The 141,599-nt window shown below is 48.3% G+C and overlaps 6 protein-coding genes across 9 annotated transcripts; 3 read left to right on the top strand and 3 right to left on the bottom strand.

Moving 5' to 3' along the window:
* Positions 1-38,104: 38,104 nt before the first annotated feature.
* On the top strand, positions 38,105-40,126 carry LOC118596785 (ly-6/neurotoxin-like protein 1). The gene is made up of 3 exons (XM_036207669.1): positions 38,105-38,156; positions 38,998-39,096; positions 39,749-40,126. The coding sequence occupies exons 1-3, from the start codon at positions 38,105-38,107 to the stop codon at positions 39,931-39,933; spliced, it is 336 nt and encodes a 111-aa protein (XP_036063562.1). The 3' UTR covers positions 39,934-40,126.
* Positions 40,127-54,947: 14,821 nt separating this feature from the next.
* LOC118597358 (cytochrome P450 11B2, mitochondrial-like) lies at positions 54,948-59,501 on the top strand. Its single transcript, XM_036208868.1, has 7 exons — positions 54,948-55,186; positions 55,584-55,739; positions 57,199-57,398; positions 57,528-57,731; positions 57,997-58,151; positions 58,990-59,183; positions 59,420-59,501. Exons 1-7 carry the CDS (start codon positions 54,948-54,950, stop codon positions 59,499-59,501), a joined length of 1,230 nt encoding a protein of 409 aa, XP_036064761.1.
* A 5,810-nt stretch (positions 59,502-65,311) lies between these two features.
* LOC118597357 (cytochrome P450 11B1, mitochondrial-like) lies at positions 65,312-71,463 on the top strand. Of its 2 annotated transcripts, XM_036208866.1 has the most exons (9): positions 65,312-65,567; positions 65,948-66,103; positions 67,596-67,795; positions 67,919-68,122; positions 68,381-68,532; positions 70,224-70,390; positions 70,624-70,702; positions 70,790-70,978; positions 71,350-71,463. In XM_036208866.1, the coding sequence occupies exons 1-9, from the start codon at positions 65,329-65,331 to the stop codon at positions 71,461-71,463; spliced, it is 1,500 nt and encodes a 499-aa protein (XP_036064759.1). In that variant the 5' UTR covers positions 65,312-65,328. The 2 variants fall into 2 exon arrangements, with proteins under 2 accessions (XP_036064759.1, XP_036064760.1); XM_036208867.1 differs by lacking the exon at positions 70,790-70,978.
* Positions 71,464-88,840: 17,377 nt separating this feature from the next.
* On the bottom strand, positions 88,841-94,995 carry LOC118597377 (cytochrome P450 11B1, mitochondrial-like). Of its 2 annotated transcripts, XM_036208905.1 has the most exons (9): positions 94,757-94,995; positions 94,210-94,365; positions 92,518-92,717; positions 92,191-92,394; positions 91,781-91,932; positions 89,918-90,084; positions 89,606-89,684; positions 89,330-89,518; positions 88,841-88,954 (listed from the first exon to the last, which is right to left on the bottom strand). In XM_036208905.1, exons 1-9 carry the CDS (start codon positions 94,993-94,995, stop codon positions 88,841-88,843), a joined length of 1,500 nt encoding a protein of 499 aa, XP_036064798.1. The 2 variants fall into 2 exon arrangements, with proteins under 2 accessions (XP_036064798.1, XP_036064799.1); XM_036208906.1 differs by lacking the exon at positions 89,330-89,518.
* A 7,080-nt stretch (positions 94,996-102,075) lies between these two features.
* On the bottom strand, positions 102,076-107,264 carry LOC118597365 (cytochrome P450 11B2, mitochondrial). 2 transcript variants are annotated; one of them, XM_036208876.1, is made up of 9 exons: positions 107,026-107,264; positions 106,473-106,628; positions 104,813-105,012; positions 104,480-104,683; positions 104,060-104,214; positions 103,031-103,197; positions 102,721-102,799; positions 102,446-102,634; positions 102,076-102,189 (listed from the first exon to the last, which is right to left on the bottom strand). In XM_036208876.1, exons 1-9 carry the CDS (start codon positions 107,262-107,264, stop codon positions 102,076-102,078), a joined length of 1,503 nt encoding a protein of 500 aa, XP_036064769.1. The 2 variants fall into 2 exon arrangements, with proteins under 2 accessions (XP_036064769.1, XP_036064770.1); XM_036208877.1 differs by lacking the exon at positions 102,446-102,634.
* A 17,163-nt stretch (positions 107,265-124,427) lies between these two features.
* On the bottom strand, positions 124,428-126,270 carry LOC118596702 (ly-6/neurotoxin-like protein 1). Its single transcript, XM_036207581.1, has 3 exons — positions 126,219-126,270; positions 125,275-125,373; positions 124,428-124,612 (listed from the first exon to the last, which is right to left on the bottom strand). Exons 1-3 carry the CDS (start codon positions 126,268-126,270, stop codon positions 124,428-124,430), a joined length of 336 nt encoding a protein of 111 aa, XP_036063474.1.
* Between the last annotated feature and the right edge of the window lie 15,329 nt (positions 126,271-141,599).

Here is a 141,599-nt window from a genome sequence, read left to right as displayed (position 1 = left end):
AGAAACAAGCACAGACGCTTGCTGTGGATATCACTCTGTATAAATAAAGTGCTGATTGGCTAGTAGCCACGCAGGAAGGATAGGGTAGGCGGGACAAGGAAGAGGAAAAGGCTGGAAACAGGAAGGCTGGGAGGAGACACTGCCAGCCGCTGCCAAGAGAAGCAACATGTAAAGACACCAGTAAGCCACAAGCCATGTGGCAAAGTATAGACTAACAGAAATGGGCTAAATATAAGAGTAAGAGCTAGACAATGGTAGGCCTGAGCTAATGGCCAAGCAGTTTAAATAATATAAGTGTCTGTATGATTATTTTATATGTGGGTTGTGGGACCGGGGGGGGGGGGGGGGGGGCTTGGTGGAACCTGGAGAGACGCTCTCCAGCTACAGACGCTTTCATTCCAACCAACAATCACTAATATCAATTCTCACATACCACATCTATCTATCTGTCTATCTATCTATCTATCTATCTATCTATCTATCTATCTATCTATCATCTATCTATCTATCTATCTATCTAATCTGTGGAGGCCCACCAAGGTTTACTAGTGAGATCTGAACTTGCCTTACCCAGCAGAGCTGCATTAGAGGGTTGTTTGACCACGTGCATGATTACTAGGTGGCTGGAAAGGGTCTGCACTTGGCTGTGCTAAGGGGAGGTCTTTTGCTCCATCCTTGGCATTCCTATAAATAGCCCTTCAGAAGAGCCAGCTGGTGGATAATGATCCAGGCTCTCCCGGGGCTATCCTGAGTTTCTATCTGTTTCTCTCCCCTCCATCCTTTTATTTAATGTCTCTTATTCCTCAATCCTCAAGAGTACCCTGATCTAACTGTGGGAGCTGGTTGCCCAGCTGGTCTCCCACACTAATCATCCATCAAATCTAATCTAATCTAATCTATCTATCTATCTATCTATCCTCTATCTATCTTCCTACACAGGTCACAGAATGGCTCCAGAAGGGTTAAGTGATTAAGAGTTCTAAGAAATCAAGGAGGGCTCCCTGGAAGCAGAAGTAGACAGGACTGCAGGTGGGCAGATTAACAAACCCACATGGAGGCTGCAGAACCAAGCTTTAGTGTTGTAGGACCTGGAGGTGAGGTACAGGACCAGGTTGTTTGAGTGCACAGACAGATGGACAGGCAGATGACACTCTGAGGAGACCCCAGTCCAGCTTCAGGCATTGAGCTGAAGTCCTGGAAACAGCCTCTGGCTGCTACTCCTTTGGCACACACCCAGTAGTCAGAGGCCAGGTCAGTCAGGGCTGTCACCTGGCAGGAGGGGTGTCGTCCTCTTGACGGGGTCTGGGTGAAACTGCTGTCCCCTCCATCAGTCTGATGTGTTGGGTAGGTTCTGAGTCCTGGTTTTTGGTGTGGTTTTTAATACGTTTGCCTCTGTGTTTACAGTCAAAGTTGGATCAAGAGCTACTTGTATAATGGAGTCTGCAAGGGCACGGGGTGGCCTGAATGCCACTCTTCACATAATATGGAGCGGCTCAGAGCAGGGCACAGGCTGAACGACACAGGGTAAAATCTCCCAGAGTTGAACTTTTCTTAAAACAGGTGGAGTATGTCTGGTTTTGAGTGCTCACTGGTCCTTCACGGTTCTCCACGGCCCACTCTAGGACCATGGGTCCCACACGGCTGTCACTTCACTCCCTCTAAGGCAATGCTGCTTCCCCTGGAAATCTGAAGGTGGAAGGCCCATCTGTAGGGACAGGTCCCAAAGGGAGGACCAACTATAGCTCTGGATGCTGTTGTTTTGTGTGTGAATTTTATTCATGATAAACCTGGCAGATTAAACTATGCTCAAAGGGAGCAGTTTTCTGGAAGTGGTCTGTCTATTTGTATTGAAATGAGTGGTGGGGGTTTTGGGGAGCACTTAAAGTCACCTTGTAAGTAAAAGGAGCCCTACCCATCAATGTGCACACAGCACCTAAGAAGGGAACATCCTTAACTTTATAATGGCAACTTTGAAAATATAGAAGAACTGATTTCTTAAAAAATTCTTATTTTAAATTTGTCCTCCCCTGAATAAAACACACAGCTTCTATAATCTTGGGCACTGCCACAGCCCATGTGGAGGTCAGAGGACAACTTTGTGGAGCTGGCTCTGTCTTTTCATCTTTATGTGGGTTCCTGGAATGGAACTGAGATGCCCAGGCTTGCTTGGTAAGTGCCGTTCTCTGATGAGTCATCCCAAAGGCCCTGTTTGGACAATGTGGATGTCGCAATTATCTAATAAGCACTTCCTGGATATAAAAATGAATATCAACATTGGAATTTCTCTCCCAAACAAGTTTTAGGGTGTGTGATGGTTGATTTTGATTGTCAACCTGATTAGGTTAGGAAATACCCTGGAGGTTAGGAAAGCTCACTTTGGGGGCGCTTCTATAGTGCTGTTTGCATAGTTAGACCCCAAGGTTCCTGATGTAATCAATGGATTCGTCCCTTGATGGGTTCATAGTCTGATGGCGTTGGTGGGACATGGTAGGTGGCAGAAGACTGAGGAGAGTCGGCCACTGGAATTGTCCTGTGGGGCATCTGTCTTGCTAGCCTTCTCCTGTATTTACTTTCTCTCTGTGCTCCCTCAATCACAGAGCTGTTAGAGACAGAGCCCAGGCCTTGGTACTCACACCAACAAAGAGAGAAGAACAGTGAAAAGAGAAAGCCTATGTATTTAGCACGACCACAATGGGAAGAGGAAGAAATTACTGTTTGAGTTCCTGCCCTTTCTTCAAGTGCAAGTGAAAGACACCTTTCTTCCCCAAGTTGCCTTTAGTCACAGTGTTTAATCTCAGCAATAGTTAGCCTAAGACAGCAGGTATAGGCTCTGTTACTTACAGTGTGAGCTCGGCTGCATGTGATCAGAATACTTGGGCCTCTGCATGCTGTGCTCAGCCAGCAAGGGCAGCTCAAGCTGCCTCTTCCTCTCTTTCTCGGCACTCCCACACTTTTACACAGTGGCTTATCTGTAAAATCATCACTAGGAACATAGAAGTGTTTTCTCTCTGTCCCACACAGACCAGCGAGGCCCCTGCCTGCTAAGGACGAAGACTACATGGCACACTACCATTCCCAGGGGAGAGTCCAATGTGCAAACTCTTTCTCAGACCTTGATGGGGAGGGAACCAGGCTTCCAAACTGTTCAAGGGTGAGACCTCACCAGCAGAGGGCAGAGAAACCAAGGAAGCTATACATATTATCTTGCCTGCAGCATTTTAAAAATGTCATTTGAAATAGAAAACAAGGGAGAATCTTGAGACTGTTGTTTTGGACAAAAAAGCTGACCAGAGCTCCCTTCACCCCCCTCCACTCTTTCCCCAAATTTTGAGGTTTTGTGTATAGCCAGATCCGGGCACATTCTAGGCAAATGCTCTACCACTGGGCTACAGCCCCAGCCTGAGGCATAACATTTTAAAAATGTTTCATTTTCATCTTTATTTTTATGTGTATGGGTGTTTTGCCTGCCTGTGTGTCTGTGCCCCACATGCATATAGTACCCACAGAGGTCAGAAGAGGGTGTTGGATTCACTGGACCTGGAGTTACAGAGGGTGGTAAGCCACCATGGGGGTACTGGGAATCAAACTCAGGCCCATTTAACTGCTGAGCCATTCCCCTAGCCCCACAGGACCCTTAAGAGCACACAGAACTCTCAGTAACAACAGGAAACCTGTAAGGGGTTTGGTGGGATTGCAGGAGCATTCTGACCTTGCCATAAATGGGATCTCAGACAAGCTGTGGTAAGAGGTCGGAAACTCAGGACCTGTGGAAGGAAGGGCTTCCCCTCAGCCCAGGTGCAGTGGATTGAAACTTCCATCCCAGAGCAGGGCACTCATAACTGGCCAAAGTGCTGAGAGCAAGTAACTGTGTGTTCTGCCCAAAAGAAGCATCTCTACCCCTGCATCCAGCTCGGAGTATAACGGGAGGAGGAGGCAGAAAGAATTTGAGAACCAAAGGAAGTGGCAGAGTGTTGCAATACCCTCCTCATGCCTAGAGGAAGGTATTCCAACACATCAGGTAATTCTTACACCGTAACTTTAGCAGATGGAACAAAAGACCTGGGTGAGGCCAGCAGAAGGATTGAATCAGGTCCTTGGCAAGAAAAGCCAGCCAGTGTACTTATCTGCTGAGCCATCCCTCCAGACCTCTTGGGAGCCTTTCCTTGTTTAGCTTGACCAATACAAAATTAGAGAGGGGAACCCACCCTATACCACCAAAACCAGTTAAAAGACCCAAGCCCTCCCAGGGGCTGGATTTCAGATTCTGTGTCCCCTCTTTGTAGGAACTCTTGGTGCCTGCTGCTCTCCACTGTGTCGGAGATTTCCTACTGTCTTTAAACTTTCTAATTGGCTGAGAAAATGAATGTGATCAAAACTCCTAGAGGGAACTACAGGCTCACTTTGTTTACCTTGCCCTGAGCTCTTCTGGGTCAAGACTGGAATTGACAAAGGGCTCAGTATACCAATATCCCATTGTTCTTATTTTAGGGTTGCTGGTATCCCAGGGCAAGAAAAGCTGTTGGGATATTTCCACTGCTCTGTTCCAGGTCTTGCTGAATGGCTGTTCTCTGAGGACCCCCAGCTCTACAGTAGGTCTATACCTGAGGCTCAGGCTGTCTACACTCAAGCTGACATGTTGGGTAAGCAGCAACAATGGTCTGGGGTCTCAGATGCAGCTACCATCCATCTGTGTGGGGCATTGCTTTAATGGGGACCCTCTGCACTGGTTCCCACTGTGGGTCTGCCTGGCTTTAAAAGCTCACCGGGACCTTTTGAAGTGTAGGCTTAGACACCCCTGCCCTTACAGCACTGCTGAGCACACAGCACAGAGGTGTGGGAAGACCACTGAGGCGGCTGAGGAGTGCAGTGGAGGAGTGGGGGGCAGCTGGGTCATGCGAGATGGGTGGGCCACAACACCTCTGTCCCCTCCTCTCCCCACATTTGAAAGAATTTTGTCCTCAAGGTCCTGGAACCTGTAGGCCTGTGACAGGAGGGACTGTTGGGTAATCTTGCCAATGCTTTTGTGCTCATTCTTCCTTCTTGGGAACAGAGGGCATCTGGCTGACAGCATCAAGGCCATCAGGCCCCACACTCTTCACCTCCCTGAGCAGGCTTTCCTATTCCATTCCTCCAATAAGTAGGTGGAGAATTTTCTGCTTCCCTTTTGCTTAAACATTTTACTGTGGAATCATTTCTCCTTCCTCCATTCTGTTATAAGCATTCAGAAGCACCACGCCACACCTGCAACACGGTGCTCAGTCATATCTTCTGCTAAAAATCTACTTCTTTGCTTGCAAGTTCTAAAAATACTAGGATGGGAACAGAATTAGATCCAGTTCTTCACCGCTTTACAACAAAGAGAACCTAACCTCCAGTTTCCAGAAGTGTATTCCCCACCATGCAACCCTTTAGAGTCTCTGCTGACATCCTTTCCCAGCCTTGTGACCATGACCGTGCCGTGTTCTCTGTATCCTTTATTCCTAAGTCCTCCTGGAGTCACCCTTTAAGGTGACAGAGATTCAAGACTTAACCATATGTGAGTTTGGCTCTGAAACCTGGGCACTTCCTCTGGACCCTGCTTTGTCGGTTTATCAAGAGACTCTACCTTCCATATCTGACCAGGTTCCTCATCTGCATCCTGGAGGTGACTTCTAAGGACCCTGGCCTGCCAGAGCTCCCGCATCCTGATGTTTTCTCTTTAGGTTTTCATCCACTGACTCCCCTCTTCCTTGGCTCTAAACTCCTATTAGTTCATGTTGCATTGATAATTGAGACCCGTCTCCCTTCACCCCTGTACACACAAGCCCTCATGGCTGGGCCCTGCTCTTGTTGGTGGTCTTTAAGAGAGGAGTCTTGCTACTTTAATAAATGTCATGAAATAAATTTCTCTGTCTCCGTCTCTCTGAATTCATTCTGTTGTTCGGGCTGACCTGAACTGTCCATCCTCTTACCTCAGTCTCCAGAATGATGGGATTGCAGCCATGTGCACCATACCCCACTCATTTTTCTTAAACAAGATTCTGCTTGTAGCTCAGAATTTTCCACCACTCTGTTCCCACAGATCAGGCATCAGCTACAGCCCCACCCATTCCTGACACCAGTTTGCCCAGTCCTTCAGGCTTTCCCAGCACAACACTAAGACTGGGCAGCATATAACCCATAGGGGCTGACGTCACAAATCGGGCGTTTACAAGTTCAAGGTTGAAGTCTCTGTAGATCTAAGGCCTGGAAAGGGCTTGTTCCACTTGGTAAAAGAGGCAGGAGACTCTTGGGGTTCTGTCGAGTGGCCATGTCTGGTGCCTACACAGCTCCACTCTCGGGTGGTACAAGATTAGGGCTGGGTCAAGGCTGAACATGTCCCAGAAGGCTCTCTGGAAGAGTGGTCTGTTGATGTCACAGGGAGGAAGGGAAGACAGGCAGTCAGTTGTACAAAGTGGGCTTGGCTCTTTTCCCTGATCTTTGACCAAGAACACCCTTCTGCCTAGAACCAGGTGTCGTCCTGGGATTCTTTGAGCCTTGGGATGGATGCTGCCATGCTCCAGGAGTTACTGCCCAGAACACCTGCCAACACCAAGACCCTCTGCTCTGTTGTTGCCTTTGCCTGGAGGAGCTCTTTGATTTCCACTTTGGATAAGCACCAAAGGCCAGAGAGCTAATAAAGACTCACCACACATGGGCAGGGCAAACTCAAAGGATGTCCAAATGTGTTAGGAGGCCTTGGGTACACATATGGACCAGCCACCCCGGTTGATTTTAGGAGGAACTATGTACCACTAGTGCTTATCTGGCCTCCCCCCAAGAACTCATGACCCAGCATCCTGAGAATGCTCCTGTGTCAGGTAAGTGGCTTGTGCTTGGCCCTGTAGGAGTGTGATACCCTCATGGTTGGGAATGAAGTTCAGTGGGTAGAGTGCTTGTTTACCACATGCAGGGACTGGTGCTCTCCTCCAGACAAGCCTTCTGGATGCTATGTGCTGTGTTGGTGACCAGGGCCTCCTCTGGGAGGGACTGTCCTGTAGACAGGCAGAGGGCACAGTGCCAGGTAAGGCATTCATTCTTTTCCCAAGGCCCCAGACTCCCACCTTGACAGCCTATACACACAATCCAATTCTGGTGGAATTGGAGGCAGCCCGCCACACTCTTACCCTGACTTCCTTAGGGCCTGACTTCTCAACCCAGAGGCCTGAGGCCAGCAGCCAGAGGCCACCAGGCAACTCTCCTAGACCTGTGCCACCTTGGTGCTCCACACACATTCAAGACCTGGCAGGACCCTTGTCTTTCTTCCTTTCTAGGGTTCGGCTTCAAGCCCAGAATGGGAGGGATCTGGCATGGAAGTCAAAAATTCCAAAAGCCAGGTTCTTAGGAAAAATGGGGGATGCCAGGGCTCTGTGCCCTGCACTGTCAGGATGCACATTCTCCTTGGGTAGCATTTCTTGATCATACCACCCACCATACCTGCAGCGAGCTCCTCGATCAGCGAGGAAGAACGACCACCATTCAAGGATTCTTCTCAGATCACACTTTATTGGAGCGCCTCTTGATTGAGGGAGAGTGGGAGGTGAGGGCGGGGGCAAGAACCAAAAGGCAGCTGCTTATATAGGGAACCAAGCGAACAGGTCAATCTGTGATTGGATCCCGCCAGAATGCAAGCACGGGGAGCCACGGGATAGGCTGAGGACATAAGGCCAAATTACCATATACGCGCATGCGCAAACCTCAAGGCACGCAGCCCAGCAAGCATAGCCAAATATGGAGTTGTTTACAGCAAAGCTGTCAGGAAGTTGGCGCCATCTTAGAATGGCGGCTCCCTACACATACCCATGCTCTCTCCCTCTCTCTCTCTCCCCAGTGTGCATTATATGTATAAACACATCACCCACAATGTGCACAGCCACCTATAGCTTAATAATCAGCCACAACTCATACACATGCACCCTCATATATATAATCACAGACCCCCTCCCACAGCATACATACCCCCTATACACAAAAATACACGCTAACCACAGCATGCACACTCCCCACTTGCATACTGATGTCCCACCCAAAGCATACATACCCCACATGCATATCACACCTCACCTACAGCATAATACCCCACATGTATATCATATCTCACCCATAGCATGCATACCCCCACATGCATATCACACCCCACCCACAGCATACATACCCCCACAGCACACTCACACCCCATCCATAGCATGCACACATACTTCTACTTGTATACCTCATATGTTCACATTATATAAATACATATACCTCCTTTTACATGTTGGGAGGCTTCCCGGGCAAGCATAAGTGTGAGCCACAGCTGGGCCAAAGAGAGATGTTAGACCATCCACCCATGCCACAGGAAGAGGGCTGGGACCCTGGCCACGAAAGCTCTGGTCTCTGCTTGTGCTGCTGGTCCAGCTGGACAGGCACTGAAATCTAGGACACTGGAGGGACCTTCGAGACCCATATCAGCTGGTCTCCCTGTGTCTGCTGCTGTGCAAAGATGCACCAGGGCTTCCCTCGATGTGTGTGCCCTATGGCATCTGGGGTGGAAACAGGGCCGCCTTAAGACTTCGTGTCCAGTGCCAAGGTCTTTCAATTTACAGACGGGTAGTTAGCTCTGCCACCAAGAATGCTGCTCAGACAGTTTGATGTGGAGATTTTAAATGAGAAGGAACAATTTTAGGATCTAAAGTTATAAAGGCCCAGGAGACTCCTGGCCAGACAGTAGGCATGCTCTCAATGTGGGTCTCATGCAGCCTGGAAGTGGCCATACTAATTTCTGCTCCTTATGTAACAAGTCACATTTGGTAAGCTGCAGAGAGCATGCAGTAACGCCAAGCTATTTTTGTGTGGTCTCTGTAAGTGTGAACTGATTTTAAAATTAAGATAGCACAGGCAGGGGACTTCTGGGGGCCTCTGGGTCTGGCTTTGTAGAGGAAAGAAACGGTCTGGGCACATGGGAGGTTGAATGAGATCCGGCTAGCAGGTCAGTGGAGAACAACACAACAGTGATACACATGGTGTGTGGGGCCCTGCAGAGCCCAGCCTGGTGGCACTCACAGACAGGGACGTGGGCTGGCCCATCTCAAACCTGAAAGTCAATGTTTGAGGAGAGAATTGACTCCCTTGGATTGTATGTGCATACTTGCTTGTCCAACATGCATGCACACACACACACACACACACACACACACACACACACACACACACAAATTGATGTAAACAAATTTTTAAAAAGAGAAATTGGCCCTCTCAGACTCAGATTTAAGAAATACAAGGAAGCTGGGGGTTGGTGGCACACACCTTTAATCCCAGCACTCTGGAGGCAGAGGCAGGCAGATCTCTGTGAGTTCTAGGCCAGCCTGGGCTACCAAGTGAGTTCCTGGAAAGGCACAAAGCTACACAGGGAAACACTGTCTCGAAAAACCAAAAAAAAAAAAAAAAAGGAAATACAAGGAAACTTCTTTAAATGAAAGAAAATATTTATGTATTAGGTCAATATATTTAAATATGTTAACATGATAAATTCCAAAGATAGGTATGTATGCAGTGGTGTATTGTATGATTGTATGTGAGTGTACAATATCTATTGGTACATGGGCATGTGAATATGTACATGTATGCACATATCTATGTGCACATTGTGAAGGTATATATAGGAGGATCTCTGTCTCCAGAGTGATAGGATTAAGTATGTGTGCCACCACTGTCTAACATCTATGTCTAATTTAGTGGCTAGCTTTGTCCTCTGATCCCCAAACAAGCTTTATTGGGGTACACAATATATCACTCCAGGAGGAGGTGACCTCTAGCTGTCTCCTGGAGACCACCTTCTTGGGGAGGGGTTTCACAAGCTCACATGGTTTGTGTTTTCCTTTTGTCTGCTGCAGCCAGGACTGCACTTGGGGGAAGGATTTCTTCCCACTCCCTAGGCTCTGTACAGCAGATAGCTCTGGCCTTCTCAGGGAGGAAGGAGGGGGCCTGGTGCCAGGGGAGCATGTGTGCCACACCTTCATGCTTAGAAGTAACATCACTTCAGAATCGTGGGTCAAGGAAAATCGAACAGGAGAGGGACTATGAGCAAGGCCAGGCCTGCATTAGCTGGTGACGAGTGTGAATGGGTCTCGGGAAAGCTGAGTGAGCCTGCTTCTCTCATTGCTTTCCTCGATGACACAGTCAGTCCTCGGGGTCCTCAGGACGTCAGGGGGACCTGGATCCATGTCTGTTCAAGTCCCTTTCATGGGCTGTTGTAGTATTCACATGTGGCCTGCAGCATCCTTTGCCTCTCATGCTCTGCAGATGACAGCTAACACCACGGTGTGCGTCTGTCTAAACAGCTACTAGGCCAGGTGTGCCGAGTCAAATGCATGTTTTCCTGAATATTTCTGTCCCCACATGGCTGACTCTGCCCACGCTGTACATGCATAGGAACTGGGGTAGGAGGAGTGATTCAGAATCCATGGTCAATCAAACTGAGGGTGGGCATAGGCAAGAAGCCTTGAGAATCTGTTCACAGGCACTGTGAGCAAGCCATTTAACACTGGACAGTTCCTGGGACGTGCCTTCAGTCCTGAGTTCATACAACTTGTAGCTATCTTGTAATAAATCCTAGGCTGTCTGGAAATCTTTTAAAACTCCTCCTGATGATAAAGTAGGGAAAGGCCTCCATTTGAAGGGAAATCCAAATTCAACCCTGAACTCTATTTCAGTTCTCCAGAATCCTACCAAACCAGCTGCCCCCCAGTGCATGAAGCTTCACTAACCATGCTGTAGCAGTCGATGAAAGTGGGCATCATTTTGAGATGGATGTGATGAGCTGTCAGAGGGGTACCAGGGCCACAGGCACCAATGTTGGGAGCCCTTTGGGGATCTCCTCATTCTGGGTGTGTGACTAAGAACTGAGAATTGACTGCCATGGGTGGGAGAGCAGTGTCCCTGGGTGCCCACACTGTTTTAACACAAAGTGAAGCTTGGGGACTGGAGAATCAAGACTTGGCCTTGAGTGTATGTTTGGGTGCACATGCCTGTGGCTGGGAGCTGGAAGACTCCACCTTAAAAGTACCAAGAAGTGTGAAAGTAAGTGAAGTCCCCCAGGCCAGGCAGCTCACTTCAGAGGGCCTCTGGGGACCCAGAAAGGAAGGAGAGCAATGAGCCCTTGACTTCCCATGATCCCAGGGGGCTGTAGTCCTGGGAATGAATTGATTGGCTCAAGGGAGAGGATTCAAAGCCTTCTCCCATGCCTGACTCTTCCTGGACCTTCGTTCATGCTCTCCCTGGGTAAGGAGTTGAGTGTGGCGGCGAGGTTTGGGAGACCACGTCTCTTAGCCAGGACACTTAAAGGATTCTGAGAGAGTCCATCTGGTTCCCTCTGCTCACATGATTTCTGTGTGGCAGGTGTGTCCTCAGCTGATGATTACTGAGACAGACAAGTGATGGTTGCATTGGCTTAAAGGCTCTTGTCTGTCACAGAGTGGCAGAGAGGCTTGGCCACCTGTCCAGTCATTTCCCAGTCTGTGAAGGGAAATGTCTTTGGAGCTCCCACGGTCCCTACTCCTGGTGATCCTTGGGGTACCTACACCGCATTAGGGGATTGCAGAGGAAGGGGAATGTAATGGAAAGGGGAGGGTCTCCTTGATGCATGCTCCTAACTCCTCTGAACAATAAAAACCCGGAGTCAGATATCAGGGTAAAGCTGAAAGATCAGAGAAGCAGAGCAGCCAGCCAACAGAGAGTTCTTACCTCTTCGAAATCCCAGACCGAATGAATGGGGGCCTGTCTCTACAAATCCTCAGACTGAATGGGGCCAAGATCCTGTCTCCACCTGCCTTATATTCCTATCTCCACCTCCTGATTGTGCTGGGATCAAAGGCAAGAGTCTCTCAAGTGCTGGGATCAAAGGTGTGAGCCACCATCACCTAGTTCTGTTTCTATTTTAAACTGGTTCAATCTGGTTTTCACTGGTTTAGACTGGTCGAGCAGGGTGGCCTTGAACTCCTGATCTTCCTGTTTGCTCCCAAGTGCTGAGGTTAAAGGTGTGTGCCACCACTGCCTGGCCTCTATGGTTAACTAGTGGCTAGCTCCATCCTCTGATCTCCAGGCAAGCTTTATTTGTCAGAACACAGACAAAATATCCTACATTTTCTCCTCCTGGTCAGATGCAGAGTGGGGAGTATAGGGAAAGACCACTGGCCACCCCAGTCCCCAGCTTGCTCAACCGAAGAGTAGAGACTGCAGCTCACTCTGGCATAGGGAAGGAAGGAACTAGGCCCTCCCCCATCAATCACCACCCTGGAACCTCAACTCTAACCAGGTAACCTGGACAAATGCCTGCCCTGTGGAGGGTTCTGGGACAGTGGTGGTCTTGGAAGGATAGTGGGAAATAAATACTGGGTGGTCAGAGCCACACCCAAGTGAGCAGGCAGGGCTAGGCCCTGGCAGAGTACAAAGCCACCCAGGCTAAGGCTGAGGGAAAAACCAAAGCCAAGCCTCCAGCAAGGTTCCTGATTATCCCCTATTGCAGGACAGGGGCTTTTCTGGGAAGCATTTGTTTCTCCTGATGGCTGCCTTGTGCTGCTAGAGGGACCCCGAACTTCATGTCTGATGGTGCTTACAGACGTCAGAATGCTTCGGGTGTCCAGTGGACACTGGGAAGCTGGTCCTGGAGGCTGGGACTGAGTGGACTGGAGGGCGGCCAATTCATTCAGCATGCTTTCTCCATGGGCCTCTGTGTCAGGAGTGTGAGGTGAGCAAATCAAACCTAGCCTGTACCTGTTGGACAGTGCAGATGTGAGGGGTGGGATGGAATGACTGGTTAGGCTCTGGACCTTTTTCTTAAACACATGGGAACAATGGAGACAACAAACCACAGAGGGTTCTGGAAAACCCAAGGAAGCCATACTGTCCAGTGGAGCCTGACCTGGGTAGCTGCCTCACAAGCTGGAGGCTGCTTTGTCCTGTTTTCTCTCTGTCCCTGCTGGGTAGCCCTCCAGGACAGTGCCCGCTTGTGGGGTCCTCAACAGGTAGTCTCCTGGTCAGGCCCCTTCATGGCAGTTCTGTGGGCACACACTAGGCTGTGCTGCCCTGTTGGGCTGTTTCATCTCTGCTGGATCCTCCTCAGGTCTCAAACTCTGAAGCACTCTCTATGGCCTGTGGAGCATCTGCTTGGCCCTGTTTGGAGGGTGTAAATGTTGGACACAGTGCTGGGTCGCAAGGGTCAGGCTTGCTGGAAGAGGCCAGTGTGTTCTCAGGCTGCTCTGTGAAGGCAGGAACAGCTTGGAGGTGCTTGCCCACGTGGAGGGGAAGGAGATATCAGAGAGGCAGATGAAAAGAGAAACACAGAAAGAGAGAGGAGAAAGAGCAGTGTGGTGGTGGTGGTGGAGTGAGCCTTTCCTGGAGTTCAGGGTAGATTAGCAGTTAATGGAACCTGACGTGGTCCAGGCATCTTGCCATCAAACCAGGTGGTTGTGGTCAGCCTCGCTTGTTGGGTGAAGGTAGTGGGAAGGACGGATTCAAGACACAGTGTTCAGCACACCCTCCTTTCCTCATTCCTCCTCTACCATTTCCCCGGCTCTTCACATGTCTGTGGTGTCCATGGCTGATTGTGTGCACAGGTGGCCTGGAGGTCATGGAGGTCAGGGGTCAGAGAACAACAAAAGCAGGGAGTGTGACGTGCTTCCTTTGCTCCTCAGAGTGTCATCTTCACACCACTTTCCTTTCTGGCAGGCAGGGAGGGTCCTGAGGACCTGCCACTTTCAACCTTAGAGTCCTTCTCTGGAAGCCGGTGCGGTCATGGCCCAGATGTCCAGACCAGCCACGTAGAAATGCCTCAGACTCCCAGGCTTGCTCCACCATTTAATAGGACAGATGGTAGCAGCATCTGTGGAGACTGTATCTTGAGGGTACATCTTGAAGCCAGCCCCAGACTTTGTTCTGGCACAGCAGGGTCCCCTTCCTAAAGGAGTAGTTGACCCTACCCCCTGGGTGATAGATGAGAACCAGTGGAGCTATGTTACAGCTTGGTCTCATGACCCACATTCTCAGCTCTGCCCAGCTCTCAAAAGCCCGTGTGTGTGTGTGTGTGTGTGTGTGTGTGTGTGTGTGTGTGTTTGTTTGTTTAGGGGTTTCCACAGCAGACAATAGGCTCAGCCCTTAGCCCTGGAGAGGGGTGTTGGCCAGGGACACCTCACACCATCCAGTCAATTACAGGTGCTCTCCAGGGCATATTGGTGGCCTCTCCCTCTGTGGTGGGTTGAATGAGAATTTCCCCCACCCCTAGGCTCATATATTTTGAATACTTGGTCCCCAGGTGGTGAAACTGTTTAAGCTAAGGTTTCAAAAATCCATGCTATTCCCAGTTAGCTCTCTGCCTCATGCTAGTGGATCAGATGTAGGGTCTCTGCTAGTGCTCCAGCATCATGTTTGCCCTCATGACGCCATACTCCCTGTCATGATGGTTTTGGACTCACCCTTTGGAACTATAAGCCCCAATAAACTATTTCTTCTATAAGTTGTCTTGGTCATGGTGTCTTGTCATAGCAATAGAAAAGATACCAGGACACCCTATGAATAGAATGGATAGTTCCTCAGGCTCCACCCAAGGGAGTCAGTCTTGAAGATTTGATCCATGTGAGCTGCTGAAGATGTTGTCTGATTACAAGACAGCCACCCACAGGGAACTGCAGGTTTTGCTGGCTTCAGAGAACACACCAAGATATACATTTAGATTTAACCAAGCTCCGACAAGAGCACATGGAGATGAAGGCCAAGGCCAAGAGCAGAGCAATGTGAGGACAGTCACATTCATGACTAAGACAGGAAGAAGGTAGTGTCTAAGACCACTGATGATCAAGAACCAAGACAGTCTAAATGTCAAGGTGAAAACTAAGAGCAAACCCTGCCCGGGACACAGTATAGATGGAGGTTGACACCAAATGATATTCCCCGGTACTGAGAACAGGCCAAAACCAAGGCCAAGGTCAAATGAGCTCATCAGACAGGCTGGCAAGGTTGACCAGTTGGCTTATGCTGCCATGGCAGGTCCCTGCACTAGTGTTGTGTAAAGCACCATAGGCTGGGGTTCTCAGTTCGGTGACCTGGAGATTTCACATTCAGTCTGGTAAGCACGGTTGGGGCCAGCTTGAGGCTGGGGTAGAATTGGAGTGGACTATAATGTGTGTGTTTGTGTGCATTTGAGTGTGTGTTTGCATGTGAGTTTCATAAATTTTTTTCTTTTCTTTTCTTTTTTTTTTTGCTTAGTTGGTTGTTAAGACAGACAGGGTCTTATGTAGCTCAGGCTGCCCTCAAACTTGTTATATGGGTCAAAGCTGATCTTAAGCTCCTGATATATCTGCCTCCATCTCCAAGATTACTCAACAGAAATGTACTAATCAGGCTCCTTTAGGGAAACAGGCCAGTAGAATGTATGTAAATGGAAGGAAATTATCAGATCGGCTCACACCAGAGACTGGTGAGTTCCCAAGACCAGGGAAGCCAGGCAGGTGTAAGGCAGTGAAACTCCAGACCATACAAAATGTGAATTAGCTCATTCCTGGTGGCCCCAAAGTTCCCTGAAGGGGACTGATGGTTCAAGCTCATTCTCAAAGGCTGAAGAACAGAAGCATGATGTTGCTGTGACAGTGACAGGAAATGGATCTGCTTGGGAAGGAAGAGTCATTTCTTCTTCTGTCTTACAGATTCCTAGTCCAGCCTGTTGAGGACACACCCCAATTTGGAGCATGACTTCCCTCCTACCATATTCCTTGGAAAGGACACACTAGAGAAGGCCCTTATCCATTCTTTAGGGATCTGTCATGACCTCCTGGGAGGTGTGAACAAATGTCTCTTTTCCCGATAGGACACAGATGACAGAGTGAAGTAACATCTTACCCAAGCCTAGCCTGCTGAGCCTGTGAGCTTCTTGGGGTCACTTTCAGGAGTGTTGCCACGGTAACTGTGTCACCCCAAAATTAACAGTTAGCTCATGTTTTTTTTGTGTGTCTACTGGTTTCCACGAATTAACCTCACGTGTCCCACGAGACATCACAAGACCAAGCAGCACTGTTGAGTTTTCCACCAAAAACATGGCAGACCCAGATGGCCTCTAAACCAGGAAGAACTGTGAAATAAGCAGGAAGAAACAGGGGTTGAGACTTGTTATCTTAGCTTGTTGTTGTTACCTTCGCTTTTAGATTTTATTGATATTTTATTACTATTTGGTGCAATTATTTATGTTCATGCAGTTAAATTTTTTAAAACTTTTTTTTCATTAAAAATTGTGTTTTGTATGTATGAGTGTTTTGCCTGCATGTGCATGCAGTGTCTGTGGTGGCCAGAAGAGGGCACTGTTTCTCCTGGGACTAGAGTTACTGATGGCTGTGAGCAGCTATGTGGGTGCTGGGAATCACGCCCCACCCCTGCCTTCTGGAAGAGCAAGAAGAGCAGCCAGTGCTCTCAACCAACTGCCAAGCCATCTCTTGCTTTGTTTGTTTGGTTATTTTATTTTATTTTATTTTATTTTATTTTATTTTATTTTATTTTATTTTATTTTATTTTATTTTATTTTATTTTATTTTTGGGACAAAGTCTCATATAATACATTCTGGTCACTTCCACTCCTGATCCTCCTGCCTCCACCACCAAAATACTGAGATCATAGGTGTGCACCACTACACCCAACTTGTAATTAAGTTTTAAAACTTATTCATTACATTGATTTATGGGTATATGTGCATAAGCATGTGCCTTGGCTTGAGTATGGAAGTTAGAGAACAGCCTGCCAGGGTCAGATCTCTCCTTCCACCATGCCAGTGCTGGGGATTGAACTCAGGTTCAATCAGGCTTGGCCACAGGTGCCTCTCTACCAGCTGATCCACCTCCCTGCCCAGAAATTTAATTTTAAATGCATGTTTAAAATCTCTACAGAAGTCCTGAATTCTTCACCCTCACCGTTCCAAAGCCCAGAGCTGTGGGTAGCATGTGTGTCTTGGCTGCTGGCTCTGGGCTCAGCACTCAGGGTTTTCCTATAGCTGACCAGTGTGAGAGGACACAGGCTGAAAGGTGAGCTGGGCCCAAAGTCGTGTTAGCTGGACATGGAACGTGTGCTTGTTCACACACGCATACACACACACATCTGTGCCCTACAGAGGGAAGAGAAGTGGAACTGGCTGGGCTTGTGGCCAAGGATGCCTGACGTCATGGGCCCTGTTTCAGACACCTCACCTGTAGAGGTTTTCCTGTGTCCCTTCCTGTCCCTGTCCCCTTCCCCATGAGTGTCCAGTGATTCTTCTCTCTCCTCCCCACCAAAGCTTCCCCTCTGACCTTTCCCGGATGTCACACATTGTACCTTCCCCATTGAACCCAAATCCATGACCAGAGTTAGGGATTGGGGGTGAGGTAGGGAGGGGTGGGGTGGTGGGTGTATCTGAAGAGCTCTAGTGTGCTGTATAGTGATATTTTATTTGTATTGAAATGTGATTTTATTTGTATGTCAATAAAGTTGCCTTGAGGTCAGAGCAAGCCAGAGCAGAAGCTGAGCAGGAGTGGGGCACGCCTTTAATCCCAGCACTTGGGAGGCAGAGCTAGGTAGATCTCTGCGTGTTCAAGGATACAGCCAGCATGGCAGACACACGCCTTTAATCTCAATACCAACCATAGAAGACCTGGAGGTCTGTACAAACAGGCAGTGACGAGGAGGTCATGTGGCTGGGTTTACAACCAATGAGAAAACAGAACAGAAAGTCTTTAAATAGACAGGATGTACAGAAGTAGGTCTCTTGTGGAGAGGAAGAACCCCAGAAGCAGTGAAGGGTAAGGTTTTCCGCTCTTGCTCTGACCTCGTGGTTTTTAACTCTGCAATCGGTTCTGTGTTTCTTATTTAACAAGCCAGATACATCTACAGAGCTGAAACCAATTCTTCTCTTAGAAACAGAGGTCAGAGTCTGGGGGACTCCAACTTACCCTAATTCAGAGAACACCATAGGTCATCGCCTAGAAAAAAGGTCTGTTGAAAACAGAGAGCAACATTCGAGAATAAAAGGGCTTGTGTGTGTGTGTGTGTGTGTGTGTGTGTGTGTGTGTGTGTGTGTGTGTGATCTTAGAATGTGGCACCTGAAAGCACAAAGGTCAGACAGAAAAGGTGAAATCTCATCTTCCTGAGTGGCACAAACATTCTTTGATATGTGGGACTCAAACACAGGTAACATGGGTGCCAGGCATGTGCTGCCCCATTGCACTACATCCTCAGGGCAAAGACTTTTCTTAAAACAGAGACAACCAGGGCCAATGTGCACAAGTAAAGATAGCCATATCCAAGACCTGTTTAGAAAGCAGTGTGTGGATGGATGATAAACGGCCAAAGGATCAAGGGAGCAGGCCAATGAATGTGTGTTTCTTGGGATCTAAAATTCAAGCACAAACCAATCAAGAGGAGGCTTTGCTCACTTTCCACTTGTGATCAACAGTTCCAGCCACAGAAGATAAAAGGCATTGCTAGTCTTTCCTACAGCTGTTACAGAGATGTTTTCATGCATTGGAAGAAATGCTGGTGTCACTGTGGATGGAGGCTGGAGAGAGAGACGTCTCAGAGGTTGAGCGCACTGGCTGCTCTTTCAGAGGATCAGGGTTTAATTCCCATCATGCACACCACAGCTCACAATGCCTGTGACTCCAGTTCCAGGGGATCTGATATTCTCTTCTGTCCTGCACAGAGAGCAGACACACACATGACCCACAGCCATACATGCAGGGAAAACACCCATACACATAAAATAAGGATAAAAAATTCCTTTAAAAAATGTGGACAAGGAACCGGGCATGGTGGCACACACCTTTAATCCCTGCATTTGGGAGGCAGAGGCAGGCAGATCTCTCTGAGTTTGAGGCCAGCCTGGTGTACAAAGCAAGTTTCAGGACAACCAGGGCAACCCAGAGAAACCTTGTCTTGAAAAACAGAAGGAAAAAAAAACAACATATGGACAAGGAGCTGGCAGTATTTAGACATAGGTTCAATTTCTTGCACCCCATAAAGCAGTGAGGTGTTGCATGTCTATGATCGCAGCACTTGGAATATAGAGGCAGGAAGATCAGGAGTTCAAGGTTATCCTTGGCTACTTAGGGTGTTTGAGGCCAGTCTGGGCTATATAAGATGCTATCAAGCCAACTAACCTGGAAAAAATGTGTACATAAGGAAAATGTATTTGTGCTTAAACTGCCTGTAATAGAAGCTGAAACCATCAGCTGAGTTACCATGGAGGACACAAGGCCTATATACAGTTTGTAGACACTTGATTTTCTTAAAAAAAAGAAAAGAAAGAAATAAAGAAAGAAAGGAAGGAAGAAAGAAAGAAACCAAGTATCTCTTTATGAAACAGGCTAACCTTGTGACCCTCTTGATTTAGTCTCCCTAGGGATGGAATTACAAATATGTCACTGGTTTTCCACTCTTTTTACAAAGTGGGGTTTGTATTCATGTGTTTGATGGATATAAAATGTGTCAAGTTGTTTGATGGGTATTTGTGGAATTTCTATCTTGGGCCCACCTTGCTGGAAAGCTCAGTTCAGTGCTCTAGATACTGGTCTGGCTGGCATGGGTCTTTGATCTGGTTACTTCTTTGCCACCCAGAGAGCCTCTGAAGTCTATGCTATGCCATCTCACTCTCCTGAAGCTGGTGTTCATCCTGCCTATCCTGCGGTACTCGGCTGCAAAGTTCCATGTTCCAGTACAGTGCTGGTCAGTCCTGTGTGCCAATCTCCAGCATAACATGACCACCATCACTCTTCCTGCTGGACTGGGCACTCCCTGAGCTGTAAGATGCTCCAGGGTCCATCTCTGGAGGTGAAAGTGAGGCTCCTTGCAGCTGTTCTCTGCAGAATGAGCTCATGTATGTGAAATTGCTAGAGAGTGTGAGCAGATGGACAAAGGATGGAAAGAGGTGCATGGGAGGGTAGCTCCTGGCAGAAAAAGCATGGAAATGTGGACCTGGTGATTTGAGGCAGTGGCGGGCAGGGCAGTCTCCTGAATTGCCAGCCCAGGAGGACAGATCATTTTTATTGGGAGCATCTGTTGTGTTCTGAGCACTGTAAGGTGCATGACATGCCTTATATTATTGACTATTTCTTGGAAGCCTGTAAAGTGGCCATGATGGACTACCTTCGGTTTTGGAATATGTCAGTGACTACTGGAAGGGGATGAGCTTTTCCTTGTGGTACCCAAGCAATAAATTGTAAGGCAAGTGCTGGGATCCAGGTCCACCACCACCACAGCCCATGCTCTGAATGGTTCTACCTGTACCACAGGCTTCTGTGGTACAGTTGGACACTGAAAACAGGACTCTGTCTTGGATGCTTGTGAGGCTGTCCTGCCTTGGTGTCAGCAACCCTTGACACTCAATGCTTCAATCAGTCACAACATCCTCCACAACTCTTAATCTAAGGTTCTACCATGCAGCTCTCCTTCAGAGAGCCACAGAACTTGGGACTCATTCTGAGGCTAGGATTGGAATTAAATCTCAATGTATACTTTATATTATAATTGGTGTACAGAGTAGGACAAGGGACATGGCCAAGACTGAATTCAAGGCTAAAATCAAGGCCAAGAGCAAGTCCAAGGCCTAGGTCAACCAAGCCAACAGAAGGGTAGATAAAGTTGAAGGCCAACCAAGGCCTAGACAGACCCTCAGCAGTCAGTGAGCAAGGCAGCCAGGAACAGCTGATATGGAGGAACCACAGGCTAGAGCTGCTGGTATGGACTCTGGCTTCCCTTCTATCTGGTTGCCGGCTCATACTGAGCCTGCTCATGGGCTCTTGGCCTGTTCCCTGGACTCAGCTAAGGATGCTGGCATGTACTCTGAGAGTGAGTAGGTCCCTTTCTGAGTGACTGCAGACCAGCTATCCCCTGGAAACTTGTATCACACTGGTGCTCTCTTGAGCCTGCTAAAGAGTGGAAGCCTGGGACAGCCTTTCTCTTTGTCTTACCCTGCAAAGGTGGCCTCTTCATCAGGGACAAGGCCCTCTCTCACTGACAGATGACAGTCAGTCAGAAGGGCTGGCACTGAAACAGGGGTCTGAACCAAACAGTCTGAGGAAATGACTGAGGTGAGAGGCTTTTGACCCCAGAGGAAGAAGGGGGTTTTGTGAAAGGTGACAAACAGAACAGGCTGTCATGTAAATGCAAAGGCTTGGTGACTCTGGAAAATGCAGATGGTGGTGTCCCTGGCCATCCCTTGTTCCTGCCCCAGTGGCTGTCTTCAGATTTAGAGGTTTCACATGGGTTCTGGCATCCTCAACCTCCTAGTGTGAGAACCAGAGCTCCCTCTGCTGGTTCTGGGGTCACCTGCTCCTTCCCTGTTCTGTTCTGTGTTCCCTGAGGATCCTACATGAATTACCACCCATTTTGTAGCTCAAGAAAGAGTTAATATTATTAAATATTAAGCACTTTTAAAAGCCCTGAATGTGAATACTAGCCAGGTGTGCTGGCTAGTTTTATGTCGACTTGACACAAGCCAGAGTTATTTGAAAGGAGAGAACCTCAATTGATAAAATGCCTCCATCAGATCCAGGTAGAGGGCATTTTCTTAATTAGTGATTGATGGGGGAGGGCCCAGACCATTATGTGTGGTGCTATCCCTGGTCTGATGGGCCTGGGTTCTATAAGAATGCAGGCTGAGAAAGTCATTATGAGCAATCCAGTAAGCAGCACTCCTCCATGTCCTCCTGATCAGCTCCTGCCTCCAGGTTCCTGACCTGTTTAAGTTCCTGCCCTGAATTCCCTTAATGATGAACTGTGATGTGGAAGTGTAAACTGAACAAAGGCTTTCCTCCCCAATTGCATTTGGTCATGGTGTTTCATCACAGCAATAGTAACCCCAACTAAGACAAATTCCCAGCCCCACATGTCAGTTCACAACTATCTATAACTCTAATTCCAGCGAATCTGGCACCTTCTTATGTGTCAGAATCCAGACACCAGGCATGAATGTGGTACACAGACATGCATGCAGCAAAATACCAATACATATTAGATTAAATGAAAATGAAGAGATTTATTTTTTTTGTGTGTGTGTATGTGTGTGTGTTTGTGTGTGTGTGTGTGTGTGTGTGTGTGTGTACAGATGCATGCAGAGACTTGAAGTCAGAAGAGGATGTGAGAACCCTGGTGCTGGAGAGGTTGCAGCCATCTAACGTGAGTGCTGGGAGGTACACTGTAAGTGCAGGAAACACTGCTAACCATTGAGCCACCTCTCCAGCCCCCTTCCTTTTCACTTTTAATTAAATATCTTTTAAACTTTTGAAAATGATTAACTTTAGGAAAGCTTAAGCATGTACCAACGAAGAATCTTTTCACATCATATGAAGGTGCTTTGGTCATGATGTTTCATCAGAGCAATAGAAACTCTAACTGAAAAACCCACGTGAGTCACCTAGTCCCTGTGACCTTGACTCATTGATCCAGTAGCCGGCACTGCTGCTGCACCCACCCCAAGATGGGCTCAGAGACAAAGCTGAAGGACTTACAGTGTGCAGGGGTCGGTGACAGTCAGAGATAGGTCCTGGACTTTGAGAGGGGCTGGCAATCACCCAGGAACCCAGCAGGTGGTGACCCCCGAGGTGAATGAGAAGGGTGTGAGAGCCATTCTCCAGGTGCCTGTGTAGAACTCCAGCAGAGAGACAATTCTGAACAGCTCCTGTGAGCCCCAGGTTCTCACAGAAGCCCCTGGTGGTCTGGGTCCAAAGGGACCCAGAGAAGAGAAGTGGAGCCCCCAGGGCATAAAGTGAGGTACTGGGAACTTGGGCAGACTTTACCTGCCACAGGAGACCTGTGGCATCCAGGTGGCTTTAAAGGGGCAAGCCACTGACCTCATACACTCCTGGGTGGCAGCAAAACTGTCCTGTTTGGACATCTGGAGGGTACTAGGGTAGGTGTTTCAGGCCCAGAGACAGGGGGTGAAGCTGCTTGGGAGGTTCAAGCTACATGCCCAGCCCACTGGGGCCCCTGTCCTGCTGTGCTTTAGCTCTGTACTGTGGGGAGTTACCCATACTGTCCTCTTACCCTCTCTGCAGTAGGCACAGTGTGGCTGCCATCTCTCTCCCAGGGTTAGGGATGGTTAAGGCTGGCTCTGTAGAATTTTGGCTCTTGTGGAGGCCCAAATTACTCAGGGTCAGAGAATCTGAGCTTGGTTTACCCAGCAGAGCTGCATAAGTGGATGATTTGACCACAGGAGTAATTGTTAGGTGTTTGGAAGAGTCTACACTTGGCTGTGTGGTGTGCTTTGATCTAGCAAGGTGGAGGTCTCTTGCCCCACCCCTTGACATTGTTATAAAAAGCCCTTTGGAAGAGGCAGGAGGGGCCACTGGGTTTTGATCCAGTTCCTCCCAAAGAAAGGATCCTGTGTTCCTGTTTTTCTCCTCTTCGCTATCATTCTTTCTTATATTTTCTTATCCCTCTCTGCTCCTCCTAGGAACCCTTTAAAAGGTAGAAGCTGGCCTCCCACAGGCCCTGTCCACTACTCCATGTATTCCCATCCATCCTGACCCTCCAAAGTCAGAGGGGCTAGGCAAGTCCATAGGTTCTGGATTTCTCCCAGGGAGGTGGGAGGTGGTAGCCAGGAGAAACAGCAGAGGGAGCCCAGGTGGGGATGGGGCTTGGGAAGGAGAGGAGGAGCCTGGGGGCAGAGTTTCCATTTCCTGAGGCCCAGGTTTATGTGGTGGTGAGACAGGGATGCGGGAGGGGAGGGGACCCAGAGGTTGAGTTTCATTTCCTGAAGTGAGGAGGAGGGTGAGGGAGGTGATGGGGGAAAACAAAGGAGGGGAATGGGTGAGGTGCCAGGTGTGGCAGAAGCTGCCCTGCCCACGCAGGATAAGGAGATCAGATGTCTTAGACACCTGGTTCCCCTGCCCAGACACACAGGCAAGGCCTCCTCTGCCACCAGATCCACTGCATTCCAGTGCTTGCAGGTGTATTTCTGGGCTGTGGAGGTGTAAAGTCCTTTCTGCATACCTCCACTTCTGTCTCCACATCCTGCCACCTGGTCCAAAGAACCTTCCTCTGCCCTTTCCAACCTGCTGTGACCTCTAAGGGTGCCTATTCTGCTGGCCTAGGTCCCTCATTGAGATGTTGCCTAAGTCCTCTGCACACTAGATAGCCATGGGACAGGTTGGGCTCAGTTCCTTAGCTTCCAGGGGCTCTTCTGGCTTCTCTGCACTTTCCATTGGGGGTTAGGGCTTACTCTCTTTTCTCCTCCTCCCTATCCTAACATCCCCAGCCCCCAGTAAGTCTTCCTAGGGACTGGAGAGCCCCATATACTCCAGGCAGCTTCTAGGCCTCAGGTGGCTGGCTGAGACTCAGTCCCATTTAGAAGGACAGCCTGGATACAGGAGGACCTCTGTGATGGCTAAGTCTGGTTGTGAACTTGACATACTTGGGAAAAGGACCCTCAATGGAGGAATGGATCCCACCAGGTTGTCCTGTGGACGTGTCTGTGAGGCATTGTCATACTTGAAAACTGATGTCGTTGTCCCAGCATCTGTGAGCAGTGCCTTCCCAAGTGGAGCTGAAGTTCCTGTGGGCATCTCAGGGTCTCCAGCTGGCTACATGTGCCCCCTGGTGGCAGAGGCTCTCGCAGCCATGATACTTTTCAGTCTCTACACCCCACAGCTGAAGAACCTTAATCTACCGATGCAGAGCACAGACTTCACAAATATCGCCCACGTGTTAAGCCAGAAAACAGTTTGAACAAAGTTCAAAGAGCTGAGTGTGTGAGTTTGTAGTGTAATGTGTAGGACCCTGGTGTGGGGCTTGTACTTACTGTATGTAGGTGGTATGTGTGCACTGTACGTCCTGTTGGATCCATGTGTTGTGTATGGTGTCGTTTTATATAGAAGTTTATTGCATATCCTGTGTTGCAAAGATGATGTTTTATAGTGTGTGAGCTTCATGTAATCTATGTGTGAATGTTGTGGGTGTGTAATGTGCAAAGGTGTATACATGTGTTATGTGTGCTTTGCAGAGTGTGTTGTATGTAGTGTGTGTGTGTTCATGTGTGTTACTATGAATGTGGAGTAATGGTGTTTTTGTGTGTGAGAGAGAAAAAGAGAGAGAGCAAAGAGTTTTAGGATAGACTGAGGACTTCAGGCCTCCCTCAGGTCCCTCAATCAGGAACTAAACTCAGATCCTCGGCAAGAAGTGTGTGTGTGTGATTTATGCGTTCTGCTGCTTCACAGGCCTGGCATCATCGTGTGGTCTTGGCATTCAGGGTAAAGGGGACACAGATGGAAGGAAAGTTCCTGTGACTGCCGGAGGGGAGCAGCTCCAGATCCCTCCATCTTGCTAGGTTCACTGTGGTGGAGGGGACGGTGAAAACCTGGCCTGACAGGCAGCCAGTGGGGATGATGAGTCAGGGGTCTGTGCTGCCTGTGAAGACCCACTAGGCACTCAGGAGACCACCCTCCTTCACATCCTGCCCCATCCTCACTCAGGTAGGGCCTCATATCCCTTCCACATCAGCCCTCATGTCTCCTTCACATCTCCTCCTCGGGGGCTCCCCTGACTTATCAGGGCTCCAGTTACTCCTGGACTTCAGAGAAGCAATGGGCAGTTTTCCGTGTGTGTGTGTGTGTGTGTGTGTGTGTGTGTGTGTGTGTGTGTGTGTGTACGCACATGTGCGAGTGTGCCTCTCATGGCATATTTAGGACAATTCAAACTTTACAGGGCATCCTATGGTTTCTTGGATTTACTAAGTCTCTGAACTTGGTCTCTGGGCCATTTATACCCAGGAGGGCCAGGGCCCCTTTGGTGAGTGGGAAGGATACCCGGCAGAACTAAAGTCAGCAGAGTTCCCAGCATGAGCAGCGAGGTAGAGGCACAGAGCACTGGGAGTGAGCCAAACAGAATGACTTGCAGAGGCTTGACCAGTGCCATAATTGGATCCAGACTGTCCCCAAGGGTCCACACACTAGAGGTTCATCCAAGAGAAGAGCTTCTGAGGGGTGGGACCTTTAGGAGGTGGTGTCACAGCAGGTTTTAAGTATTGGGGTGCACCCTTGAAAGGGGTTTTGGAGGCAGTCTTTTGGTCTCCTCTCTTTTCTTTTCTCAGGTGTGAGTCAAGCAGTTCGCTCTGCTGGGCACTCCTGCCAGGTATACCAACTTGCCATAGGTGCACAGGCAAATGGGCTTAGTGACTATGGTTGAAACCGAGTCCAAACACGCCTTTCTCCTTCACAAGGCGATTATGGCCGGCGTCTTGTTGCAATGACAAGAGACTGACTATACTGTCAACATCAGCGTTCCCGTATCCTGGCCATTTAATCCTAGACTTCTTTAGACAGGAAAATTGAGAAGGATGTGTCTTCAAAACACTTTTAGAATCATGTTCATTTCTAACTGGAATTGATCCCATTGATCATCAACAGAAGAATAGATGGAGACCTCATGCCACAGTCATGAGCATTGACACATGTAGGAGGTACTGCACAGGTCCACTCAGGAGGAGAGAGCTCCCCAGCTTGACTCTCACAGATGAGGTCAAAGACCCGGAGCTGGCTGCAGACATGGTATAACCTTGTGAAAACCATAGGACGCACATCTTGTGCAGATGTATTTTATGTACCTTCCAGCCAATGTTACACGCCATGTGTTAGATGACAAGACACACAGCATCAGTAAGGTGTTCAGAAAAGCTCCAAACATAGAAGGCAGCCAGAGCCTGGAAGGTCTGACTGAGGGTGAGGGAGTCTGGGACCGCTCCCAGCTGCACTGGTCAGGGTCTCTGCAGCCTAGGACAGGAGGGCCATAGAGACAGGTGGGGGCAGGACCTGAGTCAGCAGAGGCAGCATGGATGGAGAGAAGGGGGCCACTGAGACCAGCTCATGGCTGGAGAACCAGAGGGACTGTGCTGATGCAGGCCCATGATGATGTGATGAGGACCTGGGGAGGAGCCGTCTTGAAGCAGAGGAGAAATATAAGTGGTCAGGTGGAAGATAACTAAGTAGTACCCAGGAAGGGCTGGGTGGTCTGGAACAGCATGGGAGGGACAGTGGGAGGAGGACAAGCTGATGGAAGGGAGAGAGCAGGTCGGGGAGGAAAGAGCTGCTTGTGCTCGGTGGGGCTGCCTGGCCAAACCCAGCAGTGAGAGAGAAGAGGCAGAGCAAGTGAGAGAGGCAAGGATCTGGGAGCTGCAGAGAGAAAAGGCGCCAGGGAGCAGTTCTCAGCATCCAGGGAAGAATGCCTACAATACCGAGCCTGCCTGCGCCTTGGCCAGCCTGCTTGATAACCCACTTTCTGTCAGCTGTCCTGAAAGACATTGGCTCTGTCTGTCTTACAGGTGAGAGGCAGAAGCATGGAGGCGGAGCATGCCTGACCTGAGCTGGAACATGAGCTTCTTCCAGCCTCTGAATGGTCCTCGGACTCTTAGGTGCTGATGGGCTATGGAGAGGTTGGAAGAAGCACCTTGCATGGGGATGGGGCAGGAGGTGGGGTGGGGTAGGTGCTGAAGGCAGAGTGTAGCCTGAGGCAGTGGCTTCTGACAGCAAGGAGGGCTGCCCTTCTGGCCAGATGTGTAGACACAACTTCCAGGTCCCACAGGGAGCTGTCTGGAGGCTGTCCTTCATAACTCCCCTCTCCCATGGGGTGAGGGACTGATGTCAGCCTCACAGAAAGCTCCACAGCCTTGCAGATGCAAGAGAACTAAATCTACTGTGGTGTTTCCCGAGGCCAGAGTCCTCTAGGTGTGGGCTTGTATAGAGAGTCTGGGCTAGCAGCCAGAGAGATAGGGAGGGGTCCAGACAGGGTCATAGGTGCCTAACTTCCAGGGTCCTCTGTAGAGCTGTGGAGATGCTGTGACTCAGTGGAACCCTAGTGATTCAAGGGGTCAGGGCTACACGTTACCATCACTGTGGAAACTGATGGACCTCTTTCCCAGCAGACTCTGGCTTCCTTTCCAGTCTGCAGTGTATCATGCTGAAGGTTACACTCTGGGTTGGAGCCTGTGCTGTGCCTAGGAGTGTCAGTTGGGCCAATTTAGAACTGCCCTCCAGGCAGGAGGTGGCTTCCTCATCACAATCTGAGACACCTTGCTCTGACTCCATTGCTTAGGCTGGACATAGTTGCTGCCCAGCCTGACCAGGGAAATAGGAGGTCTAAGACACTCTACTAACATCTGCCAAGAAGATCTGTGAGACCTGGGCCTTGGTGGCAGATTAAAAGCTTGAGTTGTGTGAGTGTTGTGGTGATCGAGTTGGTTAACGCTGTCTAAAGATGTAAGAAATATGTTTAAGGGATCAGTGCTTGTTAAACTCACATGATTCTCCCCTAAGCCTAAGGAGTGGGTGCTCTTATGAAGCCTAAGCTATAGACAAGGAAAATGAGGCATGGTGTTGAAAAACTCACCCCGAGACACACAGCAGGAGGTGGCAGAACCAGAGTCTAACCAAACAGTCTGAATCTGGGATTCCATCTCAACCTGAGCAGAGGAAACTGACCTCACACTCCACAGTGACCAGGGTAGACTTGATCTGTGGGAAATGGATGTAGCTGGAGTTTTCTCCAGTCTTACCTGGACCACGGTCAGAACAAATCTTTCTAACTCCACCAGTCCCACAGCCACTAAGACCCAACTGGGTAAACACAGAGAGACTTATATTGCTCACAAACTGTATGGCTATGGCAGACTTCTTGTTATCTAGTTCTTCTACCTTAAATTAACCCATTCTTATAAATCTATACCTTGCCACATTGCTTGTGGCTTACCAGTATCTTACATGTTGGTACTCATGGTGGGGGCTGGCAGCATCTCCTCACTCAGCCTTCCTGTTCCCAGAATTCTCTTCTCTGCATATCCCACCTACACTTCCTGCCTGGCAACTGGCCAATCAGTATTTTATTTATACAGAGTGATATCCACAGCAAATGGACACTAGGGAAATCTTGAGAGGCTGTGACTGACAGTGTCTGCAGAGAGGAAATGGGCAGTGGCGGACAGACACAGCACGCTCTGTTGAGAGACAGTGGTGGGACAGGTACACAGCTTGCAATACACTCCTCCACTTCCTTCACCGCATTATTCAGAAAACAGCCACTACTGTCTGCTTCATCACCACCCCACTAGACACACCACCCCACTAGACACACCACCCCACTAGACACCACCCCACTAGACACACCACCCCACTAGACATACCACCCCACTAGACACACCACCCCACTAGACACACCACCCCACTAGACACACCATCCCACTAGACACACCACCCCCCCAAACATAGACACACCACCCCACTAGACACACCACCCCACTAGACACACCGCCCCACTAAACACACCATCCCAGCCATCCCCAATATCACCCCACAATGACCATCAACATCATTACCACCTGCTCCCCCACCATCACCATCATCTCCACCACAATCAACCCTAACCACCAATACCAGCACCCCCACCCCCACCACTATCACCACCCTCAAAACCCCATCTCTCTCACCCCATCACCATCTCCACCACCTCCAAACACTCTCACCCCTCCACCACCACCATCTTCAATCACCATCACCATGACTACCACTGCTATCACCATCACACTCCCAAATCACTCCCTTTCCATGGTCCCATCACCACTAGCAGCAGCAGCAGCAGCATCACCATCAGCACTACTACACAGGTGCCATGGTGGGTGGATGGAACTCTGGAGACCAACAGTGACATTGTCAGTAGAAGCTACACAGGAGAAAACAGGGGATTAGATTGCTGGAAATGCCACCCCGCCCCACTGAGGCAGAAAAGCAACTAAGGACGCTGACGGGTTTGATCATAGCAACATCAACAGAGTGGATCAAAGCCAGAAATAATTAAAGTCTGGGTCCTTTATTTGTGGTAGGGTCTCATTTTGTAGCCAAGGCTAGTCCTTGAATTCAATGCAATTCTTCCACCTCAGTCTCTTAGGGAAAGAGATTACAGGTGTTAGCACCACACCCAGAGAACTCTTGATACACAGAAGAGAGTCACTGAAGACATGGCATTCCTGGTAAGACACTCACACCATTCCTGGACTAGGCTCATCGTGACAGTTAATTTCCAGCTGATTGGAATCCCCATCACATTGATTAGGTCAGTAAGTGAGGCACATGACATGACTAACATGGCCATCATCATGCTTGAATAAGTGCTGGGGCTAAAGTCCAAGAGTTTAGGATCCTGAAGTTTGAGACTCTAACTAACACTTGATATTGACTCATGCTAGGAAAAGCTTGTGAGAGACTCCTCCACTCCTTTGCCACTATTAGTCAAAAAGCCAACACTCCTGTCTCCATCTTTCCCACACCACCAATAATATCATCCCTATCACCCCAGTATCACTACCACCACCACCACCACCACCATCAGCACAACTATATCTGTCACCACCAGTACTACCACTGCCATCACCACACTACCACCCCCAATATTACTACTACCATCACAACCCTGAATACCACTATCACCACCATCACCATCACCACCGTCACAACCATCACCATCACTATTTCCCCCACCACCACAACCAACACCACTTCCGCCACCATCACCATCATCACCACCACCACCATTACCACTACTCCAATATCACTAACCATGAATAATGTTATCACTTCTAGGCAAAGAGTAAACCTCAGCATTCCACAGGGCTGTTGACAAAGAAAACGAGTTAATTTATGTAAGACACTTATGCTCACAATGTTTGTGGCCACCTCCAAGCTGAGGTGGGTTCTTTACTTGTAGTTCCTTCCTTTTCTTTTCATACAGCCAAGAGGTTCATTCTTTGTAGTATTAAGACCTTGTTCCAGGAAGATGACAGATTGGAAAGAAGCAGAAACCTAGCTCCATTCCTAAACAACAACTGCACATCTGTCTGATGTGATTGTTTGGGTGCTGTGGTCTAACAAAGGCTGGCCAAGATCCAGGCTCACTTAGATGGCTGATTTTGGTCCATTTAAGCTCTTAGCACAGTAGCAACTACTTATCTCCCAGCTCCAGCTCCTGGGGCAGACACAGTCCTGTGAGCTGGAAGCAGCTTGTGCACAGTTTTGGGGTTCTGGAAGAGGCAACAGAACTCTGTTCTCCAAAACTTGTGTGTCTGTATTTTCATGGGAGATTGTATCTAGTCTTGGACCTGAGGACACAACCAGTCAGCCTTTCACTTAAAGGTGCTTCTAGGTGGTTTGAGGGGCTGGGTCCTTTATCCCCATCTCTTTCACTTACATTCCATTTGTCTCTTCTGTGTCCCCTTCTGAGCCAGGCCCTTAAAGTCTCGGACATTTCAAAGTAACCATATAAACAGGAATTAGAAAGTTACCATATCCACTCAAAGGAGTACACACTTAAATCAAAGGTTGAGGGTGGCAGCTGGGTGATGCTAAAGCTCTTGCCTGTGAGTGTAAGATGTGAGTTTGGATGCTCAGCACCTGTGTGAAAAGTCAGAGTCAGTGGTGTGGGGCATGGAAGTGGAGACAAGTGCCTATGTGGGGCTTGCTGGCCAGCCAGTGTGACCTATCAGTGAATTCCAGGTTCAGTGACACACAGTCTCAGCATGTAAAGTAGAGCACAATTGAGCAGGACGCAGGGATCACCACACTGTTAGATTCAAATGTTCAAATTTTCAGTTCAAAGAATCACAAGGTTTACAAAGAAACACAAATATGGCCCCTTCAAAGGCTCAACAACAAAAACAGAAACTTAGCTTGAGAACGACCAGAGGACAGACAACGTTAGACACAGATGCTAAAATGACACCTTAAAAATGCCTGGAGAACTGAAGGACGTTGTGGGGGCAGCCCAGAAATTGAGGTATCAACAGAATGAGGACACCAGAAAGGACACTCTGAAGCTGAGAAGTAAGAGTTGCAAGACAGACAACTGATGTAGGAATCAATGGCAGAAGCCAGGGAAATCAAGACTCTGGTGACCGGACTGAGGAGCAGAAGGACAGATTGTACTGAGCAGAGCCTGAGGGGCCCAAGGTTGCCACCAGTCAGACAGACCAAAGGACACACTGCAGGACCCAAGAAGGGGAAGAATGAGGAGGGCTAGAGGGTTGTTGGGAGAAACAGTTGGCATGAAAGACTGACTACCAATAGCCAGGAAGTTCAGTGGATTCTAAGATGGCCGCATAGAGACCCACACTGAGACATTTCAATCAAATGTCTGAAAGCTAAAAACAAAGAGAATTTCAAAGTAGCACATGAGAAGGAAATCTTCACATACAAGGGTCCCCAGCAAGGCTGTCCACAGATTTCTCACAGACCCTTTGGAGGTAGAGGGTGGACTCCTCAAATACAAGGGTCCCCTGTGAGGCTGTCCACAGATTTACCACAGACAGGTACCCCATGAGGCAGAAGGTAGTGGGCTGTGGATTGCTAAAGTGCTGAAGGGGGTGGGGGGAAGGACACTCAAGTCCAAATGTTACATTCAGCATCTTGTTATTTAGGAATATGAGAGAAGTTAAGGCATTGCAGGACAGGCATTAGCTGGGAGAGGTTGTCACTGCTGGACCTGCTCTGCAGTCTACACTCAAGGGAGTTTTGGAATGAAAGGACACTGCGTGACAACCAAAAGCCATAGGAAGTGTAAAGGTCTCAGTAAAGGGAAGTGTGTGGGCAATTGAGAACTAACATTAACAACTGGACATGACTCCAGTTTCCCTACAAAATCCATGAGACTGAGGCACCTGAAGAAAATTATTCTAAAGTTGCCATTGTTAGAGTCCAAGGATCTGGGAATAATCCACCACAAAAGACTGGGTTTGAGGGAGCCAAAAATTTATTTAGAAAAAAACTGATATCAGGGAGGCAGCAGGGTTTGGGCTCCCAACCATGTCCAAAGCCAGGGTGACAGCCAGTTTTAGAGGAGAAAACCATAGATAGCTCCTGAGTCCTACCTAATCATAATGCAATCCCGGGAGAAACAGTTGGGGACATTCCACGGTGACACACTTTCAGCCTATCAAGGAGTTCTGTGGTTTGGTGGTTCTGACCAGTTCTGGGCCAACATTCAGATGTGGGCTGAGAGGTTTGTGGTTTACATTGTGCAAGGGGTTTGGGGGTGCTGCAGCCTAGCTTCAGGAAATTGTGAGTAGCAGCTCAGTGTAGAATGACAGACTGGGATAAAATGGAGTTGCTGCTGCTAACTAGCATCTAACACCATTACTGCAATTTGGTTTGGAAACCCACATTTTGTTTTCTATATGTCTCAGAGATTAGTGAAGTGAAACAATGGTTAATTTATTATGGTTTGGGAAGCAGGGTTGGATATAATGTAATGTCGTGAGGCCACTAACTGGAATGAGCTGAGGATAGATCCCTAGAGGAGAGAGGTTTCATGTGCTGTTGAAGCTGAGTGTGTGTACAACCAGTATAGAGTGTTATAACATTATGATATTTGATGTAGCCACAAAGAATTGCTGTACCGTGTGCTTATATGAGTGTCACCGTGAAAATCAACTAAACAGAAAGACAACTGTGATCAGGACATGTGGAACAAAAATGTGAAGACATTTAGAAAGCAAATAGCAAAATGACACAATGAACCTCATTCTCAATAGATGCCATTACTAAGTGAATCCCTGTTACCCTAACAAAGACAGTCACCCCAGTCAATGGAATCGGGGCTGGGGAGGTAGCTCAGAGGACAATGCCCTTGTCTTGTAAGTGTGAGGAGATCAGTTTGGATCTCTAGAGCTGTAGGAATGGGTGTGGCAGGCGAGGTATCATCTTAGCACTTGGAAGGCAGAGTCGAGGAATCCCTGGAGCAAGCTGTCCAGACTAGCACTACCAGTGAGCTCGGGGTTGGGTTGAGAGGCCCTGCCTCAATAAATAAGGCAGAGACTGATGGAGGAAGACTCTTGATGTCAACCACAGGCTTCCACGTGTGTGTGTGTGTGTGCACGCCAGCTCACATACATGTGAGTACACATGCACACATGTATACCACATGCAAAGTAGAGTTGGAGATAATCAGAATTTGCTTTGAAAAATGAGGCAGCCATGCAATGTCTATGAGAGACTCACCTTATCTATCTGTCCATCTATTTCTATCTCATGCAGAGGTTCTCAACCTGTGGGTCATGACTTCTTTGCCAAACTCTATTATCAACAAATATTTACATTATGATTTATAACAGTAGCAAAATTACAGTTATGAAGTAGCAAGGAAAATAATTTTGTTGTTGGGGTCACCACAACATGAGGAACTGTATTTAGAGTTGCAGTATTTGGAAGGTTAAGAACCACTGATCTATCATCTATAATAATTATCTGTCTATCTGTCTGTCTACTATCTATCTAATCTTATCTATCTATCTATCTATCTATCTATCTATCTATCTATCTATCTATCTATCTATCTATGTAACTATCTATCTGTGCTTGGGTCAACTCCTGGGCCTTTTGCATGTTATATAAGTCTTTACTACATAAGCCACACTCCCCTGGTCTCAAATTCTCTTCAGAGACAGAGACATAAACAGGCTGAAAGTGAATGGGCAGAAAAAGAAAGAATTTTAGGCAGCAGGGAGCCAAATGTCAACTTTGACAGAAACAAATGAGAAGAATTGACTCTAACAAGTAAGGTGTACACTAAAGGTACAGTACAGAAAGAAGATGTATCAATGATAAATACCTAAGTACCTGGTAACACACCATCAGGATAGATGTGAACACATGAGCTGCTGCATGATGGATCAGGAGGGAATTCTGTCAAATAAAACAAGTCAGGTTGCAAAAAGACAAAAGCTGAGCTGGGCACGTGGCTTAGTTGGTAGAGTTCAAGCCTGCCATATGTTTGACAACCAGTTCTGCATAAAATGGCCTCAATGATGTCTTCCTGTAATCCCAACACTGGGGAGGTTGAGGCAGGAGGATCAGACATTCAAGACCACACTCTCAGCTACATAGTGAGTTCAAGGTTGGCTTGGGATACTTGAAGTCCTTGAGAGGTTCCTGGAGGAGTCAAATCCATAGAGACAGAGAGGGAGATGGTGGGTGCCAGGGTCTGGAAAGGATGTTGAGGTTCAGTGTTTAATGGGGACAATTTCTGTCTGGAGAGATGAAGACATTGTGAAGATGAATGGATGGCAATGGTGGTTCAACACTGATGTGCTCACTGCCACTCAACTGTTTAAATAGCTACAAAGGTAAGGTGGATGTGTGTGTGTGTGTGTGTGTGTGTGTGTGTGTGTGTGTGTGTGTGTGTGTGTATTACCACCATAATAAAGTTTACTACACTGTGTGTGGCAGTACACGTTTGTGCTTTTAGCTCTTTGGAGGTGGAGGGAGGGAGATCAATAGTTCAAGTCCAGCCTGGGCTGTAAGAGACCAAAACAAAAACACCTCCAAACATTCTGATGACTGAGCCGTCTCCCCTGCCCTCTGCCTCACCCCTATGAAGGTTCCATGATGATATTTCGTGCTGTTTTCCCTCCCTAAATCTTTAGATTATTCCCACCTAGTCAATCACTTTGAGTGAGACAGTGGACATACATTTCTTAGGCCTGGAATATGGACAGCTCCGGACAGGCTGCAGACCTTCTGACTTCTACTGTTCTGTGTAGGTTGTCTAGAGGACCAAGACAACACACAGGCCTTCTAGCCTGGCAGCTATGACTGGACATGGTGTTGCCCAAGTCCCTTATCAGGAATGTGTGTCTCACCAGGCTGACTCCTGAGTCTCCTTAGCCCAGAGGAGGCAATCCCGACAGCAGAGTGGCTGAGGTCACACAGCCTTCAACCTTAGACGGTGTGTCTGGGAAGTGCTATGAAGTCAGCCACTTCCCTGGGTGGAGGAAGTTGTGTAAAAGACTCTCATTGCACTGCTGTCCCAGGTACAGAAGGCCACTGTGCCTGGCTGCCAGCCAAGGTCTGAGTGGGATGTGATCCTGTCACTGGGGTTTCCTGAGTCCTGACCCATGACAGGTTGAGATGGGTATGGTCATAGGCCTGTCTAAATATGGCTGAGACCTCAGGAGGTGAGCCAGACTCAAGCCTATGGCACAGCAGGATGCTTTCCTTATCCGGGGATCCTAGAATCTGTCAGGAGAAAATTCTAAGCAACGGACACATGCAGGTTTCGGGCAGCGGGGAGCCCTAACTCACAGTGTGACCTGGCTGGTTCCTCTTCCCTTTGGGCTTCCTATTTCATTGCCATAAAATGGGAACAAAAATTTACATCTAGATATCCTGGAAGATGGGAAGGAAGTCCAATTATTACACTTGGCATTACTGAATGTCTTTATAGAGACAAGCCTTGTTCAGCCTATGAAGAGAAAATGGACACTAAACTGCTTCCAGAGCCCTGTTTCCCAGCATCTCCAGTCTTCTGCTTGCAATATCCCAGCCTACTAATGTCCAGCATCCCCAGTTCACTGTCCACCAGCATGCCTAGTTCACTGACCTCCAGCATCCCCAGTCCCCTGGCAACCAGCATCCTCAGTCCTTTGGACTCCATGACTCCTAGCCCACTGCCCCCTCCCTGCATTCCCAGCCCACTGATGTCCCATTGTGTCTCCTTTTCTTCTGCTTATAGCATGAATATGACTATGGGTTCCTCTTTTGTCCCCTTGAGGGCCATCAAGGGAACTTTTCCAGGACATACTGAAGGAGCTGAGAGTCTGAAGGGGCCCGGGGGAAGTAGGTTTCATACCCTTCTGTCTCTTCCCACTTTGTAATCGTGGACAGGGCTTGGCTCATGTTGAAAATTGGGGTGGAAAAGGTACATTTTGGTTACACTTCTGTACCATGGTTCATCTTCTAAGGAAGTCAGGAAAGGAACTCAAACAGGACAGGAAGCTGGAAGTATGAACTGATCCAGAGACCCTGGAGGGGTGCTGGAGGGGTGCTGCTTACTGGCTTGCTCCTCATGGTTGCTCAGTCTGCTTTCATCTGGAACCCAGGACCACCAGCCCAGAAGTAGTCCCACTGGCAATGGGCTGGGCCCTCCCCTATCAATTACTAATTAAGAAAATGCCCTACAAGCTTACTTACAGCCCCATTTTATGGAACCATTTTTTCCATTGAGGTTCTCTTCTCTCAGATGACTCTAGATTGTCTCAAGTTGACATAAAACTAGCGAGCACATGAGCTGAATTCTCCCCTCAAATTCAATTGTTGAGGACCCTAGCCCCGAATCTCTTGGGTTGGGACTCTTAGGAGACTGCCCTCTAAGAGACTATTGGGACTGGCCCAATCCAATCTGACAGGTATCCTTACCAGAAGAGGTCAGGGCATGGACGCACACAAAGGGGTGACATGTGGGGACATGAGGAGGAAATGCCGTCTACACACCCAGGAGTGGAAGTCTGAGAGGATGCTGCCTATGGGCTCTGTGATCTGGTACTCCTTCCTCCTGCACCATGAGAAGACAGTTTCCCCGTGTTTTGGTCACAGCCAGGGGCATCTTCAACGGAGACCCTTGCAAACGAAAGGGACAAGAGACACAAAGAACTGACAGCAAGACAGTATTCTGATCAAGCTGCAAAATTTTATTTTTCTCAGGCAGGTTTTATAGCAAGCAAAGCAGGGAGTTTTCTTTGGGAAAAGATCAGGGGACTATTGGGTTGCTAAGCAACCCAACCAAGCAACCCAGCCACAAAACATTCTTACTAGTGGTCAGTGTAGTAGAAAGATAAGGAAATGTTAAGTTACTTTCTAATAACTCAGGAATTTCCAGGCATGTCACAGTTTTCTGGTTAGGGGCTCAATACTGGAGAACAGAAACTTAACTCAGACAGACAATATTGGCATGTTTCAGCCCTGCCTGGAACATTTCCTAAGAGGACGAGGGACAGACAATGGTTCCTGAGTGATGGCATAGATGGAGTCAGAGCAACACAGTTGACTGGGATCGGGGTGGGGGCTTTGCAGAGAGCAGGAAAAAGGGAGAAAGGGCATTGGGCAGAGGGTTAGGAGTGCTGGACAAGGCAATCTTGGAGGTATTTACCCTTCCAACCACATACCCAGAGGTGACACATGTAGGTAGTCAGGGGTGAGAGATGGATGGAGGCCCCACCCACCACACCAGAAAAGACTATAAAGATAGGCTGGTCCAGTTGCTAATAGACACAAGCTCTGCTTGTCTCCATTGCCCAAGATGAGGACTCACCTGCTTTGGTTGTTGCCCCTGATTCTGCTCAGCTCCTCAGGTGAGCCAGGAAGTGGGTACCCCTGTCCTAGGTCACCAGAGCCCCTGAGGACTCTGGCTGACATCCTGACCTGGCTAGACCTGCCCCCAGACGATGTGGTGGTCCAGCTGTCCAGAGGAGGCACTGGCATAGGGGACAGGCCTTGCTGGGGGCATCACACCAGGCAGCCTGAGCTGGGAGTGGGTCACAGTCTAGCCATGGCACCTTTTGTGACACCTTCACTTGTCTTACATTCTTGAATTACATGAATATTCTCTCTCTCTCTCTCTCTCTCTCTCTCTCTCTCTCTCTCTCTCTCGTGTGTGTGTGTGTGTGTGTGTGTGTGTGTGTGTGTGTGTGTATGTATGTCTGTATACCTGTGATCATGCCAAAGTGTGCATGTGGAGGTCAGAGGACAACTTGATGGAATTGATTCTCTTCCTCCATGTGAATTTGGGGGACTGAACTCAGGTCTTCAGGCTTGGCAGCAAGACCCTCTTCCCGCTGAGCCAGCTCACTGGTTCTCCCTACTCAGCTGTTAAGTCTCCATGTGCTGTTGGGCTCGCTGTCATTCTTGCAAAAGTCTTGTGGAATTAGCACCATTTGGCTGGTGACCTTCTCCTATGGCATATGACCAGCAGCAAGGACCCCTGGGTGCTCAGAGCTCTGGTTTCCTGACCATAGACAGGGCCCTGTGCCCTAGTGCCCCAGTGAGGCTGCTGAGAGGCTGTCCACGTGTGTGGTTGGAGAAGAGAATGGGTTGCCAGGTGGTCAGTGCTTTGCACAGAACTGTCTGTGGGTCCCACGCTGTCTAGTGTGGTTATGGAGTGTGTCTGTCTCTGACCCTGCTGTGTCCCTCCAGTGCAGGCGCTGAAGTGTCATGAGTGCAGTGCCACAGGGGACTGCTTCCAGCCTACATCTTGCAGCGACATGACCCGCTACTGCTTAACTTCCTGGTACAGTGAGTATCTTGGTCCTAGGTGGATGTTTAGGGGAAGGGGTTGGATCCTGCATCTGGCACCTGGGGATGCCAGGGTAAGGCAAAGCTTGCTGGTGGAATTGGGGTTGCTGGTAAGATATGGCCCTGAGACCCCCCTCTTTGTTCAGGGGTTTTGAGTGAGTGCTCTGCCCTTCCTTCAAAATGGAACCAGCAGTGCTGTCTTAGAGTGGGTGGGATATTCCAAGTGAGCCACTGTATATAGCACAGCCATGTGAAGTGTGCAATTCTATCCATTCCCGAGCGTGCTGGCTCAGAATGGAAAGGGGCGGGGAGCAGGGGAGGAGTTTGCAATTCCTGAGCTCTGACCCTGGGTCCCACATTGAGCCCTGATTCTGTCCACACTGAGCCTTAATCCTGGTCACTTTCTGAGCCTTGGTCTTCATCACACTAAGCCCTGACTCTGGGCTACATACTAATCCTTAATCTTGGTCACATACTGAGCCTTGAACCTGATCATATTCTGAGCCTTGTTCCTGGTCACAACCTGATTTTGACCCTCCTGACCTCTTGCTGTGTGTCCCTTTGAATTGGAGGTTGTAGGTGGCCTATGTTTGCTGATAGGGCCAGGCTTGGGTGCTATAGGTCTTAAAGGCTCTCTGTCCTCTGTTTCCAGCACCCCCAGGCCAGCAAACAACTGTGACAAAAACATGCGCATTTACCTGTCCTGATGTCCATCAGAGCATGAATAATTCCAAGGCCTCCTGCTGCAACACGGACCTCTGCAACAGTACCATGAGCCTCCATGCCAGCTGGGCACTGCTGACCCTCAGCATCTGCTTTCTCTATCTCAGGGGATAGGTGCAGAGCTCCCACACAGGCTCAAGCTGCAGAGTTAGGAGTTTGGAGCCAGGTGCCATCATGTGACTGGAATGTCTCATAGCCTTCCTTATGTGTGGTACTTCTTCAACTCCGGTCAGCAGGATTCCAAGAGAGAATGCTCGCTGATGTACAAAATCACTAGGACTGATGGGGTCTTGGAGCTGGAACACTGGCAGAGAGGCCTTAGGCTGAAGGAAAGCCTAGCCACTGTCCAGGGTGCTGCATGTAGAGCTCTGTCTGCAAGGGGGCCATCTGCTGGCCTCCAAGTGCTGGTGCAAGGAAGCCATCATGGCTGTGAACCTGTTATTGGGGGCTGTGGTAGGCCCCTTAGGAGGCCCAAAGAATTATTTGGGTAACTTTTTTTGCACATCCCTTGGCTTCTTCTCTCTAACTACTTCGCAGGACTCCAGCCTGTGCATCACCACTTCAAAAGAGTTGAGCTCCAGTGTCTCATTATCTGCTGATTCTTGGCCCAGGAGTGAAATGTGCTGCTTTAACCTGAGTTCAAAGACCCTTGGCAAATGGAAACCCTGTGGAGAAGCCTCCAGTGTGGCTGTGGGGGGAGGGCAGATGTAGGAAGGATTTCCCTAGGACAAGGTGTAGGTCAGCCCTGGCATCAGCACAGTTGTTTTATGCAATGCCAGCTGTGTAGCCAAAGCCCCCAGGATACCTTTACCGGTAGGATAGACCCTGTGGATTCTATCTGGGGATGACAACAATATCATCTGGACTTCAGGAACTTCTATTAACTCCAGTTTATTCTGGAGCAGAGAACAGCCAGAACTAGGAGGATGAGGCCAGGCTAGTCTAGCTGTGGGTGAAGCCTGAAGTGTTTCTGCTGTGAAATAATCCTTCTGTGCATTGTGAAAATGTGTTGCTCTTATTGTTAATAAAAAGCTGATTGGCACATAGCTAGGCAGGATTTTTAGGGCAGATAGAATGCTGGGAGGAAGAAGGGTAGAGTCTGAGGAGTCTCAAATCAGACTAAAAAGAAGCAACATGGGAAGTTCATAGATGAGGTAAACAAGACTCAGGGCAGCACATAGATGAATAGAAACAGATTAATTTAGGTTATAAGAGCTGGCTAGAGACAAGTCTAAGCTATTGGCCTGGCATTTATAATTAATACTAAGTCTCTATGTGGTTATTTGGGAGCAGCTGCTGGGATACAGAGAAATTTCACCTACATGTTTTCTCACTGCTCTGCCTGTGGTCCATCTCCAGGACCCCATCAGTCAACTCAAGTGACTGATTGTACATCCTTCATCAAAGAGAAGCTGCATCCTTCCAGTGTGTATTTGCCCCTATCCTCATATCTGAAAACCATGCCCTGATAAAGAGAATGAACCTGGGAACTAAATTCTAGGCTCGCAGCAATATGGGTGGGTAACCCCATTGGCTGGATTCTCCCTCACATTTCAGACCTATGTTTAGAGCAGAGAATGAGTTCATAATTGTCATTCACTTCACACCCTTGTTCCATTCCTAGTACATTTATGATGGTGTTTTCCATAGATTGTGCCTAATCTAGATCAGATCACATGGTGCTACTATCACCTTATTGCACAGGGCTATTGCTGTGTGGCACCAGATCAGTGCACTGGGAATGAGAGAGGGCTGAATTCAAGTGACCTCCCACTGATCACCTCACAAGGTGCCAAAGATCAATTCCAGTGAATGGAGGCAGAGGGGATGCTCCTGGACATAGGGGTGGTCATGAGGGCAGAGCTGATAGATGAGCTCTGAATCTTACTTGGTACAGGTCACAAGGGTCCTAGAAAAGAGCAGAGCTCTGCTAGAGAGTGGGGCTTGGAGCTGAAATTTGCTAGGCTATAATTTCTTGATGAAACCACAGGACTCCAACACAGGGGAAATCAGCATAGAACAGGGCACACAAGAGAGTGACTGGAGGGTCCTTGTTGTTCCTGAAATGGGGATATCCACAAATGCCCCCTTGGGTCTCTCAGCTCCTCGGGTCAGTGAGCTGCTTGTGCAGAGCATCTGTGATTGTGGTTTCCTCAGCCATGCTCTTCCCAGAATCCAGGCATTCACTGGCTTTCTTGGCAAAGTGTCCATGTGCTGGGACCCACTGCTGCTGAGCTGCCCTCACCTGAGACTGATGCCACAGAGGTCTGGAGACTGAGTCACAGTGCTGGTATTCCATAAGCTCCAGAGGGCCCACAAATTTTACTTTATTACAGTGTCCATCCCTCAAGCATTCACTAAAGGATAGATTTCCACGCTGCCATTGCTCACATCCCACGACCCACTGGTAGGGTAGACCCAACTTGGGTGGGGCCACCTCATGCTGCCATTCACTCTCATGTCCCTAATTTCTTTGAGTTTCCACTTGCCTGTCAATAAAATGAGAACACAAGACTTGGTGTCAACAAAATAAAACCACCAAATGAATGCCCGAGGATGCGGTTCAGATGGAGGAGTGCTGGCTTTGTATTGTGTGACTCCATGGGTCCTGTCCTCTGCTCTGTGTCAACAGAGGATTGCAGTGCCCATCTGTCACCCCAGCACTTGGGAGTTGGGAGCAGGAAGACCAGAAAGTCAAGGTCATCTTTGGCTTCACAGCAAGTTTGAAGCCACATGAGGCTGACTTGCACGGGAAGAGACTTGGTATACATAAGTAAATAAATGAAAGAAAACACTGTGCTACATAGAGTCCCACCATGTGTCACTTTTGTAACTGTGTAATAATCTGTTATCCAATGTTGTGATTGTGTTTCCTAACTACTGGCAAGGTCTTTGCAGTGCCACTCTGCAGTTTTATGGGAACGATGAGGACCAGAGAGGTTGAACCCCAGGGTCAGGCTACACAGCTGCTCCTACAGCTGGAGCTGAACATCTCTTGGGCAGTATAGACCCCTGAGCATCTCTGCTAGGTGTTCACTCATCAACCTGGGTGTGCATGGTGCTCAGAGTTATGACTTAGAGGGCTAACACTCTGCCTGGTGTTGGGGGCCAGACACAGAGGATCCAAGAGGTTTCTCAGGGCTGATGCCGAACCCTGTTTGTCCAAGGAAAGGAGCACACCTGTGCACCTGAAGTAACCTGAGCTAGGGGCAGTCAGCTACTCCTTAGCTTCTGTCCAGAATGTTCCTCTCTTGTCAGTCGGTGTCTATGTGAGTCAGAGTAATTGATTTCTCAGTTCTCCTGAATTCCTTGTTCCTTATCTTATCTGTGATCATTTTTCTTTTCTTTTTAAAAGCAACTTCCGAAGGTTCTCAGAATGAAGGTCTTCTGATTACCAAACTGATTTCGTCATCTGCTGTTTGAAAGTTTCATCCCATCCTCTTGAATAGACACTGAGCTGGCCTTAACACTACAAATGTTGGCTGTGTCCCAGTCCCGCATTTCTGGTATTATGCCTCTATCTGCTGACATTTAATGGTCCTGCCAAGGTGCATTCTAGATCATTTGTCTTTGCTTCCTATGGGCTTTTAATACATTTGTTTTGTTATTGACCATCTGTGCACAAACAGTGAGAATGCTGACTTTTACACACAATTGCTCCTGGATTTGGGCAATACTACCTAATCCACAGGCCACTTTATACTGACATGTTGATTGCTCATGTCAATTCCTGAATATAGAACCATGTGAAGAAGAGAATGGTGTGTGGGTATGCTCACACTGTCACAAAATCTAGACGTTTTAGGCCCAATTGTTATGTGTTGGGGGCATCCGGTCATTGCGCCTGTAGGGTGATTTTGATAAAAGGATAGGCAGGACACTGCAATGAGAGTCATAGTCTCATTGAGAGTTTCCACATAGATTCCTGCTGTCTGGCCTACAGAATGGGTGGTGCTGCATCTCAGTGCATCCTTGTCTTACCACAAGCAATTACATCATATCTACATTTGACATTAACAAAATAATGATGCTCATCATGCTTCCACAACTTTCTGTAGCTTAGGTTCACAGTATATATTCCCCCTGATTGTGAAGACTCTCCTTTCAAAGACACATCACTGAGTGCCTGGCAGAGAGTGTTCCCAACAACCATGTGTTGGCTACTTTACATTTTTATAGGCAACTGCTGACCAATATTCTACAGAGAACAAAAGGCCAATGAGCAGCCATTCTTAAATGTGGTCAGATTTCTGCAAGGAGAGCTTGGAGGATGTGTAGAGCAAGGAGACTTAACTCCAAGACTGAGGCAAATGCTGCCATGGAGTATCCATCTCTCCACTGAATCGTGGAGGCTCTTCCATGGATCCTGCAGCAGATGTCTTTAGGGCACTGATGAAGCAGAGACTCTGAAGTGCCGACAATCTTTCTACATCTGACCACAAAATCCTGTCAAAGGGCATCTCTGGGATGCAGAAAGCACACAGCGTCTTCTTGAGCCTGTAAGGAGGAGGGACCCAGACAAGCAATCAGCCAGCACAGAAACCAGGTAAGCAGACCCCTGTTGTGGATGCAGCTGCCACCTATGAGTGTCGAATGGCTGATAACTAAGGAGAAAGATAAGGAGTTGAGTCAGGTTAGAAATTGGAATGGAAATCCCAGAGGGACTCACTCTCCCCAGAGGACTATGAATTCCTGAGAAGGTAGAGAAGCACCTATGCACCCACAGGGTGGAAGGAAGTCTCCTCCTTCTTAAATATACAGTAAGAGTTGAGGGGGAGACACTTACAGGGAGTATGTGGGAACTCTTTCTGCTTTACTGTTCTGAAACTGCTCCTAAATGCAGCAAAAATAAAACAAAACCATATCCTAGGTAACTAAACATTTAACAAGTCCAACTCAAGGTATCAGGAGACATTGAGGGTGGTTAAGACCCCAAACACTGTTAGATACATTCTGATTTATCTGTGGACACTCCACCTTTTTTCCTGGTAGACATTGGAGGAGGAACTTCTGAAGACTGATGACCTATTTATTTTGCCATTATCAGGAACACAGAAGGTTATCTTTGCTTCTTCTAACCCCTTCAGGTCAAAATAAAACCTTGTTGCCATCTTGGGTGGCCTATTTGGGAGTGCCATAGTGTCTCTGGCACAGGTTCTCGCTCCAGTGACAGTGATTTCTGTCATGATCTTCTGATTCCTTTGAACACATTCAGGACATTGCATAGTATCTCTTCTATTCCTGGGGTGGGAGAGCACAGGCTGCTAACAGGGAAAGAGAGATCATCACCTGGAAGTATCCCTGACCCAGGTCTGGCCCACGTGAAACTTCAAGTGACCTCAGCCTATCATATTTGCAGAAAGCAGTCTGCCATGGACAGTGAACCCCTTGGTACTAGAGGCTTGTAGCACAAGACCTCCCCACAAATGGGAAGAGGACAACAATTTAAAGCCCCAGGCTGAACAGCTCTTGCACAATTCTTCCCAAAGCTCCAAACGAGGAATCCTGAGCTGAAGTCCAGCTTCAGCTCCTAGTCACCCTCTGTTACACGTTTTGCAACTGTCTCTAGGTCTTGGTCCCTCCCTCCCTCCCCTCCTGGAGCCCAGCTTCAATGCCACAGGTAATGCATTAATAACATCATATTTCTGTTGAGGAAATGCAGGTCCCTGAAGTCTTAAATAAACCTCTTTGAACTGTTGTGTGGCAGCAGCAGCAGCAGCAGCAGCAGCAGCAGCAGCAGCAAGACACACACAGGCAGGACCCCTACATGCTATGGGGTCCTCTTCTGGACCTCTGCTTGGGTGTCCTGAGCCCTGTTCAATTTGAAAAACGTCTCACCTTGAGTCCAGACAGTCCTACGGAATGCAGATGTGTGAACCAGACCTCATAGGGAATCTTTTCTGATTACAGCCATAGTGGTCCATGGAGAGTGCAACCTGTGAGCCCTGCCCCCTAAATGGAGATGGAGTAGTGTCCCTGCTGAGCCTGCCTTGGAGTGCCAGTTCTCAGGGCAGAATGGAGCCTTGGGAGCCTCTGTGCTGGCAGGGCTGGTGGCGGAGTTGCCTATAGTTTTTGAAGAACTGAGGCCGATGGGATGAAGGTAGGCTGTTCCCTCTGAGAAATATGTAGACTCAAGATGGAGTCACATTTGCCAAGGCCTAACCTACCCTGTCCCAGTTAATTTCAGCTGTCAACTTGCCACACAGCCTAGAGTCATCTGAGAGTCCCAACTGAGAAATGGTCCCAATCAGATTGACCTGTGGTCAGCTCTTCAGGGCATTGTCTTGATTGATGGTTGATGTGGGAGTCTTCAGCCCACTGTGGACTGCACCAACCCTAGGCAGGTGGTTCTAGCCAGCTGAGTAAGCCCAATAGTGAGCCAGTAAACAACACCCCTCCATTTCCTGTCTTGACTTCCCTCAATGATGGATTGTATGTTGGAAGTATAAGAAATAGTAAATCTTTTTCTCCCCTAAGTTGCTTTTGATCAGAGTGTTTTATCACAGCAACAGAAAGATAATTAGAACACATCTGTTAAAAAACAGATAAATAAATAAAGCCAAAGGTCACAAAGGAGGAGCGTTTCTGATAATCAAAGTTGTCAGGAGAAACCATTTAGAGTCATGGCAACACATAACAAATGGAGACAAAACCAGGACAAAGTCTGTCCTGGAGTTTAGAGAGTTTTCCAAAATATATATACACAGATACATACACAGAGTTTAAGTGGAGTTACCCTATAGTAGAAGCATAATGCCCCAGCTAGACACCACATGCCACCAAATGAAAACCTCAGTACCAGAAATGGGCTACCACTTTGTAAGTTTCTGACCAGTAGGGCCCACAGACCCCCCAAAAACAGTTTAGACTATTGCCGATGATATTTGTTTCACTCCAGCGCTTTGCAGTAAGACCCTGTTGCTGAAGACATCACATACTTGGGTCATAGAGTGTGGAGAAATCAAGTTGGCACTCACCTGGAAGCTTCCTACCCATTGGCTGGCTCTCATGGGGCTAGAAGGTGCTGTGCATGCTAACAAAGGAGAAAAGTCATCATCACAACCACTAGGTCGTGATCCCAGGGAGCTGTATAAATGACCTGCCTGACAAGACATTGTTAGGTCCCAGGGAACACAAAAAATTGGGGGACAGACTGCTGAAGTCTATTAAACCAGAATCAAACTTTATTCCAAAAATCACCACAGGGAAATTGAGAATAACAGTTACCTGGGACCACAGTCAGAGTTGGGGCTCCTGAAACTGTGGTAAAGGGGCAGCTTTCAAGCCCCCTTTTATAAGAAAAAGTAAGCATCAGGCATGGGATGCATGCTAGGAGTCACGTAGAAACATCTATTAAAAGTTAACCTCGGTCCACTCAGTTGTCGGCTACAAGGGGTAAGGGAGTTATCGTTAAAAGTTTACCTATAGCTGTTGACAGAGGAGCTGTCTATAAAGCAGAGAGCCACAGTTAGAAGTTAGCCTTTAGTTCTTGACAGAGCTGATGACTGGCAGCTTTAGTTTTTTTAGGTTTATAATTTTATGTCTCTATAGTCCTAGTCCCTTCAATATGCCCACTGATGTAATAGTGGTATGAATGTTATGGAGTAAACAACCATTTTATTGGACTTAAGGCACTCTCCATGAGATGGAATCTATACCTAAAACTGTCAATGAGGGTAAGAATTTATGGCCATGGCCTCTAAGGAAAAAACCTCTGACTATTATTCTGCTAAATTGACATTACATTTAAAATGACTACTTATATAATTTATTCTTATACCTATAGATCAGTGTGCATTTCAACCCTCATTAGAGAAGCTTCTCACAGTACAGGACAATTGACACTCAACTGGTCAACATGCAGGGATTGTGGAGTGTTCAGCCTTAGATGAGACATCCATATCACATCCCTCTCCTCAGAGCTCCAGGATCTCTGTGAAAGTGAGGTCACAAAGGTTGTTAGAGCCAGAGGCGGTGGATGACATCAAGGAAATAAGGATTTCCAGACACAACAGGGCAGATGTACCTATGTAATCACAACAATTGTGGCTGCATGTCTTAGACCCACACAAGCTCAAGCCAGACAAAATCCCAGCACAGAGGACGGGAGGTGGACACACAGTCTCACCCATAGCTGAGGGATGTTTTAGTCATGTTCTAGAGGAACAGAACTAATGTCTTTAAAGTGATGACAGCCAAATCATACCTGCTAGAGGAAGCACAGCTTGGAGTAAGCACTGGAGAAACCAGGCTTGTCAATCACGCAGGCCTATTTTCTTCAAGGGAAGGGAATGCCTGATGCCTGGTCACCTGGACTGCCAGAGTGAAAGTGATCCAACCACCTGGTGACCCTTTGCTATTCTAATAGGAGTTAGCTTCCACCTGAATCCCTTCAATAGCCAGAGAATTGGTTAGGCCCTAATCCTCAGCTTTGTCTCTCAAAGAATAGAACTCATCTCCAAGAAAGAGGCCCCCGTGTACTTTTCATCACCACTAATAGATCTATCTTTCTGCTTACCATAGATCCTCCCTCTGGGTCCTAGCCCTGAGCTCTGCTTATCAGCCAATAGAACTCATTCATATTATAGAAGCCAGGGTGCTCTGCTCTTGCTAGGGAGTTTAGCTGTAGCTCTGCCTAAAGCTTTGTTGTGATAATTGTCACATGGAAACCTTTTTCAAAGCTTTGACTATGCTTAAAAGTAAGAACAAACCACGAGGTCAGACTTTGGAGGTTTTGACCCAATGTCAGCAAAGATGATACTGACTCCAGTTTCAATCTTCACCTCACATGGATCATCTCCTCCCTGGCTAGGAGGCTTGTCAGGTACCCGGTTACCCACCGCACCGAGAACCCAGTGGGGGCTGGATGCATCACCAGACAGAGCAGCCCCAGAATAGCTGTCTCTCACTGAGGGGGCAAGGGGCCAGCAATCACTCAGTCCACAAACTGGGGTGCCTCAGTCATCCCAATCTGCTCTGATGAGCCTCGTTATTCAATGATGGAAGCTTGGAAAGGCTGATTCTGCTCTCAGGGAAGGAAAATCAACCATGTGTCAGGTGGGAGGCCAAGAAAGGAAGCAGGAGAGAGTAAGGATCCTTCCAAAATACTCTTTATATCTGAAATGAATGTGGGTTAATTCCCAGCACCCCATGGCAGTTCACAACTATCTATAACTGCAGTTCCAGGGGGGCCTGTGTCCTGACCTCTGAGGGTTCTAGGCACACATGTGGTACACACAGAGACATACAGGCAAAACACTTACACACAAAATAAAATAAATGAATATTTTTTCAAAAGTCTGTTGTTGTTGGGGGAGTGGTAATGGAATGTTGGATGGTGTTAATTCTTAGCCTCTGTATCTAGTGGCTGTTCTGTCCTCTGACCCCAGATAAGTTTATTTGGGTGCACAATGTTTTGGGGAACATAAGGGTTTATTAGAATTACACTTCAGCATTGCTGTTCATCGCTAAAGGAAGTCACTACAGGAGTTCAAAAGGAATAGGAACCTGGAGGCAGGAGCTGATGCAGAGGCCATGGAGGGTGCTGCTTACTGGCTTTCTCCACATGGCTTACTCAGCCTGTTTTCTTATAGAGCCCAGGACCACCAGCCCAGGAACGACATCACACACTATCAAATCAGCCCTCCCACATTGATCACTAATTGAGAAAATGCCTTACAGCTGGATCTCATACAGGCATTTCCTCAACTGAGACTCCTTCCCCTCTGATGACAGTTGCTTGTGTCAAATGGATACAAAACCAGCCTGTATAGACCTATCCCCAAGTGCTATGGCACAAGAACCGCCATATACAAACACAGGCATCAAATAATAATAAGTTTGAAGTTTATTTTTCTAATCAATCTTAGCTAAAATATAAAAAACAGAAGTTTACCCTAGAACTCATTTGGGGAAAGAAAGATAAAAAGAGAGGTTTTCAGCGATTTACTTATTTTTAATTAACTATGCGGTGACTGTGTCTGTGTGTGCTTGTGTATGTGACAGCAGGTGCCCAAATCAGTCAGAGAGGAAGTCAGATCCCTGGAGCTGAGGTCACAGGCACTTTCAAGCTGTGGTGTGGGTGCTGGGAACTGAACTTGGGTTCTTTGCAGGAACAGCACACATTCCAAAGGCTGAGCCATTTCCTCTATGTTGGTACTGATTAGCTTTACCCCCAAATTTTATCCATATCTACTCTCATTAGGACACACCCTTTTTTTTAAGCCAAGGCTTGTGTGTTGATGTGGTCACCAGCCTCTGGCGCTAATGGAAAACAGTGGAATTTTTAGGGGTTAGGGCCTTATGGGAGGAACTTAGGTCCTGTTGGGAATGTGGCCTTGAAAGGATCCAGACACTTCTTGTCTCTCTCTTTTACTTCATGGAAGCTGTGAGGCTAGCCATTTCCTTGCCTACTCAGGCTAGCAGTTTCCTCTCTTGCCTACTCTAACCACAACAAACTCACCACAGGTCCCAAAACGGTGAAGTCAACTGACCTTGTACTCATGAGCCCAAACCTTTTCTCTTGGTAAGTTTTTGTCTCTGGATTTTGTCATAGTAGTGGAACACTGACTAACAATATCCCCCAGAAAAGGATCTACCAGGTAAAGTAAAGGTCTTTAGTATTTAAACTTGTCTTATATTGTCAGAAATATAATGTGTTAAAAAAACAAAACAACTAAGTTAGCAGGACATCATGACATGCATCTGTAATCCCAGAACTCTTACTGTGAGAAGGGGGGCAGAGGTAGCAGAAGCAGCTGGAAGAGAGCAGGTCTGCTAGCCTGGAGCAAGCAAAGTGGTACAGGCAGGAAGGAGGGAGACCTCATCTCACCAAGGTGGACGGTGAGGAGGAGCCACTTCTGAAAGCTGCACTCTGACTTCTTCATGCATGCAGGGAGCATGTGTGTGCCTCTCACAAAATGGTAGATTCAAAAGACAAAACAAAAATCCCATACCTAAGTATATAATACCCAAACTGTACCAAATCTAAAGAAAAGAAAAATAAATCAGAGTAACAAACGTCTTGGCTATGCTGGAGCAAAGAACCAAACTGTATCTGGCTTCTCAGAAGTCATCAGCAAGAATAGAGCAGACAAGCATCTGAAGGGTTGAAAGGAAAAATCCTATGACCCAGAATTCTGTATTCTATACAATCGTATTTCAGAGCTTAGGGGGAGGAGTGGAGGAAAAGTTCAGTTGCAGAAGTGTCTGCCAGCAGCACACACATGTAATCTCAGTATGGGAAAAGCAGAGACACAAGGTCCCTGGGGTTTGCTGGACAGCTGGTTAGTCAAGATGGTGAGTTTCAGGTTCAGCAAGAGACTGCCTCCCAAAATAATGTGGACAGTGACTGAAGAAGACACCCATGGTTGACCTCTGGCTTCTGCATATATCTGCACACATGTTCACATGCACCTACAGAGAGAGAGAGAGAGAGAGAGAGAGAGAGAGAGAGAGAGAGAGAGAGAGAGAGAGTTTTCCATGCAAATGAAATCAGGAGAACTTACTGTCTGCAGGCCTGCCTTCCTGAGCTGCAGAATGTTCTTCAGAGAGAAGTGATGCAGGCCAGGAAGGCACAGACAGGTGGATGATGTGAAAGAACTGGCTTGCTTCCTCATGCTTATTGCTCTGTTCAACATGGTAAAAGCTCCAGGATTACAGTTTGTTTAAAGCATTTAGTGGGAAGGCCATGAGTGGACTGGGAATGCCTGGGCACTATGGACACCCACACTGCATGTGAGCCGTGAGTGGACTGGGAATGCCTGGGCACTATGGACACCCACACTGCCTGTGAGATGACACAGTTACTTGAATGGAGACTCAGATAATATTTCTAACTCCAGATCAATTTCTGAAAAAGGACGGGAAAAGGTATGGTTAGTAAAGTAAGACAGGATAAGAAGGCTCATACAAAATGATCAGTTAAAACCATATATATATAGAGAGAGAGAAGGAAAGAGAGAGAAAGAGAGAGAGAGGGGGGAGGTAAACGAAATATAAGTGCAAAAAATATAGGCAACAAAAAGAAAAAGCCATTAACATGGCAGATGTTAACTCAAGCTATCCCAGTAATGTGTTCAAATGTCAGTGGCCTAAACAATCCAATAAAAGGACAGGGCTTAGCATGTGTCATCTGTAAGAGACCTGCTTTAAAAGGAAAGACACATAAAAGTGAAGAGATGAGGACAGGCCACGGGCTCAGTGTGCAAATGTTTTGCCCGATGACTTGAGTTTGGTCTGCGGAACTCTCATGGTAGAAGGAAGGAACCAGTTCCTGGGGGTTCTTCTCTGGTCTCCACATCTCCCTGTCCCTAGGGGGAAGGCAACCAATGTTGACCTTTAAGAATGGCACAGATCCAAAGCACTGTCATTAAACTGCTAGAGACTTGGTGCACCAGGACCCTTCATTCACTGCGGAGGAGAACTCAGGCGCAGGCACTCTGGAAGACCTGCTCATCAAGGCAGGCTACAGCCTGCAAGTGGGTGCCTTGGTGTTAATTTGAATAAATTGCAGGTAGGATCCACAGAACAAGTTGCCAGCAGCCTTATCCCTGGTTAATAAACTTGGGAGAAATCAAGATGTTCTTTTGTAGGTAAACAGACAAATCAACCATGGCTGAGGCAGAGCCTGGGGTGTTACTCAATGCTAAAAGAAAATGGCGGGTCCACCAGAGAAAACCCAAATTACTAAGAGAAAGAAGCCGATGGGAAAGTCTACAAGGAACGTGACTCAACACTATGAGGAAGGAAGGCAGTGAGAGAGGCCTGGATGGCTCTGCTGGGGAGTGCTTGCCTTGAAAACATGAGGCTCTGAGTTCAAGCCCTAGAACCCATGTTTTTAAAAAAAGCCCCACATCGGGCTGGAGGGATGGCTCTGTGCTTAAGGGCACCTGCTGCTCTCCCAGAGGAGGCAAGTTCAGTTCCCAGCACCCATGTCAACAGCTCCCAGCTCCTAGAACTTGAACTCCAGGGGTGGTCTGATACCTCTGACCTCTGACCTCTGACCTCTGCAAGCACCTGCCTTCCCATGCACATGCCCACATGCTTGCACACATTCACACACATAATTAAACATAATAAAATAAGTCTTTGCTTTTCAAAGTCCTGAATGGGAGGGCATGCACTTGAAATTGCAATGTGGGGAGGTAGAATCAGGTGCATCCAGGCTACTCACTGGCAAATCAGGCTACATTTTGGCAAGTTACAGGCCAGTGAGAGATTCCTGGTCAGAGAGAGAAAGAAAAAGGTGGACAGTGCCTATAGATGACACTCAAAGTTGTCTCCTGGCTTCTACATTCACACACACACACACACACACACACACACACACACACACACACACACAAGCACAGGTTTAAAGGAAAAAGAAGTGGGAAGATAGAAAGGTCAGTGGCTGCCAGAGATGTGTGAAGGGGGATGAGAAGGCAGAGGCAGACATCTAAGGAGACCAAAGTGTCCTGTATGAGATCCCAGTGGCACCACTCTACAGGTGTCAACCCCACAGCATGTGGAGCACCAAACCTTTGCGGAAGCAGAGGTCATGGAGTGATGGAGAAATGTCAGCCTGGGTCTGTCGACTATGACGTGTACTGCTGAGGTAGAGGCTGACGGAGGAGGAAGCTCTGCCTGGGACAGGGTGTGTTCACAGGAATTCTCTGTGCTTTCTGATCTTTTTTTGATAATCCCCAATGGTAATTAAGGAAAGGTCTAGACACCACTTCTCTCATTATAGGCACTCATAGTGCCACACAGAATGCCAGCTTCATTGCAGGTAATTCTATTAGATGATTGTGCCGGGGACTCTACACATTCACTGTCCATGCCCACAGAATGATCCCAATAACTTGTGTGTACTCTGACCCGCTAACACTCAATATTTGTTTAACGAGTGAGGAAATGAACAGGTTCTGAGTCATGACATTCTTGAAGCAGAGCTAGAGGAGATGGTACCATGTGTCTTGAGAGTCTTCTCTAGGTGTAAGAGGTGAGAAGACTAGATGATATCTCTCCCCCTCCTCATGAAGTCCCAATGGCAAGCCAGAGTCTAATTCTCCTAGCGTTCGCCCTGAGAGTCCATCGGGTTTGTTAGACTTTCTTTCAGAGCAGCAGGTGAGGGCTCTCAGGGCAGGAGGGTAGTGACAGTAAAGAAGCTATGTTGGGGGTCAGCGGGCAGCTGGGGTGCTGGCTCCCCCAAGGGCTGTGTAGATGGAACCTTCCCCTAATTCTTCCCGTCATATACACCCTGGCCTCCCTCAGAGATCCCGGGGCCATTTGCAATTAGGATGCAATGATATGCAGTGGGTTTGGAGGAATGATGGAATCCTCGGGGGAGGGTCCTTCTATAAGGGAGTGCCATAGTCAACAAGCTCAGAGGTGAGGCTCTTCTGTGATCACACCCAGTAGAACCCCAAGATGGTGCAAGTTTGGTTTGGAGGATGGTCCTGTGCAACACCTCTCTAGTCAGAGGCCCTGAAGAGTGTGAGAAGGGGAGATGACAGTGGAGGGGGAGACTCGTCCAGCCAGACCACAGACTGGGCAGAGGACAGTCCTGGTCCATGAGCAGAATTGCCCTCAGGATCCACATGCCACTGTGACGTCACCACAAAGGGGACATCAATGTTATTCTTGTTTCACATGTAGCAACAATAAAAAAAGTTTTCTCCTTATTTTTTTTTAAGACACTGAATGCAAACTTGTTCTGGAAAGAATATAATGCCTCATATACTTTCTAGTGCTTAGATTCATTTTTACTGACATCGCTAAAAAAAGACAAAGGCTATAAAAAGAAACCAAGGTCTTCTGTTATATCTTCAAAAGAGAGAGAATCCATCCATCTTCCTTTTCCCATCTATAGGGAGAAGAGAGATCTCTGGCCCCCTCTACCTCAGTCAACACAAGCCCCCATGTGGACAGTATACCTGTTCCCAGTCCCGACCTACCAGCAGGTTTTAGAGAGATGGTGTTAGGGGGCTGGCCATATGCTTCTACTGACAGTGGAGCCCCAGCCATGATCAGACCTAGGATCTCTCGGCAAGTCCAGGGACAGTTTCTTCCATGACGTGATCAGTCCAACAGTACAGCACACAGGCAACATAAAAGGCCGGGGCTGAAGAAGAGAGAGGGCAGCAATGGCACTCAGGGCAAAGGCAGATGTGTGGCAGGCAAGGCCTTGGCAGTGCCTGCACAGGATGAGGGCATTGGGCAACACAGCAGCACCAGCCCCCAAGACACTGCAGCCCTTTGAAGCCATCCCACTGTACTCCAGAAACAAGTGGCTGAAGATGTTCCAGATCCTGAGGGAGCAGGGCCAGGAGAACCTGCACCTGGACATGCATCAGGCCTTCCAGGAGCTGGGGCCCATTTTCAGGTAAGGGCCTTCCTGACCCATAGCTGAGCACAGACAGAGCTTCCCGACCCTCTGGTTGCTCAGGCTCTGCAGAGTATGAGATGCTGCATTCCCCAATAGGCACCAGGCCCTTCCTCCTTAGGAAGACAGGGAGGGAGCACAGGAGGTTATGGGCCTGACTCCTGGAGACCATGGTTCTCCATGAGGACAGAGAAAGGCAATGCTCATGGCTGAGAGGACAGAGTGCCAGGAGTGCTGAAGTGGACAGGAGTCAGGCAGACAGTGGGAGAGCCCTCCCAAGGAGAAAGCAAGGGCTAGGAGAGGCTGAGGTGAGAGAGCACACAGACAGGGCTGGTTTTGCTGGTGCTCAGATGGAGGGCATTCCACCCCCAGCAGGGCTCTGTTCTGCACCCCACAGGTACAGCATAGGAAGAACACGGGTTGTGTCTGTGATGATGCCAGAGGATGCTGAGAAGCTGCAGCAGGTGGAGAGTATGCACCCTCATCGGATGCACCTGGAGCCCTGGGTGGCCCACAGAGAACAGCGTGGCCTCAGACGTGGCGTGTTCTTGCTGTGAGTGGACACTGAGAAAGAGGAGGGAGCTGATTGGTGGCCCAGACATAGGATACTGATCCTGCTTGGGTAGGGGTGTGGAGACCAATCTATCACAAGGGTGGGGCGGTGCCATGCATGTAGATCCTAGGCCTGAGAAGGGAGGTGGCAGAGGAATGCCTCCTGCCCCAAACTCCTGCCTACATAGGCATTTTTTAGGATGGGGTTCTTGCTCCTACCTGTTTCAAGTTTGGCCCAGAAAGAGGACCACTGACTCAGGGCCATAGCTAGACTCTGCCACAGCCTGATGTCCAGCAATGCAGTCTCCATTTAGTAGGGGTAATTTCCCTAAGAGAGATATGTGGTAGACAGTTCTGGGGATGAAGGAGTGGAGAACAGAAAGTTGGGGCTCTTATGGGCTCACAATCAAACATGACCCAGGTAATAGAGGGGCAATTTCCCTCCTGCAGCTGGATACACAGCTGGAGGGCTAAGCTGGGGTTCCTGGTGCTTGGAGTGAATAGGCTGCTGAGAGTTCACTAGGGGGTGAGGAGGATCCTACAAAGGGAGTTCAGGCTGCACACAGGCACACCAGCCCATGTCAGAGTGAATCCATTTGTTGATAAAATAGTTTTGGGAAATGAGCGTATTGGTGAGGCACTTATCTGAGGGAATCTGGCAGGGAGGCCACTGTGGCTAGTATGAGCATGTGCCTCTGAGATAGCAGGGAGCCTGTGTGTGTGCATGAACATACCTGCTTATGTTCTTGCATGTGTAAATGTGTGGCCATGTTTTTTGACTTGACATGAAAGTGGCTGTTGTCTGCATCTGTGACTGTGTGTGTATTTGCATCTTTGTGTGTAGCTGTTACCTTAGAATTGAGCATGCAGTGACTTGAGTGCTTTTGATGTCTTGTGTGGGTACATGAGTGTATGTACATGTACATGCAGTCACTGTCCATTGTTGCAGGCTTTAGCACACCAAAGGACAGGCATTCTGCATGTGTGGCTCAGTGTGCAAACTGCTCCATGTCATTCATTGGAGAATCTCCATGGGAGCCCCATGCCCTGGGCTGTGGTTTGTGCATGTTGTGAGTGGTCCTCTGCTGTGGCTCCTGCCCTAGGGAAGATGGGATTCCTTAGCTGAGACAGGCTGAGACTGATGACTCAGAGACCACACACTCTACATGACTGACAGGGTGGGTGAGCTCTGTGAGGGCTTCTCCTCTGTGGGCTGGTGGTATAGGCCGGGTGGGCATAGATGACAGCAGAGGATCCTTCTCCTTGGGTGTGGATGGGCCAAGTCCACATAGACTTAGTGACCTCTGACTAATACTTAGTGGCTGTATTGGAAGATAGAAGTGGGCACAGGACCTGCAGAGCCTGCTTCTGAGCCGGACATCCTTAGAGGCAGAAGACAGGCACAGGCCTGGGCCGGACCTTTCCTGGGTGGTTCTGTAGCCCTGCTATTTGCCCTGCAGAAATGGGCCTGAGTGGCGCGTCAACCGACTGAGGCTGAACCCAAGTGTGCTGTCACCAAAGGCCGTTCAAAAGTTTGTCCCCATGGTGGACATGGTAGCAAGGGACTTCTTGGAGGCCCTGAAGAAGAAGGTGTTTCAGAATGCTCGTGGGAGCCTCACCATGGATGTCCAGCAAAGCCTCTTCAACTACAGTATAGAAGGTATGTGACTGGAGGAAGGACCCAATTGAAGGCAGTTGGCAGTGGGGGGAGGGGGTATCGGGAAGGAAAGATGAGGCAGTTTTGAGGCTAGGGACTGCCTTGTCTCAGCGATACCATTTTTTTCTGCAGCGAGCAACTTTGCTCTTTTTGGTGAGCGGTTGGGCCTCCTAGGCCACGACCTGAGCCCTGGCAGCCTGAAGTTCATCCATGCCTTGCATTCCATGTTCAAGACCACCACACAGCTCATGTTCTTGCCCAGGGGCCTGACACACTGGACAAGCAGCCGAGTGTGGAAAGAACATTTTGAATCCTGGGATATCATCTCTGACTATGGTGAGGGTCCATCACCTGGGCAGTGCCATGGGGTAGGGGACTATGGTCAGCTAATTGCCATTCACCTTTACTTGAGACTACACTGGGGTCATCTCAAAGGATGGTGATTGCTGCTGCCTGTTCTTTTAATGCTCCCACTAATCCTATGGCTGAATTGACCCAGAGGTTGTGGGAGAAGAGCAGGGGATGTCATTGGTCATGAGAGTGGGCTACACAACAAGACAGTGGACCTGCCTGTTCTCAAGCTCCCATGTCACATCTCCAGCCAGCAGATGTATCTGGAAGGTGCATCAAGAGCTCAGACTTGGCAACCCTCAGACCTACAGTGGCATCGTGGCAGAACTAATATCCCAGGGAGCTTTGCTTCTGGACGCCATCAAAGCCAACTCCATTGAGCTCACCGCTGGGAGTGTAGACACGGTCAGTCCAGCCTGTGGGAATCCCCTGTGACTCCCTGTCTGTATCCTTCAAAGCATTTCCTATGCACTGCAATCCCAGGCTGTTTCTGCCTGGAGACTGTTGCTCTAGGCTATACCCAGAGGTATAGGAAGAGGGAGATCTTCAGGTGAAGGTGCAGGAGCAATGCAGAGATCAAGGGAGCTCATGAAAGGGGACCCTTCAGGGCAGAGCCAATTGCAAGCAGCAACACAAAGATCCTGGGGGTGGCTGAAGCCTAAGGCAAGAGACAGGGGGACAGATGAGGCCAGCAGGGGTGAGGGTCGCATCAGGAAGGGCCATGCGTCAGGTTGTGGATAGATGGTCACAAAATCAGCATGCCCAGGTGCAGAATAGGGGCAGGTTGGAGACATCAGCAAGATTCTTAAGAGGCTGTCTCTGTAGATTGTGCCATGAAGAGGCATTCTGGACATAGAGGCTCCGGGCTCACTCCAGGGATTCTCACTGATGTGGGGAGGAGGTAGCTATGGGAACTAGGACCCATTGCAGGCTTGGACAGTGAGGTCGGTGCTGAGTGGCCTATGGATGCCAATCACTATGAGAAAATTAGGTGTGAGTGGCAGTGTCCCTAAGTGATGCTACAGGCCCATCCTAGTGGGTACCAGAGCAGTCTGTAAGGAGCAGACCCTGCAGGAGCTGAGAGAGTGGACTGGAATGGCATTTCTGTGGCCTGTTCCTCAGGATTTAGAGTCATAGGTCCCAGAGTCCTACTCTACTCTGGCCACGTACTTCTACCAGAGGGATGGGGGGTTGGTGTCATCCTTTTGTAGAAGGGCTTCCCTTTGTGGAGGACTAGGCACAGTGTCTGAGACTTCTCTGGCTCCAACATACAAAATTCCCCTTGCTAATGACCCTCTTTGAGCTGGCTCGGAACCCAGACATTCAGCGGACACTTTGGCAGGAGAGCCTGGCAGCCGAGGCCAGCATCGTGGCAAACCCTCAGAGGGCCACGTCGGACCTGCCCCTGTTGCAGGCTGCTCTTAAAGAGACCTTGAGGTAGGTGCTGCCTGCCCTTTCCCTGCTGTTCTGTCCCCTCTCTTCTCTGGGCTCCAAGGGCAGCCATGTTCCCTGCTCTTCCCACTATGGCTGGACGCTAATGTTCCACTGGAGGTTGGCTGTGCTCAGTATAACAAGGAACCACACCCTCTGGGGATGTGAGGGAGAAAGAGGCAGATGTGGACAGGAGAAGCCCTGCAGAGCTGAGGTCTGTTCTGTTGCTTCCCCACCATCAGGCTCTATCCTGTTGGTGGCTTTCTGGAGAGAGTTCTAAGTTCTGACTTGGTACTTCAGAACTACCATGACCCTGCTGGGTGAGTGATCCTCATACCCCCACCAATTGCCCAGTTCTGCATTACCCTAGAAGTTAGTTGACCTTGCCCTTGGCATCTGCCCACAGACATTGGTCCTACTCTATCTCTACTCCATGGGCCAAAACCCTTCAGTATTTCCAAGGCCTGAGTGCTACATGCCCCAGCAGTGCCTGGAGAGGAAAAGGAGATTCCTACATCTGACCTTTGGTTTGGGGTGCGCCAGTGCCTGGGGAGGCGAGTGGCAGAGGTGGAGATGATGCTCCTGCTGCACCATGTAAGTGGCTCTCTGTGGGGCCTGTGGGATTTTGGTGCTATTGGGCAGTATTTGGGCTAACAGTATAGACCTTCAGGGTCTGTCTGGGATTCCTGTGTTTGGGGAGGACTGTAGTGTCTACCTGGGCTCTCAGGGCCACACAGCAGGTCCTCTAGGCAGCAGGGTGGCAGCACTGAGCAGCTCTGCTGGAGATGGGCCAGTGCTCTGCCCTGCTGAGGAGGCCAGATGGAGCAACCCTCCTCACCTTGTGTTGCAGGTCCTGAAATCTTTCCAGGTGGAGACACTCAGGCAAGAGGATGTGCAGATGGTCTACCGCTTTGTTTTGATGCCCAGCTCCAGCCCCCTCCTCACCTTCAGGCCTGTCAGCTAGTCACCTTTGCATCTGGGGTCCCAGTCAGGCCACCAGCCTGCCTGTGTCCTGACACCCAAGGTCACACTTCTTTGCCATCAGGATGTTCTTTGGGTGCCACACTCTCATCTTCTGCGATCATGCAAGGTTTAGAGCTAGAGACCTCCAGGGTCAGGGACTGCATGGCCAGGGAAGGGACTGGGGTGATCTTGGTGACAATACGCAGTCCCTGCTGATGATTTTCCTCTTCCTTTCCCACAGACACTCCAGGCACCTATGGCCTTTGAGGGCCTCAGAATAGAGCCAGAAGACACTCCCTTCCTTACGTTCCCCATTACTATGGCACAAGCCACGAGAATACAGCCTAGATTTTCCACACATGTACACGTTGGAGCACGCAATGAGTTTTTGGGGCAGATAGATAAGTAGACTATTTACAGATAGAGATATATAGATAGACAGATAAAAAGCTGTCTCTGTGTTTTTCTTCAAGTAGCTTGACAATGGAGTTGGAGCATATGAACTGGTAACTCAGCAAAGCATATATAAGTGCAGGGACATATGCACTTGCTAAGGGCAGGGTAGTGGTGAGATCAGAGATGCAGGCAAGAGGACTTCTGGAGCCCTGATAATGTGCGAGTCTCTCCGGGGATGGTTGTCTTCCTTCAGGAGGTCAAGGGCCAGTGTCCCTTGGACAAAGCTTTCATCTCATGAATTGTGAAAGTAGCTCAAACACAATCTTCTTGGGGGTTTCCTCAGAGCTGTGAGAGTCTAGGGAAAAGAAGTTTTGTCCTAAAACAACTATTTCCCAGGATCCCCTGTTCTCAGTACTGAAGTGTGTCTACCTGAGCGTTGTGTGCCAAACTCCAAAGTCCACGGTCTTTATGTTGAGTCACTGTGGAGATGGGGCCTTAACCCGGAAATTCATGTGAAATGAGGCTACTGGGCTGTGCCTCATGCAATCCCCCAGAGCGCCTCACAAGACAGTGTGGACACAGGCCCAGAGAGCCTCCACAGGGATGACTAGAAGTTGGTCTTCTGCAAGCCATGGAAAGAAGTCAGACAATTCCTGCTGTGTTATCTACTTCACCCAGTCTTCTCTGGGTTGTGAGAAGTCAGTTGTGTTGTTGAATCTTCTGACATGATGTTCGGAGCCAAGTAATAGAACCTGCTAAGCAGAGAGCACCTGTGGCTAAGAGTCCCCTCACACCAAGGGAAAGGATTCTACCTCATGGCAGTTTTGTGAGGTGGAGGGATTTTTATGGGGTATAGCTCATTGGGAGGGAATTTGGGCTTCAGGGATGTGTTTTGAAAGGGGCTGTTTGGGTCTCAGGTCTTCCATTTCCTCAGAGTCACAAGGTGAGCCATCTTCTGCAGCTGCCCTTGGCTTCTGACATGCTGTCTCATCAAGGCTCAAAGCGATGGGCCTGTGTGTTATAATGATTAATTCTTTAATACTAATATTTTTTAAGTTATTGCACAAAACCTGGGTTCCATACCGATGTTGTCATATGAATGTTCCTCATGATGGCTAATCTTGATTTCTACTTATAGATATGGCTCTCTACCTGGGAACACCTAGAGACTTTACAAACCAACAAGATTTAAAAGCTCTGCATTTAAGAAAGGGGCAAGAATATTGTTTGCCCATACTGGACATGCACAGACAGCAATTACAAATTCTTTTCATTCACAGTCACTCAAAATACCTCTTAGCAATAAATGAGCCAAGGATGTGAAAAGTGACAATATTAAAATTACAGAAAAAAAATTAAACCAGATCCAATGTTAGTGATCTGTTATCAGAATTTCTCTCTGTGAGCTGATTTTGCTGCTTAGGGAGTGTTGCTGTGCTGTGTTTTAGTGTCCTTGTGGGTCAAGGCCTTTGCTGACCCCCGACTCCTGCCCTCAGTAGTGGTGTTCACTTGTGTTCACTCTGCTGTTTCCTTGTGAGAATTTCCACTCTTACCTACACCGTTTACTTCCAGCCTTGTTTTCCTTTGCGTCTATAAAGGAGTTTTCATGAGGCGCTGGTGTTCTTGATCTTGGACTGTGCCATGTCTGGTGCTGTCACCCACAGATGTCTAGTTTCAGTCTCCTGGGCTGTGAGTTTTGTGAGGCAGCTTATGCAGGTGACTGCACTGACTGACAGGCACGTGTCTTAAGGGATCAGGAGCCCAAATCAGTCATTGCTCTTCATCTCTAGTGACCCACGGCTTCTCACACCATACACAGTCTCTACATAAAAGTCACATCAAGCTCATACTTCTCCATAGCAATCAGGTAACGACACAGCTTTGGGTTCACCAGCAGAAATAGAACGAACTAAAACCACCTATAGGATCACAAGGAACCCACCAATGGCTGTAGAGACTAGAGACTGGAAGGAGGAAAAGAAAAGCAAGCCACACATTTTATATGCCCTATGTCCTCTTGTAAGACACACAGGTGGCAGGAGCCTCAAGTTTGGCCTCCTCATCTTTTTATGTCTTGATGGCAGAACATGGGTAAAACACAAAGCTTCAACCTTTCCTCCAGATGGCCTCTTTCTCCAGTTAGTCCTTAACTTCCCAACACTCCACAACTTCCAAATCCAGAGCCATGAGCTGGGCACCAAGTGTTCAAAGACATGAATCTGTGGGGGACATCGTACAGACAAACCACAGCATTCTGTCCCTGACACCAATAAGCTCATCACCTCACAATCCAAAGATCTTCTAGTTGACTTTAAAAGTCCATGTGACTTAGCTGTTGCAACACTTTTCAAAAGTCTAAAGTCTCTCCTGGGACTCGAGGCGATCTCTTTACTGTGCCCCTTATAAAGATTAAACACCAAGTAGTGCTTTCCTCATGTACAAAGGCTCAGGGTATCTGTCTCCATTTTAAAGGGAGAAATGGGGGTTAATCCTAGGTTCATCTCTGTTGTTGTGGGGAAAAAAAGCCCAATTTACAAAACAAAATGCTTAGGAGGGAAAGGGTTTGGTTGGCTGACAATTCCAAGTTACAGCTTATCATTGACGGGACATTGAGGCAGAAACTTCAAGTGGCTAGTCACATCACATCTACAGTCAAAAGCAGAAACATGTGCCCGATTATTTGATCACTTTCAGTCAGCTTGATTTCTTCATTTGTCAGTAGTTTAGGCTCCTTGCTCAGGGAATGGTGCTGCCCACAGCAGCCTGGTCTTCCCATATCAGTGAACTTAATTAAGACCTAGTCACCCATAGACAGACCAACTAAATGTCGACCATCCCTCATTGAGACCCTCTTCTCAGGTGATCCAAGTTAACAACTGAAGCTAACCCTCACAGGACACAGGAAGTGAAGATCAGACCAAAGCAAGAGTGGAACTCAAACATCAAATGCTTAAGTTGGATGTCTGGTTGGCATCATGAGCTCAAGATGGCATCATCTGGGCTCAGTGGGCTTGGCAAGCCCTACCTCTCCAGCTCTGTTGAGTGCAGAACATTATCTTCATCGACCAAATTCTACTGAGCATCTGTAGCTCTTCTTGCAAGACATCTGCATTTCTGGTATCTCCCATATCCTGAGGTCTCCTTTTGCAGTATAGGATTCCTCCTCACTGCTTCCTTCACAGCCCATTCAAGAGTTTCACATTGTCTGGCTTTCTGTCAGCAGCTTTCTGGAAAGTTGGCAAAAGTCTCTTTCACCCTGCTTCTCACTGGTGCACCCTGCATCCCTCCAAAATCAGCATCATGTGGATGATGCCAGAGTTCTGCTTCCAGCTTGAGGTACTGCCAAAGGTGCCTTCTACCACAGCTACACTGGTGTCTGGACATCGCCCTGTATGAAACTGGGAAAACGTTCCCCTAGATGGATCTGCTGGAGATAGATGCCCTGGGGGGTCTCTGTAAGGTCCCTTTCTTTTGGAATGGAAGTTTTCCAAATGAGTTTGCATTCTGTCCTGAGTCTCAGCAAAGACTGGATGTGGAAGCTCCCCCCAAGCATGGGGTCTTTGCCTGTAGATGCTGTTCCTCTTATTCAAGTGCAAGTGTGAGGGTTCCTTATGGGTCAGTCTCTCTAATGGAATACCTACCATGACCTTCTATCCACTATGTACACCATATTACCTCTTTTTCCACCAAACCACAAGTTTGCTCATCTTTCTGCTTCTCTCGCTGTAAATCTGACTAAGAGCAGCTAGAAATCCACCCCAGCTTGAATGTTGTGCTCTCTTGAAATTCCACCACCAGGCAACTTAGTCTATTACTTTTGATTTGGCCACATTCAAATTTCCAAGTCGTGGGTAGAATGCAGCCAGATGCCTCCTGGACTATCACACAACAGTCTCTACAGCCATTCACAACATAGTCCTTGCTCTCCTCTAGAGCCTTACAGACCTGGACCTCACTGCCCTAATACAAGAGAACATGAGACAGGTTTCGTTTAAGATTCTGCAGAAGTGAGTGACTAGACAAACAGGCCGCAGCTGCTAGCCAGGGAAAGACAGGAACCTATTGCCTCCAACTTATTTGGAATCCTGGTGGACCCTAAATGTACCTCATCTTGAACGCAGACCCTAAGGATGCATTTCTTCTATGAGTAAGAACTGGGTACCACAATGGTCATGATTGGGTGTTGAAGGGGGAGATTAATTGGGGAAGGGCCAGAGATCAGGTCAGAAGATGAGAGCTGATATGACCAAAACAGAATGGGAAGTGGAGGCTTCCCTCAGACACCTGGAGAGTGCTCTAGCAGAGGTTTCAGGTATGTGAATAAGAGAGAAGGGGACACACAGAGAGGTGGGGTGGGTGGGTGGGAGCAGGAGAAAGAGAGCCTTCAGAGATACCCCCTGAACAAAGATAATAGCTGACTTCTGCAGCTTTTCAGAAGTGGGAAGATAGGAAATTCCACTTATGAAACCAGTGTCATTCACGGCTCCACAATAAGGCAGAATCTCTCCATCTGACTATTCTCAACATGGGAAGGAGGGAGAGGGTTGTGCCCACCAGTAGAAATTCTTCAGATGTCTGTGTAGATTCTGCACCTGGCCTCAACTCTCACCTTCCAGCAGGCATTGCAGAGACAGGACCAGGCAGAATGCCATCTCCTTCCTCTACCTCTGGCAGAGCCTTCAGCTCCAGATAGATTTCTAGGGCAAGTCCAGGGACATATGCAGCAACAACCTGTCAGTCAGCAGATTGAGGCAAGATAAAAGGCCGGGGCTGAAGAAGAGAGAGGGCAGCAATGGCACTCAGGGCAAAGGCAGATGTGTGGCTGGCAAGATCCTGGCAGTGCCTGCACAGGATAAGGGCATTGAGCACCACAGCAGCACCGGCCCCCAAGACACTGCAGCCCTTTGAAGCCATCCCACTGCATTCCAAAAACAAGTGGCTGAAGATGTTTCAGATCCTTAGGGAGCAGGGCCAGGAGAACCTGCACCTGGAGATTCATCAGGCCTTCAAGGAGCTGGGGCCCATTTTCAGGTAAGGGCCTTGCTGACCCATAGCTGAGCACAGACAGAGCTTTCTGACCCTCTGGTTGCTCAGGCTCTGCATTCCCCAATAGGCACCAGGCCCTCCCTCCTTAGGAAGACAGGGAGGGAACATCAGAGGTTATGGGCCTGACTCCTGGAGACCATGGTTCTCCATGTGGACAGAGAAAGGCACTGCTCATGGCTGAGAGGACAGAGTGCCAGGATTGCTGAAGTGGACAGGAGTCAGGCATACAGTGGGAGAGCCCTCCCAAGGAGAAAGCAAGGGCTAGGAGAGGCTGAGGTGAGAGAGCACACAGACAGGGCTGGTTTTGCTGGTGCTCAGATGGAGGGCATTCCACCCCCAGCAGGGCTCTGTTCTGCACCCCACAGGTACAGCATAGGAAGAAAACAGGCTGTATGTGTGATGATGCCACAGGATGCTGAGAAGATATTCCAAGTAGACAACAAACAGCCCTGCCGCCTTCTCCTGGAAACCTGGGTGGCCCACAGAGAACAGCGTGGCCTGAGACGTGGCGTGTTCTTGCTGTGAGTGGACATTGGGAATGAGGGGGGAGGTCAGGCTGTAGTCCTGACCATAGGATGCAGAACTGGCTGGGGTGAATGTGAAGACCAGGCACTGCCAAGCATAGATCGGTACCAAGTCATGGAGGTTGTGGGTCTGGGAAGGAGGGAGATGGCCAAGTAGGTATGAGAGAAACTATGACGTTCCGTCCAGCCCTTACTCTGAACAGATCTTTCCCAGGGTGTGGCTCTCCTTCCAACAGCTTATAACAGTTCTCCAAGAAGGTGGGGGTGTGGGGAGCCACTGGCTCAGGGCCATAGCTTCTTCCGTCACAGCCTGATGTCCAGCCACGAATCTTTAAAAGTGGCTTCACTCCCAGGGATTTGAGGTAGACAGTGCTGGCAGTGGAGTTGTGGAGAGCAGGAAGCTGGTGGCTCTTGTGGGCTCACAATCAAACACTGAATGGTGTGGTGAGAGAGGAGATAGCTCCCTCCTGCTGCTGGATGCACATCTGGAGAGGCACTTGGGGCTTCTGGGGCTTAGGCTACATGAGTGGCAAAGGGTTATACTCCTGGGAGTGAAAAGGAAGTCAGGTTGTGGACAACTACCTGAGAGAACAACAGGAGCAGTGCTTTCTTAGTAATGGCTTAGGGAAATGAGTTCCTTAGAGCCCTGGGCGAAATCATCTGGAAGCAAGGAAATTGTCAACAGATCACAGGGCAGAGCCATGTGTACATGTATGGGCATGTGTCTTGAATCTGTGTATTTGTGGTATTTAACTTCTTATTGTTTATTTGAAAGTGTGAGCATGTTATGTGTCCAGATTTAAGACTTCACTCTCTGAAGGAATGTGTATATGCCTCAGTGTGCACAGCTGTTCTCTTAGGTCTATACACATATGGACTAAAGGTGTTCACAAATGTTTTTGAGGTCTTGTGTAGGTACATGTGTGTATGTACATGTGCATGTGGTCACTGTCCATTGTTGCAGGCTTTAACACACCAAAGGACAGGCATTCTGCATGTGTGGCTCAGTGTGCAAAGTCCTGCCTATCATTTACTAGAAAATCTCCATGGGAGCCCCATGTCCTGGGCTGTGGTTTGTGCATGTTGTGAGTGCTCCTCTGCTGTGGCGCCTGCCCTAGGGAAGATGGGATTCCTTAGCTGAGACAGGCTGAGACTGATGACTCAGAGACCACACACTCTACATGACTGACAGGGTGGATGAGCTCTATGAGGGCTTCTCCTCTGGGAAGTGGTGGTATAGGCCAAGTGGGCAGAGATGACAGCAGAGGATCCTTCTCCCTGAGTGTGGATGTGCTAAGTCCATATAGACTTAGTGACCTCTGTGCTATATTTAGAGGCTGTATTGGACGAAAGAAGTGGGGACAAGACCTTCAGAGCCTGCTTCTGAGCCTGACAATCTATACTCAATTTCTTTGAGAGGCAGAAGGAGGCATAAGCCCGGGACAGGCCTTTCCTGGGAGGTTCTGTAACCCTGCTCTGTGTCCTGCAGAAATGGGCCTGAATGGCGCTTCAACCGAATGAGGCTGAACCCAAGTGTGCTGTCACCAAAGGCCGTTCAAAAGTTTGTCCCCATGGTGGACATAGTAGCAAGGGACTTCTTGGAGACCCTGAAGAAGAAGATGATGTTGAATGCCCGTGGAAGCTTCTCCATGGACTTTTATTCCAGTGTGTTCCACTATACCATAGAAGGTGTGACCTGGGGGAGGATCCAGCTTGAGGGATACTGGGAAAGCAGAGGCTAAGATAGAGGAAGTGAGAGACAGCATGGAGACCAGGGACCACCTCAGCTCAGTGATAATATTCTCTCTGCAGCCAGTCACTTTGTTCTTTTTGGGGAGCGGCTGGGCCTCATTGGCTATGGCACGAACTCTAGCGGTGTGAAGTTCCTCAATGCCTTGCAATCTATGTTCAAGACCACCACACAGCTCCTATTCTTGCCTGGGAGCCTGACTCGCTGGACAAGCAGCCGGGTGTGGAAAGAACATTTTGAGTCCTGGGATTTCATTTCTGAGCATGGTGAGTACCACTGACCTGGGCAGCACTGTGGGGCAGTGGACAATGGTCACATGATTCCCATTAACTTTCATTTATTTTCAAGAGCAGGGATTGCTTAAGGACCTTCCCCTTTGATTCCACAGTGTGTGGAATTGTTGTATGCCCCCAAAATGGTGGCCCACAAGCTGGAAGACTGAGGTGCTAGGGACATGATTAGCTGGGATGATGTTGAGGGGCCTGTCCTGGCATCATGACTCTATGTTGTCTCTTCTTCTACAGTCACAAAATCTATTAAGAATGTGTATCAAGAGGTGGCAAAGGGTGGCCTTCAGTCCTGGAGTGTCATATCAGAGCTGATAGCAGAGGGTGCTCTACCACTGGATGGCATCCAGGCCAATACTTTGGAACTCACTGCTGGAAGTGTGGACACGGTCAGGATCCCACAGAGCATGAATTCCACCCTGACATCCCCTGATGTTCCCCCAAAGCACAGTTCCCTCCTCACCTGGGTCACTCAATCCTGTTCCCTTATCATAGCCATTCTCTGCGAAGCCACTGAAATATCTGAGCAAAGGAAAGGGGATCCTAGCTGGGGAGTTTGTGGACAAGACCTGTACATCCAAGTCCAGGCAGAAGTCAGGTTAGAAAAGCCACACAAACATCAGACTACCCCTCACTTCCTCCAGTGCATGAGCATGCTGTGAGCCTAGGAGGATGGTGAGCAGCCCAGAGTTCTCAGCTGCACTGTGGAGCAGGCTTCCCCGTGAGTGTGAACTAGAGGCAGATGCAGGGAAATACAAGGATGAGGGAGCAATCAACACCCAAGTTGCCCACTGACACAGAAGGGAGAAGTTAGAAGTGCAGTCTATAGGTGAAATTATAACGGCCACTCCACGTAGTTAAAAGGGAGGTTTATTTTGTGGGGTAACTTACAAATGAAGGGATAGGTAGGTTGTAGGGTCTCGGAAAGGTATGGCTCAGTCTGGCAATGTTCTCTGGAGAATTCTGCTCGGTCTACCTCCAGCGTTAGGGTCCTGGAACCAAGAGCGGCCTCTCCTCTTGATCCTGGGTCTTCAGCTTCCTCCTTCAGCCCCGCCTTTTGTGCGTGATTATTACTGAAGCCTCAATGGGGGTTGGAAATCCAGGCCAAGGCTGGGATGTCTTCCCACTACATCAGTCTAGTAGGAAACATGGGTCCAGGTACAAGTTTCATGGCTATTGAAGGACCCCTCTTCAAGAGACTGCTCTGGGCTAGGCTTCTTGATTAGGAACAGAGGCCTCAAGTTCTAGAGAAGAAAGAGTAAGAACAGAGACCACAATGCTTCCACCATAGAATAGTATTTGGGAGGGGATGAGGACCAGCAAAGGCCTTGTGGGGATGAGAAGCCAGAGCTTCAGGAACAGTGTAAGCAGAGACCAGAGAGCCCATAAAAGGGAGTCTGAAAGGCCAGAGTTATATGCACTTCCTCCAAGGCTTGGGGAGGCAGGAAGCTACCTGAAGCAGGGGACACAGGGCTGGATGAGTCCGACAAGGAACTGGTTCCCATTAGGAAGGGCCATGCACCAGGTCTTATGCCAATAAGCCAGTATAAATCCAAGCTGATAAGCCTGATGTGAACAATGGGGACAGACCAGTGACTTCAGGAAGACACCTAAGAGACTGCTTTTGTGGGCCACACCATTGAAAGAGGCATTTTGGATCTAGAGGCTCAGGGCTCATACCAGTCAGGGGTCAGTGTGAAGAGCTACGACCCCATTAGAGGACATTAAGGCCAATCTAGAGGGGCATGTGGACAGCCAATGCAAATCAGGTATTGGGAAAGGTAGATGTGTGTGGCACAGTTTGCTTTAGTGACACAGAAAGACCATGTCATTGGGCATTGGATCAGTTTGTGAGCACTCACCTCTGAAGGTGCTGAGGTGTTGGTCAGGTCTGGGATGTTGGGGTCTTCCCTAGGATGTAGGGCTAGACGTTAAGGGGAACATTTGAGGAGGGTCAGGGCTCTGAGTGTCCCGTGTTGCTATGGCCATGCAATTTTCCTAGGGCAGGGTATCTTCACAGTAGGGGTGCCCTTTGGGAGGGTCAGGGCTGGTGTGTGAGATTGCTCTCTGAATATGGCAGACAGCAGTCCCCTTGATAATGACCCTCTTTGAGCTGGCTCGGAACCCAGACATTCAGCGGACACTTCGGCAGGAGAGCCTGGCAGCCGAGGCCAGCATTGCGGCAAACCCTCAGAGGGCCATGTCGGACCTGCCCCTGTTGCAGGCTGCCCTTAAGGAGACCTTGAGGTAGGTGCTGCCTGCCCTTTCCCTGCTGTTTGTGCCCTCTCTTTTCTGGGATCTGAGGGTAGCCATGTTCCTTGCTCTTCTTCCTATGGCTGGAGGGTAATGTTCCTCTGGTGGTTGGCTGAGCTCAGCATAGCCAGGAACCACACCCTCTGGGGACGTGAGGGTGAAAGGGGCAGATGTGGACAGGAGAAGCCCTTCAGCTGAGGTCTGTCCTGTTGCTTCCTCACCTCCAGGCTCTATCCTGTTGCCAGCTTTTTGGAGAGAGTTTCAAGCTCTGACGTGGTGCTTCGGAACTACCATGTCCCTGCTGGGGTGAGTGATTCCTACAGGCTCACCAATTGCACTCTTCTGCTTCTCCTCAAAGAGGAGGCTGACCTTGCCATTGGCTTCTGCCCACAGACAGTCCTCAATGTGAATCTCTACTGCATGGGACGAAACCCTTCAGTATTTCCAAGGCCTGAGCGGTACATGCCCCAGCGCTGGCTGGAGAATAAAAGGAGTTTCCAACACCTGTCCTTTGGCTTTGGGGTGCGCCAGTGCCTGGGGAGGCGACTGGCTCACGTGGAGATAATGCTCCTGCTGCACTATGTGAGAAGCTCTGGGTGGTGCCTGTGGGATCCTGGGGATTGGGATGGATGTGTAGGGGTGGGCGAGTGGGACAGTCCTTCAGAATTTATCTGAGCCTGAGGTGTGTGCCTCACCAGAGCAGGCATCCAGGGAGGTAAGGGCCTTAAGAGTTCAAGTAGGATGGCCCTGTAAGTAGTGTGGACAATCAGAGCCTAGATCGGTCCTTAATGGCAGCTTTGTAGGTGGGTTGGTCTCTAGGGTAGGTCTAGGCTCTTGTGGTCCCACAGGAGGTCCTCTTTACAGCATGGTGGCAGCACTGAGCAGCTCTGCTGGAGATGGGCCAGTGCTCTGCCCTGCTGAGGAGGTCAGATGGATTGTCCCTTGTGTTCCAGATCCTGAAATCCTTCACGGTGGAGACACCCAGGCCAGAGGATGTGCAGATGGCCTACCGCTTTGTTTTGGTGCCCAACTCCAGCCCCTTCCTCACCTTCCGGCCTGTCAGCTAGTCACACAGCCTTTTTGGTATCCCAGGAGGTCAGCAGTTTCCTTCTGTTTGAGGACTTGCAATCTCTCATTTATCCCTTGGGGCCCTTTGACTGTGGCCAGGCTAGCTTCTTGTCTAGGATCTGACAGGTGTGATTCAAGGCCAGGGAATGGCTCTGGAGGCCTACTGTCCTTTGTCTGTCACTGCCCCCCCCTCCCATATACACGCAGCCTCCTATTGTGGTCATTCAAGTGAGCCCATATGCTGGCTTTGCCTTCCTGTCTGGCTCCAAACAGCCTTGTTACTCTCTTCCTGACCCCTCTCCTAAAGTTTCTTTGTATTGTTTGAGTGTTTTGCAAAAGGAATCCAGCATCAGAAATGGTATCTCATGTCAACAGTGAAAGCCTATGATGTCACTTGTGACACATTTTCATGTGCCAGGAGAGACAGAACTGGCCATGAAACTAACATGTATGCCATGCACCCCAGATGTCATGTGCTATGGCTCAGACCTCAGAGGCACAATGGATGTTCAGTGATGACCCTCCAGTCCAGACTATGTGCAGATCCTTTGGATGCTGAGAAGAGCCAAGTGCCTCAAGTATGGCAGACAAACCTTGGTGAAATGTCCCGGTAACACAAGCGTTAGAAATTGTTTAGCAAATTTCATAATGGTTTCTGTACACATCTGTTCTGGTCAACAGATGAGCACATATCACAAGTCAGACTCACATGGGGCACTGGAGCAGCAGTGTGTAATACCCTTCAGCCCCCATGTTCCTAGTCTACATGCACCACTGGTCAAAGCACAGTGCACCATGCAGGGAGTGTATGGTAGTGTAATGGTGAAAAAACTTCTTGGGGAAAAATCCCACAGTAGTGTTTTTTCCATCTTCAGAGGTATTTCAGTGTTATTTGTGTGCAGTCACAAATACCTTCAACTGCTTATATGAGCGTACCTATGACAGTAATAACAGACGCTGTGTGGTAATTGCCATACGTAAGTATCTGTATTAGGTCACAGGGTGAGTAAGCCTACTTGCACAAGTTTGGGGGACAGGCTCAGTCTGTTCTCTTTGCAGCCAGATCCACCACTCCTCTGTTCACAGGTGCTGGGTTCCGCCCACTGATAGGGCAATGTACATCTGTTCATGGAGCCAAGAGCCTGTGGTTGGTGGTAGGCTGACAGTCTACACATCCTGAACATCAGGGAATGGGACTACTGTGGCCCATCCACGCCTTTGTCCCAGGGGGTCCCTCTATTCATATGGGCAGACACCCTAGTTCAGCTTTTGTGAATCTTTGCACGCATGTTAGTTTCTGATCTTGTGCATTTACATGCTGTATTACATACTTTCTATTGCTCTGATAGAACAGCCTGAATAAGAAGACTCCTGCCTCTGTCTGGGGGTAGGTAGCCCTGGTTAACACATTGCTGATTTGTTCCAACAGGGGTTTGTTTCAAGAGGCAGCTGAGGGACTGGACTTGCTAAAGTAGGCTTTACTTTGCCAACATCCACCACAGGCAACCTGATAATACCATTAACAAATGGAAGTCACCCTATGAGACCAAGACAGAAATGGCCAAATGCATACATTTTCCATGGTTCCCCACATGAGCTCATGCAATTAATGGAAGTGTGTGATGTTGAGCACCGACAAGGGCCTCATAAATGGAGCTATGTGGAGTTATTTCTCCATGGAAGTGCAATTGAGCTTCCATGGAGAATTATTGTGAGGGAAGGATCTGCTGGATCCTTGACAGGAAGGAACCTTTCTAAGCAGCCCAGTAGGCAGGGAGGCCACCCTGGGATGAGGAAATATTGGGAGTTGGATGATTTGTGAAGAGAGGACTCATCAAAACTGAGTAGACATCCCTGACAGAGAGCTGAAGCTTAACTATGGATTGACACGGAGTTTATGTGGTGGAGGGGGCTGCTTGGGTCCTGATCACAAGGTCCTTCTGCTCTTGTGCAGCAGACAAGTCTCAGGGCTGTGGATGGTAAAGTAGTCAGGGTGAGTCCCACATCAGAAGAACTCAGTAATGGCTCAGGCTCCAGGGGGAGCAAGCAGCAGCAAAGCCTGGAGCCTTCAGCCCAGCGCTTCCAGCAGGGTGTTGCCAGTGGGGCTCACTTTACACAACTCCAGTTGGCTGAAACTAGTCCTGATGATGGTCTCGCTCTCTATGGAGTCTTGCTTGCAACGGGCCATCTGATATGTGCTGGAGAACATGTCATCAAGGGCCCCTGTGCTCTGTACATAGATGCCAAAGCTTGGAAAGTCCGGTGGGGGTTGGGAGGGAGTTTATCCTGGAGTTGTGAATGCGGGCACTTCTTTGTGCCCTTAATCCTCTCTGGAGTCTCAAAGAGCATAGCTTCTGGTCAGTGTTTCACTCTAGACCTTGGTAATGCTTACGGTAATATTAGAACCAGAACTGAACAGGATATTTCATTTATGTAGCTGTGTGTCCTGAGACCAAAGTGTCAAGTGGGGAGGGACAGTGACAGATGTAAAGATGGTAGTAATGCATAGAAAGGCAAGTGTAGAAGTTGGTACTGGAGCAATCAGGCCCTCTTGTGTACTTGTATGATTTCTCTCAAGCATTCTTGACAATGTCTTGTGAAATAGTCATTTTGTACACTGTTTAAAAGTGTCACTCTGATTGGTTTAATAAAAAGCTGAATGGCCAATAGCTAGGCAGGATTTTCAGGGCAGAGAGGATGCTGAGAAGAAGGGTGGAGTCACCAGTCAGATGCAGAGGAAGCATGACATGTAGGATATGAGGTACCAAGCCATGACCCACGTTGCAGCATGTAAATTAATAGAAATGGGTTAATCTAAGTTATACAAACTAGTGAGAAACAACCCTATGCTATCTGCTGAGCTTCCAAAATTAATAAGAAGTCTCCATGTGGTTTATTTGGAAGCTGGCTGTTGAGACAGAAAAATCCACCTACAATGCCTCAATTTAAGGTTATGGAGTCAGCTGTAGTTGACTGTGGTGCTGGGTTTACAATTAAGATGTGAAGGTGGTAATTTTCCTGATGTCATCCTTTCTAGGTATAAACTCTCGGGAGCTCCTGCTCTCCAAGAACTGTATAGAGGACAGCACATTTATATTTAATTATCCTTCAATAACCCTAGAAATCTTCCAACCTCCACTTACTTCTACTACTATACCCTGTCCTGCAAGAGCAATCTTTGCAATGAAGAGGACCTGCTAATACAGAGAGGGACTTGTTTCTCCCTCCTGTGATTGAGGAAGGGGTAATTCCAAAAGCTGTGTGTCTGGGCGAGTTCAACCTTCTCCTGAACCTTTCCTTAATCCTCTCCAGCAGCATACTGACCTGAGAGCCCCTCCTTGTGTAAGCCATCTTCCCACAGCTGAAAGCATCTTTGTTCTTTGTTGCTTCCTTGTGAAGCAGAGACAGTGTTCAGGGCATCTGTTGGGCCCCTTCATAACTTGTTGTAAGAAAGAAATAAAGACATTGTTTGTTGAAAATGCCCCTGGCCATTGTTTTCTTGCTGTATGGAAGCCTTTAGCCTGGGTTCTCATTCTATATCCTTGGGAGTTCCTTTGTGGGATCATAGTTTGAGTTGCTTGGCACCCTTTCAACACTGTAGGCTAAATACTCATGTCACTAGGTAGGTCCAAAGCATTGGGCAGCTTGGTATATGCATGTTCTGAGGTCAGTCAGTATGTAGAGTGATAAGTCAGGTCCCACCTAAGCTGGGATCACTAAGTCCTTGCTGGAGCCTTTCAGTCCTCAGGTCATGGGAGAAGGGAACAGGGAAGGTACCTGGCAACAGTGGCACCTGGACTGCTGGGCCTGACAGTCACCTCTGTGTTTTCCCTGTGCTGTGGGACAAATTCCTCGGCAACTGGCTTTTCTCTCCCACACCACCTGCTTTCATTGAGGTGACAGGATATTACTCATGGCTAACTGCTCTAATTTAAAAATGGCAGAAGGCGACCTTGGTAGGTTGGACCCAAGGGGCCCCAGAAAGTCACCCCACATGACAGAACTCCTGTGGAGCATTTATTGGGGGAGGGGAAGGAAGAGACACAGAGTGTGCCTCTGGACACAAGAGCTGATGAGGAGGCCGAGACTAAGCAGTCATTTATCATATGCACACAGACTATGCAATGATATAAGGCTGTAGGACCCTGGGCTGGCTAGGTATCTGCCTGAATGTTAGCAAGTACATTTTGCCAGGTCCCCAAGGGGCAGGCCAGCTATGCCTGAATGCAAACATTCTTCTTTTTTGTTTATTATAAACAGGTGAGGAGTTAGGGGTGGTAGGTGAGACGGAATGAGGACACCGAGTTCTGGAGACTGCTTCTTGTTGACGTGGGGGCATTGGACATCTGTGGCGCACCTGAGAAAGCTTGGGTGCTGGCCACATCCTGGCGTAACTGGTTGTTTCACGGTTGTCTAGGCTCTTTGGAACCGGCTGGCACTGTTTGGACCTGGTGAGTTGATGAGTTAAGTTTTGGGGAAAATTTTTTTCTTAGGTTTTGGTAGATGATGGAGGGGATTCCCAAGGTTAAGGAAATGTGGGGTGGCTTAGGCTGTTAATTGATAGTGTACTTAATTGAGTGCTGCATCTGACCAGTTGACTCCCTGGAGCTCCCAAGAATTAGAATTCTTTGAGTTCGTGTAAAGATCAATTTTAGACACATTAGCATTTCCACTGTTTATAATCTGTACTGACATTTATGTTGTAGAAACTCATGTCTTTGAGTCACAGGGGATCCAGAAATGATTTGGTTGAAAGTGTTAACATTCTCTTTCTATCTTTAGCTATTTCAGACTCTAAACAGCTCGTGTCTGTGTATCCTGTCCCTTCCCTTCCCTCCTGTTCTCTCTCTCTCTCTCTCTCTCTCTCTCTCTCTCTTCTCTCCCTGGGTGGCTATGGCTCTCCCTCCCCTTCCTTGCCATGCTCCCAGTGCACGATCTTCACCCTTGCTCAGGTGTGGCTGCATTTCTGCTGAGCTACTCCTGGCCTGGCTCCAGAGAGTAGCACCTCGCCCTACCCCATCCTTTGTTTAACCAGCACCTTTGGTTTCTCTTATCGCCCCATGTGAATCTTGTCTGAGAGTCTCCCAAGGATCCAAGGCCTGTGCAAAACTTGGTTCAGGAAACCTGGAAAGCCATGGTACCTGAGAAATCAAGGAATTTGCACTTGGCATTTTATCTTTGTGAGTACCTTTCAGGTTGCTTTGAAGGTACGAAAATGCACTGGCTACACTGTAAATAGAGAGAAAATAAAAACTCCTTAGGTGAAGGGCAAGTGCTTCACTCCTTCAAGGCTGGACCCCTCTGCAGCCACCAAAGGCTAAATTCATTCTTAAGGCACCTCTGAGTCTTCTTTCCATGGACCCAAGTGAACCCACACACCTGTGCCATGACAACCACGACACTCAGGAATTCTGGAGTTTCCCATTCTCTCTCCTGAGCCACAGAATCTACCCTTGCCCTGTTTATCTGCCCTGCAAGATGCTGCAGCTGCAGCTGTGTAGGGAGCTGTGTAGGAGGTTGGGCTGCAGTTGGACTGACCTAATCAATCCCTCCCAGGCTCAGTCGCTTCCTCCCTGTCCTTTCTTCCTGCCTGGGCAGCAAGCCAAAACTAGCTGAGCAAGGCCAGCCTGGAGTGCAGACAGGAATGCAAGGCAACAGACACTTACTGGCAGGGCATGTAGAGGGTGCAGCTCTTCTGAGTCAAGGCCAAAGGTGACTCTGAGCCATCAGATTTACCATTTGCATCTTTTTCTATCCAGAAAACGGTGACAGATGTTTTGGCACAACGAAAAACACCTTTTAAGTTTGTAGTCAGGAAACAACCAAAGGGAATTTAAAATCCTGAGCTTGCGGCTATTATCATATAGTGGTAGTAGGATGTTTAGTGCTCTGCCACAGCTAGATTAATAGCTTATCAGAATTCCATCAGTTAATGCTAAAGTTATGAACAGTAACAGAGTGAGAGAGAAGAGTCTGGAACATGTTTCATTCTTTTATGTATCTCAAAACATTTTCTTTTTATCACCACTTGAGCCTTTTTATTAGCACATAGCCAAACATTTTTTTTAAAGATTGTGATTTATTTATTATGTATACAGTGTTCTGCCTGCATGTGTCCTTGCAGGCCAGAAGAGAACACCAGATCTCCTTACAGGTGGTTATGAGGCACCATGTGGTTGCTGGGAAATTGCACTCAGGACCTCTGGAAGAGCAATCAGTGCTCTTAACCACTGACCCATCTCTCCAGCCCCAACATGTCAACAAATCTTAAAGCACCTTCGTTTTATCTAATTCACCAGGAGATACAGGTGGCTGATCACTGAGAGCAGTCACTGCAAATTGAATTCCTTAAATAAAGGATGGTAAAAAGTTACATTGAAACCTGTTTTGTGAGTTTATCTCTCTCTTTTTTTTTTTATTTTTTATTTTTTAGTCCGGTAGCAAGGTGAACTGTATCTAGACTTAGTATTAGCCCTAGGAGAGTGAGGCCCGTGACCTTTATTTTACACACAGAACTGGGAAGGCAGCTGATGCCTTGATCGCTGCTGTTAAGCTGATGAAGCTATGACTAAGCTAGTCATCAAGTAGCATCAGAGTCCTGAGAAGTGTTATGCCCAGATCACGGGGACCCCCACAAGACCACCACAGAGACCAAATCCCTCATGGAAAAGCAAAGAGCCTTTATTTTCAAGCTCTGGGCTCTGTCTGTCTGTCCCAGGAAGCAGTGAGAGCAGAGTCCAGAGCCCAGGCAAGGTAGAGTTTTTATCATAGCAGAGGTTGGGGTGAGGGGATTTCCAGGGTTCGGGACTCTGATTGGCTGACATTTGTCTAGGGATATCTGTAAAACAAAAATAGCTGTGTGCTAAACTCAGGGACATCTGGTCACCTCATCGAGTGGTTGGAATGTTTGGGATGTTAGGTACTTCACCATCATTGGGTGGATCTCTAAGTGGTGTCAGCTTATGTCTTTTCCTGGATCTGGATGTTGCCTGCCAGTAAGTCTGACACAGAAGCGATGTCAGGGCCCCTAAGCTTGTCATGGCAACTGTGTGGTCAAGCTGTTTTGGGGCCCCTCCACAAGAAGGATTAATTTTACCTGAATTAGCAATTGAAAATGACAGAGATTTACTTGCTGCCTTCCTAGACAGCCACCCCAAGGTCCTCCATAGTCGTTGAGGGCTGAGGTCTCAGGGCAGCATCAGTCTCCAGCTGCCAGGCCTCAGAAGATCTGACAGACTTGCCTGTGGAGTAGGAACTTGTAGGAGGATCAGCCTACCTTTGTCTAGGCAACTCAAGGCAGTCAACTCTCCAGTGTCCTGTTGCCCGTGCTCTGAAGAGGGTCTTGGCAGCGATTGAGATTCTTCTGTGCCCATCCATCTTCTTTGGAGGAGATAAGGGTGCTGCTAGGAGCTGGCATGTCTCTCTATCATGAAAAGCTTCTTAATTAAATGTTTTAAATGCCATATTCTGCAGATCTCTGAGCATTTGAGGACTGTCTATTCGATATATCTGAATAGGTAAACTTTGTGTCTAGTTACTTGTTTTAAGCTTGACTTTGAAAACATACACAGAGGACTAAGTAAGGCTTATCCCTGTAATTAATTATATCAGTATTTAGCATGACTATAACTAAAGAACTTGATCTTCCGTAAGGATGACTGACTATTTACTTTTGTTCCCTAACAGAAGTTAGCAGCTTTCATAAGACTAGGAAGGACCTTATGTTCCATTCCTGTCAGGTTTAGCCTTACAATAATGATTTTGAATTGAAGCTCTTCTAGTAGCAAAATGAAACCTTTTAATCATAGATAATGGGCTCAGTAAAGAAGCCAAAATAGCCATTCCCTGGGTAAACAGAAAACAAGTTTGTTCCAAGCTGTTACGGCTGTCTCCTGCAAAGGCAAGGAAAAGAGATCAGGGAAAGATCCCAGGGAGAAATAGGAACAGGAGAAAGGGGGCTTGTGAGTTGGGGTGTGGCCCATGAGCAGGAACGGAGAGAGCACAGAGGCCAGCATTGCCCTTGACAGGTCATGGGGGCCTCTGCCCAAATGCCCAACTCTGGGGAAGGAGCCCTCTCAGAGGGACCAGGCACTCCATTATAAAATATTTATCTTATTTGTCAAATACCTTATTTATCAAACACCTGTTGCCACTTACTTAAATTCTCTAGAAGCTTGGTGTTGAACACTGGTAAAGATGTAAGTATTTAGGTATAAATCTCTAAGTTAGGTTTTGTTAATCTGAATAGATCTTCATAACCTTAAATATTTATCAACACATAGAGTATATTTTATGCCAGTTGAATCATATACACAGTATGTTGTAGCAAATATAACCATATATTTTTATCATCCTACAAAAGTTCATACCAATCTGAAATATATGAGACTTGTTGCTTCCTTAGTCCAGAAAGAGATACAATGAACAAAGCTTACTCCTTAACCTTAGTAAAAGATGGCTGCCAACTACATGGCTGCTTACATCATGATGAGGTCACCAACCAAGATGGAGGAGAGTCACATAATTGCTGTTTAAAACATGATATTCTAAACAATAGTTACGTGCACATATAGGTACAGTTGGATCCAAGTTACATATACATACACACAGAGTTAAAGCTAGCTTACATTCACACATAGAGAGTTAAATCTAAGTCACATACATGTACACACACACACACATATATCTTGTTAAATAAGAAACACAGAACCAATTGCAGAGTTAAAAACCACGAGATCAGAGCAAGAATGGAAGACCTTACCCTTCACTGCTTTTGCTGTCTTTCCTCTCCGCAAGAGATCTACTTCTGTGCGTCCTGTCTTTTTTTTGCCAATGTTTGTCCAGGTCTGTTTAATATATACACAAGGAAAATATGCTCACTATAATTTCTTATAAAATAGCAAGTAGGGAGTAGATGTAGGAGATGTAGAAGGGGACAGAGAATTCAGAAAGTCCTTTTCTTCTGTAACTTTTACTTCGGAGTCATCAAAGAGCAGCCACTTCCCCTCGTACTCCTTTAAGCTTTGCACTACACAGGAAATTTTGTCCTCACATCCATTCATGTTAATACATAGATATCTTTTAAAAAAATATTTTATTCATTTATCATGTACACAGTATTCTGCCTGCAGGCCAGAAGAGGGCACCAGATCTCATTATGGATGGCTGTGAGCCACCATGTGGTTGCTGGAAATTGAACTCAGGACCTCTTAACCGCTGAGCCATCGCTCCAGCCCATACACATACATATCTTAAACAGGAGTTGAATAAATTAATAGGAAGGGCAACTGGTGTATGTTGAGCGAGACAAAGCTGGCTTCTCTCTCTGACTCTCATGTTGCAGCAGAGCTAGACAGGACATTTAGAGAGGGAGAGCAGACCAGAAAGCATATTTGTTGCAGGTAGAAGAGAGAGGATCTGTTGCGGGTGGAGCAGCAGGTGGTGGGGTTCTAGAGTGAAGTGGGTACCTTCAGTGGGTCCTGCCATGGTATGCCACTATGCAAACATGCCACATGCAACAGCTAGTGCAAGAGGTTTATTGGGAAGGGAAGACAGAACTCATGTGGGAGATTTGTTGGGAGAGGAGAAGGAAAAAACCACAGAGTGCACCTCTGGAGACAAGAGCTGAGGAGAAAGGAAGAAGAGGAGGAAGAGGAAAAGAAGAGAGGCGGGCAGGGTCCACCTTTTAAAGGGGGCTTGGTGTTGGAATTGCTGGCCACTCCTCTAGTTACATGGTCATGCATGTGCTGTCCAGTAGCCAGGCAGGAGGCTTGTTGATCCTGGGACCTTACTTCCTATGAAATCCATGTGCTGTGAGGTCACATAATTTGCATACAGCGTGATCACATGATCTATGTGCATGAGTGGCATAGCTATGTTAGCCCATATGCGCATGTTCAGGGGAATCAAAACAAGTGGGTCACATACTCCTTCCCCCCTTCTTCTTCTTCCTCTCTCTCCTTGCACAATCTCCATAGGCCTAAGCACATCCCCCTCTGTTCCTTCTCTTAATAAACTCTTATATATAGCTTTTCTCACATGGTAAACAGCACCACTTAATGAATAACATTGTGCAGCATAAAACTAACATTGATACCTAGACCAAGCGGGCCCTCCCAGCGCTCTGCATCCGGGACTCTTGTCTGAGGTTTTGCTCCATCTACTACAGCCCACTTTAAATTCACCCAGCTGCTGGACCGCTTTGCACAACACCGGCTACTCCAATTGGTGAGTTTTCCCTTTCCTGTCCCTAGCTGTTTCCCGCGACTGCAGCTTGAGATACATTTCTTGCTGTCGGACCCCCAGGGGCGCCCTTGGGCTGTGCACACACCAATTCTTGACAAAGCATTGAATGCTGTCAGACCCCTGGAGTTGGAGGGGGGTCCTCAAGCTACATATGCCCTGGCTCTCATTCTCCACGAAGCATTGAATGACTTGTGCAATCGCTAATCCTTCCCTGATCTCGAGGATGTCTGAGATTGGAGTCTTGGATCACATTTGGGTTTGTTGTTGTTGTTTAGTTTTTTTTTAAATTTTGTTCTCTCTGCTGTAGACATGGAACATAAGGCTTCCTCAACCTATCTGACCTCCCCTCCACTCTCTGATATCTGGCAAGTTGCTACAACTGCCCAACTCTGGCTCCCACCTTCACTTACCATGAGTGGCTCTCTAGATAAAAAGATCAGTTTACAACCTGCCTCCTGGTGGGTCCTCATAAGGCTGCCCTCAGACCAGTAAACTATCCACACACACCAAAAAAAAAAAAAAACAAAAAACAAAAAACAAAACAAAAACAAAACAAAACAAAAAAAAACCCAAAAAACAAAAAAAAAACCAAAAAAACCAAAACAAACAAACAAAAAAACACAACAAAAACCACACACAAAAAAACCCCACCACATAATTCAAGATAATAAAATCCGTCTCATGTCTCCCAGAGCTTCCAAGATATCAGGTCTAAACTTAAGCATCTGGAGAAGGGGTCCCTCCCACAGGCAGAAGTCTTAGCTATGGCATTTAAGGTGTACCATGGGAGAGATGAGAAGGCCTGTAAACATAACTGCCAAATGCTGGCACACACTATCCAGTAGGCTGCCCGAAGCCTCCAAGTCTCTGTCTTAAACGTGATAGAGAAAGTCACTGGGCTTGTGTGTGCCTTGCCCCACCCAGGCCACCAACTGGGCCTTATCTGAAGTGCCACCAAGAGGGACACTGGTCATCTGACTGCCCTCATGCACTTTGTGGCATGGGGGCAGCAAAGCTAGACCACCCTCCAGCTGACCTCCCAGGCTTGGCCATGGGTGAGGATTAAAGGCACCGTCTCTTACAGGGAACTCAGGATAGCCATTACAGTATGGGGTGATCCATTTCCTTCCTTTTGGACACTGAGCTACTTACTCAGTCCAGAGGAAGTTTTGGGGTCCTGCCTGTCTTTGTTTCCCTATTGTCAGGGTAGGGGGACAGCCTTACCTACTTCACCAGACCCCACCACTTAATTGTACTCTCAGGGGTACCTAATAGGTTTTCTGGCTAAGGTAGAAGCTTTTGTTTCATTTGCTCCCTCCATGTGCCTAACTCCAGACCTGTCAGCAATGCCTCTTCTCCTCCTCATGCACAGTGACACAGACTGGGCCCTGCTCTCTCTCTCAAGCTCCAGAGGACACCAGGATCCACTGCCTTGCGACCAATTCCAGAAGAATGAGGTGTCACTCTACAAGCTTTTCCTTCCTGGCTCTGTCTCCTAATTAACTACTCAGCTAATTGTTACAGGACCACCATAGAGCCAGAGGCCAAGGACCATCAAGTATACCCAGGTGGTAAGGAACAGTAACATCCAGAGGTATTTACACCCCTAGATTCAATAGGGTCTGGACTCTGCAAAAAACAGACTCTAATAATCTATTACTGTTAGCCCTCAGCCATTGATCACCTGTGTTTCCTGGATGCTAAACTAATAAAGGAAACAGGTGCCTTAAAATCCACTCCAGCTTGTCAGAACCAAACAGCCACAGAGCAGCAGGAGACGATGGACAATTTCCAAAGCAACAGAGGACAATTTACTACCTCAAGATCTCCAGCTACCCCAAAAGCCCCCTTCCCTATCCCCAAGAGTTAACCGACGCCCAAGTCAGCAGGAAGCAGTTTCATTCACCTGCCATTTTTTTTTTTTTTTATAATAAGCAAAGAGTCTAGAATGTTGGAATTGTTGGCCACTCTCCTAGCTACATGGCAATGCATGTGCTGTCCAGTAGCCAGGCAGGAAGCTTGGTCATCTTGCGTGATCACGAAATCTATGCTCATGTGTGGCATAGCTATGTGAGACCATACTCGCAAGTGTGGAGGAATACATAAAAAACGGGTCACAGACTCCTCTCCCCTACTTCTTCCTATCTCTCCCTGAATAATCTCCATAGGCCTAAGCATATTCCCCACTGTTCTTTCTCTTAGTAAACTTTTATAGTGGGTTTTGATGTGTCTCATGGCTTTTCTTGCATGATAAATAGCTCCACTTAATGAATAACATCATGCTTCATTAAACCAACACTTAGTGCATGCGTACAGAGACTACACAGCTACTTAGCGCATGTGCACAGACTACATGAATACATAGGGCCATAGGACACTGGACTAGCTAGGAGTCTGCCTGAATGTTTGCAAGCAAATCCTGACAGGTCCGAAAGGGGTGGGCCAGGTATGCCTGAATGCTAACCCTAACCCCTGGCAGGCTCTGCTAATTTCTAAATTTATTATATTTATATTTTATGTATATGTGTGCATGCATGTGGTCCTATTTGGGTGTGGGTTCTCTTCATGTCTAAAGTGCTCAAGAATAGTGCCTATGCATGCACACCAGCACAGCTACAGAGTATAGCAGAGAGAGGCAGAGAATCAGTGAGATAGATGGAGAGATTTGCTTGAAAGAATTGCCTCTGAAGGTGAATGTGGTGTAAGCCTTAAATCCCAGCATTGGGGAGACAGAGGCAGGTGGATCTCTGTGAGTTGGATGTCAGCCTGTCTACAGAGTGAATTCCAGGACAGTCAGAGCTACACAGAGAAACCTTGTCTCCACATCAAAAAAAAAAAAAAAAGTAATTGGCTCTGAGGCTCTGATAAGTCTGGCTCTTTCTAAACTTGTGGGCTTGGGCATAAGGCTTGGGTTTAGGTCTGGTCTGGCAAGGCAGCTGTGAGTCCAAATTCTTCAACCCACAGGCTAGAAGCACAGACTGTCTAGATTGCACTATGCAAAGGAAAATCCCATTTGAAGGTCCCTCAGCCTTTGCTCACAAGACCTTCAACAGACTGGGCTGAAGCTACTCATATTCCTGAAGTCTACAGATATAAAGGTCAATCATATTTGCACGTTTCCATTGCAAGAGCATTTAGACTGAGGTGCCTCACATGCTTAGTACCACACCTAAGTGGACACCCACAAGCACTATCACCTATCACACTGAGGATCTTGTGGGCCTCTAAGTCTGCCTTTTGTTTTTTAATGATACCATCCATGCCATAACACAGATGAGGGCTCTGTGCCTGTTTTGTGCAATTTTAATCATTATGTTTGATGGCTTTATAAGCTACAAATCACATAATGCACAACTCACCCACTTAATATGCAAGTACAGGTATTTTGTATATTGTGGATATGGATATGCCCATCATCACCATAGTCAATTTTCAAATGCTTTTTCATCAAAATAAACTTCAGGGCCATTCATGACCCCTGTCTTGTGCCATCCAGGCTGTCCTCACCCAGTAGCCCACCTATACTGTTGCACTTCCTATTTCTATTGATTTTTATGTTCTGGACATTGCCTAACAGTGAACTCGCAAGAAGCTTGGTTTTTGGTAAATATATATATGTGTGTATATATATATGCACATATAAAATATGCATATATATAATTAACTTTTTAAATAATTGTATAATTTTTGTGTTTCATATATGAAAATATATATATAATTTCTTTGAAGTGGCATAATGTTTTCAAGGTTCACCTCTTCAAGGTGTAGCCATCAATATCTGCTTTCATGTAAACTCACTTGCACGGGTGATAAATCCTGGCACCTGAAAGTCTGTTAGCTAGGGACCAAAAACAGTGTCTCTGTAGACTGCCTATTATAACTGTGAGAGGGGAAGGGCTCCTCTGGGTATGCACTTTTGGCCTCAGCAGCAGCTGGATTCTAACATCAATTTTTTTATGTTCCCAGCCTTTTGTTTATATAAAGAAGAGATGGTGGGTGATTTTACAAGAAAAAGTAAAGCTGTGTCCACGCAAAAAGAAGTGACTTCTCCCAGGTCTCAGAATAGGCATCATAATGACTTACAACCATGATATTTTTTTCAGGGCATTGCTATTGCGCGCGTGCGCGCGCGCACACACACACACACACACACACACACACACACACACACACACACAAAATTGCACCTCTCATCTTAAAGCAAATAAGAGATAGTTTATTTTGGAGCTGTTTTAAGTGACCATGGCCCAGGAACACAATTTGAATTTCCCTAAATTCCATGTTTCAATGTGGAAACATTTTCATGAAGATTCTGTAGTTTTACAAAACAAAGATAGTCATAGATCAAGGCAAGTTTGAAACACCTTGGTGGGTACAGTGGAGAGACGGCTATAGGCAGATGGGGGAAACATTTCTATAGGCCCAAGATGTTGTCTGATGACATTCTGGACTTTTGAATTGGAGGAAGCTAAGTTAATAGATTCAAGGTTTCTGTCTACTGGTCACAGGATGTTTCTTCTCACATGGAGATGGTCAAGGACAGTCTGTTCTGGAGGCTAAAGCTAGCTGAAGGGGAGGGAATTCACCTGTGGAGCTGCAACATTCCATCATCTCCATGTCCTTGCAGTTGCTTTGTTTTGCTTTTTTATTTGAAGTTTTTTGTTGATTTGTTTTGTTGATGTGTATGGGTGTTTTGCCTGCTTGTGTTTCTGTACACCATGCGTGTGCATTGCCAGTGGCGGCCAGAGAGGGTGTCAGATCTTTGGAACTGAAATTACAGGTCATTGTGAGCCACCAAGCCTGTGCTGGGAATTGAACCTGGGTCCTGTGGAAGAGCAGCCAGTGCTGAGCCATCTCTCCAGCCCCAACTGCAGTTTGAATCAGATTTTGCCAACACAGCTTCTTTTCCAGAATTCTGGTCCATACTACCAAGGAAGTAACTTTCATCAGCTGTCTGCTTGCCAGCAATGGTCACATGATAAATGATTTATTTTGTTGTTTTATGTTTAACATTTATATTTTATGTTTAAAAAGTTTAATGTGGATGCTAAAACTTATAGTCACCCCTAAGTTCTTAAACATTTGCCTTTTAAAACAGGTACATTAGGTGTTTCAGAACTGACTTTTTGAGTTTGGTTTTTTAATATAATGGTTTTATTCACAAAACCTGTTTTCAAAATTTTTAAACTGACCAACAAGCACAAGGTTAACACACATGTTGTTGTATGGTATTTTTTTACTCTTTTGGGGGGGCACCACTCAGCTCCCAAGTAAATCGCACATGGAGGATTATTCTGAATTATGAATGCCCAGCCTTAGATTGGTGTAGTTTCTAGCCAGCTTTCTTTAACTTTAAATTATCTTGCCTGTCCTTTGGCTTCTGGGCTTTTCCCATCTCTTACTTCTGTAAATCTTACTCTTACTCCGTGGCTTGCTGTGTAGCTGGCTGGCTGGCCCCTGGAGTCCTCCTCCTTCTCTGCTCCTCCTTTTCAATTCTCCCTTCCCAGATTCTCCTTCTATCTATTCTCTCTGTCTGCCAGCCCCGCCTATCTCTCTCTCCTGTCTTGCTATTGGCCGTTCAGTTCTTTATTAGACCAGACAGGTGTTTCTAGACAGGCAAAGTAACACAACTTCACAGAGTTAAACAAATGCAACATAAACAAAAGTAACACACCTTCAAATAATATTCTACAGCACATACAGTTTTTGTGCCTTCTTTGGTAACAGGATAGTTTATGATCCAAAATTATTTAAAATCTCTCATATAGTTCTCTTCCAAGGAATGCAATTTTCTTCCAAGATACAGATTTCTTTCAATTGGTTTATTTGTTAATTTCTTAATGTCACTAAGCCTCATTAGATTATGATTAACTTGAAAAGGTCAAGAGTTTTAAAATGACAGGGTTATCCTACTCATGTCACCAGTAAGGTAAGAGTAGACGCATGTTGACTTATTACAGGTTATTTTAACGTGATCATGGTAACATCAACAAACGCTGACTTAATAGACTTCGAAACGAAGACAGAAGACATGGACAAATTGAGATGTACACATCTAAAACTATGTGGGGATTTGGTTGAGCTGTGTCTGAGTGTGTCATACAGACATCATCAAAACCTTATACCGAATGTTATAAGCATTGTGAACAATTTCACCAGGTCCATTTTCATTGCTTGGTGGATAGATTGAGTTTTTTTTCTCAATGAAAAAACAAACAAATTACTATTGTTCATGAGAGATATGGATTATATTTTATTTGGCCACCTAAAAAGAAATGAGGCAAAGAGTGTATGGGTAGGTATGCTTGAGTCCCAGGGCACATCCCCTCCCTGCATGGTGCACTGTGCTTTGACCAGTGGTGTATGTAGACTAGGAACATGGGAGCTGAAGGGTATTACACACTGCTGCTCCAGTGCCCCATGTGAGTCTGACTTGTGATATGTGCTCATCTGTTGACCAGAACGGATGTGTACAGAAACCATTATGAAATTTGCTAAACAATTTCTAACGCTTGTGTTACCGGGACATTTCACCAAGGTTTGTCTGCCATACTTGAGGCACTTGGCTCTTCTCAGCATCCAAAGGATCTGCACATAGTCTGGACTGGAGGGTCATCACTGAACATCCACTGTGCTCTGAGGTCTGAGCCATAGCACATGACATCTGAGGTGCATGGCATAAACGTTAGTTTCATGGCCAGTTCTGTCTCTCCTGGCACATGAGAATGTGTCACAAGTGACATCATAGGCTTTCACTGTTGACATGAGATGCCATTTCTGATGCTGGATTCCTGTTGCACAACACTCAAACAATACAAAGAAACTTTAGGAGAGGAGTCAGGAAGAGAGTAACAAGGATGTTTGGAGCCAGACAGGAAGGCAAAGCCAGCATATGGGCTCACTTGAATGACCACAATAGGAGGCTGCGTGTATATGGGAGGGGGGGGCAGTGACAGACAAAGGACAGTAGGCCTCCAGAGCCATTCCCTGGCCTTGAATCACACCTGTCAGATCCTAGACAAGAAGCTAGCCTGGCCACAGTCAAAGGGCCCCAAGGGATAAATGAGAGGTTGCAAGTCCTCAAACAGAAGGAAACTGCTGGCCTCCTGGGATACCAAAAAGGCTGTGTGACTAGCTGACAGGCCGGAAGGTGAGGAGGGGGCTGGAGTTGGGCACCAAAACAAAGCGGTAGACCATCTGCACATCCTCTTGCCTGGGTGTCTCCACCGTGAAGGATTTCAGGATCTGGAACACAAGGGGCACTCCATCTGACCTCCTCAGCAGGGCAGAGCACTGGCCAATCTCCAGCAGAGCTGCTCAGTGCTGCCACCATGCTGTAAAGAGGACCTCCTGGGGGGCCACAAGAGCCTAGACCTACCCTAGAGACCAACCCACCTACAAAGCTGCCATTAAGGACCAGTCTAGGCTCTGATTGTCCACACTACTTACAGGGCCATCCTACTTGAACTTACTCTTAAGGCCCTTCCCTCCCTGGATGCCTGCTCTGGTGAGGCACACACCTCAGGCTCAGATAAATTCTGAAGGACTGTCCCACTCGCCCACCCCTACACATCCATCCCACTCCCCAGGATCCCACAGGCACCACCCAGAGCTTCTCACATAGTGCAGCAGGAGCATCATCTCCACCTGAGCCAGTCGCCTCCCCAGGCACTGGCGCACCCCAAAGCCAAAGGACAGGTGTTGGAAACTCCCTTTATTCTCCAGCCAGCGCTGGGGCATGTACCGCTCAGGCCTTGGAAATACTGAAGGGTTTCGTCCCATGCAGTAGAGATTCACATTGAGGACTGTCTGTGGGCAGAAGCCAATGGCAAGGTCAGCCTCCTCTTTGAGGAGAAGCAGAAGAGTGCAATTAGTGAGCCTGTAGGAATCACTCACCCCAGCAGGGACATGGTAGTTCTGAAGCACCAAGTCAGAGTTTGAAACTCTCTCCACAAAGCTGGCAACAGGATAGAGCCTGGAGGTGAGGAAGCAACAGGACAGACCTCAGCTGAAGGGCTTCTCCTGTCCACATCTGCCCCTTTCACCCTCACGTCCCCAGAGGGTGTGGTTCCTGGCTATGCTGAGCTCAGCCAACCACCAGAGGAACATTACCCTCCAGCCATAGGAAGAAGAGCAGGGAACATGGCTGCCCTCAGATCCCAGAAAAGAGAGGGCACAAACAGCAGGAAAAGGGCAGGCAGCACCTACCTCAAGGTCTCTTTAAGGGCAGCCTGCAGCAGGGGCAGGTCTGACAAGGCCCTCTGAGGGTTTGCCGCAATGCTGGCCTCGGCTGCCAGGCTCTCCTGCCGAAGTGTCCGCTGAATGTCTGGGTTCCGAGCCAGCTCAAAGAGGGTCATTATCAAGGGGACTGCTGTCTGCCATATTCAGAGAGCAATCTCACACACCAGCCCTGACCCTCCCAAAGGGCACCCCTACTGTGAAGATACCCTGCCCTAGGAAAATTGCATGGCCATAGCAACACGGGACACTCAGAGCCCTGACCCTCCTCAAATGTTCCCCTTAACTTCTAGCCCTACATCCTTAGGGAAGACCCCAACATTCCAGACCTGGCCAACACCTCAACACCTTCAGAGGTGAGTGCTCACAAACTGATCCAATGCCCAATGACATGGTCTTTCTGTGTCACTAAAGCAAACTGTGCCATCCACATCTACCTTCCCCAATACCTGATTTGCATTGGCTGTCCACATGCCCCTCTAGATTGGCCTTATTGTCCAGACCTCTAATGGGTCGTAGCTCTTCACATTGACCCCTGACTGGTATGAGCCCTGAGCCTCTAGATCCAAAATGCCTATTTCAGTGGTGTGGCCCACAAAAGCAGTCTCTTAGGTGTCTTCCTGAAGTCACTGGTCTGTCCCCATTGTTCACATCAGGCTTATCAGCTTGGTTTTATGCTGGCTTATTGGCATAAGACCTGGTGCATGGCCCTTCCTAATGGGAACCAGATCCTTGTCGGACTCATCCAGCCCTGTGTCCCATGTTTCAGGTAGCTTCCTGCTTCCCCAAACCTTGGAAGGAGTGCATATAACTCTGGCTTTTCAGACTCCCTTTTATGGACTCTCTGGTCTCTGCTTACACTGTTCCTGAAGCTCTGGCTTCTCATCCCCACAAGGCCTTTGCTGGTCCTCATCCCCTCCCAAATACTATTCTATGGTGGAAGCATTGTGGTCTCTGTTCTTACTCTTTCTTCTCTAGAACTTGAGGCCTCTGTTCCTAATCAAGAAGCCTAGCCCAGAGCAGTCTCTTGAAGAGGGGTCCTTCAATAGCCAGGAAACTTGTACCTGGACCCATGTTTCCTACTAGACTGATGTAGTGGGAAGACATCCCAGCCTTGGCCTGGATTTCCAACCCCCATTGAGGGTTCAGTAATAATCACGCACAAAAGGCGGGGCTGAAGGAGGAAGCTGAAGACCCAGGATCAAGAGGAGAGGCCGCTCTTGGTTCCAGGACCCTAACGCTGGAGGTAGACCGAACAGAGTTCTCCAGAGAACACTGCCAGACTGAGCCATACCTTTCCGAGACCCTACAACCTACCTATCCCTTCATTTGTAAGTTACCCCACAAAATAAACCTCCCTTTTAACTATGTGGAGTGGCCTTTATAATTTCTCCTATAGACTGCACTTCTAACTTCTCCCTTCTGTGTCAGTGGGCAACTTGGGTGTTGATTGCTCCCTCATCCTTGTCTTTCCCTGCATCTGCCTCTAGTTCACAATTACCGGGAAGCCTGCTCCACATTGCAGCTGAGAACTCTGGGCTGCTCACCATCCTCCTAGGCTCACAGCGTGCTCATGCATTGGAGGAAGTGAGGGGTAGTCTGATGTTTGTGTGGCTTTTCTAACCTGACTTCTGCCTGGACTTGGATGTACAGGTCTTGTCCACAAACTCCCCAGCTAGGATCCCCTTTCCTTTGCTCAGATATTTCAGTGGCTTCGCAGAGAATGGCTATGATAAGCGAACAGGATTGAGTGACCCAGGTGAGGAGGGAACTGTGCTTTGGGGGAACATCAGGGGATGTCAGGGTGGAATTCATGCTCTGTGGGATCCTGACCGTGTCCACACTTCCAGCAGTGAGTTCCATAGTATTGGCCTGGATGCCATCCAGTGGTAGAGCACCCTCTGCTATCAGCTCTGATATGACACTCCAGGACGGAAGGCCACCCTTTGCCAGCTCTTGATACACATTCTTAATAGATTTTGTGACTGTAGAAGAAGAGACAACATGGAGTCATGATGCCAGGACAGGCCCCTCAACATCATCCCAGCTAATCATGTCCCTAGCACCTCAGTCTTCCAGCTTGTGGGCCACCATTTTGGGGGCATACAACAATTCCACACACTGTGGAATCAAAGGGGAAGGTCCTTAAGCAACCCCCTCTCTTGAAAGTAAATGAAAGATAATGGGAATAATGTGACCATTGTCCTCTGCCACATGGTGCTGCCCAGGTCAGTGGTACTCACCATGCTCAGAAATGAAATCCCAGGACTCAAAATGTTCTTTCCACACCCGGCTGCTTGTCCAGCGAGTCAGGCTCCCAGGCAAGAATAGGAGCTGTGTGGTGGTCTTGAACACAGATTGCAAGGAATGGAGGAACTTCAGACTTCTAGAGTTCATGCCATAGCCAAGGAGGCCCAGCCGCTCCCCAAAAAGAACAAAGTGACTGGCTGCAGAGAGAATATTATCACTGAGCTGAGGTGGTCCCTGGTCTCCATGCTGTCTCTCACTTCCTCCATCTTAGCCTCTGCCTTCCCAGTATCCCTCAAGCTGGAACCTCCCCCATGTCACACCTTCTATGGTATAGTGGAACACACTGGAATAAAAGTCCATGGAGAAGCTTCCACGGGTATTCAACATCATCTTCTTCTTCAGGGTCTCCAAGAAGTCCCTTGCTACTATGTCCACCATGGGGACAAACTTTTGAACGGCCTTTGGTGACAGCACACTTGGGTTCAGCCTCATTCGGTTGAAGCGCCATTCAGGCCCATTTCTGCAGGGCACAGAGCAGGGTTACAGAACCTCCCAGGAAAGGCCTGTCCCAGGCTTGTGCCTCCTTCTGCCTCTCAAAGAAATTGAGTATAGATTGTCAGGCTCAGAAGCAGGCTCTGAAGGTCTTGTCCCCACTTCTTTCGTCCAATACAGCCTCTAAATATAGCACAGAGGTCACTAAGTCTATATGGACTTAGCACATCCACACTCAGGGAGAAGGATCCTCTGCTGTCATCTCTGCCCACTTGGCCTATACCACCACTTCCCAGAGGAGAAGCCCTCATAGAGCTCATCCACCCTGTCAGTCATGTAGAGTGTGTGGTCTCTGAGTCATCAGTCTCAGCCTGTCTCAGCTAAGGAATCCCATCTTCCCTAGGGCAGGCGCCACAGCAGAGGAGCACTCACAACATGCACAAACCACAGCCCAGGACATGGGGCTCCCATGGAGATTTTCTAGTAAATGATAGGCAGGACTTTGCACACTGAGCCACACATGCAGAATGCCTGTCCTTTGGTGTGCTAAAGCCTGCAACAATGGACAGTGACCACATGCACATGTACATACACACATGTACCTACACAAGACCTCAAAAACATTTGTGAACACCTTTAGTCCATATGTGTATAGACCTAAGAGAACAGCTGTGCACACTGAGGCATATACACATTCCTTCAGAGAGTGAAGTCTTAAATCTGGACACATAACATGCTCACACTTTCAAATAAACAATAAGAAGTTAAATACCACAAATACACAGATTCAAGACACATGCCCATACATGTACACATGGCTCTGCCCTGTGATCTGTTGACAATTTCCTTGCTTCCAGATGATTTCGCTCAGGGCTCTAAGGAACTCATTTCCCTAAGCCATTACTAAGAAAGCACTGCTCCTGTTGTTCTCTCAGGTAGTTGTCCACAACCTGACTTCCTTTTCACTCCCAGGAGTATAACCCTTTGCCACTCATGTAGCCTAAGCCCCAGAAGCCCCAAGTGCCTCTCCAGATGTGCATCCAGCAGCAGGAGGGAGCTATCTCCTCTCTCACCACACCATTCAGTGTTTGATTGTGAGCCCACAAGAGCCACCAGCTTCCTGCTCTCCACAACTCCACTGCCAGCACTGTCTACCCCAAATCCCTGGGAGTGAAGCCACTTTTAAAGATTCGTGGCTGGACATCAGGCTGTGGCAGAAGAAGCTATGGCCCTGAGCCAGTGGCTCCCCACACCCCCACCTTCTTGGAGAACTGTTATAAGCTGTCGGAAGGAGAACCACACCTTGGAAAAGATCTGTTCAGTGTAAGGGCTGGACGGAACGTCATAGTTTCTCTTATACCTACTTGGCCATCTCCCTCCTTCCCAGACCCACAACCTCCATGACTTGGTACCGATCTATGCTTGGCAGTGCCTGGTCTTCACATTCACCCCAGCCAGTTCTGCATCCTACGGTTAGGACTACAGCCTGACCTCCCTCCTCATTCCCAATGTCCACTCACAGCAAGAACACGCCACGTCTCAGGCCACGCTGTTCTCTGTGGGTCAGCCAGGATTCCAGGAGATTGCGGCAGGGCTGTTTGTTGTCTACTTGGAATATTGTCTCAGCATCCTGTGGCATCATCACACATACAACCTGTGTTCTTCCTATGCTGTACCTGTGGGGTGTAGAACAAGAATGCTGGGATGCCCTCCATCTGAGCACCAGCAAAACCAGCCCTGTCTGTGTGCTCTCTTACCTCAGCCTCTCCTATCCCTTGCTTTTTCCCCTTGGGAGGGCTCTCCCACTGTCTGCCTGACTCCTGTCCACTTCAGCACTCCTGGCACTCTGTCCTCTCAGCCATGAGCAGTGCCTTTCTCTGTCCTCATGGAGAACCATGGTCTCCAGGAGTCAGGCCCATAACCTCCTGTGCTCCCTCCCTGTCTTCCTAAGGAGGAAGGGCCTGGTGCCTATTGGGGAATGCAGCACCTCATACTCTGCAGAGCTTGAGCAACCAGAGGGTCAGGAAGCTGTGTCTGTGCTCAGCTATGGGTCAGGAAAGCCCTTACCTGAAAATGGGCCCCAGCTCCTGGAAGGCCTGATGCATGTCCAGGTGCAGGTTCTCCTGGCCTTGCTCCCTCAGGATCTGGAACATCTTCAGCCACTTGTTTCTGGAGTACAGTGGGATGGCTTCAAAGGGCTGCAGTGTCTTGGGGGCCGGTGTTGCTGTGGTGCCCAATGCCCTCATCCTGTGCAGGCACTGCCAGGGTCTTGCCAGCCACACATCTGCCTTTGCCCTGAGTGCCATTGTTGCCCTCTCTCTTCTTTAGCCCTGGCCTTTTATCTTGCCTCAATCTGCTGACTGATAGGTTGTTGCTGCATATGTCCCTGGACTTGCCCTAGAAATCTATCTGGAGCTGAAGGCTCTGCTGGAGGTAGAGGAAGGAGATGGCATTCTGCCTGGTCCTGTCTCTGCAATGCCTGCTGGAAGGTGGGAGTTGAGGCCAGGTGCAGAATCTACACTGACACCTGAAGAATTTCTACTGGTGGGCACAACCCTCTCCCTCCTTCCCATGTTGAGAGCAGTCAGATGGAGAGATTCTGCCTTATTGTGGAGCCGTGAATGAGTCACCCTGCCTTGAAGATCCCTAGCCTGAATAGGAGGATGGGGTTTTACTAACTGTCCTGATTCACACTGGAGTGTCTGCTTTTAAAATTTCTCATTTCTCTTCAAACTCAAAACGAATAATTAAATATATTTATCACAGGGTAGGGGGATGGCTTGGTTGGTCAAGCTTGAGAACCTGAGTACTTAGCCCTGAAATCATGTAAAAGCTAGTCCCATCAGTGGCAAGGTAGAACCCAGCAGTCAAGAAGCCATGGCAAGAAGATGCTAGAGCTTGATAGACAGCCAGTCTATAGTCAAATGTGAATATTCCAGGTTTAATACAAGACCCTGTACACACACACACACACACACACACACACACACACACACACACTCCTTTAAATCTCTCCCCTACAGATGTATGTGCATATGTGTATTCATGTGTATATATTTTTGTACATATTTCTCATGCAGTACAGGATATTTTAAAATTCTTTGTACTTTTATTGATTATTTGTGGATTTCACATCATGCATTCTGATTCCACTTATCTCCCTGACCACTCAGTTCCTCCCTCTCCTCTTGCAAATCCCCCCCCCCCAAAAAAGAAAACAAAATTTACAAGAGAAAGACGAAATCTAACAATCAAAGGTGGGGGGAGGAAGATCTCTGTAAGGAAGCTGTGGCGGCGCCTCTTGAGTCACACAAGTTTACCCTTTTGTGTACTCATCGCTTCTTGCAAATGTTCCTTGCCACCAATCACTGGACTCATCTGTCTGGCTCAAGGCCTCTGGTGTCTGCTATTCCAGGGAAAACGGATTCTCACTCGGGCTCCTCTTTGATATCCTGTTGTTGTCCTGTGTCCTGGAGATCCTGCTGTTTGGGATCTGTAGGTTTGTCTGCTTCACCAACTCTAACAGTTCAAAGATGAGGTGGGTGTTGGGGTGCGTGGGCTAACTCATAGCCCTGGTTCTGGGCCTGGCTCTTAGCTACCAGTTTTCCTTGGTCATCACTACCTGTGCAAACTCTCCAGAACTGCCTCGGCTAGCTCACCCAATGCAGCCTGAAGCAAGGAGCAGGAGAGTTCTCTGGCTCTTCAGGTCCTCATATCTGGCTCACACACACTCACAACACCAGGGCCAGCTCTACTGTTTGTCCAGACAAGCTACAGGGCTCTCTCTCCTGATTGCTGGAGGGGACCTTGCAGGGATGGAAAGGGGATCAGCTCTCCTGCTCTCACACCCTCAGGGCTGGCTCACCTGTACCCAGGATGACAGGGTCAGCTCTAGTGCGCTTTCCAGGATGGGTGTAGAGCCCGCTTTCTTGTGTGCTGCAGCTGGTGAGGGGCAGGGCTAGCTCACCCACTCCCAGGGCCAGCTCTCTTACGTGGCACGGGTGGTAATGGGTGGTGTGGTCGGGGCACAGAGGAGGAATTTTTAAAACGTTTATAAACCATTTTATGACCAACCTGAGCTAAATAATACACTGTTATGATTTGTGTGAGAAATTACCCCCCCCCCCACACACACACACAGGCTTGTGTATTTGAACACAAGCTGGTGTGTTTGGATACACTATAGAACGTTTGACTCATGGGGCTTGGCTGAAGGAAGTGGACATCAGTGGTGAGGGTTTGGGTCTCTCATTCAGCCCCATTCTTACCATATCTGGTTTGTGTGTCCTGTTTTGATGTCTGTCAGGAGATGAAGGGCCAGCCTTCTGCTTCCTGTTTCACAGCTGCTTGCTCCCAAGTTCAGTTAGATCACAGGTGCTATAGTTGTCTTGCTACCAGAAACCAAGCTGCGCCCCTGCAGCAGACAGGTCGCTGCTGTGAAAGCACACAGATCCCATAAAGGATGGAAGCAAGCCCTGCCCTGCCCCTGCCCCTCAGAGCTGACAGATGAATTTGTGGTCAGAGCCAGTATCTGTGTCCTTGACACTGGGTTCAGAAGTGGAATTTCCCATCTCCCCGCTTCTGAAAAGCTGCAGAAGTCAGCTATTATCTTTGTTCAGGGGGTATCTCTAAGGCTCTCTTTCTCTTTCAGACCCATCCCTTTTTCTCTTATTCACCTACCTGAAACCTCTGATAGAGCACTCTCCAGGTGTCTGAGGGAAGCCTCCACTTCCCATTCTGTTTTGGTCATATCAGCTCTCATCTTCTGACCTGATCTCTGGCCCTTCCCCAATTAATCTCCCCCTTCAACCCCCAATCATGACCATTGTGGTACCCAGTTCTTACTCATAGAAGAAATGCATCCTTAGGGTCTGCGTTCAAGATGAGGTACATTTAGGGTCCACCAGGATTCCAAATAAGTTGGAGGCAATAGGTTCCTGTCTTTCCCTGGCTAGCAGCTGCGGCCTGTTTGTCTAGTCACTCACTTCTGCAGAATCTTAAACGAAACCTGTCTCATGTTCTCCTGTATTAGGGCAGTGAGGTCCAGGTCTGTAAGGCTCTAGAGGAGAGCAAGGACTATGTTGTGAATGGCTGTAGAGACTGTTGTGTGATAGTCCAGGAGGCATCTGGCTGCATTCTACCCACGACTTGGAAATTTGAATGTGGCCAAATCAAAAGTAATAGACTAAGTTGCCTGGTGGTGGAATTTCAAGAGAGCACAACATTCAAGCTGGGGTGGATTTCTAGCTGCTCTTAGTCAGATTTACAGCGAGAGAAGCAGAAAGATGAGCAAACTTGCGGTTTGGTGGAAAAAGAGGTAATATGGTGTACATAGTGGATAGAAGGTCATGGTAGGTATTCCATTAGAGAGACTGACCCATAAGGAACCCTCACACTTGCACTTGAATAAGAGGAACAGCATCTACAGGCAAAGACCCCATGCTTGGGGGGAGCTTCCACATCCAGTCTTTGCTGAGACTCAGGACAGAATGCAAACTCATTTGGAAAACTTCCATTCCAAAAGAAAGGGACCTTACAGAGACCCCCCAGGGCATCTATCTCCAGCAGATCCATCTAGGGGAACATTTTCCCAGTTTCATACAGGGCGATGTCCAGACACCAGTGTAGCTGTGGTAGAAGGCACCTTTGGCAGTACCTCAAGCTGGAAGCAGAACTCTGGCATCATCCACATGATGCTGATTTTGGAGGGATGCAGGGTGCACCAGTGAGAAGCAGGGTGAAAGAGACTTTTGCCAACTTTCCAGAAAGCTGCTGACAGAAAGCCAGACAATGTGAAACTCTTGAATGGGCTGTGAAGGAAGCAGTGAGGAGGAATCCTATACTGCAAAAGGAGACCTCAGGATATGGGAGATACCAGAAATGCAGATGTCTTGCAAGAAGAGCTACAGATGCTCAGTAGAATTTGGTCGATGAAGATAATGTTCTGCACTCAACAGAGCTGGAGAGGTAGGGCTTGCCAAGCCCACTGAGCCCAGATGATGCCATCTTGAGCTCATGATGCCAACCAGACATCCAACTTAAGCATTTGATGTTTGAGTTCCACTCTTGCTTTGGTCTGATCTTCACTTCCTGTGTCCTGTGAGGGTTAGCTTCAGTTGTTAACTTGGATCACCTGAGAAGAGGGTCTCAATGAGGGATGGTCGACATTTAGTTGGTCTGTCTATGGGTGACTAGGTCTTAATTAAGTTCACTGATATGGGAAGACCAGGCTGCTGTGGGCAGCACCATTCCCTGAGCAAGGAGCCTAAACTACTGACAAATGAAGAAATCAAGCTGACTGAAAGTGATCAAATAATCGGGCACATGTTTCTGCTTTTGACTGTAGATGTGATGTGACTAGCCACTTGAAGTTTCTGCCTCAATGTCCCGTCAATGATAAGCTGTAACTTGGAATTGTCAGCCAACCAAACCCTTTCCCTCCTAAGCATTTTGTTTTGTAAATTGGGCTTTTTTTCCCCACAACAACAGAGATGAACCTAGGATTAACCCCCATTTCTCCCTTTAGAATGGAGACAGATACCCTGAGCCTTTGTACATGAGGAAAGCACTACTTGGTGTTTAATCTTTATAAGGGGGACAGTTAAGAGATCGCCTTGAGTCCCAAGAGAGACTTTAGACTTTTGAAAAGTGTTGCAACAGCTAAGTCACATGGACTTTTGAACTCAACTGGAAAATTTTTGGATTATGATGTGATGAGCTTATTGGTGTCAGGGACAGAATGCTGTGGTTTGTCTGTACGATGTCCCCACAGATTCATGTCTTTGAACACTTGGTGCCCAGCTCATGGCTCTGGATTTGGAAGTTGTGGAGTGTTGGGAAGTTAAGGACTAACTGGAGAAAGAGGCCATCTGGAGGAAAGGTTGAAGCTTTGTGTTTTACCCATGTTCTGCCATCAAGACATAAAAAGATGAGGAGTCCAAACTTGAGGCTCCTGCCACCTGTGTGTCTTACAAGAGGACATAGGGCATATAAAATGTGTGGCTTGCTTTTCTTTTCCCCCTTTCAGTCTCTAGTCTTTACAGCCATTGGTGGGTTCCTTGTGATCCTATAGGTGGTTTTAGTTCGTTCTATTTCTGCTGGTGAACCCAAAGCTGTGTCGTTACCTGATTGCTATGGAGAAGTATGAGCTTGATGTGACTTTTATGTAGAGACTGTGTATGGTGTGAGAAGCCGTGGGTCACTAGAGATGAAGAGCAATGACTGATTTGGGCTCCTGATCCCTTAAGACACGTGCCTGTCAGTCAGTGCAGTCACCTGCATAAGCTGCCTCACAAAACTCACAGCCCAGGAGACTGAAACTAGACATCTGTGGGTGACAGCACCAGACATGGCACAGTCCAAGATCAAGAACACCAGCGCCTCATGAAAACTCCTTTATAGACGCAAAGGAAAACAAGGCTGGAAGTAAACGGTGTGGGTAAGAGTGGAAATTCTCACAAGGAAACAGCAGAGTGAACACAAGTGAACACCACTACTGAGGGCAGGAGTCGGGGGTCAGCAAAGGCCTTGACCCACCAGGACACTAAAACACAGCACAGCAACACTCCCTAAGCAGCAAAATCAGCTCACAGAGAGAAATTCTGATAACAGATCACTAACATTGGATCTGGTTTAATTTTTTTTCTGTAATTTTAATATTGTCACTTTTCACATCCTTGGCTCATTTATTGCTAAGAGGTATTTTGAGTGACTGTGAATGAAAAGAATTTGTAATTGCTGTCTGTGCATGTCCAGTATGGGCAAACAATATTCTTGCCCCTTTCTTAAATGCAGAGCTTTTAAATCTTGTTGGTTTGTAAAGTCTCTAGGTATTCCCAGGTAGAGAGCCATATCTATAAGTAGAAATCAAGATTAGCCATCATGAGGAACATTCATATGTCAACATCGCTATGGAACCCAGGTTTTGTGCAATAACTTAAAAAATATTAGTATTAAAGAATTAATCATTATAACACACAGGCCCATCGCTTTGAGCCTTGATGAGACAGCATGTCAGAAGCCAAGGGCAGCTGCAGAAGATGGCTCACCTTGTGACTCTGAGGAAATGGAAGACCTGAGACCCAAACAGCCCCTTTCAAAACACATCCCTGAAGCCCAGATTCCCTCCCAATGAGCTATACCCCATAAAAATCCCTCCACCTCACAAAACTGCCATGAGGTAGAACCCTTTCCCTTGGTGTGAGGGGACTCTTAGCCACAGGTGCTCTCTGCTTAGCAGGTTCTATTACTTGGCTCCGACCATCATGTCAGAAGATTCAACAACACAACTGACTTCTCACAACCCAGAGAAGACTGGGTGAAGTAGATAACACAGCAGGAATTGTCTGACTTCTTTCCATGGCTTGCAGAAGACCAACTTCTAGTCATCCCTGTGGAGGCTCTCTGGGCCTGTGTCCACACTGTCTTGTGAGGCGCTCTGGGGGATTGCATTAGGCACAGCGCAGTAGCCTCATTTCATACGAATTTCCGGGTTAAGGCCCCATCTCCACAGTGACTCAACATAAAGACCGTGGACTTTGGAGTTTGGCACACAACGCTCAGGTAGACACACTTCAGTACTGAGAACAGGGGATCCTGGGAAATAGTTGTTTTAGGACAAAACTTCTTTTCCCTAGACTCTCACAGCTCTGAGGAAACCCCCAAGAAGATTGTGTTTGAGCTACTTTCACAATTCAGGAGATGAAAGCTTTGTCCAAGGGACACTGGCCCTTGACCTCCTGAAGGAAGACAACCATCCCCGGAGAGACTCGCACATTATCAGGGCTCCAGAAGTCCTCTTGCCTGCATCTCTGATCTCACCACTACCCTGCCCTTAGCAACTGCATATGTCCCTGCACTTATATATGCTTTGCTGAGTTACCAGTTCATATGCTCCAACTCCATTGTCAAGCTACTTGAAGAAAAACACAGAGACAGCTTTTTATCTGTCTATCTATATATCTCTATCTATAAATAGTCTACGTATCTATCTGCCCCAAAAACTCATTGCGTGCTCCAATGTGTACATGTGTGGAAAATCTAGGCTGTATTCTCGTGGCTTGTGCCATAGTAATGGGGAACGTAAGGAAGGGAGTGTCTTCTGGCTCTATTCTGAGGCCCTCAAAGGCCATAGGTGCCTGGAGTGTCTGTGGGAAAGGAAGAGGAAAATCATCAGCAGGGACTGCGTATTGTCACCAAGATCACCCCAGTCCCTTCCCTGGCCATGCAGTCCCTGACCCTGGAGGTCTCTAGCTCTAAACCTTGCATGATCGCAGAAGATGAGAGTGTGGCACCCAAAGAACATCCTGATGGCAAAGAAGTGTGACCTTGGGTGTCAGGACACAGGCAGGCTGGTGGCCTGACTGGGACCCCAGATGCAAAGGTGACTAGCTGACAGGCCTGAAGGTGAGGAGGGGGCTGGAGCTGGGCATCAAAACAAAGCGGTAGACCATCTGCACATCCTCTTGCCTGAGTGTCTCCACCTGGAAAGATTTCAGGACCTGCAACACAAGGTGAGGAGGGTTGCTCCATCTGGCCTCCTCAGCAGGGCAGAGCACTGGCCTGTCTCCACCAGAGCTGCTCAGTGCTGCCACCCTGCTACCTAGAGGACCTGCTGTGGGGCCCTGAGAGCCCAGGTAGACACTACAGTCCTCCCCAAACACAGGAATCCCAGACAGACCCTGAAGGCCTATACTATTAGCCCAAATACTGCCCATTAGCACCAAAATCCCACAGGCCCCACAGAGAGCCACTCACATGGTGCAGCAGGAGCATCATCTCCACCTCAGCAACTCGCCTCCCCAGGCACTGGCGCACCCCAAAGCCGAAGGTCAGGTGCAGGAAACTCCTTTTCCTCTCCAGCCAGCGCTGGGGCATGTAGCGTTCGGGCCTTTGAAATACTGAAGGGTTTCGGCCCATGGAGTAGAGATAGAGTAGGACCAATGTCTGTGGGCAGATGCCAAGGGCAAGGTCAACTAACTTCTAGGGTAATGCAGAACTGGGCAATTGGTGGGGGTATGAGGATCACTCACCCCAGCAGGTACATGGTAGTTCTGAAGTACCAAGTCAGAACTTAGAACTCTCTCCAGAAAGCCACCAACAGGATAGAGCCTGGAGGTGGGGAAGCAACAGAACAGACCTCAGCTCTGCAGGGCTTCTCCTGTCCACATCTGCCCCTTTCTCCCTCACATCCCCAGAGGGTGTGGTTCCTTGTTATACTGAGCACAGCCAACCTCCAGCCATAGCGTCCAGCCAGAGTGGGAAGAGCAGGGAACATGGCTGCCCTCAGATCCCAGAAAAGAGAGGGGACAGAACAGCAGGGAAAGGGCAGGCAGCACCTACCTCAAGGTCTCCTTAAGGGCAGCCCGCAGCAGGGGCAGGTCTGACATGGCCCTCTGAGGGTTTGCCGCAATGCTGGCCTCGGCTGCCAGGCTCTCCTGCCGAAGTGCCCGTTGAATGTCTGGGTTCCGAGCCAGCTCAAAGAGGGTCATTAGCAAGGGGAAGGTTGTCTGTAGGAGCCAGAGAAGTCTCAGACACTGTCCCTAGTTCTCCACAAAGAGAACCCCTTCTACATAGGATGACCCCCCCCCCATCCCTCTGCTAGAAGTACATGGATTGAGCAGAGTAGGACTCTGGCAACCATATCACTAAATCCTGAGGAACAGGCCACAGAAATGCCATTCCAGTCCACTCTCTCAGCTCCTGCAGGGTCTGCTCCTTACAGACTGCTCTGGTACCCACTAGGATGGGCCTGCAGCATCACTTAGGGACACTGCCACTCACACCTAATTTTCTCATAGTGATTGGCATCCATAGGCCACTCAGCACTGACCTCACTGTCCAAGCCTGCAATGGGTCCTAGTTCCCATAGCTACCTCCTCCCCACATCAGTGAGAATCCCTGGAGTGAGCCCGGAGCCTCTATGTCCAGAATGCCTCTTCATGGCACAATCTACAGAGACAGCCTCTTAAGAATCTTGCTGATGTCTCCAACCTGCCCCTATTCTGCACCTGGGCATGCTGATTTTGTGACCATCTATCCACAGCCTGATGCATGGCCCTTCCTGATGCGACCCTCACCCCTGCTGGCCTCATCTGTCCCCCTGTCTCTTGCCTTAGGCTTCAGCCACCCCCAGGATCTTTGTGTTGCTGCTTGCAATTGGCTCTGCCCTGAAGGGTCCCCTTTCATGAGCTCCCTTGATCTCTGCATTGCTCCTGCACCTTCACCTGAAGATCTCCCTCTTCCTGTACCTCTGGGTATAGCCTAGAGCAACAGTCTCCAGGCAGAAACAGCCTGGGATTGCAGTGCATAGGAAATGCTTTGAAGGATACAGACAGGGAGTCACAGGGGATTCCCACAGGCTGGACTGACCGTGTCTACACTCCCAGCGGTGAGCTCAATGGAGTTGGCTTTGATGGCGTCCAGAGGCAAAGCTCCCTGGGATATTAGTTCTGCCACGATGCCACTGTAGGTCTGAGGGTTGCCAAGTCTGAGCTCTTGATGCACCTTCCAGATACATCTGCTGGCTGGAGATGTGACATGGGAGCTTGAGAACAGGCAGGTCCACTGTCTTGTTGTGTAGCCCACTCTCATGACCAATGACATCCCCTGCTCTTCTCCCACAACCTCTGGGTCAATTCAGCCATAGGATTAGTGGGAACATTAAAAGAACAGGCAGCAGCAATCACCATCCTTTGAGATGACCCCAGTGTAGTCTCAAGTAAAGGTGAATGGCAATTAGCTGACCATAGTCCCCTACCCCATGGCACTGCCCAGGTGATGGACCCTCACCATAGTCAGAGATGATATCCCAGGATTCAAAATGTTCTTTCCACACTCGGCTGCTTGTCCAGTGTGTCAGGCCCCTGGGCAAGAACATGAGCTGTGTGGTGGTCTTGAACATGGAATGCAAGGCATGGATGAACTTCAGGCTGCCAGGGCTCAGGTCGTGGCCTAGGAGGCCCAACCGCTCACCAAAAAGAGCAAAGTTGCTCGCTGCAGAAAAAAATGGTATCGCTGAGACAAGGCAGTCCCTAGCCTCAAAACTGCCTCATCTTTCCTTCCCGATACCCCCTCCCCCCACTGCCAACTGCCTTCAATTGGGTCCTTCCTCCAGTCACATACCTTCTATACTGTAGTTGAAGAGGCTTTGCTGGACATCCATGGTGAGGCTCCCACGAGCATTCTGAAACACCTTCTTCTTCAGGGCCTCCAAGAAGTCCCTTGCTACCATGTCCACCATGGGGACAAACTTTTGAACGGCCTTTGGTGACAGCACACTTGGGTTCAGCCTCAGTCGGTTGACGCGCCACTCAGGCCCATTTCTGCAGGGCAAATAGCAGGGCTACAGAACCACCCAGGAAAGGTCCGGCCCAGGCCTGTGCCTGTCTTCTGCCTCTAAGGATGTCCGGCTCAGAAGCAGGCTCTGCAGGTCCTGTGCCCACTTCTATCTTCCAATACAGCCACTAAGTATTAGTCAGAGGTCACTAAGTCTATGTGGACTTGGCCCATCCACACCCAAGGAGAAGGATCCTCTGCTGTCATCTATGCCCACCCGGCCTATACCACCAGCCCACAGAGGAGAAGCCCTCACAGAGCTCACCCACCCTGTCAGTCATGTAGAGTGTGTGGTCTCTGAGTCATCAGTCTCTGCCTGTCTCAGCTAAGGAATCCCATCTTCCCTAGGGCAGGAGCCACAGCAGAGGACCACTCACAACATGCACAAACCACAGCCCAGGGCATGGGGCTCCCATGGAGATTCTCCAATGAATGACATGGAGCAGTTTGCACACTGAGCCACACATGCAGAATGCCTGTCCTTTGGTGTGCTAAAGCCTGCAACAATGGACAGTGACTGCATGTACATGTACATACACTCATGTACCCACACAAGACATCAAAAGCACTCAAGTCACTGCATGCTCAATTCTAAGGTAACAGCTACACACAAAGATGCAAATACACACACAGTCACAGATGCAGACAACAGCCACTTTCATGTCAAGTCAAAAAACATGGCCACACATTTACACATGCAAGAACATAAGCAGGTATGTTCATGCACACACACAGGCTCCCTGCTATCTCAGAGGCACATGCTCATACTAGCCACAGTGGCCTCCCTGCCAGATTCCCTCAGATAAGTGCCTCACCAATACGCTCATTTCCCAAAACTATTTTATCAACAAATGGATTCACTCTGACATGGGCTGGTGTGCCTGTGTGCAGCCTGAACTCCCTTTGTAGGATCCTCCTCACCCCCTAGTGATCTCTCAGCAGCCTATTCACTCCAAGCACCAGGAACCCCTGCTTAGCCCTCCAGCTGTGTATCCAGCTGCAGGAGAGTACTTGCCCCTCTCTTACCTGGGTCATGTTTGATTGTGAGCCCATAGGAACCCCAACTTCCTGTTCTCCCCTTCTTCATCCCCAGAACTGTCTACCACATATCATTCTTAGGGAAATTACCCCTACTAAATGGAGACTGCATTGCTGGACATCAGGCTGTGGCAGAGTCTAGCTATGGCCCTGAGTCAGTGGTCCTCTTTCTGGGCCAAACTTGAAACAGGTAGGAGCGAGAACCCCATCCTAAAAAATGCCTATGTAGGCAGGAGTTTGGGGCAGGAGGCATTCCTCTGCCACCCCCCTTCTCAGGCCCAGGATCTACATGCAATGGCACTGCCCCACCCTTGGGAGAGATTGGTCTCCACACCCCTACCCAAGCAGGATCAGTATCCTATGTCTGGGCCACCAATCAGCTCCCTCCTCCTTCTCAGTGTCCACTCACAGCAAGAACACGCCACGTCTCAGGCCACGCTGTTCTCTGTGGGCCACCCAGGGCTCCAGGTGCATCCGATGAGGGTGCATACTCTCCACCTGCTGCAGCTTCTCAGCATCCTCTGGCATCATCACAGACACAACCCGTGTTCTTCCTATGCTGTACCTGTGGGGTGCAGAACAGAGCCCTGCTGGGGGTGGAATGCCCTCCACCTGAGCACCTGCAAAACCAGCCCTGTGTGTGTGCTCTCTCACCTCAGCCTCTCCTATCCCTTGCTTTCTCCTTGGGAGGGCTCTCCCACTGTCTACCTGACTCCTGTCCACTTCAGCACTCCTGGCACTCTGTCCTCTCAGCCATGAGCAGTGCCTTTCTCTGTCCACGTGGAGAACAATGGACTCCAGGAGTCAGGCCCATAACCTCCTGTGCTCCCTCCCTGTCTTCCTAAGGAGGAAGGGCCTGGTGCCTACTGGGGAATGCAGCATCTCATACTCTGCAGAGCTTGAGCAACCAGAGGGTCAGGAAGCTTTGTCTGTGCTCAGCTATGGGTCAGGAAGGCCCTTACCTGAAAATGGGCCCCAGCTCCTGGAAGGCCTGATGCATGTCCAGGTGCAGGTTCTCCTGGCCTTGCTCCCTCAGGATCTGGAACATCTTCAGCCACTTGTTTCTGGAGTACAGTGGGATGGCTTCAAAGGGCTGCAGTGTCTTGTGGGCCGGTGCTGCTGTGGTGCCCAATGCCCTCATCCTGTGCAGGCACTGCCAGGGTCTTGCCAGCCACACATCTGCCTTTGCCCTGAGTGCCATTGCTGCCCTCTCTCTTCTTCAGCCCTGGCCTTTTATGTTGCCTGTGTGCTGTACTGTTGGACTGATCACGTCATGGAAGAAACTGTCCCTGGACTTGCCGAGAGATCCTAGGTCTGATCATGGCTGGGGCTCCACTGTCAGTAGAAGCATATGGCCAGCTCCCTAACACCATCTCTCTAAAACATGCTGGTAGTTCGGGACTGGGAACAGGTATACTGTCCACATGGGGGCTTGTGTTGACTGAGGTAGAGGGGGCCAGAGATCTCTCTTCTCCCTATAGATGGGAAAAGGAAGATGGATGGATTCTCTCTCTTTTGAAGATATAACAGAAGACCTTGGTTTCTTTTTATAGCCTTTGTCTTTTTTTAGCGATGTCAGTAAAAATGAATCTAAGCACTAGAAAGTATATGAGGCATTATATTCTTTCCAGAACAAGTTTGCATTCAGTGCCTTTAAAAAAAATAAGAAGAAAACTTTTTTTATTGTTGCTACATGTGAAACAAGAATAACATTGATGTCCCCTTTGTGGTGACGTCACAGTGGCACGTGGATCCTGAGGGCAATTCTGCTCATGGACCAGGACTGTCCTCTGCCCAGTCTGTGGTCTGGCTGGACGAGTCTCACCCTCCACTGTCATCTCCCCTTCTCACACTCTTCAGGGCCTCTGACTAGAGAGGTGTTGCACAGGACCATCCTCCAAACCAAACTTGCACCATCTTGGGGTTCTACTGGGTGTGATCACAGAAGAGCCCCACCTCTGAGCTTGTTGACTATGGCACTCCCTTATAGAAGGACCCCCCCCCCGAGGATTCCATCGTTCCTCCAAACCCACTGCATATCATTGCATCCTAATTGCAAATGGCCCCGGGATCTCTGAGGGAGGCCAGGGTGTATATGACGGGAAGAATTAGGGGAAGGTTCCATCTACACAGCCCTTGGGGGAGCCAGCACCCCAGCTGCCCGCTGACCCCCAACATAGCTTCTTTACTGTCACTACCCTCCTGCCCTGAGAGCCCTCACCTGCTGCTCTGAAAGAAAGTCTAACAAACCCGATGGACTCTCAGGGCGAACGCTAGGAGAATTAGACTCTGGCTTGCCATTGGGACTTCATGAGGAGGGGGAGAGATATCATCTAGTCTTCTCACCTCTTACACCTAGAGAAGACTCTCAAGACACATGGTAACCTCTCCTCTAGCTCTGCTTCAAGAATGTCATGACTCAGAACCTGTTCATTTCCTCACTCGTTAAACAAATATTGAGTGTTAGCGGGTCAGAGTACACACAAGTTATTGGGATCATTCTGTGGGCATGGACAGTGAATGTGTAGAGTCCCCGGCACAATCATCTAATAGAATTACCTGCAATGAAGCTGGCATTCTGTGTGGCACTATGAGTGCCTATAATGAGAGAAGTGGTGTCTAGACCTTTCCTTAATTACCATTGGGGATTATCAAAAAAAGATCAGAAAGCACAGAGAATTCCTGTGAACACACCCTGTCCCAGGCAGAGCTTCCTCCTCCGTCAGCCTCTACCTCAGCAGTACACGTCATAGTCGACAGACCCAGGCTGACATTTCTCCATCACTCCATGACCTCTGCTTCCGCAAAGGTTTGGTGCTCCACATGCTGTGGGGTTGACACCTGTAGAGTGGTGCCACTGGGATCTCATACAGGACACTTTGGTCTCCTTAGATGTCTGCCTCTGCCTTCTCATCCCCCTTCACACATCTCTGGCAGCCACTGACCTTTCTATCTTCCCACTTCTTTTTCCTTTAAACCTGTGCATGTGTGTGTGTGTGTGCATGTGTGTGTGTGTGTGTGTGTGTGTGTGTGTGTGTGTGTGTGTGTGTGAATGTAGAAGCCAGGAGACAACTTTGAGTGTCATCTATAGGCACTGTCCACCTTTTTCTTTCTCTCTCTGACCAGGAATCTCTCACTGGCCTGTAACTTGCCAAAATGAAGCCTGACTAGCCAGTGAGCAGCCTGGATGCACCTGATTCTACCTCCCCACATTGCAATTTCAAGTGCATGCCCTCCCATTCAGGACTTTGAAAAGCAAAGACTTATTTTATTATGTTTAATTATGTGTGTGAATGTGTGCAAGCATGTGGGCATGTGCATGGGAAGGCAGGTGCTTGCAGAGGTCAGAGGTCAGAGGTATCAGACCACCCCTGGAGTTCAAGTTCTAGGAGCTGGGAGCTGTTGACATGGGTGCTGGGAACTGAACTTGCCTCCTCTGGGAGAGCAGCAGGTGCCCTTAAGCACAGAGCCATCCCTCCAGCCCGATGTGGGGCTTTTTTTAAAAACATGGGTTCTAGGGCTTGAACTCAGAGCCTCATGTTTTCAAGGCAAGCACTCCCCAGCAGAGCCGTCCAGGCCTCTCTCACTGCCTTCCTTCCTCATAGTGTTGAGTCACGTTCCTTGTAGACTTTCCCATCGGCTTCTTTCTCTTAGTAATTTGGGTTTTCTCTGGTGGACCCGCCATTTTCTTTTAGCATTGAGTAACACCCCAGGCTCTGCCTCAGCCATGGTTGATTTGTCTGTTTACCTACAAAAGAACATCTTGATTTCTCCCAAGTTTATTAACCAGGGATAAGGCTGCTGGCAACTTGTTCTGTGGATCCTACCTGCAATTTATTCGAATTAACACCAAGGCACCCACTTGCAGGCTGTAGCCTGCCTTGATGAGCAGGTCTTCCAGAGTGCCTGCGCCTGAGTTCTCCTCCGCAGTGAATGAAGGGTCCTGGTGCACCAAGTCTCTAGCAGTTTAATGACAGTGCTTTGGATTTGTGCCATTCTTAAAGGTCAACATTGGTTGCCTTCCCCCTAGGGACAGGGAGATGTGGAGACCAGAGAAGAACCCACAGGAACTGGTTCCTTCCTTCTACCATGAGAGTTCCACAGACCAAACTCAAGTCATCGGGCAAAACATTTGCACACGGAGCCCGTGGCCTGTCCTCATCTCTTCACTTTTATCCATATGTGTCTTTCCTTTTAAAGCAGGTCTCTTACAGATGACACACGGTTATGTCCTGCCCTTTAACTGGGATGTTTAGGCCACTGACATTTGAACACATTACTGGGATAGCTTGAGGTAACCTCTGCCATGTTAATGGCCCTTTCTTCCATTTGTTGCCTATATTCTTTGCACTTATATGTGGTTTACCCCCTACCTCTCTCTTTCTCTCTCTCTCTATGGTTTTAACTGAACGTTTTTTTCTTTTTCCTCTCTTAAAAAAAAAAAAAACCAAAACATTTATTTATTTATTATGTATACAGCATACATGACTGCAGGCCAGAAGAGGGCAGCAGATCTCATTACAGATGGTTGTGAGCTACCATGTGGTTGTTCGGAATTGAACTCAGGTCCTCTTGAAGAGCAGTCAGTGCTGTTAACCTCTGAGCCATCTCTCCAGCCCTTAACTGAACACTTTGTATGAGCCTCTTATCCTGTCTTACTTTACTAACCATACCTTTTCTCATTATTTTTAAAAAAATTGATCTGGAGTTAGAAATATTATCTGAGTTTCCATTCAATTATCTATGTCACCTCGAAGTCATTGTGGGTGTCCATAGTGCTCAGCCATCCCCAGTCCACTCACGGCTCACATGCAGTGTGGGTGTCCATAGTGCCCAGGCATTCCGAGTCCACTCACGGCTCACAGGCAGTGTGGGTGTCCATAGTGCCCAGGCATTCCGAGTCCACTCATGGCTCACATGCAGTGTGGGTGTCCATAGTGCCCAGGCATTCCCAGTCCACTCACTGCCTTCCCACTAAATGATTTACACAAACTGTAATCCTGGAGCTTTTACCATGTTGAACAGAGCAATAAGCATGAGGAAGCAAGCCAGTTCTTTCACATCATCCACCTGTCTGTGCCTTCCTGGCCTGCATCACTTCTCTGTGAAGAACATTCTGCAGCTCAGGAAGGCAGGCCTGCAGACAGTAAGTTCTCCTGATTTCATTTGCATGGAAAAGTCTCTCTCTCTCTCCCTCTCTCTCTCTGTCTCTCTCTCTTTCTCTGTAGGTGCATGTGAACATGTGTGCAGATATATGCAGAAGCCAGAGGTCAACCATGGGTGTCTTCTTCAGTCACTCTCCACATTATCTTGGGAGGCAGTCTCTTGCTGAACCTACAACTCACCAATTTAACTAACCTGGCTGTCCAGGAAACCCCAGAGACCCGCCTGTCTCTGCCTTTCCCATACTGAGTATACATGTGTGTGCTGCTGGCTTCTACACAAACTCGGTCTTCATCCCCATGTGGCAGGCACTTCAGCGACTGAACCTTTTCCTCCACTCTCCCGCTAGGCTCTGAAAGACGATTGTGTAGAATACAGAATTCTAGGTCATAGGATTTTTTTCCTTTCAACCCTGCAGATGCTTGTCTGCTCTATTCTCGCTGATGACTTCTGAGAAGCCAGATACAGTTTGGTTCTTTGCTCCAGCATAGCCAAGACATTTGTTACTCTGATTGATTTTTCTTTTCTTTAGATTTGGTACAGTTTGGGTATTATATACTTAGGTATGGGGTTTTTGTTTTGTCTTTTGAAACAACCATTTTGTGAGGGGCACACACATGCTCCCTGCATGCATGAAGAAATCAGAGTGCAGCTTTCAGAAGTGGCTCCTCCTCACTGTCCACCTTGGTGAGATGAGGTCTCCCTCCTTCCTGTCTCTTCTGCTTTGCTTGCTCCAGGCTAGCAGACCTGCTCTCCTCCAGCTGCTTCTGCTACCTCTGCCCCCCTTCTCACAGTCAGAGTTCTGGGATTACAGATGCATGTCATGATGTCCTGCTAACTTAGTTGTTTTGTTTTTTTTTTTACACATTATATTTCTGACAAAATAAGACAAGTTTAAACACTAAAGACCTTTACTTTACCTGGTAGATCCTTTTCTGGGGGACATTGTTAGTCAGTGTTCCACTACTATGACAAAATCCAGAGACAAGAACTTACCAAGAGAAAGGGTTTGGGCTCTTGAGTACAAGGTCAGTTGGCTTCACCGTTTTGGGATCTGTGGTGAGTCTGTTGTGGTTAGTGTAGGCAAGAGAGGAAACTGCCAGCCTGAGTAGGCAAGGCAGGAAATGGCTAGCCTCACAGCTTCCATGAAGTAAAAGAGAGAGACAAGAAGTGTCTGGATCCTTTCAAGGCCACATTCCCAACAGGACCTAAGTTCCTCCCATAAGGCCCAAACCCCTAAAAATCCCACTGTTTTCCATTAGCGCCAGAGGCTGGTGACCACATCATCAACACACAAGCCTTGGCTTAAAAAAAAGTGTGTGTGCTAATGAGAGTAGATATGGATAAAATTTGGGGGTAAAGCTAATCAGTACTAACTTGGAGGAAATGGCTCAGCCTTTGGAATGTGTGCTGTTCCTGTAAAGAACCCAAGTTCAGTTCCCAGCACCCACACCACAGCTTGAAAGTGCCTGTGACCTCAGCTCCAGGGATCTGACTTCCTCTCTGACTGATTTGGGCACCTGCTGTCACATACACAAGCACACACAGACACAGTCACCACATACTTGATTAAAAATAAGTAAATCTTTTTAAACCTCTCTTTTTATCTTTCTTTCCCCAAATGAGATCAAGGGTAAACTTCTGTCGTTTACATTTTAGCTAAGATTGATTAGAAAAATAAACTTCAAACTTATTATTATTTGATGCCTGTGTTTGTATATGGTGGTCCTTGTGCCATAGCACTTGGGGATAGGTCTGTAGAGGCTGGTTTTGTGTATCCATTTGACACAGCTACTGTCATCAGAGGGGAAGGAGTCTCAGTTGAGGAAATGCCTGTATGAGATCCAGCTGTAAGGCATTTTCTCAATTAGTGATCAATGTGGGAGGGCTGATTTGATAGTGGGTGATGTCGTTCCTGGGCTGGTGGTCCTGGGCTCTATAAGAAAACAGGCTGAGTAAGCCATGAGGAGAAAGCCAGTAAGCAGCACCCTCCGTGGTCTCTGCCTCAGCTCCTGCCTCCAGGTCCTATTCCTTTTGAACTCCTCTCCTTACTTCCTTTAGTGATGAACAGCAATGCTGAAGTGTAATCCTAATAAACCCTTATGTTCCCCAAAACATTGTGCACCCAAACAAACTTATCTGGGGTCAGAGGACAGAACAGCCACTAGATACAGAGGCTAAGAATTAACACCATCCAACATTCCATTACCACTCCCCCAACAACAACAGACTTTTGAAAAAAATATTCATTTATTTTATTTTGTGTGTGAGTATTTTGCCTGTATGTCTCTGTGTGTACCACATGTGTGCCTAGAACCCCCAGAGGTCAGGACACAGGCCCCCCTGGAACTGCAGTTATAGATGGTTGTGAACTGCCATGGGGTGCTGGGAATTAACCCACATTCCTTTCAGATATACAGAGTATTTTGGAAGGAACCTTACTCCTGCTTCCTTTCTTGCCTCCCACCTGACACGTGGTTGATTTCCCTTCCCTGAGAGCAGAATCAGCCTTTCCAAGCTTCCATCATTGAATAAGGAGGCTCATCAGAGCAGATTGGGATGACTGAGGCACCCCAGTTTGTGGACTGAGTGATTGCTGGCCCCTTGCCCCCTCAGTGAGAGACAGCTATTCTGGGGCTGCTCTGTCTGGTGATGCATCCAGCCCCCACTGGGTTCTCGGTGTGGGGTGTGGTGGGTTACCAGGTACCTGGCAAGCCTCCTAGCCAGGGAGGAGATGATCCATGTGAGGTGAAGATTGAAACTGGAGTCAGTATCATCTTTGCTGACAATGGGTCAAAACCTCCAAGGTCTGACCTCGTGGTTTGTTCTTACTTTTAAGCATAGTCAAAGCTTTGAAAAAGGTTTCCATGTGACAATTATCACAACAAAGCTTTAGGCAGAGCTACAGCTAAACTCCCTAGCAAGAGCAGAGCACCCTGACTTCTATAATATGAATGAGTTCTATTGGCTGATAAGCAGAGCTCAGGGCTAGGACCCAGAGGGAGGATCTATGGTAAGCAGAAAGATAGATCTACTAGTGGTGATGAAAAGTACACGGGGCCTCTTTCTTGGAGATGAGTTCTATTCTTTGAGAGACAAAGCTGAGGATTAGGGCCTAACCAATTCTCTGGCTATTGAAGGGATTCAGGTGGAAGCTAACTCCTATTAGAATAGCAAAGGGTCACCAGATGGTTGGATCACTTTCACTCTGGCAGTCCAGGTGACCAGGCATCAGGCATTCCCTTCCCTTGAAGAAAATAGGCCTGCGTGATTGACAAGCCTGGTTTCTCCAGTGCTTACTCCAAGCTGTGCTTCCTCTAGCAGGTATGATTTGGCTGTCATCACTTTAAAGACATTAGTTCTGTTCCTCTAGAACATGACTAAAACATCCCTCAGCTATGGATGAGACTGTGTGTCCACCTCCCGTCCTCTGTGCTGGGATTTTGTCTGGCTTGAGCTTATGTGGGTCTAAGACATGCAGTCACAATTGTTGTGATTACATAGGTACATCTGCCCTGTTGTGTCTGGAAATCCTTATTTCCTTGATGTCATCTACCACCTCTGGCTCTAACAACCTTTGTGACCTCACTTTCACAGAGATCCTGGATCCCTGAGGAGAGGGATGTGATATGGATGTCTCATCTAAGGCTGAACACTCCACAATCCCTGCATGTTGACCAGTTGAGTGTCAATTGTCCTGTACTGTGAGAAGCTTCTCTAATGATGGTTGAAATGCACACTGATCTATAGGTATAAGAATAAATTATATAAGTAGTCATTTTAAATGTAATGTCAATTTAGCAGAATAATAGTCAGAGGTTTTTTTCCTTAGAGGCCATGGCCATAAATTCTTATCCTCATTGACAATGTTAGGTATAGATTCCATCTCATGGAGAGTGCCTCAAGTCCAATAAAATGGTTGCTTACTCCCATAACATTCATACCACTATTACACCAATGGGCATATTGAAGGGTCTAGGACTATAGAGACATAAAATTATAAACCTAAAAAAATTAAAGCTGCCAGTCATCAGCTCTGTCAAGAACTAAAGGCTAACTTCTAACTGTGGCTCTCTGCTTTACAGACAGCTCCTCTGTCAACAGCTATAGGTAAACTTTTAATGATAACTCCCTTACCCCTTGTAGCCGACAACTGAGTGGACCGAGGTTAACTTTTAATAGATGTTTTTACGTGACTCCTAGCATGCATCCCATGCCTGATGCTTACTTTTTCTTATAAAAGGGGGCTTGAAAGCTGCCCCTTTACCACAGTTTCAGGAGCCCCGACTCTGACTGTGGTCCCAGTTAACTGGTATTCTCACTTTCCCTGCGGTGATTTTTGGAATAAAGTTTGATTCTGGTTTAATAGACTTCAGCAGTCTGTCCCCCAATTTTTTGTGTTCCCTGGGACCTAACAATATCTTGTCAGGCAGGTCATTTGTACAGCTCCCTGGGTTCACAACCGAGTGGTAGTGATGGTGACTTTTCTCCTTTGTTAGCGTGCACAGCACCTTCTAACCCCATGAGAGCCAGCCAATGGGTAGGAAGCTTCCAGGTGAGTGCCAACTTGATTTCTCCACACTCTATGACCCACGTATGTGATGTCTTCAGCAACAGGGTCTTACTGCAAAGCGCTGGAGTGAAACAAATATCATCGGCAATAGTCTGAACTGTTTTGGGGGGTCTGTGGGTCCTGCTGGTCAGAAACTTACAAAGTGGTAGCCCATTTCTGGTACTGAGGTTTTCATTTGGTGGCATGTGGTGTCTAGCTGGGGCATTATGCTTCTACTATAGGGTAACTCCACTTAAACTCTGTGTATGTATCTGTGTATATGTATTTTGGAAAACTCTCTAAACTCCAGGACGGACTTTGTCCTGGTTTTGTCTCCATTTGTTATGTGTTGCCATGACACTAAACGGTTTCTCCTGACAACTTTGATTATCAGAAACGCTCCTCCTTTGTGACCTTTGGTTTTATTTATTTATCTGTTTTTTAATGGACGTGTTCTAATTATCTTTCTGTTGCTGTGATAAAACACTCTGATCAAAAGCAACTTAGGAGAGAAAAAGATTTACTTCTTCTTTTACTTCCACCCCACAACCCATCATTGAGGGAAGTCAAGACAGGAAATGGAGGGGTGTTGCTTACTGGCTCGCTGTTGGGCTTACTCAGCTGCCCTAATTATACAGCCTAGGACCACCTGCCTAGGGATGGTACAGTCCACAGTGGCTGAAGACTCCCACATCAATCATCAGTCAAGACCATGCCCTGAAGACCTGACCACAGGTCAATCTGATCGGGGCCATTTCTCAATTGAGACTCTCAGATGACTCTAGGCTGTGTGTTATGCTGGCAGCTGAAACCAACTGGGACAGGGTAGGTTAGGCCTTGGCAAATGTGACTCCATCTTGAGTCTACATATTTCTCAGAGGGAACAGCCTACCTTCATCCCATTGGCCTCAGTTCTTCAAAAACTATAGGCAACTCCACCACCAGCCCTGCCAGCACAGAGGCTCCCAAGGCTCCATTCTGCCCTGAGAACTGGCACTCTATGGCAGGCTTACTTAGCAGGGACACTACTCCATCTCCATCTAGGGGCAGAGTTCAGGGTCTGTACTCCCCATGGACCACTATGGCTGTAATCAGAAGATTCCTTATGAGGTCTGGGACTGTCTGGACTCAAGCTGAGACACTTCTCAAATGGTACATGGCTCAGGACACCTATGCAGAGGTCCAGAAGAGGACCCCATAGCATGTGGGTCTCCTGCCTGTATGTTTCTTGCTGCTGATGCTGCTGTTGCTACACTGAGGCCCTGAGGAGCTCTGGGGCTAAAAGTGAGAGTACAGGGCAGGTGAATTTTACCCAGAAATGAAGGAAGAAAATGCAGCTGCCAGGAGTTGGAATTATAGAGTCCTCTGGGCAGAGAGGACAGATGGATCTTCCATGCTAGGAGTGCATAGCAAGAGGAGCAAGGTAAGGGAGGGGACCCCCAGGCACAATGCTGGAGGACAGCAGGGGTGGTGTGAGTGTGTCGGCAGGGGATAGTCATGAATGTGTTGCTCTCTTATTTCACTTTAATTAATCAGCCCCCCTCTCCCCATATTTTCTGCAGGATGGCTGGGGAGGGGGATATATCAGAACTGCCACAGATTGACTGCAAGCTATAATATATGGCATTTCTGCTGTGTGCCTCCACCCACATGAGATCAGAGGTGACCTTGGCAGAACCGTGCAGCCTGGATTTTTTGCAGGTCCTTGGGGTAGCAGAGCAGTCAGCTCTTTCCTCCTGTCTCAGAATGTTCACCCCAACTCTATCATTTTGCACAATTCCTGGATAATCCTAGAAAGTTTCTGCATCAGATCCCATAGCCCTTCACAGCTCATCTACAAGCAGACTGGAGATTTGGGTCTTTTGAAGAAACTGCAGGTTCCCAGAGGCTCCATCCAACACTTGACTCTGGGTTCTGTATCCCCTGCATTCTCCAGATTCCAACATGTGTTAACTGTGTTATGTGGATGGGGACTATCTCTTCCACTTTGCCAAAGAGTGCTTCTGCAGAGGCCATATTGTTTATGATCTACTTGACTTGGGCATGGTCCATGGCTGCAATTTAAGCATTCAGAAGGCAGAGACAGTAGAATTTGTGCATGCTCCAGGCCATCTTGGACTATATTATAAATTCCTGGTGAATCTGATACCCTGTCACAAAAAAAAAAAATCTGAATAAGGAAATAAATAAGCCTTAAGACCATATAAGGGCATTTGTGTACTTCTCTGAAAAAAATGATTCTCTCTCAGAAGCATAAAGAGGAAATGTTAGGAATCCTCCAGTTAACAAAAGTGAGCTACAGACATCCTTATCCTTGCTACCTTGGTCTTTTCCCAGGCTGGGCTGAAACTGTGAGACTCCAGTCAGGACACTGACAGGAACAACCCAGAGGAGGAAATTGATAAGGAAAATGTGATTTTAACACTTGCACTAGTTAGTGAGGAGCCTGCCACATAACATCCAATGAGATCAAGCATTTCTTCAACTAGAACTCTCAAATAACCAATGTTCACTCTCTGCAAACTTGTGAGCCAATCAAAGTTACTAAAAAAAATCCAGATAGAAGAGACCAGCCCTTTCCCTATGGCTGCCCTGGGCCTGTCAATGACACCGTGAGGGTCTGGAGTCAACAGTTCAAAGAGGTTTATTTAAGACTTCAGGCATGTGCATTTCCTCAACAAAAATATGATGTTCTTAATGCATTACCTGTGGCATTTAATCTGGGCTCCAGGAGGGGAGGGAGGGAGGGACCAAGACCTAGAGACAGTTGCAAAACGTGTAACAGAGGGTGACTGGGAGCTGAAGCTGGACATCAGCTCAGGATTCCTCGTTTGGAGCTTTGGGAAGAATTGTGCAAGAGCTGTTCAGCCTGGGGCTTTAAATTGTTGTCCTCTTCCCATTTGTGGGGAGGTCTTGTGCTACAAGCCTCTAGTACCAGGGGGTTCACTGTCCATGGCAGACTGCTTTCTGCAAATATGATAGGCTGAGGTCACTTGAAGTTTCACATGGGCCAGACCTGGGTCAGGGATACTTCCAGGTGATGATCTCTCTTTCCCTGTTAGCAGCCTGTGCTCTCCCACCCCAGGAATAGAAGAGATACTATGCAGTGTCCTGAATGTGTTCAAAGGAATCAGAAGATCATGACAGAAATCACTGTCACTGGAGCGAGAACCTGTGCCAGAGACACTATGGCACTCCCAAATAGGCCACCCAAGATGGAAACAAGGTTTTATTTTGACCTGAAGGGGTTAGAAGAAGCAAAGAGAAACCTTCTGTGTTCCTGATAATGGCAAAAAAAAAAAAAAAGGTCATCAGTCTTCAGAAGTTCCTCCTCCAATGTCTACCAGGAAAAAAGGTGGAGTGTCCACAGATAAATCAGAATGTATCTAACAGTGTTTGGGGTCTTAACCATCCTCAATATCTCCTGATACCTTGAGTTGGACTTGTTAAATGTTTAGTTACCTGGGATATGGTTTTGTTTTATTTTTGCTGCATTTAGGAGCAGTTTCAGAACAGTAAAGCAGAAAGAGTTCCCACATACTCCCTGTAAGTGTCTCCCACTCAACTCTTATTGTATATTTAAGAAGGAGGAGACTTCCTTCCACCCTGTGGATGGATAGGTGCTTCTCTACCTTCTCAGGAATTCATAGTCCTGTGGGGAGAGTGAGTCCCTCTGGGATTTCCATTCCAATTTCTAACCTGACTCAACTCCTTATCTTTCTCCTTAGTTATCAGCCATTGGACACTCATAGGTGGCAGCTGCATCCACAACAGGGGTCTGTTTACCTGGTTCCTATACTGGCTGATTGCTTGTCTGGGTCCCTCCTCCTTACGGGCTCCAGAAGACACTGTGTGCTTTCTGCATCCCAGAGATGCCCTTTGACAGGATTTTAATTTGAAATGGTCAGATGTAGAAAGATGGTTGGCACTTCCAGAGTCTCTGCGTTGTCAGTGCCCTAAACACATCAGCTGCAGGATCCATGGAAGAGCCTCCACAGCTGTAGTGGAGACCAGTACTCCATGGCAGCATTTGCTCAGTGCTGGAGTCTCCTTGCTCTACACATCCTCCATGCTCTCCTTGCAGAAATCTGAGCCATTTAGGAATGGCTGCTCTTTGGCCTATTGTTCTCTGTAGACTACTGGTCAGCAGTTGCCGATAAAAACCTAAAGTAGCCAAGCCCCATCTGTTTATGTGCCTAGTCAACACATGGTTGCTGGGAACACTCTCTGCCAGGCACTGAGTGATGTGTCAGTGAAAGGGGAGTCTTTGCTCTCAGGGGGACCATATACCATGAAATGAAGCTATAGAAAGGTTGTGGAAGCATGCTGAGCCTCATTATTTTGTAAATGTCAAATGTAGACATGATGTAATTGCTTGTGGTAAGACAAGGACGCACTGAGATGCAGCACCACCCATTCTGTAGGCCAGACAGCAGGAATCTATGTGGAAACTCTCAATGGGACTATGACTCTCACTGCAGGAAATACAGTGACATAGGAGTGTGCAGTGTCCTGCCTATCCTGTTTTCAAAATCACCCTACAGGTGCAATGACTGGATGCCCCCAACACATAACAACTAGGCCTACAACATCTAGATTTTGTGATAGTGTGAACATACCCACACACCATTCTCTTCTTCACATGGTTCTATATTCAGGAATTGACATGAGCAATCAACATTGTTGTTGGAGAGCTTCTCTCCAGGTGCCACCAAACCCTGTTAGTCCAACAACCCATTTGTAAAATAAACACAAAGACATTTATATTATTTAAACTCCTTGGCCATTAGCTCAGGCCTACCATTGTCTAGCTCTTACTCTTATATTTAGCCCATTTCTATTAATCTATACCTTGCCACATGGCTCATGGCTTACCATTACCTTATCTCTTTCTTGTCATGGTGGCAGCTGGGAGAATCTCCACCCCAGCCTTTCACCTCCCAGAATTCTCTTCTCTCTTGTCCCACCTATACTTCCTGCCTGGCCGCTGGCCAATCAGAATTTAATTTACACAGAGCGATATCCACAGCACAACATGTCAGTATAAAGTGGCCTGTGGATTAGGCAGTTTTGCCCAAATCCAGGAGCAATTGTGTATAAAAGTCAGCATTCTCACTGTTTGTACACAGATGATCAATAACAAAACAAATGTATTAAAAGCCCATAGGAAGCAAAGACAAATGATCTAGAATGCACCTTGGCAGGACCATTAAATGTCAGCAGATAGAGGCATAATACCAGAAATGTGGGACTGGGACACAGCCAACATTTGTAGTGTTAAGGCCAGCTCAGTGTCTATTCAAGAGGATGGGATGAAACTTTCAAACAGCAGATGACGAAATCAGTTTGGTAATCAGAAGACCTTCATTCTGAGAACCTTCGGAAGTTGCTTTTAAAAAGAAAAGAAAAATGATCACAGATAAGATAAGGAACAAGGAATTCAGGAGAACTGAGAAATCAATTACTCTGACTCACATAGACACCGACTGACAAGAGAGGAACATTCTGGACAGAAGCTAAGGAGTAGCTGACTGCCCCTAGCTCAGGTTACTTCAGGTGCACAGGTGTGCTCCTTTCCTTGGACAAACAGGGTTCGGCATCAGCCCTGAGAAACCTCTTGGATCCTCTGTGTCTGGCCCCCAACACCAGGCAGAGTGTTAGCCCTCTAAGTCATAACTCTGAGCACCATGCACACCCAGGTTGATGAGTGAACACCTAGCAGAGATGCTCAGGGGTCTATACTGCCCAAGAGATGTTCAGCTCCAGCTGTAGGAGCAGCTGTGTAGCCTGACCCTGGGGTTCAACCTCTCTGGTCCTCATCGTTCCCATAAAACTGCAGAGTGGCACTGCAAAGACCTTGCCAGTAGTTAGGAAACACAATCACAACATTGGATAACAGATTATTACACAGTTACAAAAGTGACACATGGTGGGACTCTATGTAGCACAGTGTTTTCTTTCATTTATTTACTTATGTATACCAAGTCTCTTCCCGTGCAAGTCAGCCTCATGTGGCTTCAAACTTGCTGTGAAGCCAAAGATGACCTTGACTTTCTGGTCTTCCTGCTCCCAACTCCCAAGTGCTGGGGTGACAGATGGGCACTGCAATCCTCTGTTGACACAGAGCAGAGGACAGGACCCATGGAGTCACACAATACAAAGCCAGCACTCCTCCATCTGAACCGCATCCTCAGGCATTCATTTGGTGGTTTTATTTTGTTGACACCAAGTCTTGTGTTCTCATTTTATTGACAGGCAAGTAGAAACTCAAAGAAATTAGGGACATGAGAGTGAATGGCAGCATGAGGTGGCCCCACCCAAGTTGGGTCTACCCTACCAGTGGGTCGTGGGATGTGAGCAATGGCAGCGTGGAAATCTATCCTTTAGTGAATGCTTGAGGGATGGACACTGTAATAAAGTAAAATTTGTGGGCCCTCTGGAGCTTATGGAATACCAGCACCATGACTCAGTCTCCAGACCTCTGTGGCATCAGTCTCAGGTATGGGCATTTCAGTGGCAGTGGGTCCCCAGCACATGGACACTTTGCCAAGAAAGCCAGTGAATGTCTGGATTCTGGGAAGAGCATGGCTGAGGAAACCACAATCACAGTGCTCTGCACGAGCATCCCACTGAACTGAGGAGCTTGGAGACCCCATGGGACATTAGTGAAAATCCCCATTTCAGGAGCAACAAGGACCCTCATGCAGCTCCAGTCACTCTCTTGTGTGCCCTGTTCTATGCTGACTTCCCCTGTGTTGGAGTCCTGTGGTTTCATCAAGAAATTATAGCCTAGCAAATTTCAGCTCCAAGCCCCACTCTCTAGCAGAGCTCTGCTCTTTTCTAGGACCCTTGTGACCTGTACCAAGTAAGATTCAGAGCTCATCCACCAGCTCTGCCCTTCATGAGCACCCCTATGTCCAGGAGCATCCCCTCTGCCTCCATTCACTGGAATTGATCTTCGGCACCTTGTGAGGTGATCAGTGGGAGGTCACTTGAATTCAGCCCTCTCTCATTCCCAGTGCACTGATCTGGTGCCACACAGCAATAGCCCTGTGCAATAAGGTGATAGTAGCACCATGTGATCTGATCTAGATTAGGCACAATCTATGGAAAACACCATCGTAAATGTACCAGGAATAGAACAAGGGTGTGAAGTGAATGACAATTATGAACTCACTCTCTGCTCTAAACATAGGTCTGGAGTGTGAGGGAGAATCCAGCCAATGGGGTTACCCACCCAAACTGCTTTGAGCATAGAATTTAGTTTCTAGGTTCATCTCTTCATCAGGGCATGGTGTTGACTAGGCATTCAGATATGAGGAGAGGGGCAGACACACACTGGAAAGAGGCAGCTTCTCTTTGATGAAGGATGTACAATCAGTCACTAGAGCTGACTAATGAGGTCCTGGAGATGGTTCACAGGCAGAGAGAAGTGAAGAAATATGTAGGTAGAATTTCTCTGTGTCCCAGTAGCCACTCTCAAATAACCACATAGAGACTTAGTATTAATTATAAATGCCAGGCCGATAGCTTAGGCTTGTCTCTAGCCAGCTCTTACAACATAATTAATCTGTTTCTATTCATCTGTGTGCTGCCCTGAGTCTTGTTTACCTCATCTATGAACTTCCCATGCTGCTTCTTCTTAGTCTGATTTGAGACTCCTCAGACTCTACCCTTCTTCCTCCCAGCATTCTCTCTGCCCTGAAAATCCTGCATAGCTATGGGCCAATCAGCTTTTTATTAACAATGAGAGCAACACATTTTTACAATGTACAGAAGGATTACTTCACAGCAGAAACACTTCAGGCTTCACCCACAGCTGGACTAGCCTGCCCTCACCCTCCAAATTCTGGCTGTTCTTTGCTCCAGAATAGACTTGGGTTCACAGAAGCTCCTGAAGTCCCAATGATCTTGGTGTCATCCCCAGATAGAATCCACAGGGTCCATCCCACAGGCAAAGGCACCCTGGGGCTTTGGCTACACCCCTGGCATTGCATGCAGCAACTGTGCTGATGCCAGGGCTGACTTATACCTTGTTCTAGGGAAATCCGTCCCATATCTGCCCTTCCCACAGAGCCAGACTGGAGGCTTCTCCACAGGGTTTTCATTTGCCAAGGGTCTTTGAACTCAGGTTAAAGCAGCACATTTCACTCCTGGGCCATGAATCAGCAGGTAATGAGACACTGGAGCTCAACTCTTCTTAAGTGGTGATGTGAAGGTTCAGGTTTTCTGAAGTAGTTAGAGAGAGGAAGCCAAGGGATGTGTAAAAAGAAAACCCTAATCGTTCATTGGGCCTCCCGAGGGGCCTACCACAGCCCCCAATAACAGGTTCACAGCCATGATGGCTTCCTTGCACCAGCACTTGGAGGCCAGCAGATGGCCCCCTTGCAGACAGAGCTCTACATGCAGCACCCTGGACAGTGGCTAGGCTTTCCTTCAGCCTAAGGCCTCTCTGCCTGTGTTCCAGCTCCAAGACCCCATCAGTCCTAGTGATTTTGTACATCAGCGAGCATTCCCTCTTGGAATTCTGCTGACCGGAGTTGAAGAAGTAACACACATAAGGAAGGCTATGAGACATTCCAGTCACATGATGGCACCTGGCTCCAAACTCCTAACTCTGCAGCTTGAGCCTGTGTGGGAGCTCTGCACCTATCCCCTGAGATACAGAAAGCAGATGCTGAGGGTCAGTAGTGCCCAGCTGGCATGGAGGCTCATGGTACTGTTGCAGAGGTCCGTGTTGCAGCAGGAGTCCTTGGAGTTATTCATGCTCTGATGGACATCAGGACAGGTAAATGCGCATGTTTTTGTCACAGTTGTTTGCTGGCCTGGGGGTGCTGGAAACAGAGGACAGAGGACCATTTACTTAGTAAGACCTATAAGACCCAAGCCTGGCCCTATCAGCAACACAGGCCACGTGTAACTTTTCCAGTTCACAGCAAGAGGTCAGGAGGGTCAAACTCAGGTTGTGACCAGTAACATGGCTCAGAATATGATCAGATTCAGGGCTCAGTATGTGGCCAAGACTAAGGATTAGTATGTAACCCAGAGTCAGGGCTTAGTGTGATGAAGACCAAGGCTCAGAAATTGACCAGGATTAAGGCTCAGTGTGGACAGAATCAGGGCTCAATGTGGGACCCAGGGTCAGAGCTCAGGAATTGCAAACTCCTCCCCTGCTCCCCTGCCCCTTTCCATTCTGAGCCAGCACGCTCGGAAATGGTTAGAATTGCACACTTCACATGGCTGTGCTATATACAGTGGCTCACTTGGAATATCCCACCCACTCTAAGACAGCACTGCTGGCTCCATTTTGAAGGAAGGGCAGAGCGCTCAAAACAGAGCACTCAAAACCCCTGAACAAAGAGGGGGGTCTCAGGGCCATATCTTACCAGCAACCCCAATTCCACCAGCAAGCTTTGCCTTACCCTGGCATCCCCAGGTGCCAGATGCAGGATCCAACCCCTTCCCCTAAACATCCACCTAGGACCAAGATACTCACTGTACCAGGAAGTTAAGCAGTAGCGGGTCATGTCGCTGCAAGATGTAGGCTGGAAGCAGTCCCCTGTGGCACTGCACTCATGACACTTCAGCGCCTGCACTGGAGGGACACAGCAGGGTCAGAGACAGACACACTCCATAACCACACCAGACAGCGTGGGACCCACAGACAGTTCTGTGCAAAGCACTGACCACCTGGCAACCCATTCTCTTCTCCAACCACACATGTGGACAGCCTCTCAGCAGCCTCACAGGGGCACTAGGACACAGGGCCCTGTCTATGGTCCAGGAAACCAGAGCTCTGAGCACCCAGGGGTCTTTGCTACTGGTCATATGCCATAGGAGAAGGTCACCAGCCAAATGGTGCTAATTCCACAAGACTTTTGCAAGAGTGACAGCGAGCCCAACAGCACATGGAGACTTAACAGCTGAGTAGGGAGAACCAGTGAGGTGGCTCAGCGGGAAGAGGGACTTGCTGCCAAGCCTGAAGACCTGAGTTCAGTCCCCCAAATTCACATGGAGGAAGAGAATCAATTCCATCAAGTTGTCCTCTGCCCTCCACATGCACACTTTGGCATGATCACAGGTATACAGACATACATACACACACACACACACACACACACACACACACACACACACACACACACACGAGAGAGAGAGAGAGAGAGAGAGAGAGAGAGAGAGAGAGAGAATATTCATGTAATTCAAGAATGTAAGACAAGTGAAGGTGTCACAAAAGGTGCCATGGCTAGACTGTGACCCACTCCCAGCTCAGGCTGCCTGGTGTGATGCCCCCAGCAAGGCCTGTCCCCTATGCCAGTGCCTCCTCTGGACAGCTGGACCACCACATCGTCTGGGGGCAGGTCTAGCCAGGTCAGGATGTCAGCCAGAGTCCTCAGGGGCTCTGTGACCTAGGACAGGGGTACCCACTTCCTGGCTCACCTGAGGAGCTGAGCAGAATCAGGGGCAACAACCAAAGCAGGTGAGTCCTCATCTTGGGCAATGGAGACAAGCAGAGCTTGTGTCTATTAGCAACTGGACCAGCCTATCTTTATAGTCTTTTCTGGTGTGGTGGGTGGGGCCTCCATCCATCTCTCACCCCTGACTACCTACATGTGTCACCTCTGGGTGTGTGGTTGGAAGGGTAAATACCTCCAAGATTGCCTTGTCCAGCACTCCTAACCCTCTGCCCAATGCCCATCCTCCTTTTTTCCTGCTCCCTGCAAAGCCCCCCCCCCCACCCCAGTCAACTCTGTTGCTCTGACTCCATCTATGCCATCACTCAGGAACCATTGTCTGTCCCTCGTCCTCTTAGGAAATATTCCAAGGAGGGTAGAAACACGGGGAAACTGTCTTCTCATGGCGCAGGAGGAAGGAGTCCCAGATCACAGAGCCCATAGGCGGCATCCTCTCAGACTTCCACTCCTGGGTGTGTAGACGGCATTTCCTCCTCATGTCCTCACATGTCACCCCTTTGTGTGCGTCCATGCCCTGACCTCTTCTGGTAAGGATACCTGTCAGATTGGATTGGGCCACCTAAGTAATGACCCTGTCCCTTAATAGTCTCTTAGAGGGCAGTCTCCTAAGAGTCCCAACCTGAGATACTCGGGGCTAGGGGCCTCAACATATGATTTTGTGGGGATAGAATTCAGCTCATGTGCTCACTAGTTTTATGTCAACTTGAGACAAGTTAAAGTCATCTGAGAGGAGAGAGCCTCAATGGAGAAAATGCTTCCATAAAATGGGGCTGTAAGCAAGCTTGTAGGGTATTTCTTAATTAGTGATTGATGGGGGGAGGTGTCCAGCCAATTGCCAGTGGAACTACCTCTGGGCTGGTGGTCCTGGGTTCCAGATGAAAGCAGACTGAGCAACCATGAGGAGCAAGCCAGTAAGCAGCACCCCTCCAGCACCCCTCCAGGGTCTCTGGATCAGTTCATACTTCCAGCTTCCTGTCCTGTTTGAGTTCCTTTCCTGACTTCCTTAGAAGATGAACCATGGTACAGAAGTGTAACCAAAATGTACCTTTTCCACCCCAATTTTCAACATGAGCCAAGTCCTGTCCACAATTACACAGTGGGAAGAGACAGAAGGGTATGAAACCTACTTCCCCGGGGCCCCTTCAGACTCTCAGCTCCTCCAGTATGTCCTGGAAAAGTTCCCTTGATGGCCCTCAAGGGGACAGAAGAGGAACCCACAGTCATATTCATGCTATAAGCAGAAGAAAAAGGAGACACAATGGGACATCACTGGGCTGGGAATGCAGGGAGGGGGCAGTGGTTAGAGGATGCTGGAGGTCAGTGAACTGGGGATGCTGGATTTCAGTAGGCTGGGATATTGGAAGCTGCAAGCTGGAGATGCTGGGAGACAAGGGCTGGGAAACAGTTTAGTGTCCATTTTCTCTTCATAGGCTGAGCAAGGCTTGTCTCTGTAGGATATTCAGTGATGCCAAGTGTAAAAATTGAACTTCTTTCCCATCTTCCAGGACATCTAGATATAAATTTTTTGTTCCCATTTTATGGCAATGAAATGGGAAGCCCAAAGGGAAGAGGAACCAGCCACATCACACTGTGTGTTAGGGCTCTCCACGCCCCCAGAAGCTGCATCTCTCCATTGCTTAGAATTTCCTCCCGACAGATTCCAGGATCCCAGGATAAGGAAAGCATCCTGCTGTGCCATAGGCTTGAGTCTGGCTCCCCTCCTGAGGTCTCAGCCATATTTAGACAGGCCTATGACCATACCCATCTCAACCTGTCATGGGTCAGGACTCAGGAAACCCCAGTGACAGGATCACATCCCACTCAGACCTTGGCTGGCAGCCAGGCACAGTGGCCTTCTGTACCTGGGACAGCAGTGCAATGAGAGTCTTTTACACAACTTCCTCCACCCAGGGAAGTGGCTGACTTCATAGCACTTCCCAGACACACCGTCTAAGGTTGAAGGCTGTGTGACCTCAGCCACTCTGCTGTCGGGATTGCCTCCTCTGGGCTAAGGAGACTCAGGAGTCAGCCTGGTGAGACACACATTCCCGATAAGGGACTTGGGCAACACCATGTCCAGTCATAGCTGCCAGGCTAGAAGGCCTGTGTGTTGTCTTGGTCCTCTAGACAACCTACACAGAACAGTAGAAGTCAGAAGGTCTGCAGCCTGTCCGGAGCTGTCCATATTCCAGGCCTAAGAAATGTATGTCCACTGTCTCACCCAAAGTGATTGACTAGGTGGGAATAATCTAAAGATTTAGGGAGGGAAAACAGCACGAAATATCATCATGGAACCTTCATAGGGGTGAGGCAGAGGGCAGGGGAGATGGCTCAGTCATCAGAATGTTTGGAGGTGTTTTTGTTTTGGTCTCTTACAGCCCAGGCTGGACTTGAACTATTGATCTCCCTCCCTCCACCTCCAAAGAGCTAAAAGCACAAACGTGTACTGCCACACACAGTGTAGTAAACTTTATTATGGTGGTAACACACACACACACACACACACACACACACACACACACACACACACACACACACACATCCACCTTACCTTTGTAGCTATTTAAACAGTTGAGTGGCAGTGAGCACATCAGTGTTGAACCACCATTGCCATCCATTCATCTTCACAATGTCTTCATCTCTCCAGACAGAAATTGTCCCCATTAAACACTGAACCTCAACACCCTTTCCAGACCCTGGCACCCACCATCTCTCTTTCTGTCTCTATGGATTTGACTCCTCCAGGAACCTCTCAAGGACTTCAAGTATCCCAAGCCAACCTTGAACTCACTATGTAGCTGAGAGTGTGGTCTTGAATGTCTGATCCTCCTGCCTCAACCTCCCCAGTGTTGGGATTACAGGAAGACATCATTGAGGCCATTTTATGCAGAACTGGTTGTCAAACATATGGCAGGCTTGAACTCTACCAACTAAGCCACGTGCCCAGCTCAGCTTTTGTCTTTTTGCAACCTGACTTGTTTTATTTGACAGAATTCCCTCCTGATCCATCATGCAGCAGCTCATGTGTTCACATCTATCCTGATGGTGTGTTACCAGGTACTTAGGTATTTATCATTGATACATCTTCTTTCTGTACTGTACCTTTAGTGTACACCTTACTTGTTAGAGTCAATTCTTCTCATTTGTTTCTGTCAAAGTTGACATTTGGCTCCCTGCTGCCTAAAATTCTTTCTTTTTCTGCCCATTCACTTTCAGCCTGTTTATGTCTCTGTCTCTGAAGAGAATTTGGGAACAGGAGAGTGTGGCTTATGTAGTAAAGACTTATATAACATGCAAAAGGCCCAGGAGTTGACCCAAGCACAGATAGTTACATAGATAGATAGATAGATAGATAGATAGATAGATACATAGATAGATAGATAGATAGATAGATAGATAGATAGATAAGATTAGATAGATAGTAGACAGACAGACAGACAGATAGACAAACAGATAATTATTATAGATGATAGATCAGTGGTTCTTAACCTTCCAAATGCTGCAACCCTAAATACAGTTCCTCATATAGTGGTGACCCCAACAATAAAGTGATTTTCCTTGCTACTTCATAACTGTAATTTTGATACTCTTATAATGTAAATATTTTTGATGATAGAGTTTCACCAAAGAAGTCATGACCCACAGGTTGAGAACTTCTGTGAGAGATAGATATAGATGGACAGATAGATAAGGTGAGTCTCCCATGGATAGTGAATGGTTGGATCATTTTTCAAAGCAAATTCTGATTATGTCCAACTCTTTTTGGCATGTAGGTGTGGTATACATGTAGTGCTGATGGTGGTGGTGGTGGTGGTGGTGATACTGGGGTGATGGGGATGATTTATGGTGGTGTGGGAAAGATGGAGACAGGAGTGTTGGCTTTTTGACTAATAGTGGCAAAGGAGTGGAGGAGTCTCTCACAAGCTTTTCCTAGCATGAGTCAATATCAAGTGTTAGTTAAAGTCTCAAACTTCAGGATCCTAAACTCTTGGACTTTAGCCCCAGCACTTATTCAAGCATGATGATGGCCATGTTAGTCATGTCATGTGCCTCACTTACTGACCTAATCAATGTGATGGGGATTCCAATCAGCTGGAAATTAACTGTCACGATGAGCCTAGTCCAGGAATGGTGTGAGTGTCTTACCAGGAATGCCATGTCTTCAGTGACTCTCTTCTGTGTATCAAGAGTTCTCTGGGTGTGGTGCTAACACCTGTAATCTCTTTCCCTAAGAGACTGAGGTGGAAGAATTGCATTGAATTCAAGGACTAGCCTTGGCTACAAAATGAGACCCTACCACAAATAAAGGACCCAGACTATAATTATTTCTGCCTTTGATCCACTCCGTTGATGTTCCCAAGATCCACCCATCAGCGTCCTTAGTTGCTTTTCTGCCATAGTGGGGCAGGGTGGCATTTCCAGCAATCTAATCCCCTGTTTTCTCCTGTGTAGCTTCTACTGACAATGTCACTGTTGGTCTCCAGAGTTCCATCCACCCACATGGCACCTGTGTAGTAGTGCTGATGGTGATGCTGCTGCTGCTGCTAGTGGTGATGGGATCATGGAAAGGGAGTGATTTGGGAGTGTAATGGTGATAGCAGTGGTAGTCATGGTGATGGTGATTGAAGATGGTGGTGGTGGAGGGGTGAGAGTGTTTGGAGGTGGTGGTGATGGTGATGGGGTGAGAGAGATGGGGTTTTGAGGGTGGTGATAGTGATGGGGGTGGGGATGCTGGTAGTGGTGGTTAGGGTTGATTGTGGTGGAGATGATGGTGATGGTGGGGGAGCAGGTGGTAATGATGTTGATGGTCATGGTGGGGTGATATTGGGGGTGGCTGGGATGGTGTGTCTAGTGGGATGGTGTATCAAGTGTGGTGGTGTGTCTAGTGGGGCGGTGTGTCTAGTGGGGTGGTGTGTCTAGTGGGGCGCTGTGTCTAGTGGGGTGGTGTGTCTAGTGGGGTGGTGTGTCTAGTGGGGTGGTGTGTCTAGTGGGGTGGTGTGTCTAGTGGGGTGGTTTTTCTAGTGGGGTGGTGTGTCTAGTGGGGTGGGGTGTCTAGTGGGGTGGGGTGTCTAGTGGGGTGGGGTGTCTAGTGGGGTGGTGTGTCTAGTGGGGTGGTGTGTCTAGTGGGGTGGTGATGAAGCAGACAGTAGTGGCTGTTTTCTGAATAATGCAGTGAAGGAAGTGGAGGAGTGTATTGCAAACTGTGTACCTGTCCCACTGCTGTCTCTCAACAGAGCGTGCCGTGTCTGTCCGCCACTGCCCATTTCCTCCCTGCAGACACTGTCAGTCACAGCCTCTCAAGATTTCCCTAGTGTCCATTTGCTGTGGATATCGCTCTGTATAAATAAAATACTGATTGGCCAGTTGCCAGGCAAGAAGTATAGGTGGGATATGTAGAGAAGAGAATTCGGGGAACAGGAAGGCTGAGTGAGGAGATGCTGCCAGCCCCCACCATGAGTACCAACATGTAAGATACTGGTAAGCCACAAGCAATGTGGCAAGGTATAGATTTATAAGAATGGGTTAATTTAAGGTAGAAGAACTAGTTAACAAGAAGTCTGCTACAGCCATACAGTTTGTGAGCAATATAAGTCTCTATATGTTTACCCAGTTGGGTCTTAATGACTGTGGGACTGGTGGGGTTAGAGAGATTTGTTCTGACCTTGGGCCAGGTAGGAAAGGAGAAAACTCCAGCCACACCCATTTCCCACAGATCAAGTCTACCCTGGTCACTGTGGAGTGTGAGGTCAGTTTCCTCTGCTCAGGTTGAGATGGAATCCAAGACTCAGACTGTTTGATTAGACTCTGGTTCTGCCACCTCCTGCTGTGTGTCTCGGGAGGGGGGGGGTGAATTTTTCAACACCATGCCTCATTTTCCTTGTCTATAGCTTAGGCTTCATAAGTGCAACCACTTCTAAGGCTTAGGAGAGAATCATGTGAGTTTAATAAGCATTGATCCCTTAAACATATTTCTTACATCTTTAGACAGCGTTAACCAACTCGATCACCACAACACTCACACAACTCAAGCTTTTAATCTGCCACCAAGGCCCAGGCCTCAAAGACCTTGGAGCAACTAAAATAAACAACAACAACAACAACAAACTCCTGTTCCCCTGGTCAGACCTGGCAGCAACTTTGTCTGGCATAAGCAAAGGAGTAAGAGCAAGGTGTCTCAGATTGTGTTGAGGGAGCCACCACCTGCCTGGAGGGCAGTTCTAAATTGGCCCAACTGACACTCCCAGGCACAACACAGGCTCCAACCAAGAGTGTAACCTTCAGCATGATACACTGCAGACTGGAAAGGAAGCCAGAGTCTGCTGGGAAAGAGGTCCATCAGTTTCCACAGTGATGGTAACATGTAGCCCTGACCCCTTGAATCACTAGGGTTCCACTGAGTCACAGCATCTCCACAGCTCTACAGAGGACCCTGGAAGTTAGGCACCTATGACCCTGTCTGGACCCCTCCCTATCTCTCTGGCTGCTAGCCCAGACTCTCTATACAAGCCCACACCTAGAGGACTCTGGCCTCGGGAAACACCACAGTAGATTTAGTTCTCTTGCATCTGCAAGGCTGTGGAGCTTTCTGTGAGGCTGACATCAGTCCCTCACCCCATGGGAGAGGGGAGTTATGAAGGACAGCCTCCAGACAGTTCCCTGTGGGACCTGGAAGTTGTGTCTACACATGCCACACATCTGGCCAGAAGGGCAGCCCTCCTTGCTGTCAGAAGCCACTGCCTCAGGCTACACTCTGCCTTCAGCACCTACCCCACCCCACCTCCTGCCCCATCCCCATGCAAGGTGCTTCTTCCAACCTCTCCATAGCCCATCAGCACCTAAGAGTCCGAGGACCATTCAGAGGCTGGAAGAAGCTCATGTTCCAGCTCAGGTCAGGCATGCTCCGCCTCCATGCTTCTGCCTCTCACCTGTAAGACAGACAGAGCCAATGTCTTTCAGGACAGCTGACAGAAAGTGGGTTATCAAGCAGCCTGGCCAAGCTGCAGGCAGGCTCAGTATTGTAGGCATTCTTTCCTGGATGCTGAGAACTGCTCCCTGGCGCCTTTTCTCTCTGCAGCTCCCGGATCCTTGCCTCTCTCACTTGCTCTGCCTCTTCTCTCTCACTGCTGGGTTTGGCCAGGCAGCCCCACCGAGCACAAGCAGCTCTTTCCTCCCCGACCTGCTCTCTCCCTTCCATCAGCTTGTCCTCCTCCCACTGTCCCTCCCATGCTGTTCCAGACCACCCAGCCCTTCCTGGGTACTACTTAGTTATCTTCCACCTGACCACTTATATTTCTCCTCTGCTTCAAGACAGCTCCTCCCCAGGTCCTCATCACATCATCATGGGTCTGCATCAGCACAGTCCCTCTGGTTCTCCAGCCATGAGCTGGTCTCAGTGGCCCCCTTCTCTCCATCCATGCTGCCTCTGCTGACTCAGGTCCTGCCCCCACCTGTCTCTATGGCCCTCCTGTCCTAGGCTGCAGAGACCCTGACCAGTGCAGCTGGGAGCGGTCCCAGACTCCCTCACCCTCAGTCAGACCTTCCAGGCTCTGGCTGCCTTCTATGTTTGGAGCTTTTCTGAACACCTTACTGATGCTGTGTGTCTTGTCATCTAACACATGGCGTGTAGCATTGGCTGGAAGGTACATAAAATACATCTGCACAAGATGTGCGTCCTATGGTTTTCACAAGGTTATACCTGGGCCATGTCTGCAGCCAGCTCCGGGTCTTTGACCTCATCTGTGAGAGTCAAGCTGGGGAGCTCTCTCCTCCTGAGTGGACCTGTGCAGTACCTCCTACATGTGTCAATGCTCATGACTGTGGCATGAGGTCTCCATCTATTCTTCTGTTGATGATCAATGGGATCAATTCCAGTTAGAAATGAACATGATTCTAAAAGTGTTTTGAAGACACATCCTTCTCAATTTTCCTGTCTACAGAAGTCTAGGATTAAATTGCCAGGATACGGGAACGCTGATGTTGACAGTATAGTCAGTCTCTTGTCACTGCAACAAGACGCCGGCCATAATCGCCTTGTGAAGGAGAAAGGCGTGTTTGGACTCGGTTTCAACCACAGTCACTAAGCCCATTTGCCTGTGCACCTATGGCAAGTTGGTATACCTGGCAGGAGTGCCCAGCAGAGCGAACTGCTTGACTCACACCTGAGAAAAGAAAAGAGAGGAGACCAAAAGACTGTCTCCAAAACCCCTTTCAAGGGTGCACCCCAATGACTTAAAACCTGCCGTGACACCCACCTCCTAAAGGTCCCACCCCTCAGAAGCTCTTCTCTTGGATGAACCTCTAGTGTGTGGACCCTTGGGGACAGTCTGGATCCAATTATGGCACTGGTCAAGCCTCTGCAAGGCATTCTGTTTGGCTCACTCCCAGTGCTCTGTGCCTCTACCTCGCTGCTCATGCTGGGAACTCTGCTGACTTTAGTTCTGCCGGGTATCCTTCCCACTCACCAAAGGGGCCCTGGCCCTCCTGGGTATAAATGGCACAGAGACCAAGTTCAGAGACTTAGTAAATCCAAGAAACCATAGGATGCCCTGTAAAGTTTGAATTGTCCTAAATATGCCATGAGAGGCACACTCGCACATGTGCGTACACACACACACACACACACACACACACACACACACACACACACGGAAAACTGTCCATTGCTTCTCTGAAGTCCAGGAGTAATTGGAGCCCTGATAAGTCAGGGGAGCCCCTGAGGAGGAGATGTGAAGGAGACATGAGGGCTGATGTAGAAGGGATATGAGGCCCTACCTGAGTGAAGATAGGGCAGGATGTGAAGGAGGGCGGTCTCCTGAGTGCCTAGTGGGTCTTCACAGGCAGCACAGACCCCTGACTCATCATCCTCATTGGCTGCCTGTTGGGCCAGGTTTTCACCGTCCCCTCCACCACAGTGAACCTAGCAAGATGGAGGGGTCTGGAGCTGCTCCCCTCTGGCAGTCACAGGAACTTTCCTTCCATCTGTGTCCCCTTTACCCTGAATGCCAAGGCCACACGATGATGCCAGGCCTGTGAAGCAGCAGAATGCATAAATCATACACGCACACTACACACACACACACACACACACACACACACACACACACACACCACAAACACACACACCATACACTCTACACACACCACACACACACACACACACACACACACACACACACACACACACCATACACACACACACACACCATACACACACACACACACTCACCACAAACATACATGCATGCACACAGACACAAAAATGCATGTACACACATACATGAGCATGCACACACTAACACACCCAGATGCAGAGCTAAAGAACTGGAGTCCGTTGGACAGTTGGAATGTTGTTCTATTTTGCATCCCTGAAGTGCTGGGAATTGTCACTGAACCACGTGGCCAGCCATGCTGCAGGATTTTCCTGATGGAGCTAGCATCTTAAAAACCCACAGGGTGTGTGTGTGTGTGTGTGTGTGTGTGTGTGTGTGTGTGTGTGTGTACGCACACACTGAAAGAATGGCTCAGTGGTTAATTAACACTCTTCTTGCAGAGGATCTGAGTTTAGTTCCTGAATGAGGGACCTGAGGGAGGCCTGAAGTCCTCAGTCTATCCTAAAACTCTTTGCTCTCTCTCTTTTTCTCTCCCACACACAAAAACACCATTACTCCACATTCATAGTAACACACATGAACACACACACACTACATACAACACACTCTGCAAAGCACACATAACACATGTACACACCTTTGCACATTACACACCCACAACATTCACACATAGATTACATGAAGCTCACACACTACAAACATCATCTTTGCAACACAGGATATGCAATAAACTTCTATATAAAACGACACCATACACAACACATGGATCCAACAGGACGTACAGTGCACACATACCACCTACATACAGTAAGTACAAGCCCCACACCAGGGTCCTACACATTACACTACAAACTCACAACTCAGCTCTTGAACTTTGTTCAAACTGTTTTCTGGCTTAACATGTGGGCAATATTTGTGAAGTCTGTGCTCTGCATCGGTAGATTAAGGTTCTTCAGCTGTGGGGTGTAGAGACTGAAAAGTATCATGGCTGTGAGAGCCTCTGCCACCAGGGGGCACATGTAGCCAGCTGGAGACCCTGAGATGCCCACAGGAACTTCAGCTCCACTTAGATTCCCACAGATAGAACCCAAGCTTGACTCCAGCTGCCCCTGCCAATAAATAGGAAGGGTTGGGGGTGGGGTGAGGGTGGTGCCTTTAGCTCTTCTGATCCCCATCTTAGAGTCGTGGGTCTTGCCATGGGACAGCCACAGACTACACACCCTCGCCCATGCAGCTCCTCCACCTGCCCAGAGTAGGCAGAGGATCTTGGCCCACTGATCCCCAGAAGTTTGGTTGTGAACTTGACATACTTGGGAAAATGACCCTCAATGGAGGAATGGATCCCACCAGGTTGTCCTGTGGATGTGTCTGTGAGGCATTGTCTTACCTGAAAACTGATGTGGTTGTCCCAGCATCTGTGAGCAGTGCCATCCCTATGCACGTGGGCCTGGGCTGTGTAAGAACGCTGGCCCCAGAATATCAAATCAGTGCTATCAGAGCTATTACCATAGGGCCACAGCTAACTCCCCAGTTCAGACTCAGAGGCTGGTCTAGAAGTTCCTGTTGCAGTGATAAAGTAGTGACCAAATCCAACTCGGAGAATAAGGGTTTAGTTCCTCTTACTGGTGACCGCCCATCATCAAGTGATGCCAGGGCCGCAACTCAAAGCGGCAACTTGAAGCAAAGACTGTGGAGGATGCTGTGTACTGCCTTGCATCCTTGGCTTGCTCAGCCAGCGTTCTTACACAGCCCAGGCCCACGTGCATAGGGATGGCACTGCTCACTGCTGCTGGGACAACCACATCAGTTTTCAGGTAAGACAATGCCTCACAGACACATCCACAGGACAACCTGGTGGGATCCATTCTTCTGTTGAGGGTCCTTTTCCCAAGTATGTCAAATTGGCAACCAGACTTAGCCATCACAGAGGTCCTCCTGTATCCAGGCTGTCCTTCTAAATGGGACTGAGTCTCAGCCAGCCACCTGAGGCCTAGAAGCTGCCTGGAGTATATGGGGCTCTCCAGTCCCTAGGAAGACTTACTGGAGGTTGGGGGTGTTAGGATAGGGAGGAGGAGGAAAGAGAGTAGGCCCCAACCCCCAATGTAAAGTCCAGAGAAGACAGAAGAGCCCCTGGAAGTTAAGGTACTGAGCCCAAGCTGTCCCATGGCCATCTAGTGTGCAGAGGACTTAGGCAACATCTCAATGAGGGACCTAGGCCAGCAGACTAGGCACCCTTAGAGGTTGGAAGGGACAGAGGAAGGTTCTTTGGACCAGGTGGCAGGATATGGAGACAGAAGTGGAGGTATGCAGAAAGGACACAGCCCAGAAATGAAACTCAACCTCTGGGTCTCCCCCGCATCCCTGTCTCACTACCACATAAACCTAGGCCTCAGGAAATGGAAACTCTGCCCCCAGGCTCCTCCTCTCCTTCCCAAGCCTCACCCCTACCTGGGCTCCCTCTGCTGTTTCTCCTGGCTACCACCTCCCACCTCCCTGGGAGGAATCCAGAACCTATGGACTTGCCTAGCCCCTCTGACTTTGGAGGGTCAGGATGGATGGGAATACATGGAGTAGTGGACAGGGCCTGGGGGAGGCCAGCTTCTACCTTTTAAAGTGTTCCTAGGAGGAGCAGAGAGGGATAAGAAAATATAAGAAAGAATGATAGCGAAGAGGAGAAAAACAGGAACACAGGATCCTTTCTTTGGGAGGAACTGGATCAAAACCCAGTGGCCCCTCCTGCCTCTTCCAAAGGGCTTTTTATAACAATGTCAAGGGGTGGGGCAAGAGACCTCCACCTTGCTAGATCAAAGCACACCACACAGCCAAGTGTAGACTCTTCCAAACACCTAACAATTACTCCTGTGGTCAAATCATCCACTTATGCAGCTCTGCTGGGTAAACCAAGCTCAGATTCTCTGACCCTGAGTAATTTGGGCCTCCACAAGAGCCAAAATTCTACAGAGCCAGCCTTAACCATCCCTAACCCTGGGAGAGAGATGGCAGCCACACTGTGCCTACTGCAGAGAGGGTAAGAGGACAGTATGGATAACTCCCCACAGTACAGAGCTAAAGCACAGCAGGACAGGGGCCCCAGTGGGCTGGGCATGTAGTTTGAACCTCCCAAGCAGCTTCACCCCCTGTCTCTGGGCCTGAAACACCTGCCCTAGTACCCTCCAGATGTCCAAACAGGATAGTTTTGCTGCCACCCAGGAGTGTATGAGGTCAGTGGCTTGCCCCTTTAAAGCCACCTGGATGCCACAGGTCTCCTGTGGCAGGTAAAGTCTGCCCAAGTTCCCAGCACCTCACTTTATGCCCTTGGGGCTCCACTTCTCTTCTCTGGGTCCCTTTGGACCCAGACCACCAGGGGCTTCTGTGAGAACCTGGGGCTCACAGGAGCTGTTCAGAATTGTCTCTCTGCTGGAGTTCTACACAGGCACCTGGAGAATGGCTCTCACACCCTTCTCATTCACCTCGGGGGTCACCACCTGCTAGGTTCCTGGGTGTTTGCCAGCCCCTCTCAAAGTCCAGGACCTATCTCTGACTGTCACTGACCCCTGCACACTGTAAGTCCTTCAGCTTTGTCTCTGAGCCCATCTTGGGGTGGATGCAGCAGCAGTGCCGGCTACTGGATCAATGAGTCAAGGTCACAGGAACTAGGTGACTCACGTGTGTTTTTTAGTTAGGGTTTTTATTGCTCTGATGGCACACCATGACCAAAGCACCTTCATATGATGTGAAAAGATTCTTCATTTGTACATGCTTAAGCTTTCCTAAAGTTAAACATTTTCAAAAATTTGAAAGATATTTAATTAAAAGTGAAAAGGAAGGGGGCTGGATAGGTGGCTCCGTGGTTAGGAGTGCTTCCTGCTCTTACAGTGTGCCTCCCAGCACTCACTTCAGATGGCTGTAACCGCTCCAGCACCAGGGTTCTCACATCCTCTTCTGACTTCAAGTCTCTGCATGCATCTGTACACACACACACACACACACACACACACACACACACACACACAAATAAGATAAATCTCTTCATTTTCATTTGATCTGATATGTATTGGTATTTTGCTACATGCATGTCTGTGTACCACAGGATTCTGGATTCTGACACATAAGAAGGTGGCAGATTCGCTGGAATTAGAGTTATAGATAGTTGTGAACTGACATATGGGGCTGGGAATTTGTCTTAGTTGGGGTTACTATTGCTGCGATGAAACACCATGACCAAAGGCAATTGGGGAGGAAAGCCTTTGTTCAGTTTACATTTCCACATCACAGTTCATCATCAAGGGAATTCAGGGCAGGAACTTAAACAGGTCAGGAACCTGGAGGCAGGAGCTGATCAGGAGGACATGGAGGAGTGCTGCTTACTGGGTTGCTCATAATGACTTCTCAGCTTGCTTTCTTATAGAACCCAGGCCCGTCAGACCAGGGATAGCACCACACATAATGGTCTGGGCCCTCCCCCATCAATCACTAAGAAAATGCCCTCTACCTGGATCTGATGGAGGCATTTTCTCAATTGAGGTTCTCTCCTTTCAAATAACTCTGGCTTGTGTCAAGTCGACATAAAACTAGCCAGCACACCTGGCTAGTATTCACACTCAGGGCTTTTAAAAGGGCTTAATATTTAATAATATTAACTCTTTCTTGAGCTACAATATGGGTGGTAATTCATGTAGGATCCTCAGGGAACACAGAACAGAACAGGGAAGGAGCAGGTGACCCCAGAACTGGCAGAGGAAGCTCTGGTTCTCACACTAGGAGGTTGAGGGTGCCAGAACCCATGTGAAACCTCTAAAGCTGAAGACAGCCACTGGGGCAGGAACAAGGGATGGCCAGGGACACCCCCATCTGCATTTTCCAGAGTCACCAAGCCTTTGCATTTACATGATGGCCTGTTCTGTTTGTCACCTTTCACAAAACCCCCTTCTTCCTCTGGGGTCAAAAGCCTCTCACCTCAGTCATTTCCTCAGACTGTTTGGTTCAGACCCCTGTTTCAGTGCCAGCCCTTCTGACTGACTGTCATCTGTCAGTGAGAGAGGGCCTTGTCCCTGATGAAGAGGCCACCTTTGCAGTGTAAGACAAAGACAAAGGCTGTCCCAGGCTTCCACTCTTTAGCAGGCTCAAGAGAGCACCAGTGTGATACAAGTTTCCAGGGGATAGCTGGTCTGCAGTCAGAAAGGGACCTACTCACTCTCAGAGTACATGCTAGCATCCTTAGCTGAGTCCAGGGAACAGGCCAAGAGCCCATGAGCAGGCTCAGTATGAGCCAGTGACCAGAGAGAAGGGAAGCCAGAGTCCATACCAGCAGCTCTAGCCTGTGGTTCCTCCATATCAGCTGTTCCTGGCTGCCTTGCTCACTGACTGCTGAGGGTCTGTCTAGGCCTCGGTTGGCCTTCAACTTTATCTACCCTTCTCTTGGCTTGGTTGACCTAGGCCTTGGACTTGCTCTTGGCCTTGATTTTAGCCTTGAATTCAGTCTTGGCCATGTCCCTTGTCCTACTCTGTACACCAATTATAATATAAAGTATCATTGAGATTTAATTCCAATCCTAGCCTCAGAATGAGTCCCAAGTTCTGTGGCTCTCTGAAAGAGAGCTGCATGGTAGAGCCTTAGATTAAGAGTTGTGGAGGATGTTGTGACTGAAGCATTGAGTGTCAAGGGTTGCTGACGCCAAGGCAGGACAGCCTCACAAGCATCCAAGACAGAGTCCTGTTTTCAGAGTGTCCAACTGTGCCACAGAAGCCTGTGGTACAGGTAGAACCACTCAGAGCATGGGCTGTGGTGGACCTGGATCCCAGCACTTGCCTTGCCATTTATTGCTTGGGTACCACCAGGAAAAGCTCATCCCCTTCCCAGTAGCCACTGACATACTCCAAAACCGAAGGTAGTCCATCACGGCCACTTTACAGGCTTCTGGGAAAGAGTCAATGATGTAAGGCATGTCATGCACCGTACAGTGCTCAGAACACAACAGATGCTCCCAATAAAAATGATCTGTCCTCCTGGGCTTAGCATGGCAATTCAGGAGACTGCCCTGCCCGCCACTGCCTCAAATCACCAGGGTCCACATTTCCATGCCTTTTCTGCCAGGAGCTACCCTCCCATGCACCTCTCTCCATCCTTTGTCCGTCTGCTCACACTCTCTAGCAATTTCACTTACATGAGCTCATTCTGCAGAGAACAGCTGCAAGGAGCCTCACTTTCACCTCCAGAGATGGACCCTGGAGCATCT

This window comes from Onychomys torridus, chromosome 16 (genome assembly GCF_903995425.1).
Source record: "Onychomys torridus chromosome 16, mOncTor1.1, whole genome shotgun sequence".
Lineage (NCBI taxonomy): Eukaryota > Metazoa > Chordata > Mammalia > Rodentia > Cricetidae > Onychomys > Onychomys torridus.
Note: the sequence above shows the minus strand (reverse complement) of the source record. Positions and strands in the feature narration are given on the sequence as shown.

Bases quoted from the DNA above. Each gene is read 5' to 3' on its own strand.
- LOC118596785 (XM_036207669.1), top strand. From the start codon at position 38,105: ATGAGGACTCACCTGCTTTGGTTGTTGCCCCTGATTCTGCTCAGCTCC. The intron at 38,157-38,997 runs GTGAGCCAGGAA...GTGTCCCTCCAG, and splicing joins GATTCTGCTCAGCTCCTCAG to TGCAGGCGCTGAAGTGTCAT. The intron at 39,097-39,748 runs GTGAGTATCTTG...CTCTGTTTCCAG, and splicing joins CTGCTTAACTTCCTGGTACA to CACCCCCAGGCCAGCAAACA.
- LOC118597377 (XM_036208905.1), bottom strand. From the start codon at position 94,995: ATGGCACTCAGGGCAAAGGCAGATGTGTGGCTGGCAAGACCCTGGCAG. The intron at 94,366-94,756 runs GTAAGGGCTTTC...TACACCCCACAG, and splicing joins GAGCTGGGGCCCATTTTCAG to GTACAGCATAGGAAGAACAC. The intron at 90,085-91,780 runs GTCAGGATCCCA...TGAATATGGCAG, and splicing joins CTGCTGGAAGTGTGGACACG to ACAGCAGTCCCCTTGATAAT.
- LOC118597357 (XM_036208866.1), top strand. From the start codon at position 65,329: ATGGCACTCAGGGCAAAGGCAGATGTGTGGCTGGCAAGATCCTGGCAG. The intron at 68,123-68,380 runs GTGAGTACCACT...CTTCTTCTACAG, and splicing joins GGATTTCATTTCTGAGCATG to TCACAAAATCTATTAAGAAT. The intron at 70,391-70,623 runs GTAGGTGCTGCC...CCTCACCTCCAG, and splicing joins GCCCTTAAGGAGACCTTGAG to GCTCTATCCTGTTGCCAGCT.
- LOC118597365 (XM_036208876.1), bottom strand. From the start codon at position 107,264: ATGGCACTCAGGGCAAAGGCAGATGTGTGGCTGGCAAGACCCTGGCAG. The intron at 105,013-106,472 runs GTGAGTGGACAC...TTTGCCCTGCAG, and splicing joins AGACGTGGCGTGTTCTTGCT to AAATGGGCCTGAGTGGCGCG. The intron at 104,215-104,479 runs GTGAGGGTCCAT...TCACATCTCCAG, and splicing joins GGATATCATCTCTGACTATG to CCAGCAGATGTATCTGGAAG.
- LOC118597358 (XM_036208868.1), top strand. From the start codon at position 54,948: ATGGCACTCAGGGCAAAGGCAGATGTGTGGCAGGCAAGGCCTTGGCAG. The intron at 58,152-58,989 runs GTCAGTCCAGCC...GACTAGGCACAG, and splicing joins CCGCTGGGAGTGTAGACACG to TGTCTGAGACTTCTCTGGCT. The intron at 59,184-59,419 runs GTAGGTGCTGCC...CCCCACCATCAG, and splicing joins GCTCTTAAAGAGACCTTGAG to GCTCTATCCTGTTGGTGGCT.
- LOC118596702 (XM_036207581.1), bottom strand. From the start codon at position 126,270: ATGAGGACTCACCTGCTTTGGTTGTTGCCCCTGATTCTGCTCAGCTCC. The intron at 125,374-126,218 runs GTGAGCCAGGAA...GTGTCCCTCCAG, and splicing joins GATTCTGCTCAGCTCCTCAG to TGCAGGCGCTGAAGTGTCAT. The intron at 124,613-125,274 runs GTGAGTATCTTG...CTCTGTTTCCAG, and splicing joins CTGCTTAACTTCCTGGTACA to CACCCCCAGGCCAGCAAACA.